The sequence below is a fragment of the Quercus robur genome, chromosome 9, assembly GCF_932294415.1.
Source record: "Quercus robur chromosome 9, dhQueRobu3.1, whole genome shotgun sequence".
NCBI lineage: Eukaryota > Viridiplantae > Streptophyta > Magnoliopsida > Fagales > Fagaceae > Quercus > Quercus robur.
In genome coordinates, this window is record NC_065542.1 from 16,517,143 (window position 1) to 16,647,171 (window position 130,029).

General features: G+C 37.2%; 5 protein-coding genes, 1 long non-coding RNA gene and 2 pseudogenes across 25 annotated transcripts; 5 read left to right on the forward strand and 3 right to left on the reverse strand.

Annotated features, from left to right (window-relative positions):
• The first annotated feature begins 5,102 nt into the window (after positions 1–5,102).
• LOC126698405 (dehydration-responsive element-binding protein 1B-like) lies at positions 5,103–11,035 on the forward strand. Of its 11 annotated transcripts, XM_050395593.1 has the most exons (6): positions 5,103–6,603; positions 7,668–7,715; positions 7,833–7,987; positions 8,222–8,357; positions 9,726–10,006; positions 10,680–11,035. In XM_050395593.1, the coding sequence occupies exon 1, from the start codon at positions 5,295–5,297 to the stop codon at positions 5,976–5,978; it is 684 nt and encodes a 227-aa protein (XP_050251550.1). In that variant the 5' UTR covers positions 5,103–5,294; the 3' UTR covers positions 5,979–6,603; positions 7,668–7,715; positions 7,833–7,987; positions 8,222–8,357; positions 9,726–10,006; positions 10,680–11,035. The 11 variants fall into 11 exon arrangements, with proteins under 11 accessions (XP_050251550.1, XP_050251551.1, XP_050251557.1 ...); XM_050395594.1 differs by lacking the exon at positions 9,726–10,006; XM_050395600.1 differs by lacking the exon at positions 9,726–10,006 and having other exon boundaries at positions 8,235–8,357.
• Positions 11,036–14,091: 3,056 nt separating this feature from the next.
• Positions 14,092–15,367, forward strand: LOC126698404 (dehydration-responsive element-binding protein 1B-like). The gene has a single exon (XM_050395591.1). The coding sequence runs from the start codon at positions 14,359–14,361 to the stop codon at positions 15,052–15,054; it is 696 nt and encodes a 231-aa protein (XP_050251548.1). The 5' UTR covers positions 14,092–14,358; the 3' UTR covers positions 15,055–15,367.
• A 15,021-nt stretch (positions 15,368–30,388) lies between these two features.
• Positions 30,389–31,694, forward strand: LOC126700018 (dehydration-responsive element-binding protein 1A-like). Its single transcript, XM_050398000.1, has one exon. It carries the CDS (start codon positions 30,626–30,628, stop codon positions 31,334–31,336), a length of 711 nt encoding a protein of 236 aa, XP_050253957.1. The 5' UTR covers positions 30,389–30,625; the 3' UTR covers positions 31,337–31,694.
• A 1,341-nt stretch (positions 31,695–33,035) lies between these two features.
• Positions 33,036–40,687, reverse strand: LOC126698611 (uncharacterized). 9 transcript variants are annotated; one of them, XR_007646523.1, is made up of 6 exons: positions 39,309–40,687; positions 38,679–38,744; positions 36,731–38,529; positions 36,147–36,643; positions 35,200–35,290; positions 33,036–33,889 (listed from the first exon to the last, which is right to left on the reverse strand). It is a non-coding gene; the product is annotated as an uncharacterized LOC126698611 (long non-coding RNA). The 9 variants fall into 9 exon arrangements; XR_007646522.1 differs by having other exon boundaries at positions 36,731–38,744; positions 40,406–40,687; XR_007646524.1 differs by lacking the exon at positions 38,679–38,744.
• Positions 40,688–56,000: 15,313 nt separating this feature from the next.
• Positions 56,001–66,131, forward strand: LOC126700779 (dehydration-responsive element-binding protein 1B-like; annotated as a pseudogene).
• Positions 66,132–78,732: 12,601 nt separating this feature from the next.
• On the forward strand, positions 78,733–79,901 carry LOC126698610 (dehydration-responsive element-binding protein 1A-like). Its single transcript, XM_050395960.1, has one exon. The coding sequence runs from the start codon at positions 78,942–78,944 to the stop codon at positions 79,656–79,658; it is 717 nt and encodes a 238-aa protein (XP_050251917.1). The 5' UTR covers positions 78,733–78,941; the 3' UTR covers positions 79,659–79,901.
• A 2,121-nt stretch (positions 79,902–82,022) lies between these two features.
• On the reverse strand, positions 82,023–102,455 carry LOC126698609 (valine--tRNA ligase, mitochondrial 1-like). 2 transcript variants are annotated; one of them, XM_050395959.1, is made up of 21 exons: positions 102,254–102,455; positions 102,083–102,145; positions 101,448–101,504; positions 101,184–101,353; positions 101,007–101,079; positions 100,080–100,145; positions 99,904–99,987; positions 98,749–98,826; positions 98,522–98,605; positions 98,142–98,221; positions 93,224–93,285; positions 92,810–93,108; positions 92,561–92,731; positions 89,142–89,341; positions 88,373–88,775; positions 86,929–87,180; positions 86,341–86,841; positions 85,244–85,335; positions 83,749–83,848; positions 83,046–83,191; positions 82,023–82,377 (listed from the first exon to the last, which is right to left on the reverse strand). In XM_050395959.1, the coding sequence occupies exons 1-21, from the start codon at positions 102,413–102,415 to the stop codon at positions 82,206–82,208; spliced, it is 3,315 nt and encodes a 1,104-aa protein (XP_050251916.1). In that variant the 5' UTR covers positions 102,416–102,455; the 3' UTR covers positions 82,023–82,205. The 2 variants fall into 2 exon arrangements, with proteins under 2 accessions (XP_050251916.1, XP_050251915.1); XM_050395958.1 differs by having other exon boundaries at positions 92,810–93,112; positions 93,228–93,285; positions 102,254–102,454.
• Positions 102,456–128,080: 25,625 nt separating this feature from the next.
• On the reverse strand, positions 128,081–129,019 carry LOC126699913 (protein DMP4-like; annotated as a pseudogene).
• Between the last annotated feature and the right edge of the window lie 1,010 nt (positions 129,020–130,029).

Below are 130,029 nucleotides of genomic sequence, written 5' to 3' on the forward strand. Positions count from 1 at the left end.
ACTTACACAATCAATAGATAGAAGGCTGGGATTGAAAGGGAGTAAGACTATATAAAGAAAAGACCTTTGTGAAAACTGAGGTATGTAATCACTGAGAAAGAAAATCAAACAAGAGAAAGAGAGAGAAAACATCTTGTACTTAGAGAAGTTTGAGTGAATATAAGAACACTTGATCCTCGAACTTAACCGAGGAACATTTTTCCCCTTAAATTGTGTTTTCTTATATTTTTTGGCGTGAATCCAATCTCTTTTGGCCTATATATGATTTGCTAAGTCTTACTTGTAAGATCCACTCTCTAACAAATATGTTGTTTTGGGCTTGTTGGGCCATCACTCATTTCTAGTGAGAGGAGGGTCTAAATCTAGTCCTTACAACAACATTTTCACAACAAATTTTAGGTGGCTAATAGTTATTGATAAATAAAAATTTGATATCAATGATAGTCCCAGATAAAAACACATATCAAATTACCACTTAAAATATATTATAAAAATATTGTTAAATTGTTATGTACGTAACATTGCTCTTTAAGAGAAGGAAAAAAAAAAAAAAACTACTGTGTTTCTAGACTATCGATTCAAATGATATCAGTGAGTGATAACAATAAGCCTAAAATCATACCATTTTCAAAATACTTTTCACAATTTTTAACCTACAATTTTGTTAATACACATGACAATAAAAAAAAAAGCTATTATTTCCTAATGAATATTTTTGCTGTAATAAACTCAAAATTATTGTAATAAACACTTATTACCAAAAAGAAAAAAAAAAAAAAAATTCCGTTTCCCATTGTAATAAACTCGTGGCACACGACTCATCGCACCCATGAAAACGTCATGCTTTCTTTAGCTAGGCGAGGGACCCATAATAAGATATCTGTTTAACTTGACACCAAAACTATATAAGATGAAATAATAAATTCCTTTCAGGTGGTGACAGTCCACCATATCCATTCAATCATTCAGTTCCACTTGTATCTTTTTAAGCACGTTGGATATTTATATTTTCTTTCTTTCCTTTAATTAATTATTTAAAAGGTTCCTCAAAAAAAAAAAAAAAAAATTTAAGAAGGAAAAGAATGGGTCTTCATGATGTTTGTGTAAAGTGAAAGCGACACTCCCAGTTTCCTCCCTAACTTCCTTCAGTTATTTCCAACTGTAAAATACGACCAAAGTTCACACAATGGATTCCAAAGTGGGACCCTCAGATAAAACAAACACAAAATCCAATCAACCAAAATAGACGTTTCTAGATTAATTAAATTATTACTAAGAAAAATGTAGTGGGGATCCACTGAGAGTTTCATTTTCCATACGCGGTTACGCGGCAAAACCATCTCTGTCTGTCTTTTTTTAATGAAACCAACTGATACGTTAACATATGTGACGGTTATATAGTACGTTACTAACTGTCAACCGTGTTTTGGGAACTGTGTGACCTTATCTCAAAAAAAAGGTGTCTGTACATTTGTCTGTTGTTTCGATGCGCCACGTCAGCCTTGCTGTTGCCCCACTGTTTCTCACACACTTCCTCGTAGCTTCCAAGAACGTTCCATAGCTTTCAATTACTCGCCGATTTTTTTTTTCAATTCTCCCTCGTGTTAAAAAGCCATTTGGGAATCTATCGTACTATGAAGAATATTCTTGTCCTTTTTTTCCTAGCATTTTAGAAGATATTTCCTTAACAAAAAGTTATCAAAAACACTTTCACATTTGATTATTATCAGAGTTTGGATGAAGCTGCCAAGATCAGTAGCGAGAGCAAGGCAGAAGTTAGAAACATAAAGGGTCATAGCACTGTTCACAGAGCAGTTGAATCTATATCAGAGCATAAATGACAGAGAAGCATAATTGAAGTACAATAACTATACGGCCTGTAGTTTAATGTGATTACATGTTTACTTAAGTACTAACACGTGAGAAGGTTAGTTAGTCCTCTAGCTAGCACATGTGATAGGTTGTTAGGTCTGATAGTTGGTTATTTTGTGTTCACACTTGTACAGACTTGTATATATATGATTTTTGTAATCATTTTGCTGATTAATGAAATATACAGTTTTTCAATTGATGATTCCGTGATAATTATGGGGTGTTTGATTATGTTCTTTAAACAATCATTTTCGTTATTTAAACAACACAACACATATTTTTATAATATTTTTTCACCTACATGTATTTCTATAACAATTAAATAACGTTATTAAAGGGGCCCATGTATGACTAATTACTCTTAAAATTTGTACATATTATTGTTACGTACTTACAATATCATCTAATTATAAATGATTATTATAACAACATATAATATAAAATGGAAAATTTGCCAAGAGATCATTGAACTTTTATTTTAATCAATTTACTTCCAAAATTTTTTTTGATACCTTGTTAAGCTGCTGTTAAAGTTGACTAATAGTACTTATTAGTCACTATGCAACTGAATCTAAGATATTCTTCTCTTTCTCACATTTTTTGTTTTAAGAACTATCTCAAACTCTTTTTAGAGTACGTTTGGATATCGTTTATTTTGCTGAAAACTAAAAATAATAAAAAAATAATTTCTAAATTATTGTTTACACCAAAAATACTGTTCATTTGAAAATTTCGCTGATTTAAAAAAAAAAAAAAAATGAGGAAACGCAAAACATCCACTAATCCAAATGCTCACTAAAACTACTGAAATTGTTAAAAAAATCTAACCTCCTATTCCAATCGCAATACAAATTCTTAAACCCAAAGCACGATTACCATTTCACAAACACTCTACCAAACCAAAAATTATCCAACTTGATTCTTTGACCCTTCTGTTCAAATCGACATGAAGCTTTGGCCTTTTAAAATTATTCCTAGTCCCAATGACAAGCTCATAATTGTTGTTAGGTACAAAAGTGAAGAGAAAAAATTCTCAATCACAGAAATATGGTCAATGGAGTTGACGAAGAAACTATTGGCCTTTTGGTTAAACTGCAATAGTTGTTGCAGTCCAGATCGACGACTCTTTCTCTCTCCCTTTATGAATCCACATGCGTTTCACATGAGTATTGTTAGATAATTGTAAGAGCAGTGAAGCAAAAGTATCAATTTAGCAAGTGTAGAATTTATGGAGTAAATTGGTAAAAATAAAAGTTCATACCCTTTAAGGGGTATAATGACCACTACCTAAAAGTTTAAAGGATCTCTTAGCATTTTTCCTATATAAAATTAAAATTTATAAAAAGAAATGAATGTGCAAAACAAATAATAAAGAAAGTGTACAAAAAGAACAACGATAGAATAAAAATTAATATCTAAATAGAGTGGGTAAGAGAGTAGAGAATGAGGTGTAAGGTATATTTTAAAGTGATCATATGATGCATGATCGGATGTGAATGCTCTTATGGGATAAAATGACTAATGAGAGAAAAAAAAAAGACTTGAATGAAATAATTAGGAAAAAAAGAGAGAGAATAAGTTGTCATTGCAAAATAGAATACATTGCCTTTTTTGTTGGTAAAATCAAAATATAATTTACACGGTTTAGAATTTTTTATTTTATTGTTATAGGTAATTTCTAAAGGTCAATTGTTAATATAAATAAATGAAAATTTACAACAACAAAAATGATGTAAAATAAAGTAATTCATCTAAAGATAAGTAATAGATCTATTTGATGAATAAAGAGAGAGAATCACATGAAATAATTTGATCAGATTTAAAAGAGAGAAATTTTTTTAAAAAAAAGACAACTTGATTAAAATTAAGAGAAATAATGGACTAATTGTGTGTTAAACATTTGTTTATTTAGTTTTTGTTAAAAATGTGTTAAAGTATGCTTGTTCTTTAAAGAAGTAATAAAAAATAAGGGTTTAAAAAACTGTACGTCTAAGCTAAAAGCTAAAAAAATAGCATAAAAAAAAAAAAAAAAACAACTAGACTCAAATGAACTCTAACCGTGTGTTTGGAAATGCTATAGGATAAAGGAAGAGAAGAGAAATGAGAAGAATAATAGTCTTTTCTCAGTTTGGTTACCATGGAAGAAAATAAAGGGGTAGAAACCATTTCTCTCTTAAGCCCATAGATTTGCAATCCACCCAATTTAGGCAACTTTGAAGGGAGACAATGGTTTTTTTTAAAAAATTGGGTTTACATAAATAACATAATATGACATAAAGTTATATATTTGCTTATAACTTTTATATATCTTTCACATTTATATGGTCATAAAAGTAAAAAAACATATATTATTCTTCTTCAAAGGAAAGTGAAATGTATTATTCTTTTTTCTTTTCCCCTTCTCTCCCCATTTCCAAACAAACAAGAGAGAATTTATTTCTATTCTTTTCTTTCTAGTTTCCTTTCTATCATTAATTTATTTTCTCTTCTTTTCCCTCATTTTGTAACCAAACAAAGTCTAAGAATATGAAATCAAATAAAGCTGTTGGCATTAAAAATATGATTTTACTAATGTGTGTCTTAAGGGCACACATTAATTTCTATTTTTGAAATTTTTTTTTTTGAGAATTGAAAAAATAATGATAACTTTTTAATTTTCGATAAAATATTTTCAAAAATAGAACACTTAATATGTGTCTTAAGGACACATATTAACCGGAGCCTTAAAAATATAGTAGGTGGAAAATATTAGTAAAAAATGAAAATCGGCGAGAAATTTGCCTCCTCGTACTGGTGCAGATGTTGAAAGTATCTTTTTTAATTGTTGGAGGAATTAAAGTAGATAATATCTTTTGACAATGCATGATCAGCGTTGACAGTGACAAAGACGGACCGTCCCTTGATTCTGAATCTGACACCTATACCACCAATATTCATTCACTACTCCCTAGAAAGACCACACATACTACTTTTTAAGCAAAGTAAGCAAAGTTAGCAAAACGACAAGGCCTAATCACTTTCAGTCAAAATCCTGAACTGGTCAAATTCCCCACGTGTCCTTCCATAATCCACTTGCTTAAAAACCCAGCTGGTTCCAAACTCATCCCCCACCTTTTTTAATTTTAATTTAATTCATAATTATCAATGGATCTTTCCATTCCAAATGTTAAAACCGTGGGGAACAACCCCCCATCCCCCACTTGATCACAGCCTGGATCCTTATCACACTCACTCCGTGTTGCGCACCCTTAGCCCTTTTTATAATCCTAACGTATATATACAATCTCTCCCTCTTATTCTTGCTTTCAACACCAACCTTACTTATACAATAGAGCTAGCTAACTAGAGTACACTTAGTGAGAGAAAAAAAGAGAGCGGTAGCTAATTAAGACCCTTTTGAGAGTTAGGTTTGTTTTGGACATATGGATATTTTTAAGCAATTTTCAGATCCACAGTATTTAGTAGGGTCTGATATTTGGTCCTCTGAGTCAGAGAGTGGCAGTACTCGCATGGTAAACTTGTCAGACGAGGAGGTCATGTTGGCTTCAAGGAATCCTAAGAAACGAGCTGGGAGAAAGAAGTTTAAGGAGACAAGACACCCAGTGTACCGTGGAGTTAGAAGAAGAAACTCCGGGAAATGGGTTTGTGAAGTTCGTGAGCCCAATAAGAAGTCAAGGATTTGGCTTGGGACTTTCCCCACTGCAGAAATGGCAGCGCGTGCACATGACGTAGCGGCAATTACGCTCCGAGGCAAGTCTGCATGTCTCAATTTTGCTGACTCGGCGTGGCGGCTACCAGTGCCTGTGTCGGCAGAGGCAAAGGATATTCAACGAACAGCAGCCGAGGCGGCCGAGGCATTTCGGCCCGCGGAGTCAGACGTGGTATCCGAGGATGAAATGAGGCCAATGAGGAAAAATGCAATGTCGTCTGCGACAACAAAGATGGAGGCAGAAGGTGTGTTTTTTATGGATGAGGAGGCGGTTTTCGGCATGCCAGGGTTGTTAACAAATATGGCAGAGGGGATGTTGTTGCCTCCACCTCATTACTATGGTGGAGATGACATGGAAACCGATATTGACGTGTCATTATGGAGTCACTCAATTTGATTTTTATTAGTAACATGTTATTATAGCTTAATAGTATTGAGTTTAGTCTAGCGTATAGATTATAGAATGGTTGGTTATTAGGAAGATACAATAATTTTTATTTTCCGTGCTTATTGTTTTTTATTAAGTGCGGTGTTATAGGGAAACTATCGAGGGGGAAAACAAGTACTACTAGGGAAATATCATATTTGGGGCAAATGCCATACATAAGTACGAGTTAGTGTTCAATTGAAGTAGCCCCATAAAAAATGGGTCAGTGTAAGTGTGCAAGTTATATTAGTGTAAGTGTGAGTGAAAGTTAGAGATGGCAAAGCAATGTTGTAAAAAAGAATATATTGTAGTCCATTTAATGTATGTACAATAATGGAAAATTTAGTCTACCCATTTAGGGTAGTTACATCTATAAACCTATTTCTATTTACTACTATATTGAAAAAGCAAGAGGGGTTTAGTGTAGTTTTGAGTTTTGGACTCATTTGTGGTGGTGAGACAAAACTCTCCCACCCACCCACGAACTCACGCACAGAGATCGCAAAGGGTGTCGGTGAAATGAAGATAAGGAGATAAGATGACAGAAAATCAAATGACTGGAGCTTTGAGGGATTTTACCTTGCACTCTTTGTGGGTATCTTTCTCTCTCTCTCTCTCTTGATTTTGATTTTGCCCAAATCCTTATTGCTGGTTTATTTTGCTCACAAGTCACAAGGAATTGGTGCAATATATGGATGGTTCTCAAGGTTTCTAATCAAGCTTTAACTACTGCTTCTTGTAAATGGGTTTGAGTTCAACACAAGGGTTTTCATTTTAAAAACAAAATTTTGGGACTTGGGAACTCTGATGGTGTGTATATTTGTGTGACATTTATATATACGGCAAAGTTATTGAATTATAGGAGAAATATTTCATTTTGAGAAAAAAAAAAAATTCAGATTGAGATTATGTTGGATAGATGAAGCTATTTTTCCAGACAGGCCAGCCCCATCACCATGAATTGGTCCCTTCCTTCAAAATCTGTCTCTGCGTGTGTTTATTTGGCTTCTCTTAATTCACTGGTCATCCTCATCATCTCCAGTTGATTTTTTATATCTTAATTATATTATTCTATTTGATAATCTATCTTTGCAATCCAATTTGGCTATCTTATTCAATTCTTCGCTATTTTGTATGTATAGACGATCTTCCTGTTTGAGCTTTGATCAAAATGCAACCAAAATATATTTAAGTGAATCATGAATTTTGAGCATGTATTAACTGAAACTCAGGGTCTCAAAACATACAGAGGCTTCCATATGTTATTCAAAATCCAATTTCTATCAACAAATTCACCAGTTTTCTTGCTCTCTCTCTCTCTCTCTCTCATGTTTTTGCTGGTATAGTGGTTGAAAGAATGAAATAAGAATTGGTGTCCTTTGTGAAAATAGGCCAACCTCATCACCCTAAGTGTTTGACAAAATGTCTCAGTGAAATTAGAATCAATGAAGATTAAAGGCTCGGTGAAATTTTTATGTCTTTTGTGAAAATCCTCCTCATCACTCTAAGTGCTTGACAAAATGTCTCAGTGAAATTAGACTCAATGAAGATTTAGGCTTGGTTACAAATTTTATGTCTGTTTTGTGAAAATCCACTATTGTTGTTTGAATTATTTATTGTTTCTTTTCATGCCAACACAGTGTGAGATTTGTTTTGCAGATATGAATTGATGGTTTTTGTTGATTATGCCTGCTTGGTTTGAATGAAGTAAGATGACATGACACCAGTTTCTTTAATTGTTTTTTATATTGACTTTCATAATTATTAGAATTTGATGGGTGCAATGTTGTGATGATTTCTGCTGATTATTCCCTCTTATTTCAGGTCTATTCCATATTATAAACAGCGGTTCCTCATTGTTCTCTCAAGTCCCAGCCAGATGAAGCATAAGCTTCAGTTGCTCTGAATTTTGCTAATTTTTTTATTGTGTTAAAGCTATTGAAGCTGCATGTTTGAGACTTATTAAGTTACATCACAAGGTAAATATTTTATATCAATTTCTATTAGTTAGTATATGTTTGATAATTTTAGGATACAAACAATTTTAAGGTTAAATGGGTAAGCCAACTATAATTTGTTATTTTTTGTTTTCCAAATTACAAGTTGTGATTTGTCATGTTAAATTGGTAGTTTATTTGTATGTTAATCTGCTACAACATTGCAGTGTTATTCTATCTTTCTAATTTAAGAAATCAAATCCTAACCCAACATAGACTTTGTAACCAGGGAATTCTTCTTCATCTCCACTCCCATCTGAGTCACAATCTTCCCTGGTGATTTGAATCAACCCCGGTTATCCGGTTCAAATTTAAGAGCTCCTCTGGTGTCAAATTTTATCTTCCAGTGCAGGTAAAAATTGAGTCAACTTTGTGCTCTCACTAATTGTAAATATGTAGGTTTTGTACATTCTCATTGCTTTGTATATCGACTTTTTAGCATGAAAATTTTCATGAAAAGAGAGCTCAAGAGCCATTATATCTAAAAGAGTTGGTTGACATTCTATATAGTGTTAATGTTATATGTTCAATCTTCTTTGAGTACTTGGTATTATTCAGTTTGGAGAGATGGGTGTAAAATAGTGTTAATGTTATATGTTATAGCAATCTAAACTGAGCATCTTGAATCCCATTTGATGTTCTTTATAAATTTAACTACCACAATGGAAATTAGGATAAGCCTACTAGCCAAAAAAACAAAAATAAATATAGAAGTTCATCTTTCTTAGCATCAATCTAGAGATTGTGTCTGTGTAATGTGTAATGGGCATTGATTTTAATGTGTGTTTGCAGCATCCTACATGTTTGACAAAATGTCTTATGTGTTATTGTGGTCATGCTTTTTGTGTTCCTAAACGTGAGACAATGCTTGGTCTCTGCAGTAGGAATGTCACTTTGCTCAAAAGTTGGTAGGTTAGACTACTTAAATTTTGTGCAAATGTGATTTTTACTCAAAGTTACTGGCTGAAAACTTGCTCACTTAAAACTCTAGGAGGATGCTTGGGGCAAGACTGTTAGTTCAAATGACCTCATTTAATTTTTATTTTTGGACATAAGTGCGAAAGTGCCTTTGCCAATTGGAGTATTGGTACAATGGTGGATTTGATAATTTATTTAGCAAAACAAGTATAGCTTGTGCATACTGAAGTTCAAATTCGGATAGCTTTTTTTAGTGTACGATGCTGGCTTGCTTATTTATTTTTTTGGTTGTTATGCAATAGTTAAGGACTTTTTTTTCATCGATTTTATCTATATAAAGATCATTGGACCATGAGTATGAAAATAAAATTGGAATACATATAATGGTCGACTTGATTATTTATGCTGAAAAATGTTAATTGAACACATACTTATGTTAAATATTTTGTTGTGTATTTGTTATTTTGTGATGATGGTTTGCCTTTTGGCTTATTATAAACGGTGAGGAACTTCAAAGTTAGTGTTTCAAAAATTGAAACGATAAAAAGCCATTTTTCTAGCATGAGTTGATAAGTAGATGTAATTTTTATTTAATTTTTCTGTGCATCGCATAGGTTGGTAACTAGTAAATATAAGAAAGAAAGCTATTATATTATAAAATCTATTTCAAATGTATTTTTTGACATTTCTTTTTGGCTAAAATCAAAAACTGACCCTTTAAGTTTTAATTTTTATCATTTTAGTCCTTTAAGTTTTAGATTTGTCATTTCAGTTCTCTAAGTTTCAAATTTTGTCAATTCAGTCCTCCGTTACCTTTTAGTTAAAGTCCTGCCGTTAACTAAATCAAAACGTTGCCGAAGATTGCCACGGAAGATTCACACACTGTGGAGGAGTTCTTGCAGGTTGCGTTTGGGTATGTGGGTTTGAATCGGAAAGTTCATGTTGTGATTGACAAGAGGTATTTTAGGCCTACTGAGGTTGATAACCTTAAGGGAGATGCAAGCAGAGCTAAGAAAGTTCTTGATTGGAAGCCATGATTGGCTTGGGTCTTTCCAATTTTTGCTTCAGATCTGCAACAATGGGGTTTGGAAATGATTCTATATAAGGGGTTCTTAGAGCTGATATAGTTTTCAATTCAGTAATTTGAAATGATTCTGATTCTGTTTAAGGGGTTCTTAAGAACTGATATAGTTTTCAATTCAGTAATTCATATTGATGGTGTTTTAAGATGTTGTTGTTATCATGTTATGCATTGTTTGAATATCTGTAATTCCATTAAATTGATTCTAGCAAGTCCCATACTTGTTCGTCTTCTTATTTTGCTTCTTGGAGTCACAATGTGGATGGGATGGATAAGATCATATTTTGTACTGGGAAGTTCGAGATCTTGCAATTTTGGAGCCTTTTTGGGGATGCTGGATCTGATCACTTTCAATTTACAGGAGATTAGTTTTTTTTTTTTTTTTTTTTTTTGTTGGTAATTAACGTATTTCTTTAAAATTAATCAAAAAAAAAAAAAAAAAAAAAACGGTGTCATTTTGGTTTAGTTAATGGTAGGACTTAACTGAAGGGTAACAGATGAATGAATTGACAAAATTTGAAACTTAGAGGACTAAAATGATAAAAGTTGAAATTTAGAGGATCAGTTTTGGATTATAGCATTTTTATATATATATATATATATATATATATATTCTTTCTTCCAATGTTCCAAGAAATAAAATTTTAAAAACAAACATTTTTGTCTTGTGAACAGGTTCAGCTGAAGAGGGAAGTCATCGATCAAAAGAAGATCACAGGCCCGCAAAACACCCAATTTATTTTGAGAGAGGAAAAATTATAGATTCTTTCTGTAATAAATTGAGAGAGAAGAGGTCTTGTACATCCTGAACCCAGATTATAGGCAAGTTGGCAATATCCCAACCATATTTCATTTTTCCTTATGAATTGAGCTAGAATTATACATAGAAATTGATCTGAACCATGCACTGATTGTAATGTATATACAATGCAGTGTACTGGACTAATAAATACCTAATCAAAAGGTTTAGAATCCAGAATCTACTGATATAGGTATACCTTGATCAGAGGTAATACAAATTCAGTTTGGTAGATGCTTATGAATAAGTTTACTCAACAGCCGTACGCAAAATTAATGAGTTACTCATACACAATATACATAAGCCAACTAATTTTGCCATATTTCTTTTTTGCATTTGCTTTTGTTTTAAAATTTTTTTGGCTAATGTAGAATTTTGCCTTTATTTGATACTAAATACAACAGCAACAAGCCTTTTGTTTGATAATCTTTTGTTTAATGTTTGGGTAAATTATGTGTTTGGTTCTTAACGTTTGCAATATGTGTCAAAATAGTCCTTAGTGTTTCAAATGTGTTAGTTTGGCTCCTAGTATTTTGATATTGTGTTAAAATAGTCATTATCATTAAGTGGTGGATGAAAAAGCTGACGTGAATAATGTGATATAAAGATTTATTTTTTACACCACCTAAAGCAATCACATGGTTTGCCACATATCTTTAGTTAATAAAATAAGTTTACTTGGGGCAAATTTGAAATTTTCTTCTCTCATTGTCTTTCCCTTTGCTTTCTTGGGATCCAAATGGGGTTAAAAAACCAGATTTCAAAACTCAATTTCCTTCATTTTTCCCAAATTTTCCCAGTAACCAAATCAGGAAAAAAAAAAAAAAAACTCTTCCTTTGATCGGCTGAATACAAAAATAAAATTCCAAATAAGGTACACAGTCAACCCTAAATTCCTTGCTATTCCAAACCACCACAAATTGCTTCAATTAATTTACCTGCATGCAAAACTGAACAAAGATCAAGAGCTGGAACAAGGGCTAGCATGAGCACGAGCTTCGATTTGAAGTGTCGCAGCGTCAAAGTGCAATTTCATTGCAACATTCCTCAACGCTGATGATTACGTCGTCCAAAAATGCTCGGCATCCATCTAATTTATTCGTTGCTTTTGCTCTTGCCATTTCGTTTTGTGAGAGAGAGAGAGAGAGAGGGAAATTGGGAGAGAGAACTAACGAGGAGTGGTGTTTGAAGTTTGATATTTTATTTGGGGAAGAAAAAGATTGACTGTTGACGTTATGAGTGGCTTGAGGAATAAGATTCTTTTTGTTTTTCTAATTATAATAGGAATTTTTTACTATTTGCAATTTTGGAGAAGGGACTAAAACACTTTTTTTTTTTTTTTGGATACCAAATAAAGGGAGAAATACAGAGTTTATCATAGATACAAAATAGCTGGATTAACCCAGCTTTGGTGTATTAGCAGAACAACTTTGGGGACTAATAACAGATTAGAGCTCAGTCCATTTGGTACAAAATTTTTAGATCAGCAACCATAGTCTTCTCTTGCCAACCTGGGTTCTTCTTGTTGATGACTTGGACTAGATTCCTACTGTTAGATAAAAACAAAATCCGATGATACCCATGACTTCTGGCTTTGATAGCTGCCTCCACCAGTACAGCCCCATAAGTTGAAATTGCTGTGCTGCTAGCTACACCACAAAACATGATAACTCCCTGTAAATTCTTAGCTTCATATGCCCACGCACTACTTTTTGCTTTCCTCCTCCTAACCCCTGCAATCTTGATGATCAGTTGCCATTGTCCTGCAGCTGTGTTGAGTTTTGGTTCTGTTCTTCCGCACTTGCTGTTTGAAACTGATTGACTGGAAAAAGGCTTCTTTGTACCTGCAAGACAGATTTTGGGCAGTCAGAACTACTTCCATGGGATTTGGCTCTTTTCCTTCATGGATCACCATGTTTCAGTGAGTCCATATGGTCCATAGAGTGGTGAAGATGGCCTGCATATATCCCATAGAATCAGCCTCTCTTATATTGTGTGAAACTAGCATATTCTCTATCCATTGCTGCACTGTGGTATTAAGTCAGTTGTATGGACAGCTAGGAGAGAACCATGAAGGGACTAAAACACTAAACAGACGGACCTCCAATCTAATGAGTGTAACAGAAACCTTTGAATGGCAAAGCAACAAAGCTTTTCATGAACTTTAAAACAAGGTAGTTAATAACTTGTAACCCAATTCTAAATATCAAATCTATATATTAATGATATAGAGATTAGAGAGTCCTTGCAGATCTCACAAAAATCAATAAAACTATCTCCATGCGAAGCTAGAGGCCAGAAAACTTCGCCATAATTCCATATAATTGGTAGCAAACCACTTTTCAGTTTGAATTTTTGAGTTTTAAATTCTGGGATTTTAAGTTTTGTTTGGTTCCCAAGAAAACAAAACAAAAGAAAATGAAATAAAGAAAGAAAGAAAAAAATTTAGTTTGAAAATAAACTAATTTCAAATATTTATTTTATTTTTTGAACTAAAGACATGTAGCAGCTAGCCTTTAGGAATTAAATGCGTAATTTACTCTTAATATTTTGAAGTGCTTCATGCCTTTTTCCACAAAAAGTGTTTAAAATTATTTCCTCAAACAATGCCCGATAACAAAATTCATATAAATAAATGAAAATATATAAGAAAGAAGATGCCAAATAAAGAAATTAGACTGAAAGTAAGAATAGATCTAATTTATGAATAAAGAGGGAAGGATTAGAAATAATTTTTTTTGGAGAAAATTTCAACTTATAACATCTATTTTTTATGGTAGATTTTTATCATCAGATTAAGATACTAATCGGTTTTGAATGTAGGCGGGAGAACAAACTTCAAATCTTCTATCCAGCAATCAAAAATTAATACGCTAATTAAAAAATAACTAAATTCAAATGGAGAGAAAGAAGAGACAAAGAACATGAAATCAAATAAAGTTGCAAATTAGTCAAGAAGATGGGCGACTATCCTCGTACCGGTGCAACAGTTGAAAATATCTTCTTGACCATGCATCATCAGCAGTGACGGTGAATTTGACACCTGTACTATACAACCAATATTTTGATTTCGCTAGAGAGAGTGGAAAGACCCACGCACCACACAAATACTATTTTTTACTTGTTAGCGTTGTAGTAGCTATAACATGGAAAATCCTGAACGAAGTCAAATTCTCCACGTGTCAGCCATACAAAAGCCCACAATCCACTTGGTTCAAAATAAAATACCCAGCTGATACCAATCCTACAAATATCTTCCCATTTCCAAATTGTTGAAAGCGTGACCGTGAGTGAGGAACAACACTTCACAGCCTGGCTACTTATTGTCAATTTATCACGCTCCATGTTCCTTCCTTTATGCTACGTCTATATATATCCCCAACTCAATCTCCTTATTCCTCCAACAAACAAAAACACAAACACCACTTACTTAACTTCTACTACTCACTCTTCTTACTCCTTCAACAAACACAAACACCACTTACTACTATCTTTTTTAGTGTATTTCATTGACATAAATTAGGCCATTTTGAGATTTATCTTTATTTTAGACACATGGATATTTTTAAGCATTTCTCATACCCACAATATCTAGTGGGGTATGATATCTGGTCATCTGAGTCAGAGAGTGACAGTGCTCGCATGATGAAATTGTCGAACGAGGAGGTTATGTTGGCTTCCAAGACTCCTAAGAAACAAGCTGGAAGAAAAAAGTTTAAGGAGACAAGACACCCAGTATACCGTGGAGTGAGGAGGAAAAACTCAAAGAAATGGGTTTGTGAAGTGCGTGAGCCCAATAAGAAGTCAAGGATTTGGCTTGGGACTTTCCCCACGGTTGAAATGGCAGCACGTGCACATGATGTGGCGGCAATGGCCCTTCGCGGCCACTCTGCATGTCTTAATTTTGCCGATTCAACGTGGAGGTTGCCAATGCCAGCATCAGTAGAGGCAAAGGATATTCAGCGGGCTGCAGTCGAGGCGGCCGAGATGTTTAGGCCGACGGAGCTAGACAAGGCATCCGGGGATGAATTGAGGCCAATGGGGAAAAATGCGATGTCGGTCGCAACTACAGTAGAAGCGACGGAGACAGAGGCGAAAGGTGTGTTTTTTATCGATGAGGAGGCGGTTTTTGGCATGCCGAGGTTGTTGGAAAATATGGCAGAAGGGATGTTGTTGCCTCCACCTCATTATTATGGTGGAGATGACATGGAAACTGATACTGACGTGTCATTATGGAGTTACTCAATTTGATTGTTTGAGTTTGCTTTAGCATATTGATTATAGAAGAGTCTAAATTTGATAAGGATGTGGTGTAAATCATATCTTACCACATTAATTTTTTTTACTTAAAATTCAATACATGTTACTACAAACAATAACAATCTATTATATCATATTTCACAAATTGAATAGGATATTAAATGGGTTGTTATAATGTGAAAATTATATTCAATTTTTTTGTAAATGATGATGTGACATTCTCTTATTGGTAAATGTAAACCAAGGATTTACAACCCATCCTTATAGAATTTAAATTGATTATAGAATGGTTGCTTATTAGGAAGAGAGTTTTTATTTTCCATGCTTATTGTTTTTGATTAAGTCCGGTGCATAGGGAAATTATTTGAGGGGGAAAAGGTACTACTATGGAAACCATATTTGGGGCAAATGCCATGCACAAGTATGAGTAGCGTTGAATTGAAGGATGCAGTATTAGTGTGTAAACTATATATGTTGGATGTGAGTATAATTTGGAGATGGCAAAGCCATATTGTACCACAAAAAAATAAAAAATAAAGAATAAAATGAAATTAGAGTACGTTTTCCATAATATATTATAATGGAAAATTTAGTCTACCCATTTCGGGTATTTACATAAATATTAGAAAGAAAGCTATTCTATTCTAAATTCTATTTCAAACATTTTTCCATCATCCTTTTTTTTTAATTCTTTCTTCCAACGGTCCAAGAAATAAAAAACTTAAAACCAAATATTTTTGTCTTGCAAACAAGTTCAGCTGAAGAGGCAAGTCATCAAGCACAAGAATCCCACAAAACACCCAATTCGTTGAGAGAGAGGAAGAAAATTTATAGATTCTTGTTGTAATATATAGGGAGAGAAGAGGTGTATCAAGGAAAAGGGGAAGTAAAAAAAAAAATTCAAAGCTCAAATTTGAGCTCAACCGAGATAATGAACAAAAAATTCTTACCTTTTAGTAAAGGATGGAGGAGACTGGAGAAGCACCAGTGTCAAGTTCAAGGCTAGATTAAGCAAAGATTTGAAAATAAAAATAAAAATGGAATTTGGATAGAGTATAACAAACTGAGAGAGGAGTTAGAGTGAAATAAAAGAAGTTGATCGGTGGTGAAAGGTTGGTTTGAGAGTGGAGAGGGACGAGAGAGTGAAAGAAAGAGCTAAGAGAGAAGAGAGAGATTGACAAAAGAGGTAAAAAAGGAGAGTGAGAAATCTAATAAAAAATAAGTTTTAATTTTAGCATTCTAGTTCCAGCCTTCTACCATATGCTAATTTTTTTTTAAGCATTTGATACATTCAATTTGTTTTTTTTAGTGATTTGTGTGCTAAATGCTAAAAATTTAGTATTTAACACATCCATTGTTAGTGTTCTTACAACTTATTTCACAATTCATTCAACAATCAAGTTATGAGTAGTGCAAAATTACTTTTATAGTTTTATATGGCCTCACCACTAATATCATGTTAGTTCAACACTAATTACAACATATCAACCCAGCAATTAAGAAAAGGGTAATGTTATGTCAATAACGTTTTCAAAACAACTTCATAATAAATCTTAAGTAACAAATTATTACTAATGAATAAAAAAGTAAATTCAGTAATGTTCCCAAATAATAACCAGCAAAGCTTACTACCTAGGCCTAGGATACGATGCAAAAATATTGTGAAAAAGTTGCGCATGTAATGTTACTCTTAACCTACCTAGATTATTGATTCAAATGATATACATGAATGAGAGCAATTAATCTAGAAACTACCGTTCGTTTGGTATATATGTTTAAACACATGTTTTCAGTTTATAAATAATATTACACGTATTTTCATACACTTTTTCACCCACATGTATTTTTAAAAATTACAAACAACGTTATTAGTTACCAAACAAATAATTTTCAAAATATTTTTCACAACTTTTAACCTACAGTTCTTTAAAATCATAATCAATTTTTTTTAAAACTAAAATCATAATCAATTTTACACTTATTTCACAATTATTTTAATATAGCTGACTGTGAGCAGTGGGTCATGGTGACCACGACTCCCATTGCAACCATGAAACGTCATGGCTTCTCAGCTAGGTGAGGGACCCATATGTCAGTCAAGATTTCGGTCCAACTTGACGCATAACATATCCAAAACTAAAACTAGATAGATAAGTAAGTTGAGCAGTTTCAGGTGGTGACCACCATAGGGATAAAGCATATCCATCAATTATTCAGTCCCACTTGTGTTTTCATTATATCCTAAGTTCACAAATGGCATATCCAGAGGGACTCTCACAGAACACAACACAAAAAGGTTTCTATTTTTAAAAAACTAACGTGGAATTCACAAAGTTCAATACGCGTTTACGCGGCAAAAACTTAGCTTTAGCTTAGCTTTGTGACTTTTTGTCTCTGTCTTTTTTTTTTATAATATATATTATTTATTTATTTATTACGGTAACTATCAACCGTGTTGGAACTGTGTGGCGTCATCACATAAAGGAATCCATTTGTTTGTTGTTTCAAAATTTGCTGCGCCACGTCATTCTTGTCCTACTGTTTCACACACCTTCCTTGAAACTTCCAACAACGTTCTATAACTTTAAATTACTCGCCGACTTTTTTTCAATTTCTCAAGAATATATTCTCAATGATCACCTGCTTTGATTTTATTCATTTTTATAGTTGGTGTGCGCTTGTGAGCTGTGAATGATGCGAATGTTTTTAAAAAATAGTTATACAAATAAAAAATGAATATTTTATTAAAATAATTTTTAAACTACAATATTATGATATGAATATTTTTTTAAACTAATTTTGTAAAATATTATATTATTATTGCTATAGACAAACTTTTGTATGAGCTAATGAAAATATGCACTAAGAAAATAAATAAGCTGCAAATTAGACATTAAAAAAATTTAGATCTAGTTAATATATGTCTTTAAAATATACATTAATAATCAATTTTAAAATAAATTTATAAAAAATTAAAAAATTTATCAAAAATAAATAGTTTAATATGTGCCTAAAGCCTTTTATAAAAACTCTTGCTAAAATAATTTACTGTGAACATGTGATGCGTTGGTAAAGTTCATAAAATTTATTTTAAAAAAATCGGCGAGTAATTGGTCTGCTCCAACTAGTACAAAAGTTGATAATATCTTTGGCAAAGTATCATCAGCAGTGACTGAGGAAAAGACGGGCCGTCCCTTGACTCTAAAACTGACACCTAAACAACAAAATATTATATTCAATTGAAAATGTCTAGACTTGAAACACCACAATTACTTTACGGGTCAAAGTCCCCACGTGTCACCCCAATCCACTTGGCTCAAAAAACCCAGCTGCTGGTCCCAAACCCATTCCCACTTTTGCTTCCTTACTTTTAATTAATTATTATCAAAATATCTTCCCAATCTAGCATTTCAAGTGTTAAAACCGTGTTTCTCCAAATAAAATAAAAAAAATGTTAAAACCGTGGGAACAACCCCGATCCTCTACTTCACAGCCAGACTCCTTATCACACTCCGTGTTCTTCATTCCTTAGCGTCTTCCTAACTCCTAACACATATATACAATCCCTCACTTTTCTTACTCCTTCAACAGACACAAACACCCCCTTTGCTTACTTAGGAACTAAATGTATTAAAACTTTATTATGTACTATATTTACAAATCATGATCAAAATATAGAGTTTAGGTTTAGACTTGCTCAAAGTGTGTCTATTTGTAAAAGTTGAAATTGAGTGATTGCAAGATTTATTGGTCTAAATCTGCAAGGCTCAATCAATCGAAAATTATACTCGATCAATCGAAACTTGTGCAGATTAATTTTTCTGTAGAATTTTCCAACTCAGCCCAAGCTCGGTTTAATGTGTAGGGTTCTATGTTTTACTCCAAGTATAAAAGGAAAAACCCTAACTATATTTTAGAAGTCTTTGATGTGCTGTGTGTTGAATCTCTTGTGAGATCTAGAGGTGCTTATTTTCATACACACTTAGAGTTATCAAGATCAAGATTCATGTCAAGAACTTAGTGATCGCTTCAGTTGCTGCATAAAGAATTTAAAGAAAATCTGAAACTTTTGAGTGGAGTCTCAAAGTCACAAGTGGGAGTACTTGTGGTCGTAGTGGATCAAGGAAAGAAGTAATTCGTGGAGTCGGAGCTGTCACATGGTTGTGGTAATAAGTTTTCTACTTGAGATAGTAATAGGATGTTAGTGGTCTAAGTTCTATTGTAAAAATTTCAATTCTTTCATAGTAGATCTGTTTTACCTTGAGGATAGCTAAGTTAAATCCTCCCTAAATTTTTTACCGGTTTGGTTTTCCTGAGTTATCATATCGTGTGTTTTTTATATTTCTGCATTATTTACATGATATGATTTGAATATGTTAACCTAGATCTAAATAATTTATCTAAGTAATTACTTGGCTAAATAACTAGGTTAAACAATTTGTGTTTTAAGGGGTCTAAAAACATACAAGTGGTATCAAAGCAGGTTAGCTCTTATATTTAAATTCTTTGATCTAAGAGTTAATCTTTGACCCCTGTTGTCATAGAACACGGTCACTCTCTTGTGATCGCTCCTCACTTTGATGGGAACAACTATGCCTACTGGAAAGTAAGGATGAAAACATTCCTGAAATCTATTGATGAGAAAGTTTGGAATTCTGTTGAATACGGATGGGAGAAACTGACTACTCCTGTAAGCGAGTATTCAACTTTTCAAAAAGAAACAGTTGCTTTTAATAACAAACTCATAAATACTATTTTTAATGATGTATCTATGGAAGAATTCAAAAAAATCTCTAATGTTGAGGTTGCTCATGCTGCATGGAATATTCTCCAAACTGTGCATGAAGGCACAAAGGCTGTTAAGATTAATAAACTGCAGCAGTTAATTACCAGATTTGAAAGTATTAGAATGTCTGATGATGAATGTTTTGATGAATTTTATGCTAAACTGAATGATATTGTTAACTCTGCTTATAATTTAGGTGAAATTTATAATCAACCTAAGATTGTTAGGAAGATACTTAGATCCTTGACTAAGAACTTTAGACCCAAAATGATTGTTATTACTGAAAGCAATGATGTGGACTTTATCCCTGTTGATGAGCTTGTAAGATTTCTCTAGTCCTATGAGCTAAACCTACCTAAGACAAAAAAATTCAAATCAATGACTCTTAAATCAGTTGATGATGTTGATGGTAATGGATTTGATGATGAACTCTCTTCTACGGAGATTGCATATCTTGCCAAGAACTTTAGAAACTTTATTAGGAACAACAACAGAAGGGAAAGAGATAAAAACAATGTTGAACCTATAAATTTTAAGAGGAATGAACTCATTAAAGAAAACAATACTGATAAATCTAAAGAGAAAGTAGGTCAAACCTTTAATAATTTTTTGGGTCAATAATGTTTTGGTTGTCAAGAGTATGATCATGTGAAATCAGAGTGTCCTACATTCTTAAGATCAAAGGGTAAAGTTATGGTTGTAACTCTTAGTGATGATGAAGTTTCTGATCATGAGTCTGATAGTGATGAGGATGAAAATTTCATTGCTTTCATAGCTATTGCTATAGTTGATGAAAGTGTTATGGTTGATGAGAACATTTCTGATGGGGAACTCTCTGAGAGTGCTGATTTGCAAGAAGCTTATAATAAGCTTTGCAAGGTTGCTGTAAAGGATGCTATAAATGTTGATTTAGGTTTGAAAAAAATTGCTTCTCTTGAACTTGATAAAAAAAATTTGTTGTTGAAATTGTTTGATGCTAATGAATTGATAGATAAGGTGAAGACTGAAAACATGTTGTTGCTTAATAAAGTTAAGAACTTGGAATTAGAATTATTTGTTGCTAAAGAACAAACAAATAGGTTTATTAGTTCTAAACTTGATCACATGTTGAGTATTCAAAAGTCTCCCTTAGACAAAACTAGTCTAGGTTTTGAAGATAGCATCTATGTGTCTGAAACTCATTCCACAAACTTTGCTACTTCTTTTAAGCCCCCCAAGAGAGAGATTGTCAAACCAGTAAAAGTTACACCACCTCCTAGGAATATTATGATTGATCTTAAAGAGTCTAAGCCTAAGAATCTTACCCTCCCTAAGGATAAGGTGCATAATAGACCTTTATGGGTTTGTCATTTTTTAGGAAAGACTGGACATATTCGCCCAAACTGTTTCAAGTTGCAAGCTGTAAAGTGAGCAAATAAGCCAAAAGTACATGTGCCTCAAATACAAGATCCTATGGTACTTATTGGTGAGTTGGTAAAGGCGTTAAATCTTTACACCAATCCTGGAGTTGCTCATCATTCTAATATGAATAATAACTCCAATGCAAGAGTTGTATTTAAAAAGGTTTGGATGCAAAAAGCTCAATCTAATTGAGTTTTTCTGACATGGTCCTTGTGCTTCATTTTCATACTCTTTGTGACCATTCTTCTTTGCTGTTTTTTTTTGTTTTTGGGATTTTCATTGCATGGCATTCATGCATTTCATGATAGGTTATTTTTGTTATTCCTTTTTTTTTTTTTTTTTTTTAAAAGGGAAAGGAAGGAAAAAGGTGTCTTTGCATTATTTTTCTTGGACTTGAAATCAAGGCTGACCATATTATCTTTACATAACATACTTGTGTACCTTGTTTAGCTTGGATGAACTTATTTTACTGTACTTTGCTAGTTTTAGCTATGTAGTGCATGTTATGTGGAAGTTGTTTATAGTTTTTGATTACTTGATCTTGATTTTGAAGTCACATGCTTTTGATTGTTAGGACTTGAACTTAATGAGAAAGGCATAAATAACCATCTTACCACTGTTTACTAGCCAATCATGAATACTTTAGTGTATATCATAAGATTTTGTACTCGAGAAAGTATAGCACATGTACAAAAAGAACATAAAGTGTAGCCTCGGATTAAAGCTAAAATTGGTGTGTACATTATTGAGTTATAATAAATTCTCAATGAAATAAAATTGGTGTGTACATTATTTGACTAATCAAATATTTTCACATTGAAATAAAATTGGCGTGTACTTTATGAGGCAAAACAAGAAACTTTCATGATTGCAAGCTTGTTTTCTAGGAGATGTGAAAGTTATATGATGTAACTCTTTAGGTGTTAGTCTCTTTCAAACTTATGTGATGAATTTTGTAGAAATTGTGATTGATTACTATCTACATATTACCTCACATGTATCTCAAACTATTGCTAGTTGCACACACTACACAAATTAGTCTTAACTAAACTTAGTACATGATCTTGTGTGTGATCATGTTGTGGCCATCCAAGATTAAATGTGTTCAATGTTTGAGTTTTGAGGACAAATTGTTTGAAAAACTTGTTTTAGGAAAATCTGGGTTGAATTCAAGTGTTTTTGAAAAACTTTTAATCTCATACTCATGCATTTCATTTATAAAACTCTATGCTTTGAGGAGTTTGTGGATCCTACAGTTGCTGTTGAGCCTTCTGCACCTTCATCGACCGATGATTCTATATGGAGTTTGCTGGACACTGTCATGACCGTTCAGGCAGTGCATGGTCAGCTCATTTTGGATGTGCTCACTGAGCTTTAGGCTTTACGAGCAGCTTTGGCGAGTACTAGAGGATTTACTCTGCAGCCTCCACCATTTGATGATGAGTCATGATTGCCCTTTGGCAATTCGTCACAAAAAGGGGGAGTACATAGCATGTTGATAAGGGGAGTTTTTGCTTTGGAGTTTTAGATTGTATCTAGGAGCTTCATGTGTATTTTTATTTGGTTTATTTTGGCTTGAGATGTATTTGTTGTTTATATGGTTGTATATGTTAGGGGGAAACACTATGTTTTAGGTTTCTTTTATTGTTTATTGTTTAACAAAAGCTACATTGGTTGTTGATTTATATTATGAGGTTATTCATGGTATATGGCTTATTTTTTGTTTTGTGAAATCAAGAATTTATTTTGTTCTACTTGTATTTTCCACACATGCGTTTATATGTTTGTTGAGTGTTTCAGGAATATACAGGTTAATTCAGTCGTGTTGCTGTCTACACTGGCAACTGATAAATAGTAGTTAAGTTGAATTGTTTTTAGGCATTTTATATTTGAATGGGCTGTTTGTAACTTTGAGCATTTCATTTTTGTGATGTGTTTTGTCACGGATTGCCAAAGGAGGAGTTTGTTAGGTTCTAAGATTTTAGGAATTAAATGTATTAGAATTTCATTATATATTATGTTGGCAAACCATGATCAAAACATAGAGTCTAGGTTTAGGCTTGCTCAAAGTGTGTTTATTTGTAAAAGTTGGAATTGAGTGATTGCAGGATTTATTGGTATAAATCTGTAAGGCTCGATTGATCGAAAATTATACTCAATTGATCGAATCTCGTGCAGATTAATTTTTCTGCAGAATTTTCTAACTCAGCCCAAGCCCAGTTTGACATGTGTTGTTGTATAAAGAATTTAAAGAAGATCTGAAACCTTTGAGTGGAATTTCAAAGTCATAAGTGAGAGTATTTGTGGTTGCAGTGGATCAAAAAATGAAGTAGTCCGTGGACTTGGAACTATCATGTGGTCGTGGTAGTAAGTTTTCTACTTGAGGTAGCAATAGGATGTTAGTGGTCTAAGTTTTATTGTAAAAACTTCAATTCTTTCATAGTGGATCTGTTTTACCTTGAGGATAGTTAGGTTAAATCCTCCACAGGTTTTTTACCGGTTTGGTTTTCCTGCGTTATCATATCATGTGTTCTTTATATTTCTACATTATTTACATGATATAATTTGAATGTGTTAACTTAAATTTGAATAATTTATCTAAGTAATCACTTGGCTAAATAACTAGGTTAAACAACTTGTGTTTTAAGGGGTTTAAAAACGTACATGATGCATTTTTAAAAATCAATTCCTAGATTAAGTTCTAAAAGGCCTAAAATTCGAATTTTCCAAAAAGCCATGGATTATTTTCCCTAAAATAATTTTTCCCCACAGAAAACCATGTAGACATCTTCTTTATTAAATCCACTTTCAAAAAGCTTGAAATTTAATCACGGAAAATCAAAAAATGCCTTTAAAAAAGAAAAAGAAATTGTTCTTTCTTAGCCATCAAAATCCATTTCTATATATACTCATGAGTAACCTTTTTCAAACCAACCCTTTTAAAAAACTCATTAGATTTTCAAAGATAAGATACTCATCTTTTTAAACAAAACTTTTTTTTTTTTTTTTCAAAAAGAAAATACTCGTCTTTTCAAATATAAAGTGATATCCATTTTTAAGAGATGCAAGAAATATTATCACCTTTTGTAAGACATGATTTTTAAGAGGGTAGAACGTGTCCATAATTCACCTCAATTGAATTAATGGCATCCAATCAAGCCAACATTTCCCCCTACACAAAACATTTTGGTTTGTTGTGTTTTTGTACGTGAATGACACTTGGATAATAATTTTTTTTTTCATATCTCCTGTATTATGTTGTAGAGTAATATTCATATGGTAAATATTTATTAAATACTCACATGCTAGCTGTGAAGGAGGATTTGTTCCAAGCCCGCAAGCATTTTGTCCGCTTTGGACCTGCACGACTTTGTTCTTTACAAGCAACGTGAGAAGTTTTTGAGACTTGCTCCCACATCGAAGAAAGATGCGCCCCACTCATGCCTTATAAGCCTTGGCTGAAAGTAAGAGTGTACCAATACAACACGTGTATGGTTTATTTTTAGAAATTATTTTATACTAAATTTTTTTGGAAAACAAGTCTATCTCACAACAAGCTAAATAAAGGAAAGTTATGAGATTATTTTTCAACTCATTTAAGTTTGCTACCAAACATAGGAAAATAAGATAGTTTTATGGAAAATACTTTTTAGAAAATGACTCATTTTCTAGAAAACGACTCATTTTCTAGAAAACATTATTGCCGAAACAAACAGAACGCAAGTGAGTTAATGAGTGCAAAATACTAGGAGTCCAATATTAATGAAAAAAAAACAATCATATACTTATTCAACAAAAATTACTACACATTTTATTTTATTAAAATTAGAATATAAATTATCATAAGTAGTATTAAACTTAGACAGTAATTTTAACATGCATCTAATTACGTTTATTTTTCTAATAATTTAACTAATTATGTATATTTTTATGATTAAAAAAAAGTGTATGCAAGGGTTACAACTTACAAGCTAGTAAAGTGAAGTACTGTGTCTACAATATTTTTACAACAAATCTTATTTGGTAAATTGTTACTGAATTCTAATTTGAAGCCATTATTGAAATTATTTTTTTCTCACCAATAATGACTTAACACTTAGGATTTGCTATAAAAACGTTGTGTACTATGTCCACAATATTTTTACAACAAATCTTATTTGGTAAATTGTCACTGAATTCTAATTTGAAGTCATTGTTGAAATTACTTTTTCTCACCAATAATGACTTAACACTTAGGATTTGTTATAAAATTGTTGTGTATATACACATAGCATAGGAATGGCATTGGGCTGGGTTCGGGCCGAATTTTTTCATATCCAGACTCGGCGTGCGTGTCCAGACCCATTACCTAAACCCGGCCCGTTTAATAAATCGGTTTTTTATGCAGGGCCTAGACCCGACCCACTGGGCCCCATTCAGCCCAACCAAATTTGGGCCCAATCTGTTGCCCAAATTATGGCCCAACCCAAAAAAAATTTTGAATTGAAGCCCAAATATTAATCGCTAAGGCTGATGGTTTGCCTCATCAATTCATACAATGAAGTTTTTTCCATACTAATCTAGCACCTAAACACCTCCAATTTTTGTATTTGAAAACTTCACAAAAGCATAAAAATGAAAATGAATATTCATTCCAGTGGCAAGACTAACAATTAGCATAACTAGAATTGATACTTACTTTGGTTGAGATCCACAGTTTAAGTAGAAAACACCAACCCAAAAATTGAAACAAACATCTCAGAGACTCAGACTGAAAATTTTTAGTCTTTGAAAATTTCAAAATTTTTTTTGAAGAGAAGTAGAGAAAAAAGGCGGTGAGAGCTTGGGCCGGCGATAAGATTGAGAGTGAGTGAGAGCTTGATTGGCGGTGGTGAATGCTTGGACTGGCGATGAGAGGCTAAGAGCTTGGGCCGTTGGTGCTTGAGAGGGCGTGAGGTTGAGAGTGAGTGAGGCACTAAGGGTTGAGGCGGCTGTGTGTGGTTGCGCTTTGTGTTTGTGTGAGCTGAAGAAGAGTAAGGGAGCTTAGGGTTTATAACTATATATAAGGGTATTTAAGTAATTTTATATGTAATCGAGTCGATCAAAACCCGAACCTGCTTCGGTTTTTTTTTAAAAAACCCATACCCGACCCTATTCTTTATCGGGTTGAGTAAAATCCGACCTATTAGGGTCGGGCGGGGCCCGTACCCATGGGTAGGACCCAAATTGCCATGCCTAACATAGCATTTCTCTGTAGAGCATTGGCATTAGGTGTACGAAATGCTAAAACATGTTAAATTTTTAGTATTTGGCACACCAAACACAAAAATCCATACATCATCAAAAATGAACATTCAGATACAAGGCAGATTTGCCAGGGCAGTTTCACAAAAGCATAAAAACGAAAATGAATATTCATTCCAATGGCAAGACTAAAAATTAGCATAACTAGAATTGATAAATACTTTGGTTGAAATCCATAGTTTAAGTGGAAAACACCAACCCAAAAATTGAAAGAAACATCTCAGAGACTTAGACTGAAAATTTTCAGTCTTCGAAAATTTCAAATTTTTTTTTGAAGAGAAGTAGAGAACAGAGGCAGTGAGAGCTTGGGCCGGCGATGAGATTGAGAGTGAGTGAGAGCTTGATCGGCGGTGGTGAATGCTTGGACCGGCAATGAGAGGCTAAGAGCTTAGGCCGGCAGTGCTTGAGAGGGAGTGAGATTAAGAGTGAGTGAGGCACTGAGGGCTAAGGCGGCTGTGTGTGGCTACGCTTTGTGTTTGTGTGGGCTGAAGAAGAGTAATGGAGCTGAAGTAATGAGTAAGGGAGCTTAGCGTTTATAACTATATATATAAGGGTATTTAAGTAATTTTATATGTAACCGAGTCGAGTCTGGGTCTGGGTTTTGATAAAACCCGGACCCGCTTCGGTTTTTTTTTTTTTTTTTTAAACTCATACTTGACTCTATTCTTTATCGGGCTGAGTAAAATCTGACCCATTAGGGTAGGGTCGAGCCGGGTACCCACGGGTCGAGCCCAAATTGCCATGCCTTACATAGCATTTCTCTGTAGAGCATTGGCGTTAGGTGTACGAAATGCTAAAACATGTTAAATTTTTAACATTTGGCACACCAAACACTAAAATCCATAAATCATCAGGTGTGTCAAAATGCAATTATTTTTCCAAAATGCTACAATACTGTTCTATTAATACAATGGTATTGTAGTAACGTTGTAAAAAAAAAATTTATTCTATCTTATCTCTTCTTTCTCCTCTCTTATATATATATATATATATATATGGTTTCTCTTTCTCAAACCAAACGGTCTTCCCCCTCTCCCTTCTCCCTTCTCTCTTCAAATATTTCTCATCTCTCTTGTCCCTCTCTCACTGGTGCCTCTTTTTCTTTAGGTTGTGGGTTGAAGCTCACCGGTGAAGCCGCTATCAGTGGCCGCTAGCCTCTCTCTCTTCTCTCTATTTCTCTTATTTTCTTTTTATTTTTCTATTCTTGTTTGTCTTATGGTGTCTGTGTTTTGGTTTTGGGATTGGTGTTTTGGTGTCTCTTGTGGTGGGTTTCAATGGCAGCAGTGGAGGATTTCGGGGGGTTGAACAGTTGTGGTAGGATGCGGGTTGATGGATTAGTGGGTTGGTTTGGTTTGGTTTGGTTTTTTTTTTTTTGCTTTTTTTTAATTAATTTTTTAATATAGTTGAATTTTTTTTTTTTAAAGATTATTTTAATGTTGTGTAATGTTAAAATAAAACATATGATGTAGAGTGTAGGGGTGGCAAAATTGGACATGATTCGCGAACTCAACAAGAAAACCCGCGAAATTAGCATGTAATGGGTTAAGGCTTAATGGGTTAGTGTCATATTCGAGTTGACATGACTAACTCATTTAATAAACGAGTTGGGTTAGTGTCCAATCCATGGAACCCGTTTGACCTATTTGACCTGTTTAAAATAAATGACATTTTAACAATATACCCTTCAAACCCTAGGTATATAAATTTATTAGTTATTGTGGTTTATTTTCTTTGAAATATTATGATTGATTATTTGTGATATTGAGATATGTTTCTATTTTGAATGATTAGTTGTGATGCAGTTACTCGTTAGTTTTGAATTTTATATTAAAATATTTGTTTTTTTTTTTTTCATAATTCAATTTGGTTATTACTAATTTTTTTTTTTTTTTCATTTTGATAAAATCTGATAAATAGGTTTAACACAATCGCCCCGTTTAATAAATGAGTCGTGTTAGGGTTGAGGAATCTTAACCCGTTTAATAAACTTGTTGGGTTAGTGTTGACTCATATAATCAGATACTCATGAGTCGATACGACATGAACCCGACATACGAACACGAATTGCCATCCCTAGTAGAGTGTATTATAAAATGATTAGTGGCGACTCCAGGATTTTTTTCCTAGGGGGGTCAATAGTATCTTGAGTTAAGATTTTGTTGTGGGAGAGTTAAAAAAAAAAAAAAAGATTATCTTTTTTTTTGGGTATATATAATTGTCATATTACATATGATAATCTAACATAGTATTCTAAATAGTATACAATACAACTATACCGTACAATAGTCTAAAAAAATTATTAATAGTTTAAAAATAGGTAAGACAATAACAATTGAATGTATAAATAAATATAATTAAATAACTAATCATAATATTTGTCAAATTAATAATAATTTATTATAATAAAATGTAATATCAATTAAATAAAAATAGATGACAAAGAAGAATAGTAACACATCTAAGAGTAGGCTTAGGAGTAAACGTGAAACTAAGAAAAAAAATAGTAACTAATATAAGATTTTTCTTTCGAAGTATATGGATTTTTAACCACACACGTGGTCATTCTCTTGAAATTGGAGCAAGCACTAAAATACTTTTTGGACTTGAAAAACTATAGAATGCTTATCAAATTACTTGATTAGACAAAAAGAAACCATAGAAAGGAGAAAGAGAGAATGAGAAAAGAATCATAGATGTAAATATAGATTAGTCAGTTATTCAAGTTGTGTAATTTTTTGTTGATGAAGAAGAAAACTACAAGAAAAATAGTTTCATTCTACCATTAACGGCAAAGTAAGCTAAAGTCCAAATAGAATGTTTATTTATTTTTTAATTTTTTTAACGAAAGATCAATTTCAATAGTAATGCTAATAAAATAACATTTATGCAATAAAATTTAGGTAGCAAGTTGTTAAAAGTATGCAAAAAAGTGATGTTGGTTATGGGTTTAGATAAAAAGTCAATTACAACTTGTCATTTAACCTTTATTATAAAAAATATTGTGAAAATAACACTAAAATGATCATATTTCAAGTTTATTTCAATTGGATTTAAATAAAATTTAGAGTTAAAGTGTTCAAATTTTTATTTTAATGGGTTAAAAAATTAAAAATTAAAATTTTATATATAACATTTTTTTTTTTAGGCCAAGTCAGAGCTTCATTTGAACCCTTGAGTTGGCTCGCCCCTGAAAATAATGTGGTTTTATTTTTATTTTTTGTAAAATAAAAAAATTTATTAAAATTGATAAAGTAAATTTTGGTGTGTTAAATGACATTGGTAAGGCACGCCTGACACGCTAGTACTGTAATAAATATAGGCTGCAAAATATTAGTAATAAAAAGAAAATGGGCGAGTAATTTGTCGCCTCGCACGGGTACAAAACAAAAACGGAAATTGATAATTATCTTGACCATGAATCACCAGCGGTGACCGTGATAAAAGACGGATCATCCCTTGACGCTGAGTATGACACCTATACACAATCGAATATTCATTCACTCTAGAGTAGAGGAGAGTGGGGACACACATGCTACTTTTTAGCGACGGCAAAACTATGCCCAAGCACTTTTTTTCTAAAAATCGTCAGTGGGACAAATTCCCCACGTGTCATCCTCCAGTACCCCACAATCCACTTGGCTTAAAAGGAAAAGGCCATATGGTAAAAATATCCTCCAATCAAAATCGTTAAAACCGTCGGCATACGGAACCCTTTATCACAGTCTGTCTACTTTTATCACAGTCTGTCTACTTAAAAAATCATAAAATTATATCCAAAGAAAAAAATCATAAAATTCATGACGCCTATATATATGTCCAACAATCACTCTTCTTACTCCTTCAACAAACACCAACATCAACACAACCCTTTGCTTACTCATATCTTACTACTTCAATACAATCTAACTAAAAGTACTGAGTTTTCTTCTCAAAAAGGAAAGTACTAAGTTTGATAAGAAGAATATCTTTTTTTTCCCATTATAAAAAAAAGAATATCTTTTTTTTTTTTTTTTAATAAAAAAGAGTGTCTTTTTTTTAGTGTACTCCATTACTATAAATTAAACACTTTTGAGATTTAGCTTTGCTTTAGAAATGAATCTTATAAGACATTCATCGGCCCCACAATATCTAACACAGTCTGATATTGGGTCCTCAAATTTAGAGAGTAGTAGTGGTAGTGCTAGCATGGTGAACTTGTCAGAAGACGAAATCATGTTGGCTTCTAGGAATCCTAAGAAACGTGACGGAAGAAAGAAGTTCAAAGAGACAAGACACCCAGTGTATCGTGGAGTTAGGAGAAAGAACTCACAGAAATGGGTTTGTGAAGTGCGTGAGCCCAATAAGAAGTCTAGAATTTGGCTTGGGACTTTCACCACTGCAGAAATGGCAGCACGTGCACATGATGTGGCTGCCATTGCACTTCGCGGCCGATCTGCATGCCTCAATTTCGCTGACTCGACATGGCGACTGCCAGTTCCAGTGTCGACAGCGGCGAAGGATATTCAACGGGCAGCAGCAGAGGCGGCTGAATTATTTCGACCTGCAGAGTTAGAGGGGGTTTCTAGGGATGAATTGAGTCAAGAGTTAGAAAATGCAACAACAACAACAGTGGCGACAACATCAGCCGAAGCGGCTGAGACGAAGGTGGAAGATGTGTTTTTTATGGATGATGAGGCAGTTTTCGACATGCCAGGGTTATTGACAGATATGGCAGAGGGGATGTTGTTGTCTCCACCTCATTGTTACGATGAAGATGACAATGAAACTAATAGTAACATGGCATTATGGAGTTACTCAATTTGATTGAAATATTAATAATTGATAGCTTAATAATATTGAGCTTAATTTAGTGCCTTCTCAAAAAGAAAAAGAAAAAGGGAAGAAGCTTAATTTAGCATATAGAATGGTTGCTTATTAGGAATAGAAATTTTATTTTCTATGCCTATTGTTTTTGATTAAGTGTGGTGTTATAGAGAGGGGGGAAGTACTGCAAGGAAAAATCATACTTTGGGCAAATGCCATGCACGAGTATGACTAGTGTTGGTAGGGTCATCGTGTCCCAGACAGTATGATTAGTGTTGAATTACATTCCGTTTTCCATAATGTATGGTATAAGCTATATTTTTGCAAAATAAGTTTGTACTTCAATATTTAGTCTATCCATATGGGGCATTTACATAATTCTAAGAAAGAAAGTTACTCAAGCGTTTTCTTTAAAAAAAAAAAAAAAAAAAAAAAAAAAAAAAAAAAAAAAAAAAAAATTCTTTCTTCCGAAGTTCTAAGAAAAAAAAAAAAAAAAAAAAATTAAAACCAAACATTTTTGTCTTGCATAAAAGTTCAGCTGAAGAGGGAAGTCATCGAGCATGGAGTTCGTAATCTCTGTTGTTTCATTCAACCTCATTCTTCCTGATTACTAAAAGATTTTATATCTATCAAAAATAAATAAATAAATAAAAGATTTTATAAACAAAACATTAAAAATAACGACACATTCGATATGGTAACAAGGCTAGTATTAATGTTTCAGCTGTACCTATATATATATTTTTTGATAGGCAATAGATATTTTATCAAAAAAATGAACATCGTATTCATGATGATGAACACTCTGGACATGAAGAAACTACAAAAAGCTCAAGAGCTACAGCTAAGTGCTATCAGATTCTAGAAAGCAAAAATTGAAATACAATGTGTAAGACCCCAGATATGAGCCCACTGAAATAAAGTACCAAAATGAAGATTTTTTAAAAGATCTAGATCTCCCATTATCTTCAAAGATACAGTTATTATGTTCCTACCAAACAAACCACAGTAGACAAACTGGTATCATATTCCAGATAGTTGACAGGTGCTTCCCAAACCAATTCTTCCAAGCAAAAAGAAGAGATACCTGTCTTCAGCATTATCCAATGTACTCCATACACATGAAAAACTTCACACCATAAAGCAAAAGCCAACTTACAGTGAAGTAAGAGACAGTCTACAGTTTGCCCATCACATTGACACATGCAACACCAATTGACAAGGGACTGACCTCTTTTAACAAGATTATCAATGGTATGTGTCCCCCTTAATTAAAAGGTTTAAAATCTAGAATCTACTGTAATGGGTGTACCTTGATCAGATGTCCCATTTTTCCTGCTCCACTCTATACTCCGTCAATAAAAACTTACCATGTGTTCACCTAATTAATTAAATACTATCATTATTGATTTATTAATACTACCGTTATTAATTAATAGTAGTATTTAATTAATTAGGTAAACACGTGACAAGTTTTTATTGGTGGAGTATAGAGTGAAACAGGAAAAGTGAGACAGAAGATTTGGACTCGTAATACAAATTTAGTTTGGCAGATGCTCATAAATAAGTTTGCCCAACAGCAATACGTGAAATTAATGAAAATAAGTTTGCTCAACAGCAATACGCTAAATTAATGAGTCACTCGTACACAATATACAGGAGCCAATGAATTTTGCCTTCCTGTTTTTTTGCTTTTGGGTTTCTTTTTTTTTTTTGGGCCTGAAGAATGTAGAATTTTGTCTTTCTTTGATACAAAATACAACAGCAACTAAGCCTTTTTTTGATACTTAATCTTTTGTTTAATGTTTTGAAGCGTTTCATGCCCTTCCCAACATCATTCCCAAATTTTACACCATTTCTTATCGTTTTTCTACTTTTTAAATTGGAAGTGCCATTTAAAATCCATCAGTAACTTAAAGAGATACAGTAGCAGAATAATTACTCAGGAGCATTTTAATACGTAGACACACATGCTTAACCACATGGCTACAAAGACTTCACTAATATAAAACATACAATACAAAGACAGGCAAAGAAAATCAAATAACATTATCTTGTCCATGGATTGAATACTTGGACTGAACTTGGCTCAGAAGGAACATTAAATTTTAGATATTAGCTTCACTTGCTCTAGCCAAAATCAGTATCAAAATAAAAAATTGTATATATTTTTTTAAATTCCGGAAAATTAAAACCAATTTATAAAAGAGCACTAAGATTTTGGCATAGTATGGATACTGTAAGAAAATCAGATTAAAAATCGCTAAATTTTTTTAAAGAAACATGTCATTATGGTATATCAAACTGCTTTGCATGCATATACTTGATTGTTGAGAACTTCAATATGTAGAAGAAAGCATGTCTGAAATGTGTGTGTGTATCTTTTTTTTGATAAGTACTGTCTCAAACATGAATGTACGAGAGCCACTTTAAGAGCAACATTTGCAACATACCGTTCAAGTTGACAAATTGGCAAGAGTAATAATTTCCTGTTAATGGCTGTCAATAATCTTTGCAAATGCTTTATTTCTGCAAAGCACAAAAGCTGGTTGCCTGAAGACAGAAAAATCATAGCCATAATTAGGGGATCTTGTAATTTTCAATAAGACACCTAGCACTTACAAGCAGAAGATGTGCCAGTTGAGCTAAAGCTCATTGGCGACAAATTTCAACTAAATTTAACACAAACTTAAACAGATTTACAATTATGGGGACTCTATTTGATCAGAAAGAAGGGAAAGGAAAATTTGAATTTCACGATAACTCAGTTTCATTAGTATGACTTTTATTTTGTTATTGCAAATTATGCATTTGATGAGTTTTGAACCCACCTCACCCTCCTCTCCCCTTGTATGAGAGGAGAAACCATTCGAATTACTGCTCATTGGCAGTTTCATAAGTACGAAATTTATCTCATATGTGTTAGGATTTGAGGGGAAATTCTTTCCAGACAGATACAAGGGCTAAGAACAAGGTAGAAGTGCCTCATAGAGCCTTGGCAATATCCTCGATTACTTTGCCACCACTTTCCCTCATTTTTTCATTGCATCCAATCCCGCAATGCACATTAGATCCTCATTTATACAGAGTTCCATTTTCTAAATAGAAATTTGAAAAAAAAAATTATAAAATTTAATCATTTTCAATTATAAATTTTAATAATTTTCTTTAGTTATATATCACTTCAAATAAAAACATGAAAGAAACTGGGCAAAGGTATCAGGAATCATAAAATAAAGAATTAATTTCATTTGTGCCTTAAGCTTTTATAAACATTCGTAGCTATCAAAAATTCCCTAAATAAAGACCCAATTAACTTTCTTTTGGAATTCCACTAAGCAGGAATCATAGAGCATTGGGAACCCTCAGAAAATAACAAAGACAAACAATGCAAGGAAGAGAACATATAAATGCTAACTGCCAGGACTGCAATAGTTAAAAGTTTTTGAGGGTGTGAAGATCCCTATCCACATGATAGAAATGATGTTTCCAATATCATCCTTTTTAAACTTTCAGTTCATCATCCTAAATGGTATCCTCCTTGACCTTTTCAGTTCTAGGCTTTAATTCCATCTAAGGCTTTTCCTTCTGCATACTCCTGGCATGCCATATCTCAGACTCTTTCTTTATTTGGTATTTCACCTTTTTTCTTAGGTTGAGAAAATTAAAGTTTTGTATATCAAAAACAAAAGTGCAAGTTTTTACTTGGTTAGGCAAAAGAATAATGTCCCAGCCACTTTTCTTTTCTTTTTATTTATTTATTTTTTAAAAAAAGAGTGAGAGAACAAACAAAGTTTATCCAAAAAAACAAATTAAGAGGATTTTTAATTTACTTTTTATATTAAAAGATTGAATCCAATTACCTTTCACGTCTTTCATTTACAAGTGACCTGAGAGATTTCACTGCAGAATCTACAAGATCCATCTCATATTCTACTGTTCATTTGTCCAGCCCTGAGATAACATGAAGATCATCAAACAGTGATAATATGAATTATTAAATCAAATTGTTATCATCATAACCTTTTCAAACAACTTATGCAGTGTACTATACTTCCCCTCCATTCAATATTGTTGGTCCTCTACTCCATTTAAGATATCCAAAAATGCTGTCCACTTTAAAAATTAATAACCATAATTTTATAATTTTCCTAACTGAATACTCAGATTTTCTAAATAGGACCAACAATATGGGATGGTGGGAACAATAAACCAGAAGCCATGATTCATGGAAAAACATGCAAATCAAATTTTCACCAAATCCTTGGACACTATTTGAATCAAATAGTGAACTATAAAAGAAAGTAAATGTAGTGAGAGGAAAAACCTTTCATTACCATGAACAATATTACGTGTCAAAATTATGCTTAAAAGTTATTAAATTTAGCTAACTGAATACTTCTGTTTCAAAGAAGCAAAACATCAAATGTTGAGCCCCACATCCAGGTCATCCATCTAATGGTCTACTTACCTGTCCCTTTTTTTTATGACGTTCAACCTCACCAAGGCACTTTGGACCCACACCCTTATGGAGTAAAACATAGATACACAAATCCACCTAACAGAATCATGTATCAAGTAATCTAGGGAAACTTCTAGTAGGGATCGAACCCAATAGATCTAGGTCTACAGCTCATCCCAAGCCTCCAACCACTAGGAGTTACCCTGACAGCTCATCCAATATCTAAGCCTTAATTTTCACTTTCAAACTAAAAAATCACATGACCTTTATAATTGGCTACTTAGAGATAATAATGTTAGCTTATTAGTGCGTTACATTTTCTCTTCCAAATTAGAAAACTAAAATTACCTCTAAAATTGATGGGTACTTGCATATCATAATTGATTCTATCGCTGTATGGTCCCTTGATGAAGAAAGCCGCTGCCATATTTTTTCTGTAACATATGGCGTAAAAGGATGAAGTAATCACAACCCATTGTCAAGATATAACCAAAGTGTGTCTTGAGCAAAACTCCTCTCAGACTCAAACTTTTGATTACTCCCAGCAAAGAAAGGCTTAATTGCTTCAATACAAATATCACACAGTATTGCCACCAGGAATGCACAGTACTTGCTACATCTGAGAATTCAAACGACTCCAAATCCATAATTTTTTTGGATATGGCTTTGTTTAATACTGAGAGTATCCACTGATAACTAAACGGCAAGTCATTTGAATTTACATTTGTGGGCAGAACATAATCATCCCCAAGCCTGCTCATAGACTATCATACAGCATTCCACAATTTATTACACCACTGACAATACCCAACCACACTTTGGATATCCAGATTTATTTTATCAGACTGGAAGACAAAATGATTACAGATATCAGTGAATCAATTAAAGGAAACAGCCAAATGAGTGAAAGAAAGATGGGTACAAAAATGAACCTGAGCTGTGTAAGAAATTAGTGCAAAGCGGAGAGCATCAGCACCACATTCAGAAACAGTCAGTTCCTTGGGATCTAAGTTACCCTCCCCTAGCCTCTTATGAAGACCTTCCAAGGATATCTCATTTATTACTTCAAGCAGATCAATGACATTTCCCAAGGACTTAAACATCTTGCGCCCATGTGCATATCATGGGATGCAAATAAACCTGCATAGAGTTTAAGGTGCTTCAATCAGATCACGTCACCGCAGTTAATATAGTAGTTTTGCACAGGAAAATGTACACTATATAGAAAATAATAATAAAAAATTACAAATATAAAGAATACATTTTTTTATAAGTTAATAACTTATGCATAATTGACTCCTATTGGTCTATTGAGAATCCATAGCCAACCCCATTTGGACTAAGGCTTTATCTTGGTTGTTGAAATAATACAACTTATGCATCTGTATGGGATTGAACTAATAAACTCACCCTGCAGCTATTGTTTACAGAAGGAGATGACATTTGATCCAAAGAGGATTGGCATCTATATACATACATGCATGTATACATATCTACAAATAGCTTTAACTGGTACTTGTAGCACAACCATATATATCAAATAAATTTGTTACGGCCACCAGACTGAAATTGGGCAAGAGCATTGATACTCCCTTACCATAACCCTCAACCCTGCTAATGATATGATATAAGAGAGAAGAAGCAGTTAGGCCCCATTTCTTGAGTTATAAAGTGAAAACTCAGGGGGAAAGAGGCTCTTTATTTGTTTTACAATCATTTGATGATGTAGCTCCCAAATGTTTCTGGTGTCATGGAAAATAAACACACCACAATGTATCTGAGAAGTTTCCCAGTGGCTACAATAAAAGAGTTTGCACAAATTCAAGTATGCATTTTATTGATAGAGTGAACACCAGGTCAGAAGATAAGAGTTATGTGAAAGGTCCATAAGGACCTTTTCTGGTTTCACTGCCACTATTTCAGAAGACAAATAATGCCCTAGGTCATATCTTGTGGATATACATCCCTTCCTGCTCAATATTGACAAGAAACCATTCATCCTTTATCTGAACATATAGATACCTATCCTTTTATTGGTAATTTACACGTCACATAGTATCTCTTGAAACCACAACCTCTGTGGCTCTGCCTCCGCCAGTTCTTATGGGGAGAAGATCCAACTTGAGCTAGAGCAAAGGAGCATTACCAGCTGAAAAAATCCTGAACCTTAAAGTATTGTCATATTTAGTCTGAGAATGGTTGGAATGTCAGACATATATAACATTATGTAGTTAACAAATATTTGTCTTATAATATTATATTGAATCTTTAGTCAAATGTCATGTTATAGGCAGTGTATTATGCAACTTAGGACAAAGAAAATTATGACATGGTTCTAAAGATATAGCAGGGTAAGTTCATGTTACCTTTCTAAAAGGTACATCACCACCCAACTTCATTCCTAGCATTACCATGCGAGCAACCCAGAAAAAGTGAATATCACGGCCAGTTTCCAAAACCGAAGTTGCATAAAATGTCTTTAGATCTTCTGTATTGTCATGTCAGCCCAAAACAGTTAATGGAAAGAGACCAGAAGAAAACCATGTATCAAGCATGTCAGGATCTGGACTTAAATGAATCTTCTTCCCATTACATATTCGACTAGCCTCCACTTGAGACTCAGCCTCATTTCTTGCAACCACCCAGTGTTCATTGCAAGCACCAAACTCCTTCAGCTAATCATCCTCCAGCATGACATACCATGCAGGGACAGTGACCCCACCAAAGTTGCCTGGAGACACACCAATCACGAATGTTTTTCAAGCCATCTATGATGTTTAAGACCCAAATACTCTCTATATATATATATATAACAACTATAAGTAATCTTTCAAGAAGAATATCAAAACTAAACAAGTAACCAAACTAGTGATGGTTTACCTTCATGTCACAAAGTGATTTAAGGACCATCCTCTGATCATCTTAATTCAACATTTAATTCATCATCTATAGCAATGCCAAAAATGAATACAAACTTTTATACAAATAAACAGAAGAATTATAAACCATATAGAAAAAGAACAAATATATGATAGAGCCACTTTTGTATTTACCAAAGATTAAAAAAAATAAATAAATCAAATGCCTCTACAGAAAAAATTCTATCTGAAGGCTTATGCTGCTTAAGAATTAATACCAATCAATAGAAATAAAGCGATTGTAGGTGAAAGCAAAGCACCAATAGGAGCTATTGATCTATACCACATGAAATTATTTCATTATACCCAAAAAAAAAAAAAAAAAAGGTTTTTATTGTCATATAGAAATAAATGTAATAAACTCTTATATACAAAAATCTTGAACTCAATCATACTAAATACATATCTTTTACTCAAAACATTTATACCATAATTATTCAAACATAAGAAAAATGAATACAAGTTAATTTTCTCTACAACCAAACTGACAGGACACTCAAAGAAAAAAAAATTGAAAACCATAAATATGAAATTTGAACTCAAAACCTGAAATATTAAAAAATTTAGCTCTAAAACAAGCCCAAAGTCGTACCATAATCAACAGCATGATCGTCATGCCCATTGTTGTCATCAACATCACATAATTCTTAGATCTGAATCGAACCAAATAAAATAAAACTAAAGAAAGATATAGAAATTTAATCATAAGTGACAATGCCAAAAAAGAAGTAATCAAATTAGGTAAGACAAGTGACATTGCCAAAAAAGAAGTAATCAAAGTAGGTAACAACAAAAGAAAAAAAAAAATTCTAAACCCAAATCTCAAATTTAATGCAAAATACCAAAGATGAGGAAAAACTAAGCATTTAAAGAAACCAATATATCAAGCTAGAAAAAGCAATTAAGTTGAGAAAGCACTTGCAAACTTGATCCCAATAAATTTCCCTATTGATAGAGGAATACACCCAACAACACACCAAGGAAAAAGAAAGTTATCAATCACAAAATTAGACATTTTTTTAACACAAAGGCCCTAAATTATTAAACGAAACAAAGCAGAAAAGAATTCGTATAGCTCTAGAAAAATCAAATAAAAACCGGTATGGTGGTTTGCCAAATTGAATTTGTGGTAGAATTAATGTAAATTCAAAATATTCTTAATCCAATTTGCAATTGATTTTAAAGTTTGGATGGCTCTTCATTAATAGTAAGAACTAAGAAGTCTCTTAAACGATTAAATCCCTAGCATTGCTCATATTGAAACATAAAAGAGTCTTGTAAAAATACACTTTCTCTTTCCTGAAGCAGTTTAAATCTAGATACATCGTTTCATCAAGAAACAACAACGACACTATGAAACAGATTATATATGGAGCGTTTGGCCGATACCAAGGCCGTATGGAACGCTGAACAGAATAGCCTGTAGCTGATAATGCAAAGAAATCTGTCTAAATATCACTTTCAAACTCTGAGTGACAGTGATACTACATTATTACTACAGCAACAAGTAGATCAAATGGGGTTAGAGAAGCAAACCCAATGAAACCACAAATATTATCAAGCATGTTCAATCCCATATAACACACCAAATATATGTATGTGTATATATATATATATATGTGTGTGTGTGTGTGTGTATAGCCAGATTATAAGGCAAGCATTTCATCAAACATGTCAAAGACTCGCTACCGGATTTGCGAAATGAGTAAAAGAGCAAGCCAAATCCTTTAGATCTCTAGCATTGGATGTTCAATCCAAACGCAGCAGCCACGCCATACGCAGGTGATTGGGCTTGTTGGTGCGAGGGTGTGTCTGGTGATTGGGCCGATTGGCGTTGAACGTGCACGTGGGTCGGCGGTGGTGCTGTGAAATGGTGTTTGCCGTGTTGCTGTGGAAAAGGGGTCGGGGAAATAAATACCAAAGGTAACGTGTATTGTAAAGAGAAATCTTATATCAATAATATTAACGCAATAAATGATAGGCGGCACGTTGTTATGTTATTGTTATAGAGTGGCAAAAAAGTAATTTAAGTTCTGAATTCAAATTATAATCCTAACAAATTTTTTTGTAAAAAGCAATAAAAGTGGAGTTTTTTAGGGCGGCCTCAGTATTTACTATCCCAAACCCACACCCACACCCACACCCACACCCAAACACGCATATCCACAACTAAGGAATCTAGAAAGAGTATAAAAAACTGAGAAAAATGTGTGCCAGAAATAAAAGATGTGGCCATGATAAGTAGTGAGAGGTTGGTTTGAAAGAGGAGAGGGATGAGACAGTGAGAGAGCTAAGAAAGAAGTTAGTAAGTATGAATACTTCATTTAGAGTGTCGTACTTCAATCGGACACTTAACATATCTCGGACACTTCTGCATACATGTTTTAGACGTGTTCTTTTAAAAATAAATGCAGGACATAGCTAGAATTAGGGAACAATAAGAATCGAATACCCTTTCACAAAATAATAAAAGCATTCATGTTGTGAATAGTATAATAGTGCATTTAAAAATTAATAAGATATCATTATTCTTGTTTTTCAAAAATTTCCATATTGCCGTTTCATACCCTTACAGTGTTCATGCTTCTTAGGAAAGAGGAGAGAGATTGACAAGAGAAGTCTAATAAAAAGTAGATTTTAATTTTAACATTTGTGCCTGTATGCTTCTACCAGTAGAAGTCTATGGTCACATATGCTAAATTTTTTTAAGCATTTACACATTCATTGCTAGTGCTCGAATTACAACTTATTTTACAATTTATTGATGCGTAACTCTACTGTACCCCATTTTTTTGGGAGTATGGTACTAAGTAACCAAAGCATCATATTTAATGGTTCTATCGTCACATTAGACAGTACCAATATCACATATGACCATACTTTTGTCACATTTGGTGGCTCTCTTATTTTTTTACTCACATTTAACTGTTCCAACGTCATATTGGACAATACCAACATAACATATGACCATACTTTTATCACATTTAGTGATTCCCTTATTTTTTTTAAATCACATTCCCATCGAATTCCATTCAAAGAACCTTTCATTCTAATATTTGGTGTTTTTAGTAATAATTAAAATTTTAAAAATGAACCGTCCCAATATAGTCACAAACCTTAAAAGTAACAAAATACCTAATGATGTCCAAAAATGGTCCTAAAACCTTCAAAATGACTTAGAGTGATATCTCAGCTTCTTTTTTTTTTTTCTTTTTTTCTTTATAGTTTTTGTGAGAATATGTTGGTCATGTTAGAGGTTTCAAGGACAATTTGATGATTTTTGATATCCCAAGTGTATTTTAGTTATTTTATGTTTAAGTGGTATTTTCCATTAGAAAATATTTTACAATGAATTAAATAGTTCCTTAATCACATTAGACGGTACCAACGTCCTCAAATACAAATACCAATGTCCATATTTAAGCAAGAGTGTACAAAATTGCAGAGCCCTAGAGAGTCTATAGTGCTAGGTTATCATCCCAACTCGAAAACCAACATTTTGTTTAACATATTTATCAAGAAACTGCATCACTGCTAAGGGATAAGCGGATCGCAACTCACATATCGCCATAACAGTTTGTTGTTTTAGCTATCAAGTCCATGACTCTGCTATCTTCTTTAAGTAAGATCACTGCATTGTTGGCTTTTTAAGAAATTTATTCACTTAATTCTAAAAAATAAAAATAAGCATCCAACTCTTGTAATAAATACATAAAAGGGAATTGAGCACTGAGCACAGAATATCAGAAACTTCAATCTTGCCAGCAACATAGGTGAACTTCAATCTTGTCAATAGCATGTGGCATATGATTCCTACTAAATAGTATATTACCAATGTTGGAATGTCAAAAAAAATCAGGTACTCGACATTTTGAAGTAATTCCAATTGTTCTTGTTTCAACATTATTAGGTGACTAGTTACCATCCATCTCTGCTTGTGCACCAAATTTCTACTTCAAATAACTCATCTCTCTTCACTCACAAGCATTTCTTCCAAGCACATGATGTTTGGATAAATATAGAATATGAATCAAGTCAGATCATGTTTTGCAAGTTGTTCTATTCATATCAATCTTACTTGGATGCATATGAATATCGCTGAAATACTGACGGTTTAATTAAAATGCTTTTTGAAACAAGATTTTATGTCCACATTTAATATATACCATGTCCAAGGGCACAAAATTCTTACAATCTACCTCAGATGTGAACTTCTGTCTCTTTGTGCCATTGTGATGGTTCCTTGTATGCACACGGAATGGAAATTCCTTAAGGGACCTTTTTATGGTATATAATTCATTCCATCAGTTGCTATCTCTTGCAAGGGGCGGCCTAATGGATTGTGGACGTTTAAATTGATGCATTATATATATATATATATATATATATATAGATTTAATTAAATAATCTTTTTTTAATTTAATGTTCATTCTTCTATTTTTTTTTTTAGATGAAATAATTTTTAGGTTTTTTTTTTTAAATGAATTTCTTGTTCATATTTGAGTTGTTCATCTAAATTTTGTTAAGATCCGGTTAATAGATACTTTTAAGGAATTTGTTAATGAACCATTTTAAGAAAAAAAAAAATTACAATTTTTATGAGAAAGAAAAAACTGTTAAAAAAAAAAATTATGCCTTTTTTTTATCATAAAAATTTTCTAAAAATATTTCTTTAACCAATGTCATTAAGGCATTTGTTAACTTTTCTTGTATCATAACTTTTAAGTTTTATTTGTTCTTAAGATTTTTATATTTTTTTATCATTATATTATGTTTATTGCTAGTAACAATTTATTTAGAAAATCTTTTTTTAAGACTTAGATCATTTTTCACAAAACTTTTTTTTTTTTTTTTTTTTGCTAACTTGTGTATATATTCTAATTTGAGTATGTAAAAGCCGTAACTCATCTCATTTCTTGAGGGACCCATAAAAATCAAGAATTGTGTCCAACTTGACAACCAAAGTAATCTAAACACTTGAACAGTACGTAAATTCTTTTCAGGTGGTTACCATCATATCCGTCAATCATTCAATCCCACTTGTGTTTGTTATTAAAGCGGGAAGGATAATTTTTTTACCGTAATTATTTAAAAGAAAAAGGATGGTTCTTCGTGGATTTGATGTGTGTGAAAACGACACTCTCAGTTCTCATTAAAAAACAATTTTTTAAAAAATATTCCTTTAGTGATATGGGTCCAGTTAATGTATGCTCTAAAAGGCACATATTAAATTTTTTATTTTTAAAAATATTTTTTCGAAAATTAAAAAAATTGTCATTATTTTTTTAATTTTCAAATTTTTTTCAAAAATAAAAATCAATATGTACCCTAAAGACATACATTAGTAAAATCCTAATTATATATCCAACCAACTGTAATAGATATTTCCTGCAGAAACCCAGTCCCAAAAAAACAAAAAAAACAAAAAGGTTTCTAGATCAAAAATATTGTGGGATCCACAAACTTCAATAAGCGGTAGTCGGCAAAAACAGTTTAGGTTGAAGCATCTTTAGTTGTCGAATTTTTTATATTTTTAACTTTTATGCATTGTGCTTGTTAACATCCAATTTTATAAGAATTTTTGTCAACTATCAAGTTTTATATCAGTATTTTGTCAGTTTTATAGACTTTAAGGTTAATTTTATACAATTTTTTTCATTTATCTAATTTTTTTATTAATTAGAACTCATATTATTTTAACCTTAACAAGCACGGTACGATACCTGTTAATATTTGTCTTTTTTTTAATCACTATTCAATAAACTCTATCAATTTTCTATCTCATTTATTTTTTTATTATTCTTTTCAAAAAAATGTTATTTCTACAATATTTTTACAAAAAATTTTATGTGGCAGATTCTTACTTATGGTCCGTTTTGATTAAGGAAGAATGAAGGGGGTAGAATAAAGTACAGTAGATTTGGCTCAAAATTAATTTATTTTTAACCAACTTTACTTTACTCCTCTCCACTCCTCCTCCTTCCCTCCTCCATCTAAACGAACACTTACTGGCAAAAAAGTAATTTTAGCGGTAAATTCAAATTAAAAACCTGTAACAATCTGTCAACTAGGATTTGTTATGAAAATATTGTGCACATAATATTTCTTTCTTTAATCTTTTCTCTTTTTATTATTTTTTATTTCTCATCTATTTATATTTTTTAAATTCCCAATGGCTATATTTTTAAATCTCCCGGTAATTAACATTTTTAAATTTTTCAAGACTATAACGAATCCTAAGATCATCTAATTTTAATTTCATGCTCGCATTTTATTTTATGTTGTTGGTTTTTTATTGTAATTTGAAATTTCTCTTTATTTATGCTTATCTTGTGCGAGTCTTTCAAAAATTCTATGTAATTTAAAATGAGTTTTTTTTTTTTTTTTGAGAAAGTAATTTAAAATGAGTTTATTCGTTAATTTCTCTCTTTTTTATCAAATCTGATAGTGAAAGGGGGGGTCCAGTAATGAAAAATTTAATATCATTTTTTTGGAATTGTGAGAGGACATCTTAAAAAGGTGTTTGTTGACTTTGTCCATTTTGTTGTTTCAATTACCTACGCCAATCTTGCTCAGATTGAGGTAAGGTGGAATAGGTATCCTATTAAATTACTTTTAAGTCATGCTAACGACTGCCGGCACTTGTTAAGAATCTATTTTAAGAAAATTTTGACACCATTTTTATAAGAAATAAAAAAAATTATTAAAATATTAATTACTTTTTTTTCTTTTTTCATAAAAATTTTATTTAACTGGATTCTTAACCAGTGCCCTAAGGACACTTGTTAACATTTTCCATTACTTTTAATGGTGGGATTGAAAATGGAAAAAAAAAATCATTTTTAATTTCAATCATTAAATAAAATTTTTTTTTTTTTTAAAAAGTAAAAAGAAGATAACAGTTACGAGAGCAAAATTAAGAATTGATCAGAATAGTTTGAAAAAAGAAGTTGTGATCATAAAATAGAAAGGATAAAATTTAGCTAAAAAATAGGTTGTAGCGCTCAATAAAATAAATATTACTATATATTTTGAAAATATAACCGTTAAATTGTATGTTCTTTACACTTTTAATATACATATCAAATTTTGTGTTAATCAAATACTATTTACCATATGATCTATAAGCTTATATTTTTTGCATAATGTTTGTGGGGTCAGAGAATTTGTGACCCCGGTCTACTTTACATTAGGGCCCAAGGCTCGCGCTGAGGAAAGACGTTGCCGAGGACATGCAACGAAAGTCCAAATGGATTAGAGATGTAGCCGAGGATGATCTTGTCCTTGGCATCCCAAAACCTAGAAGGAAAGAGCGGCACGCCATCAAAGGCAGCCCCCAAAGCGCTCCCAAAAGAAAGGACAAGTACAGCAAGACGCGCACGGGGGTACAGTGTGGGAGCGGTTCAAAAAAAAACTGTCACCTCTGCATTAAATGCGCCAACAAACGTCCTGGCCGCATTAATGGGGAAAAGACCCCTGAACAGTGTGATTTCGGTTATTGCAACTAACAAAAAGTGGGGGAAGATGACTGATGGGACAAGCACTTGAATAGTTACCTGCCTGATCAACAGATGGAAGGTCAGGATCAACTGAGAGGGGCTATATAATGTAAGAATTCATCCACGCCAAAAAAGAGGGGGATGGAAAAAATAAAGAGCATGATGTATGGTCTCCGGGACCATTGAAACCTAGCGTAAAAGGAACAAGAAGAACATTAAGCTCCTCGGACGAGGTCCAAGGACTAGAGCTACCAAGGCTGTGTCGAGGAGCAAGTCTTCTTAGATTCGCTCAGTTCACTTCTGTGCAATCATCATGAACACTATGACTAACGACTGTCCGTTCACCAAGGCCTAACTTTTTAGCCCACTCTTTACAAATTTATTGTTTGGGCCTTAACGTTCGAATCCAATACCAATTTGGGATCGTTACAAATTGAATCTTTACAATTGGCGCCGTCTGTGAGAAGGCTTGTGCGTTGGCGTAGGCAGTGGTTAGTCATGGTGGGATCAAGTCCTTGTCAATAAGGGTCCCTCGAAAGAAATAGTTTTGGCAGTGGTGCAAGCTATGCGAAAGCCTCTTCATCATTTCCAGTAGCACGCGATTGTTGGCCTAACTCAGCTCCCACTCAAGGCTACACTTCGAAGTGCTAGTGACTCGGGCAGTTCCAGGGGCTTCTAACATAAAGTTTATGCCCCACACATATGCCAATGGGCTAATCCTCGCGGCACTAGAAGATATAAGTGTTGGACTGAATCAAAGTCTTGTATGGTCCTCGGATTCAAATTTATGGGGAAACCAGCTACTTCAAGAAGAAAGTGCTAGACAAAACCAAAGTCTTGCATGGTCCTCGGACTCAAACCTATGGGGAAACTAGTCACTAGAAAATATAAGTGTTGGACAGAGCCAAGGTCTTGTATGGTTCTCAGACTCAAACCTATGGGGAAACTAGTTACTTCAAGAAGAAAGTGCTAGATAGAACCAAGGTCTTTCATGGTCCTCAGACTCAAACCTATGGGGAAACTAGTAACTAGAAAATATAATTGTTAGATAGAACCAAGATCTTGCATGGTCCTCGGACTCAAACCTATGGGAAAACCAGCTACTTCAAGAAGAAGGTGTTAGACAAAACCAAGATCTTGCATGGTCCTCGGACTCAAACCTATGGGGAAACTAGTCACTAGAAAATATAAGTGTTGAACAGAACCAAGATCTTGCATGGTCCTCGGACTCAAACCTATGGGGAAACTAGCTACTTCAAGAAGAAAGTGTTAGATATAACCAAGGTTTTGCATGGTCCTCGGAGTCAAACCTATGGGGAAACTAGTAACTAGAAAATATAAGTGTTGGACAGAACTAAGGTCTTACATAGTCCTCGGACTCAAACTTACGGGAAACTAACTGCATCAAGAAAGACTTAAGTCCTAGACAAAATGGAAATCCCGCACGGTCCTCAGACCCCCAGCTTTAAGGAAACTAACACAACCAAGTGTTTAGACCCAGCACAGTCATGCCTCGGTCCTTGGACCGGATGCCTAAAACAAGTTAAGGCTATAAATGTCATTTGAAACGTGGCGAAGCACCCTAGTGCCCGGTGACCCCCTCGGACAGTTCGTTTTAGGTTATACGTCCTCGGGTGATCACCCCATATGCAATACAGAACATTCAGCTGTTATCCCGGTTAGTCTCATATGGTTAACATATTTGAAGTCGGCATTGTTGTGCCCGTTAGTTTTGATAAGTGCAAAGTGATAACTCTTTGCTAACAAAGGCATCGGCCCTAAGTATTGTTCAAAAGAAAAGGACACTAGCACACCCATTCACAAAATAATTATTGCAGAAAAGAAAGAACACGCAAAATGAGATAAAATCATCTTTTATTAGACAAAGAAGTAGTACAGCATACAAAAAAGGGGTTTAGACAAGCTTATACCAAAAGTTAACTACAGGGAAAAAAAAAATGAGGGATACATGGGAACGATAGATCCTTCAATTTTACTCTAGCAGTAACTAAGCGAGTCTGGGTGGCACTAGTGATGGAAGAGAAGAAGAAGCAGAGGCACTTGGGTGGCACTAGTGATAAAAAAGAAGAAGAAGCAAAGGCACCCGGGTGGCACCAGTTATAGAAGAGAGGAAGAAGCGGAGATGCCAAATCCCCATACCAGCTTTAACAGCAATCGAGCAAGTATCGTATTAGCAGCAATCGAGTGAGAACAGATGGTACCGGCGATGGGAAATCTCAGTGCTGTCGCACCAAAAATCTAATGCGACCTCTGCCTGCTTCGGATTTTGGCTGAGGGAAGAAGAGGCTCCTTTCTTGTCTTATCGAGGGGAAGAAATGTCTCAAGTCTATGTCTCCCTTGCCCTGACCAGGCCATCTTGAATCTCGAAGATACCCAAGGCTTCTGAAGAGGGTACGGTCCCTTCATCCTCATCCTGGCCTTGACCATGTCACCCCTTAAGGCTCAATGACACTGATAGTGGGAACTTTGGGCACAATTGAAGGGTTAGGAATTTGAAAAGCCTAAAGGATCTGCAAATAAAGGGAATGACCTCCCACCATGCTTCTTATATGGGGGGCAAGCCTAGCGGTATTTAATCTATACAAATCTCCAAAAAAAACTACAAACGAGATAAGCCCCGCCCAATTCCCAAAGCAGTCTTCAGCCGTTGGATTTGCGTTGCCTCGTAAAGAGACCTTATTAAAGACGTGCCTCATGTACCGAAATGGCAGGAACGCGGCGTGGGTAAACTAAAAGAATGTCTTACAACCAGAAGCGTGTCCTAGGCAAATGAAGAGGCTCTGGCCTTGATGAAAGACAAGACTTGGCAAGCCATGACATGGGCCCAACGTCACCAAAACCCTCCTCTATGTCCGAGGAGCCGGACAGTAGGATTTTGAGGGGCTACTGTGGGGTCAGAGAATTTGTGACCCCGGCCCACTTTACATTAGGGCCCAAGGCCCGCGCCGAGGAGAGACGTTGTCGAGGACATGCAACGAAAGTCCAAATGGATTAGAAATGTAGCCAAGGACGATCTTGTCTTCGACATCCTAAAACCTAGAAGGAAAGAGCAGCACGCCATCAAAGGCAGCCCCCAAAGCGCTCCCAGAAGAAAGGATGAGTACAGTAGGATGCATACGGGGGTACAGTGTGGGAGCGGTTCAAGGAAAAGCTGTCACCTCTGCATTGAATGTGCCAACAAACGTCCCGGCCACATTAATGGGGAAAAGACCCCTGAACAGTGTGGTTTCGGTTACTGCAGCTAACAGAAAGTGGGGGAAGGCAGCTGATGAGACAAGCACTCGAGTAGTTACCTGCCTGATCAACAGATGGAATGTCAGGATCAACTGAGAGAGGCTATATAATGTAAGAATTCATCCACGCCAAAAAAGAGGGGGGGTAAAAAAATAAAGAGCATGATGTATGGTCTCCAGGACCATTGAAACCTAGCGTAAAAGGAACAAGAAGAACATTAAGCTCCTCGGACAAGGTCCAAGGACCGAAGCCACCCAGGCTGTACCGAGGAGCAAGTCTTCTTGGATACGCTCAGTTCATCTCTGTGCGATCATCATGAACACCATGACTAACGACTGTCCGTTCACCAATGCCTAACCTTTTAGCCCACTCTCTACAAATTTATTGTTTGGGTTTTAACGTTCGAACCCAATACCAATTTGGGATCGTTACAAATTGAGTCCTTACAATGTTAAACTACAAAAATTTATAATTTAAATATTTTATTGATGACATAACTATTGATTTTCAATTTTCTAGAAATTTTATAAGTATAGAGGAATAAGAAGAAGATGTAATCCAACAATGAATTTGTCAAAATTCATTTCCAATAAAAAAAATATATTGAGTAAAGTTGTAGTTTTAAGATACAACCAATTTTACAGCTAAACTTTGTCCAAATTAAAAATATAGCAGTTTTTTTTTTAACAAAAATATTATTTATATTGATTGATTTTTTTTTTTTTTAAATTGTTATCGAAAATTTCTAATGGTAATCAATTGTTATTAAAAATAAGTGAGAAAATATACATAAAAAATATAAGAAATTCATATATAGATAAAGATATATCTTTGTTTGAAATAATTTATTAAAGTCCAGAAGAAAACTATTAGTACATTAATTAAAAAAAAAAGAAAAAAGTATCTTGATTCAAGTAAAAAATTAAAGAATATCAAATTATACATCATAAAATTGACATTATAAAATGGGATTGTAATTTGTCTCCTCTTACTGGTACAAAAGTTGATAATATCTCGAGTATGCATCATCAGCAATGACAACGTAAAAGACAAAACATCCCTTGATTCTGAAACTGACACTTATATATAACCAGTATTGATTCATTATTTTTTTGGTTGAAGTATTGATTCATTATTAGAAATTTCATTATTGATCCATTAGGAGAAAGTACAGAGACCCACACACCACACATGCTACTTTTAGTAGTACTAGCAAACTAGGGGCATCCGATATTCAATCCCTTTCAGTCAATTCACTTGGCTCCAAAAAAAAGATAATTTTAAATATTAGTATTTTTTTTTTTTTTAAATTGAAGACATGTGATTGACTAAGGGAATGCTTAGGTGGCATAAAAAATAATATTTTAATATTATTGTCCATCAATTTTTTTCAATTCATGATTCCTAATTTAATGTTAAAATCATAAGTCTGTTAAAAAATTTTATATATCACTTTTGTATTTGTATATTCTAATAATTATTACTGTTTTCTAAAAAAAATTAACATATTTAAAATATTAGAAACCATTTTGACATACATGACAAATGTTAGAGACAAAAATGTAATTTTCTCAAATTGATAATATCTTGACTAGGAATCATCAGCGGTGACAATTAAAAAAGACGGAGCTTCCCTTGACGCTGAATTTGACACCCATAATATTATATACAACCAAACGACAAAACTATGCCTATTCAGCAGATAGTATTTAGAGACTAGAGAGAGTAGAGACGCACACAACACGCATAAAAATTACTTAGAAACGACAAAACTATGCCCATTCACTTTCACTCAGAAATCCTGAGGGCACAAATTCTCCACTTGTCATCCATTCAATACCCCTAATCCACTTGCCTAAAAAAGAAAACCCAAACGGCAACACCATAAAAAAATGTTGGATGACAAAAATTTACACAATTTTTGCTACAACTCATAATGTATTTTTGCTATAATTCATTATATGGCAAATTGTGAATAAATGGTAAATAGTGAAAGTGTTGATCCATATGAACCCGTTACTTTTCTTTTTACCACTAACAACAATAATTTGTTATGCGGTAAAAATTGTGTAAATTTTAGTGGCCCTAGCATTAGTCACTAATCTCTCCTTCCAATTGGTTGAAACCGTCGGCATGGGGTACACCACTACACAGCTTGTTGACTTATTATCACTCTATGTGTTCCTTCCTTAACGTTTTGTGTAATCCTAAGGTCCTAAAGTCTACATATATGTGTCCAACTCTCACTTTTCTTAGTAATTACTCCTTCAACAAAAGCAAACACCACCATTTGCTTACTTATATCTACTGCAACTACTTCAATACAAGCTAACTAAGCTAAAAGTACTGCTAGGAAAAATCATATTTTGGGGCAAAAGCCATGAAGGCATGAACAACAGAACAAGTATGACTAGGGTTGAATTGAAGGAGCCCCAGGAAAATGATGCAGTGTTAGTGTGTAAGTAATGTAGAAAGTTGGAGATGGCGAAAGCCATATTGTACAAAAGAATTATATTTCCGTTTTCCATATATAATGTATGGTATAATGGGTATTTTTGTAGAATATATAAGTTTGTACTCTAATATTTAGTCTACCCATTTGGGGCATTTACATAAATATAAGAAAGAAAGTTACTCAAACGTTTTATTTCATTTATTTAATTTTTTCTTCCAAATTTTTAAGAAAAAAAAAAAAAAACATTTTTGTTTTGCATACAAGTTCAGCTGAAGAGGGAAGTCATCGAGCATGGAGTTTGTAGTCTCTGTTGTTTCATTCAACATCATTCTTCCAGACTAATAATAAAGATTTTAAAAACAAAACATTAAAAATAATGACAAGTGGAGATTGGGGGATGACCCACGTGGCTACATTGCCTAGGCGTTACCACAACAGAGCACAACTCTAGGCAATTACCACAACAGAACACAACTCGCCCAAGACGCAAATGGATAGGACACCCACAAAGTGCTTATAAATAAGTTTGCTAATATGCGAAATTAATGAGTCACTCATACACAATATACAGAAGCTAGCCAATAAAATTTTTCCTTCTTTTTTTTTTTTTTTGCTTTTGGATATTTATTTATTTTTGGGGGAGGGGGGTTGAAGAATGTAGAATTTTGCTTTTCTTTGATACTAGATACAACAGCAACTCATTCCCAAACAAAAAAAAAAAAGAGATACAACAGCAACTAAGCCTTTTCTTTTATACTTAATCTTTTGCTTAATGTTTTGAAGCGTTACATGCCATTCCCAACATTGTTCTCAAATTTTACACTATTTCTTATTGTTTTTCTACTTATTAATTGGAAGTGCCACTTAAAATCCAGATAAAGTGACTCTTTGATGATGTTTAATGCATAATTGGAGAATGCTCATAGAGGATAAAATGACTAACGAAAGCAAAATTAAGATTTGAAGAAAATAGTTAGGAAAAAAAGGGAATAATTTGTGATCACAAAATAGAAAATATTGCTTTTTTTTTTTTTTTTTGTTGCTAAAATTGAAATATAATTTACACCGATTGGATTTTTTTATCTAATTGTTATTGATACTTCGTAACGATCAATTGTTAATATAAATAAATGAAAATATACAAAACAATATAAAATAAAGAAATTCATTTAAGCATAAGGATATAATCTTTTATTTTTATATGAACATGATAGAATCTAATCTATATATAATAATAATAGTGTAGTTGCACGATTTTTCTGGCCCAACTTATGTTGATTAGGCCTTGGCCCAAAGCGCAACCCACAATAAATATTTGTAGAGGATGGGTCAAAGAACTTAGCCTCAGTGAACTTGTTCGGCCTAATGCATGGACAATATAGTTTGCAAAAAGAAAAATAAAAACCCCAGAATGGATATTTCTCAAGTATGATTTTATTTCTCTTTCTTCCTGATACAGTTCTCCCCCCTCTCTTTGAGAGACTCCACTACATTATATATTTCTCTCCTTTTCATCTCAACCTTACACCTGTTGATCATTTAAGCATTCACTTGAGCACCTGTCCCATCAGACGCCCTCATCAGTCCCTTTGTGAGTTGCAGAGGCCAAGGCGGTACTGTTCAGGGGTCTTTTTCTCATTAATGTGGCCAAGAGGGTGGTTGGGGTGCAATTAATGTGGTGGTAGCCTTCCATGAGATATTTTGGATTTAATTCTTTTTATATGTTGTGAAGATGAGCTGAAAGGGCTGGGGAAAGTTCCTCGTCTGGGCTTCATGATGTCCGAGAAGGAGTTACTCCTCGGACAGGTTTCCTTGGCGCTATTGGGATTGAGTACGCTTCATTACGAGGCTTCTCTTCGGCCAGGACGCTCCTCGACTGGGCCTGAGTTTGGAATAGCCCATCATTTTTGGGCCGGGCCCCACAATAGCCCCTCAAAACTCCGGTTTTTACCTCCCTCCGAGGAGAAAAGCGGGGTTTTGATGTTTGTGAGTGGAGGGAAATAAGGAGATCGTGGGGCGCGCGTGCGGACCGTTACTTTTGACGCGCTACAATTTACGAGGCGTGGCCATTAACTTCTGGAGGCGTTATGTTCCCTTCATCCAACGGCTTGGCGTGGATGGAACGGCCATCGTTTTTTTTTTTTCCGTATTTTTAGGCAGGGATGATCTTTTCTCTCTCCTCCCGGCTATATAAGGCGTCAGAGGGGTTCAGTTCCTTCTTTCATCTGCATTTCACAAACCCCAAAAGACTCCAGAGAACTCCATCGAATCCCAGAGATATACGAACACTTGCGTCCGTTACGCCGCCGTAGCCGTTTTTGTGAAGCGTTTCGTCCCAGAGAGATTTCCAGGCGTCCCCTTGAGCGTTTTGTGAAGGTACCAGTACATTTCGCTTTTCTCTCCGTTTCAATTCCCTCCTCGGACTCTACTTTTCTTTTCAGTCTTTACTTTCATTTCCCCAGTTCAGTTCAGATGGGTAGATTCGAAAAATTAGTAAAAACTCCAGCCGCTATGGAAGCCTTTAGGGCGAAATACCACATTCCCCCGGGGGTTGGGCTGCGGCACTGTCCTCTTGAAGGAATATTGACAGATAGAGCTGAGGGAGAAGTCGTTATCCCCATGATTGCTTTCATAGAGGGAGGGATGACGCTTCCCATGCATAGGATTACAAGGGAATACCTGTTCAACCATAGGTTGACGCCGTATCAGTGTGCCCCGAATATGTTCAAGATACTAGGCTGTGTAGACGTTTTAGACGAGCGGATGAATTTAGGCCTCACCTGGCACGATGTGGCTTATCTGTACGAATGTCACCGTCTCGGGGATGATGGGTATTATCTTAAATCCCGGAACGAGGACGTTAGGTTGATCTCTTGTCTCCCAGTATCCAATAAGACCGTGAAGAATGACTTCCTCATTGCTTCTGGGGAGTGGTTCGACGGTATTCATTGTCCAACTCGGGCAGGAAACCCAGGTGCGGCGTTTTTAGGACCGGTCCTTTTTGGGAAAGGATTTAGTATTAAGGGGTTATTATTATATTTTTTTTTTGTTTTGTGTGTAATTGGAAAATTTCATGGACTAACCCCACTTTTCTTGGTTGTTTGCAGACAAAGTTCACGTCGCTCCTCGGATAAGCCTTGTGAACGTGCCAGCGCTGAACTATCTTCTCAGGTCGGAGATTTACGCTACCGAGGACGGACAGTTACGTGCGGCCCATCTGGTTTTGGGCTATCAACCTCTGAGCAGCGCTTTCCAGGCAATCGGTCACGCTATAAGGGCTGGCAGTCCGAGGCTGGCTAGAATTGACGTGTCCCAGGAAGGATTCCTAGCTGACCACGATTTGCCACCAGTTGTGTTGCCAGGTGTCAGAAATCCCTACTTAGCAGAGCAGCTACCTCCGGTAAACGAGCCTGGTGCTGCTGTTTTGGTTGAAGAAGAGGCTGAATCATCTCGTCTTTCCCTTGAGGAAGAGATAGATAAGTTTTACTTCGAGGAGGAAATTCAGCAAAACCCCTTGGTGGAGTTTTCTAATCCCGAGGTAGAGCAGGACCAACATTCCGCAGTTGGTGTTCCCTCAATCGTTATCTACTCGGACGATACTTCAGACGAAGAGGTAGAGCCCATGGCAGGAAAGGGAAAGACTCTAAAGGAGCTGATGTCCTCTCGAGGGAAAGGTCAGTCATCGAAGGTTCAGCCATCGAAGGGACCAAGTCCATCAAAGGTCAAAACCCTTCCCCCTGTGGTCCCCCAGGGCGTCTCGGACCCTGGCCTTAAGGTTAATCCGGACCTGAAGAAGAAGAGGCCGGTTGACATTCCTGAGGAAGGTGAGGTGGCTGCCCAGCCGACCAAGCAGCAAAAGACTACGCGGGCGCCAAGGAGCAGAAGGGGTAACTCCTCAGAGAGCCGGGATGAGGAGAACCTTGCTGACGTGCGCGCCTCCCCTCGTGCATGGAACCCCAAGCTGGAGCTGGATGGGGTTGCCATCTCCTACAATGCTTCGGTCCGAGAGTATAACCGAGGCCGGGCAGAGTACGTGGCGGATGCCTTAGAGCAACCCCTACTCCTTCCTCAGGACATGGAAGCCTATAGGCGATTCTCTCAGCCCGAGCTCTTCTTGTCCCTAAAAAGGGATCTCGGGTTGGTAAGTAATCCTTTTACTGTTTTATCAATTTATTTACCCCCGTTAGATTTCTTTTTCAAAGTAACCTTGTTTCGTTCGCAGATTACTCAGCAGGTGTTCGTGGCTGATGAGTTTTGCCGCGATAGCCGTAGTCGGGTTGAGGCTGAGACCCAGGCTCAGGCGGAAATGGAGAAAACCTTGGGGTCCCTCAAGCACGAGCACCTTAAACTCACGGATGAGTTCAAGGTGTCGGAGAACCGGCGCAAAAGTGCAGAGGCTGGTTTAAAGAGTGCCGAGACCCAGGCGGAGGACCAGCGCAAAGAGCTGTACACGACGCAGCTTGACCTCGCCACCGAGAGGCAGGTAGTGCAGGATCTCAGGACTGCCCTGCAAAAGGTAGAGGATGAGCTGAGGCTGGCAAAGGAGGAGGCCCAGCTGATCCGAGAGGCTACAGAGGCTGAGAAGAACGCTGCTCGCCAGCTCGGGGTCGAAGAGACGGAGGCCAGGCTGTCTGAGGAGATTCCCGAGGTATGCAGGGAGTACTGCGGCATTTCATGGGCTCATGCTCTCGACGCTGCAGGAGTTCCTGCGGATTCGGCACTAAGACTGCCCGAGAGCATCTTCTATCCTCGGGAGATCCGTGCGAATCCTGAAGACGCCCAAGTGGCTTCAGAGCAGGACCTGGCGGTGCCTGATGCCGTCCTCGTGCCTGATATGGCGGAGGATCCTGCCGCAGACTCTACCATTGAGGTTCCTCCTCCTCAGCCCGAGCAGAAAGAAGATCCTCCCGCTAAGGCTTAGCCTTTTAGGCTTTTGATCTTCGTACTCTTCTCTTTTTTTTTTTTAAATGAGAGTTGTCTTGTTTTTTCATTCTTTTGTAAGGACCTCTCTCTCTAAAGTACTCGGAATATTAATATAAAATGTTCGTTTTGCTTACTATGGATGTATGTCAGTAGCGCTCTTTTTTAAACATTTGCAACGATGTAGATACAGGCAAACGGTCAAAATGGAAATGGGTTTTTGGGTGGCGCATTTGAGGGTCGCGATGGTGCTAGACTGTGCGCATGTATTAAAATGATTTCCTTTAAGTAATAATCTCCCAATCTATCACAAGTAATAATTTCCCCAAAGTCTGTGGTCCCAGGAGCCATGCAGGACTTAGGTTCTGTTTAAAACTATGAACTGTCATGAGTAATAATTTCCCCAAAAGTCTGTGGTCCGAGGAGCCATGCAGGACTTAGGTTCTGTTTAAAACTATGAACTGTCATGAGTAATAATTTCCCCAAAAGTCTGTGGTCCGAGGAGCCATGCAAGACTTAGGTTCTGTTTAAAACTTATAAATAGTTGGCTTAAATATTAATTTCCCCTGAGTCTGTGGTCCGAGGAGCCATGCAGGACTCAGGTTCTGCTTAAAACTTATAAATAGTTGCAATGTAGACTGGCAAACGGCGAATAGTCATAAAAGAAAACGTGTGCTAAGCCATTCTTATTAATAATAATACCTCCTGAGGTTATTTACATTCCATGGTCGAGGTACAGCTTTTTCATCCAAATCTTCTAGGTAGTAGGCGCCTATTCCGGCCACGGATGTGACACGGTATGGTCCCTCCCAATTGGGCCCCAACTTGCCCCAAGAGGGGTTCTTTGCGCTGCCAAGAATCTTCCTCATCACGAGATCACCTGGACCCAGGGGTCGCAATTTGACGTTAGCATCGTACCCTTGTCTCAGCTTCTGGTGATAGTAGGCCATGTGAATTGTGGCCTTTTCCCTTCTTTCCTCGGCTAAGTCCAGACTTCTTCCTAGCAACTCATTGTTATCGCTTGGGGTAAAAGAGCTAGACCTCAACGTGGGGAAATTGTTCTCGATCGGAAGCACGGCTTCAGCCCCATAAGTCATTGAGAAGGGGGTTTCACCGGTTGAACGCCGCGGCGTTGTCCTATAGGTCCACAAGACGTGCGGTAGTTCTTCTACCCATCTCCCCTTTGACTCATCTAGTCTTTTCTTCAATCCGTTCACTATGACCTTGTTTACGGCCTCGACTTGCCCATTTCCTTGGGGGTATGCAGGGGTGGAATATCGATTAATGATCCCAAATTCACGGCAATACTCCCTAAAATTCTTGCTGTCAAACTGAAGACCATTGTCGGAAATGAGTGTTCTCGGAGTCCCGAAGCGGGTGATAATGTTCTTCCAGATGAATTTCTAGGCATCCACGTCCCTGATGTTGGCCAAAGGTTTTGCTTCCACCCATTTAGTGAAGTAGTCGGTTCCGACTATTATGTATCGTTTGTTCCCCGCAGCCTTGGGGAAAGGCCCGACAATATCAAGACCCCATTGCGCGAACGGCCATGGACTGGAGAGTGGGTTGAGAACCCCTCCGGGTTGGTGGATATTCGGGGCAAACCTTTGGCATTGATCGCACTTCTTAGCGTATTCCTGGGCCTGTCTCTGCATGTTCGGCCACCAGTATCCTTGGGTGAGTGCCCTGTGCGCCAGCGATCTTCCTCCGGTGTGACTTCCACATACTCCCTCATGCAACTCCTCAAGTAGAGACTCGGACTCTTCTGGATGTACGCAGAGCAAGTACGGTCCAGAGTAGGAGCGCCGATAGAGTTTGCGGTCCTCTGATAGCCAGAAACGAGGTGCATTTCTACGTATCTTCTCGGCTTCTAGTTTTTCTTCCGGTAGGATATCGTCTTGGAGGAAACTCCTTATGGGGTCCATCCAACTGGGACTCTGTCTAATTTGATGGACTTGGGTCGGGTTTCCGCTGATGGGACTGGCCTTGACTAGATCTTCGACTAGGATCATTTGTGGCAAATTACGTGCCGAGGACGTGGCAAGAGTGGCCAGCGAGTCTGCATGAGTGTTTACGCTCCTGGAGATGTGCGTCAGACTGAAGGATTCAAAGCTCGCCTGTAGCCGTTTGACTTGTCCCAGATACTCTTGCATCCTGGTATCTCGAGCTTCTAACTCTCCCATCACTTGTCCGACCACTAATCTGGAGTCCGAGAAGGCTTCTATTACTCTTCCACCCAATCTTTGAACCATTGCCATTCCTTGAAGTAAGGCTTCGTATTCGGCTTCATTATTCGTAGCCGAGAATCCGAGTCTTAATGATTTTTCAATGACAGCGCCGTCCGGCGATATTAACACTATCCCAACTCCTGATCCTCTCTGGTTGGCCGCGCCATCCACGTAGACCTTCCAATGCATCGTCTCCCCGGCTGAAACTGCGCCAACCAGTTTTCCACCCAGGTCTTTCTTCTCGGTCATCGTTTCTATAGTGGGCTCAGCAAACTCCGCTACCAAGTCTGCGAGGACCTGTCCTTTGACGGAGGGTCTGGGCATATATTTAATATCAAAAACCCCCAAAAGAGCACTCCACATGGCGATCCTTCCTGTGTAGTCAGCGCTTCGAAGCACGGCTCGAAGGGGAAGCTGAGTCAGAACGATGACCGTATGCGCCTGAAAGTAATGAGGACGCTTCCGGGTTGCATGCACTATCGCCAGAATTTCCTTTTCTAAAGGTAGGTATCGCACCTCGGCCTGATGCAGTGACTTGCTCACATAGTACACCGGTCGCTGCACCCCATTATCATCCCGTATCAGTACCAGGCTTACGGCGTGGGCAGCTACGGCGATGTAGGCAAATAGCACCTCGTCTGCCTCCGGACTGGACATGATGGGTGGTCGAGACAGGTAGTCCTTAAGCTGCTGGAAAGCCTGAACGCAATCCTCCGACCATTTGAACTCTTTCCATTTGTTTACCAAGAGGTAAAAAGGCCGACATCAATCCGCCGATCGAGATATGAACCGGTTTAATGCCGCAATCATGCCAGTGAGCTTCTGCACCTCCTTCGGGTTCCGAGGGGTCTGTAGACTGTTAATGGCTTTGATTTGGTCGGGACTTACTTCTATTCCCCTATGGGTGACCATGTATCCTAGGAATTTCCCAGATCCGACCCCGAATGAACATTTGGAGGCATTCAGCCGCAACCGGCGCTCCCTTAAGATAGCAAAGACTGTTCCAAGGTCTTTCACGTGCTCGGACACCCTTTTACTCTTCACAACCATATCATCTATATACACCTCAATGATCTTGCCCAGTTGTGGCTCGAACATCCGAGTCATCATCCTTTGGTAGGTTGAGCCCGCGTTCTTTAGCCCGAATGGCATCACCTTATAATGATAATTTCCGATGGGCGTCATGAAAGCCGTTTTCTCTTGGTCCTCTAGCGCAAGGGGTATCTGATGATAGCCCTGGAAGGCGTCTAGGAAGCTCATTCGAGGGTGTCCCACGGTTGCATCCACCAATCGATCGATTTTGGGTAGAGGGAATGGGTCCTTGGGGCACGCCTTGTTCAGGTCCGTGAAGTCCACGCAGACCCTCCACTTCCCCGTCTTCTTCCTTACCACCACTGTGTTCGCCAACCATTCGGGATAAAAGACCTCTTTGATAGCCCCTGCTCTTTTCAACTTTGCCACCTCGTCTCTTACGGCACTAGCGTGTTCCTTTGAAGGGCGTCGGGGTGGCTGCTTCCTCGGAGTGGAAGAGGGGTTGACGTTCAGGTGGTGACAGATGAGGCTGGGATCAACTCCCGGGGCATCGTAGGCGTCCCAAGCGAATACGTCGACATTTTCTCTGAGAAATCTGACCAGTTCCTCCTTTTCTTGAGAGGGCAATTCAGAGCCGACCTGAAAGAACTTCTCCGGGTCATTGCTATAAGCTCTTTGGGACCGAGGACTCGACCAAGGGCCGATGTAAAATGGCGGCCACCACACACTTCCTGGCCACGGCCTGATCTCCTCGGATCTCTTCTACTCGTCCTCTGGATGGGTATTTCACTTTTTGGTGAAGTGTGGAGGTCACGGCCTCTAGGCTGTGGATCCATGGCCTTGCAACTATCGCGGTGTAGGGTGAATAAGCGTCGACCACGATAAAATTCACCTCCACCACTTCCGCCCCAGTCTGTACGGGCAGTCGGATTTGCCCCTTTGGCGTAACAATCTTCCCCTCGAAGCTGAGAAGGGGGGAGTCATAAGCTGTCAAATCTTCCGGCTTCAAGTTCAGCCCCTTGTATAGGTCGGGGTACATTATCTCCACCGCACTTCCAGAGTCTACTAACACCCTTTTCACATCGAAACCCCCAATCCGCAAGGTGACCACCAAGGCATCATCGTGAGGTTGGATTGTTCCTCTCTTATCCTCATCCGAGAATCCCAGTATCAAAGAGCTTCCCTTTTTTAACTTTTTGGGCTCCCTTTGCCTGCCCTCGGAGGGAAGGCGATCCACGGCTAATACCCTGGGGATGGGTGGCCCAGTTCTTCCCGGTGCAGCGAGGATGACATGTATCGTCCCGGTGGGGGGTCTTAAAGACACGTCCCTTCGAGGCTCTTGTGTTGCTTGGCCGGGATGGCCGCTCGATGGGTGCAGCAGGTGACGTAGCTTTCCTTCTCGGACCAATTGATCTAGGTGATTCCACAGATTCCTGCAGTCCTCAGTAGTATGCCCGTGGTCCTGATGATAGTGGCAATACAAGTTCTGATTACGTCTGGCAGGGTCTCCAGCCATCTTTTCCGGCCATCTGAAATAGGGTTCATCCCTTACTTTCTCCAGTACTTGTTGTATCGGTTCTCTGAATACGGCATTCACTGTTTGCGGGTTGCTCTGCCCAGCCTGTCGCGGAAAATCTCTCCTCGGCTGACCAGGATTGTGACGTTCCGTCCTGAAATCATTTGCTTTAGGGGGGATAACCTTCTCCTTTCCCTTCCTTTGCAGCTGATCCTCCTCCACTCTCTTGTACTTGTCGATCTTGTCCATTAGCTGTTGGACGTCAGTAACTGGTTTTCCGGTGAGGGATTTCCTTAAGCCATGCCCGGTGGGGAGGCCGCTTTTGAACGTGCTGATAGCAATATTATCATGGTTGTCATCTAAATCGTTATACACCTCCCAATACCTATCCGAGTATGCTTTTAGGGTTTCTCCTTCGTGCATGGATAAGGACAGTAGCGAACTGAGAGGTCGAGGGACTCTGGTGTTTGTAATGAAACGGGAGCAAAAAGCTTGAGTGAGCTGCTTGTAGGAGCCTACGGAGTTTGTCTTCAGGCTGTTGAACCACCTCATTGCCATCGATCCCAAGCTGGATGGGAAGATCTTGCACATTAGGGCTTCGTTTTGCGAATAGATCGCCATTTTTTGGTTGAACTGACTCACGTGCTCTACCGGGTCTATTCTGCCGGTATAGATGGCGAATACCGGTTGGTTGAAGCGTCTTGGCAGCTTAGCCCCTTCGATTCTATTCGTGAAGGGTGACCTTGAGACCTGATCCAACGCCTTCTTCATGGCGTCGCTCCCCGAACCTTTGCTGGATGGGCTCTCATACTTCCGTACTGGGCGTGGTTCCTTTTCGTAAGAAAAGGTCTCACTTGGGGGGGTCCTTGACCTTCGTCTGTAACTCATGTCCTCCGCATTAGAAGACTCGCCTGAGTCAGAGGGAGATCGTCTTCGCTGTACACGTCGTAACTTCCTTTTTAAGTCATCTATCTCTCGCTGCATGGCCTGGTGACTATTTCGCCTCTGAGACACGTGACTTCCTGTCTGAGTGTGACTTTGGCTCGTCCGGATAGTATGCACACTTCCCTCACGATTCCCCCTGCCGCCTAGGTTGGTTGGGTTATTTTGCCTCTGGGACTCGGCGGGTCGTGTCCGTTGGGAGTTAGCTTGGTGAGGATCCTCCTGGTGTGGATCTAGTTCTTCCATGCTCGACCGTTGCACTAGCTGATGCCTTAGCTCTTCCCACAGACGGCGCCAATTGTAGTTGCACGATTTTCCTGGCCCAACTTATGTTGATTAGGCCTTGGCCCAAAGCGCAACCCACAATAAATATTTGTAGAGGATGGGTCAAAGAACTTAGCCTCAGTGAACTTGTTCGGCCTAATGCATGGACAATATAGTTTGCAAAAAGAAAAATAAAAACCCCAGAATGGATATTTCTCAAGTATGATTTTATTTCTCTTTCTTCCTGATACAGTTCTCCCCCCTCTCTTTGAGAGACTCCACTACATTATATATTTCTCTCCTTTTCATCTCAACCTTACACCTGTTGATCATCTAAGCATCCACTTGAGCACCTGTCCCATCAGACGCCCTCATCAGTCCCTTTGTGAGTTGCAGAGGCCAAGGCGGTACTGTTCAGGGGTCTTTTCCTCATTAATGCGGCCAAGAGGGTGGTTGGGGTGCAATTAATGTGGTGGTAGCCTTCCATGAGATATTTTGGATTTAATTCTTTTTATATGTTGTGAAGATGAGCTGAAAGGGCTGGGGAAAGTTCCTCGTCTGGGCTTCATGATGTCCGAGGAGGAGTTACTCCTCGAACAGGTTTCCTTCGCGCTATTGGGATTGAGTACGCTTCATTACGAAGCTTCTCTTCGGCCAGGACGCTCCTCGGCTGGGCCTGAGTTTGGAATAGCCCATCATTTTTGGGCCGGGCCCCACAAATAGTAATAATAATAATAATAGTAGGTGAAACTGAGAGAAACTCAAATTAGAATTCCAAATTAAAGTTCTAATTTTGCTCTATATATCCTAAATTATTTATTCTTAAAGAATTTTATTTCTTAATTTCATAATCAAATGTGGGACCACATCATAAATATTCATTCAAGTGAGTTATTAAGTACAAAAACCAAAAAGTCTAGAATAAATGAATCGTAAAAAAAATAAAAATAAAAAAAACTTCACAATAATTATAAAAAAAATGGACAATTTACATTTTATACCTAATTATATCCCTACAAAATTTTTTAAAGAGTTAACAAAATATAAAAATGACTATATAGTATTTAAGTTATATATATAGGAATTATATTATGCATCTTATTGTATATCTTTAAGTGTATCCATGCATATGTATATGCATGGGGTTACAAGTTAGTATATATATATATAGTCAAAACTCAGAGAAAATCTAATTAGATTTTAATTGGATTTTCAATTTTGCGCCATGTGTCCCATTTAATTTTCAATTTTGTGCCAAGTAAATTATAGAGTGTAAAAATCGAAGAGTCCAAATCCAATTAGATTCTAAATTGGATTTCAATTGGAGTCTAATTTTTCGTCACGTGTTCATATAAGTTTTTAATTTTTGTGGCAAGTGAATTATTGGGTGCAAAAACCGAATAGTCTAAAACCAATTAAATTTTAAATTATATATATAATTATAATGAGAAATCATTACTTATTTTAGAAATGTATAAATTTTTTTTTTTAAAGTGTAAGCTAATACCATGTATAATTTAAACATTTTAAAAAAAAATATATAATTTGAATCGTATAATTATGAAATCAAATAAAGCTGCAAATTAGACATTAAAAATAATAGTAGGCTGCAAATAAAATAAAATGGGCAAGTAATTTGAGTTGTCGTATTGGTACAAAAAGTTGATAATATCGTGACTGTGTTATGCTAAATTTGATACCTATGTACAACCAAATATTCATTCACCAGAGCGAGTTGAAAGACACACACACACCACACATACAATTTTTAGCCGAATTAAGCTCGTGGCACAACTTGTGCCACAACTCGCTCATGTGGTGAGTTGTGGTTGGTGGATGGATGTCCCCACATGGACCCACCATCGCCCCTCCACCAACCACAACTTGCCACATAGGTGAGTTGTGATACAAGTTGTGCCACCAACATTGCTCTTTTTAGCCATGGCAAAACTATGTCCAATTACTTTCACTCAAAATCTTGAACATGACAAATTCTCCACGTGTCACAATACAGCACACCCCAATCCACTTGGCTCAAAAAGAAAGAAAAACCAACATATACAAATATATCTTATTCAAAATAATATTGCTAGGACCACACAAATTTAAACAATTTTTACTACAACTCATTACATGTCGAGTTTTGTATGGTAAAAGTGTAAAGTGTAAACTCATATTGACCACTAGTTTTTTCTTTATTATTCATAACTTGCAGTGCTTCAAGTTATGGCAAAAGATATGCAAAATTTTATAGCCTAGCATTGCTTACAAATGAATTGTTGTCGAAAACCATGGGGAACATCACATCGCATCACAGCCTGGCTACTTATCACACTAAGCTTGGCTGCTTATCACACTCCTCGTTATTTCCTTTGCGTTTTGTACAAGTCCCAACGTCTGTATATGTCCAACTCTCATTCTTCTTAGTTCTTACTCCTTCAACAAACACAAACACCACCCTTTGCTTACTTATATCTACGGCTACTACTTCAATACAAGCTAACTAAATTGAAGTGCTGAGCGAGATATAAAAGAGTGTCTTTTTTTAGTGTATTCCATAACTACTATAAATTAAGACCCTTTTGAGATTTGATTTGTTTTAGAAATACATGGATGTTTTAAGATATTTCTCTGACCCACAATATCTAATTGGGGTCTGATATTTAGGTTTCGAGATCAGAGAGTGACAGTGCTCGCATGGTGAACTTGTCGAATGAAGAGGTCATGGTGGCTTCTAGGAATCCTAAGAAGCGAGATGGGAGAAAGAAGTTCAAGGAGATAAAACACTCAGTGTACCGTGGTGTGAGGAAGAAGAACCCACGAAAATGGGTTTTTGAAGTGCATGCGCCCAATAAGAAGTCAGGGATTTGGCTTGAGACTTTCCCCACCATAGAAATGGTGGCGTGTGCACATGATGTGGCGGCAATTGTACTCCGCAGCTGATACGCATGTCTCAATTTCCCCAACTCAATGTGGCGGATTCCGGTTTTGACGTCAACAACCACAAAGGATATTCAACGGGCGGCATTAGAGGCAACTAAGGTATTTCGGGCAGCAGAGTTGGATGGTGTTTCTAGAAATGAATTGAGGCAAAGAATAGAAAATGAGGCTACAGTGACAGTGGCGGTGAAGGTAGAGACAAAGGTGGAAGATGTGTTTTTTTATAGATGAGGAGGTGGTTTTCGGCATGCCAAGGTTATTGAGAAATATGGCAGAGGGGATGTTGTTGCCTCCACCTCATTGTTGTAGTGGAGATGACATGGGAACTGATAGTGACATGTCATTATGGAATTATTCAATCTGATTTTTATTAGTAATATATTATAGATTAATAGTATTAAGTTTAATTTAGCATAAAAAGTGGTTCTTGTTATTAGGAAGATAAATACATTTTCCGTGCTTATTGTTTTTTATTATGTGCGGTGTTAAAGGGAAACTGTTTGAGAGGGAAAAAAAAAAAAAGGTAATGCTAGGGAATATCATGTTTGGGGCTAATGCCATGCACAAGTATGACTAGTGTTGAATTGAAGGAGCCCCATAAAGATATATCAGCCCATTCACACATGCTCCGCATGTCCGATGAGGCTCTTTTTTTATTGAGTTTAATGTAATTTTTTAATTTGAATTTATCTATTTTTAGTGAGGTTACACAGGAAATAATTTTTAAGAAACTAAAATTTAGGATTTGAAATTGAGTAAATTGTTAGGTTTAGTATGTGCTAGTTTTTAGGAAAAAATGTATCAAACGTAAGTGAGATATTTTAAAATAGAGTGTTCTAATTTTTAGGAAAAAAATTTCTCTTATAGTTTATTTATTTATTTTAATTTTGTTGAATTACAATTTTAATCCCATTTTTTTAAGAATAAGGATTGTTTAATTAAATTAGAGGTATTTTTGACATTTTTTGAAATCATAACTAACTTTCTGAATCCTCTTAATATATATAAATAAAGTCAAACTGTATGTTCACAACATTTGTGCTTGTTTCTGTTGTTTAGTTAATCAATCTCCTTGGTTAGCAAAAAATAGAAAAGAAAAAGGAGCCCAGAAAAATGCTGCAGTGTCAGTGTGTAAGTTATATATATATATATATATGTTATTTATATGTAAATACTTTATTCTTAAGCTATATGTAGTTGCACGATTTTCCTGGCCCAACTTATGTTGATTAGGCCTTGGCCCAAATCGCAACCCACAATAAATATTTGTAGAGGATGGGTCAAAGAACTTAGCCTCAGTGAGCTTGTTCGGTCTAATGCATGGATGTTATTGTTTGCAAAAAGGAAATAAAAACACAAGAATTGATCTTTCTCAAGTATGATTTTATTTCTTTCTTTGTTCCTGATACAGTTTTTCCCGTCCCCTTCTTTGAGGGACTCCACTACATTATATATTTCTCTTCTTTTCATCTCAACCTTACACCTGTTAATCATCCAAGCATCCACTTGAGCACCTGTCCCATCAGACGCCCTCATCAGACCCTTTGTGAGTTGCAGAGGCCAAGGCGATACTGTTCAGGAGTCTTTTCCTCATTAATGCGGCCAAGAGGGTGGTTGGGCGCAATTAATGTGGTGGTAGCCTTCCGTGAGATATTTTGGATTTAATTCATTTTATATGTTGGGAAGATGAGCTGAAATGGTTGGGGCAAGTTCCTCGTCTGGGCTTCGTGATGTCCGAGGAGGAGTTACTCCTCGGACAGGTTTCCTTGGCGCTTTTGGGGTTGAATAGCGCGTTATATGAGGCTTCTCTTTGGACAGGACACTCCTCGGACGGGCCTGAGTTTGGAATAGCCCATCATTTTTGGGCCGGGCCCCACAATAGCCCCTCAAAACTCCGGTTTTTACCTCCCTCCGAGGGGAAAAGCGGGGTTTTGATGTTTGTGAGTGGATGGAAATAAGGAGATCGTGGGGCGCGCGTGCGGGCCGTTACTTTTGACGCGCTACAATTTACGAGGCGTGGCCATTAACTTCTGGAGGCGTTATGTTCCCTTCATCCAACGGCTTGGCGTGGATCGAACGACCATCGTTTTTTTCCGTATTTTTAGGCAGGGATGATCTTTTCTCTCTCCTCCCGGCTATATAAGACGTCAGAGGGGTTCAGTTTCTTCTTTCATCTGCATTTCGCAAACCTCAAAAGACTCCAGAGAACTCCATCGAATCCCAGAGATATACGAACACTTGCGTCCGTTACGCCGCCGTAGCCGTTCTTGTGAAGCGTTTCGTCCAAGAGAGATTTCCAGGCGTCCCCTTGAGCGTTTTGTGAAGGTACCAGTACATTTCGCTTTTCTCTCCGTTTCAATTCCCTCCTCGGACTTTACTTTTCTTCGTGGTCTCTACTTTCATTTCCCCCTTTCAGTTCAGATGGGTAGATTCGAAAAATTAGTTAAAACTCCAGCCGCTATGGAGGCCTTTAGGGCTAAATATCACATTCCCCCTGGGGTTAGGCTGCGGTACTGTCCTTTGGAAGGAGTATTGACAGATAGAGTTGTGGGAGAAGTCGTTATCCCCATGATTGCTTTCATAGAGGGAGGGATGACACTTCCCATGCGTAGGATCACAAGGGAATACCTGTTCAACCATAGGTTGACGCCGTATCAGTGTGCCCCGAATATGTTCAAGATACTAGGCTGTGTAGATGTCCTAAACGAGCGGATGAATCTAGGCCTTACTTGGCACGATGTGGCTTATCTGTACGAATGTCACCGCCTCGGGGATGATGGGTATTATCTTAAATCCCGGAACGAGGACGTTAGGTTGATCTCTTGTCTTCCAGTTTCCAATAAGACCGTGAAGAATGACTTCCTCATTGCTTCTGGGGAGTGGTTCGACGGTATTCATTGTCCGACTCGGGCAGGAAACCCAGGTGCGGAGATTTTAGGATTGATCCTTTTTGGGGAAAGGATTTAGTGTTGAGGGGTTGTTTTTCTTGCTTTCTTTGTAATTGGAAAATTTCATGGTCTAACCTCACTTTTCTTGGTTTGTTTGCAGACAAAAGTCACGTTGCTCCTCGGATTAACTTTGTGAACGTGCCGGCGTTGAACTATCTCCTTAGATCGGAGATTTACGTCGCCCAGGACGGACAGTTGCGTGCGGCCCATCTGGTTCTGGGTTACCAACCTCTGAGCAGCGCTTTTCAGGCAGTCGGTCACGCTATAAGGGCTGGCAGTCCGAGGCTGGCTAGAATTGACGTGTCCCAGGACGGATTCCTAGCTGACCATGATTTGCCACCAGTTGTGTTGCCAGGTGTCAGAAATCCCTACTTAGCGGAGCAGCTACCTCCGGTAAACGAGCCTGGTGCTGCTGTTTCGGTTGAAGAAGAGGCTGAATCATCTCGTCTTTCCCTTGAAGAGGAGATAGATAAGTTTTACTTTGAGGAGGAAATTCAGCAAAACCCCTTGGTGGAGTTTTCTAATCCCGAAGTAGAGCAGGACCAACATTCCGCAGTTGGTGTTCCCTCAATCGTTATCTGCTCGGACGATACTTCAGACGAAGAGGTAGAGCCCATGGCAGGAAAAGGAAAAACTCTAAAGGAGCTGATGTCCTCCCGAGGGAAAGGTCAGTCATCAAAGGTTCAGCCATCGAAGGGACCAAGTCCATCAAAGGTCAAATCCCTTCCCCCTGTGGTCCCCCAGGGCGTCTCGGACCCTGGTCTTAAGGTTAATCCGGACCTGAAGAAGAAGAGGCCGGTTGACACTACTGAGGAAGGTGAGGTGATTGCCCAGCCGACCAAGCAGCAAAAGACCACGCGGGCGCCAAGGAGCAGAAGGGGTAACTCCTCGGAGAGCCGGGATGAGGAGAACGTTGCTGAAGTGCGCGCTGCCCCTCGTGCATGGAACCCCAAGTTGGAACTGGAAGGGGTGGCCATCCTTTCCAATGCTTCGGTCCGAGAGTATAACCGAGGCCGAGCAGGGTATGTGGCTGACGCCTTAGAGCAACCCCTACTCCTTCCTCGGGACATGGAGGCCTATAGGCGGTTCTCTCAGCACGAGCTCTTCCTATCCCTAAAAAGGGACCTCGCGTTGGTAAGTAATCCTTTTACTGTTTTATTAATTTACCTATCCCTGCTAGATTTCTTTAACACTCTTGTTTCGTTCGCAAATTACTCAGCAGGTGTTCGTGGCTGATGAGTTTTGCCGCGATAGCCGTAGTCGGGTTGACGCTGAGATCCAGGCTCGGGCGGAGATGGAGAAAGCCTTGGGGTCCCTCAAGCACGAGCACCTTAAACTCACGGATGAGTTCAAGGTGTCGGAGAACCGGCGCAAAAGTGCAGAGGCTGGTTTAAAGAGTGCCGAGACTCAGGCGGAGGACCAGCGCAAAGAGCTGTACACGACGCAGCTTGACCTCGCCACCGAGAGGCAGGTAGTGCAGGATCTCAGGACTGCCCTGCAAAAGGTAGAGGATGAGCTGAGGCTGGTTAAGAAGGAGGCCCAGCTGATCCGAGAGGCCATAGAGGCTGAGAAGAATGCTGCTCGCCAGCTCGGGGCCGAAGAGACGGAGGCCAGGCTGTCCGAGGAGATTCCTGAGGTATGCAGAGAGTACTGCGACATTTCATGGGCTCATGCTCTCGACGCTGCAGGAGTTCCTGCGGATTCGGCACTAAGACTGCCCGAGAGCATCTTCTATCCTCGGGAGATCCGTGCGAATCCTGAAGACGCCCAAGTGGCTTCAGAGCAGGACCTGGCGGTGCCTGATGCCGTCCTTGTGCCTGATATGGCGAAGGATCCTGCCGCAGACTCTACCATCGAGGTTCCTCCTCCTCAGCCCGAGCAGAAAGAAGATCCTCCTGCTCAAGCCTAGCCTTTTAGGCTTTCAATCTCTGTAAATAGTTTTTATTTTTTGTTTTATTTTATTTTATTTTATATATTTTTTTTTAAATGAGAGTTATCCTACTTTTCCCTTTTTTGTAAGGACCTCTCTTTCTAATGTACTCGGAATATTAATATAAAATGTTCGTTTTGCTTACTACGGATGTGCGCTAGTATTGCTCTTTTTTATTTCAAACATTTGCCACAATGTAGACACAGGTTATTAGTCAAAACAGAAATGGGTTTTTGGCGCTGCGCGTTTGATGACTGCGATGGTACTAAACTGCGCACACGCATTAAAAGGATTTTCTTTAAGTAATAATCTCCCAATCTATCACAAGTAATAATTTCCCCAAAAGTCTGTGGTCCGAGGAGCCAGGCAGGACTTAGGTTCTGCTTAAAACTATGAATTGTCATGAGTAATAATTTCCCCAAAGTCTGTGGTTCGAGGAGCCATGCAGGACTTAGGTTCTGTTTAAAACTATGAACTGTCATGAGTAATAATTTCCCCAAAAGTCTGTGGTCCGAGGAGCCATGCAGGACTTAGGTTCTGTTTAAAACTTATAAATAGTTGGCTTAAGTATTAATTTCCCCTAAGTCTGTGGTCCGAGGAGCCATGCAGGACTTAGGTTTTGTTTAAAACTTATAAATAGTTGTAATGTAGACTGGCAAGCGGCGAATAGTCATAAAAGAAAACGTATGCTAAACCATTCTTATTAATAATAATACCTCCTGAGGTTATTTACATTCCATGGTCAGGTAGAGCTTTTTCATCCAAATCTTCTAGGTAATAGGCGCCTATTCCGGCCACGGATGTGACACGGTATGGTCCCTCCCAATTGGGCCCCAACTTGCCCCAAGAGGGGTTCTTTGCGCTGCCAAGAATCTTCCTAATCACGAGATCACCTGGACCCAGGGGCCGCAATTTGACGTTAGCATCGTACCCTTGTCTCAGCTTCTGGTGATAGTAGGCCATGTGAATTGTGGCCTTTTCCCTTCTTTCCTCGGCTAAGTCCAGACTTCTTCCTAGCAACTCATCGTTATCGCTTGGGGTAAACGAGCTAGACCTCAACGTGGGGAAATTGTTCTCGATCGGAAGCACGGCTTCAGCCCCATAAGTCATTGAGAAGGGGGTTTCACCGGTTGAACGCCGCGGCGTTGTCCGATAAGTCCACAAGACGTGCGGTAATTCTTCTACCCATCTCCCCTTTGACTCATCTAGTCTTTTCTTCAATCCGTTCACTATGACCTTATTTACGGCCTCGACTTGCCCATTTCCTTGAGGGTATGCGGGGGTGGAATATCGATTAACGATCCCGAATTCACGGCAATACTCCCTAAAATTCTTGCTGTCAAACTGAAGACCATTGTTGGAAATGAGTGTTCTCGGAGCTCCGAAGCGGGTGATAATGTTCTTCCAGATGAATTTCTAGGCGTCCACGTCCCTGATGTTGGCCAAAGGTTCAGCCTCCACCCATTTAGTGAAGTAATCGGTTCCGACTATTATGTATCGCTTGTTCCCCGCAGCCTTGGGGAAAGGCCCGACAATATCAAGACCCCATTGCGCGAACGGCCATGGACTGGAGAGTGGGTTGAGAACCCCTCCGGGTTGGTGGATATTCGGGGCAAACCTCTGGCATTGATCGCACTTCTTAGCGTATTCCTGGGCCTGTCTCTGCATGTTCGGCCACCAGTATCCTTGGGTGAGTGCCCTGTGCGCCAGCGATCTTCCTCCGGTGTGACTTCCACATACTCCCTCATGCAACTCCTCAAGTAGAGACTCGGACTCTTCTGGATGTACGCAGAGCAAGTACGGTCCAGAGTAGGAGCGCCGATAGAGTTTGTGGTCCTCTGATAGCCAGAAACGAGGAGCATTTCTACGTATCTTCTCGGCTTCTAGTTTTTCTTCCAGTAGGATATCGTCTTGGAGGAAACTCCTTATGGGGTCCATCCAACTGGGACTCTGTCTAATTTGATGGACTTGGGTCGGGTTTCCGCTGATGGGATGGGACTGGCCTTGACTAGATCTTCGACTAGGATCATTCGTGGCAAATTACGTGCCGAGGATGTGGCAAGAGTGGCCAGCGAGTCTGCATGAGTGTTTACGCTCCTGGAGATGTGCGTCAGACTGAAGGATTCAAAGTTCGCCTGTAGCCGTTTGACTTGTCCCAGATACTCTTGCATCCTGGTATCTCGAGCTTCTGGCTCTCCCATCATTTGTCCGACCACTAATCTGGAGTCCGAGAAGGCTTCTATTACTCTTCCACCCAATCTTTGAACCATTGCCATTCCTTGAAGTAAGGCTTCGTATTCGGCTTCATTGTTCGTAGCCGAGAATCCGAGTCTTAATGATTTTTCAATGACAGCGCCGTCCGGCGATATTAACACTATCCCAACTCCTGATCCTCTCTGGTTGGCCGCGCCATCCACGTAGACCTTCCAAGGCATGGTCTCCCCGGCTGAAATTGCGCCAACCAGTTTTCCACCCAGGTCTTTCTTCTCGGTCATCGTTTCTATAGAGGGCTCAGCAAACTCCGCTACCAAGTCTGCGAGGACCTGTCCTTTGACGGAGGGTCTGGGCATATATTTAATATCAAAAGCCCCCAAAAGAGCACTCCACATGGCGATCCTTCCTGTGTAGTCAGCGCTTCGAAGCACGGCTCGAAGGGGAAGCTGAGTTAGAACGATGACCGTATGCGCCTGAAAGTAATGAGGAAGCTTCCGGGTTGCATGCACTATCGCCAGAATTGCCTTTTCTAAAGGTAGGTATCGCACCTCGGCCTCATGTAGTGATTTGCTCACATAGTACACCGGTCGCTGCACCCCATTATCATCCCGTATTAGTACCAGGCTTACGGCGTGGGGAGCTACGGCGATGTAGGCAAACAGCACCTCGTCTGCCTCCGGGCTGGACATGATGGGTGGTCGGGACAGGTAGTCCTTAAGCTGCTGGAAAGCCTGAACGCAATCCTCCGACCATTTGAACTCTTTCCACTTGTTTATCAGAAGGTAAAAAGGCCGACATCGATCCACCGATCGCGATATGAACCGGTTTAATGCCGCAATCATGCCAGTGAGCTTCTGTACCTCCTTCGGGTTCCGAGGAGTCTGTAGACTGTTAATGGCTTTGATTTGGTCAGGACTTACTTCTATTCCCCTGTGGGTAACCATGTACCCTAGGAATTTCCCAGACCCGACCCCGAATGAACATTTGGAGGCATTCAGCCGCAACCGGTGCTCCCTTAAGATAGCGAAGACTATTCCAAAGTCTTTTACGTGCTCGGACACCCTTTTACTCTTCACAACCATATCGTCTATATACATCTCAATGATCTTGCCCAGTTGTGGCTCAAACATCCGAGTCATCATCCTTTGGTAGGTTGAGCCCGCGTTCTTTAGCCCGAATGGCATCACCTTATAATGATAATTTCCGATGGGCGTCATGAAAACCGTTTTCTCTTGGTCCTCTAGCGCAAGGGGTATCTGATGATAGCCCTGGAAGGCGTCCAGGAAGCTCATTCGGGGGTGCCCCACGGTTGCATCCACCAATCGATCGATTTTGGGTAGAGGGAATGAGTCCTTGGGGCACGCCTTGTTCAGGTCCGTGAAGTCCACGCAGACCCTCCACTTCCCCGTCTTCTTCCTTACCACCACTGTGTTCGCCAACCATTCGGGATAAAAGACCTCTTTGATAGCCTCTGCTCTTTTCAACTTTGCCACCTCGTCTCTTACGGCACTAGCGTGTTCCTTTGAAGGGCGTCGGGGTGGCTGCTTCCTCGGAGTGGAAGAGGGGTTGACGTTCAGGTGGTGACAGATGAGGCTGGGATCAACTCCCGGGGCATCGTAGGCGTCCCAAGCGAATATGTCGACATTTTCTCTGAGAAATCTGACCAGTTCCTCCTTTTCTTGAGAGGGCAATTCAGAGCCGACCTGAATGAACTTCTCCGGGTCATTGCTGACAGCAACCTTATCTAAACCTTCACACCTTATCTCCTCGGCCAGCCCCTCGTCTTGCTTTGCCGAGGAGGCTGGTTGCTATAAGCTCTTCGGGACCGAGGACTCGGCCAAGGGCTGATGTAAAATGGCGGCCACCACACACTTCCTGGCCATGGCCTGGTCTCCTCGGATCTCTTCTACTCGTCCTCTGGATGGGTATTTTACTTTTTGGTGAAGTGTGGAGGTCACGGCCTCTAGGCTGTGGATCCATGGCCTTGCAACTATCGCGGTGTAGGGTGAATAAGCGTCGACCACGATAAAATTCACCTCCACCACTTCCGCCCCAGTCTGTACGGGCAGTCGGATTTGCCCCTTTGGCGTAACAATCTTCCCCTCGAAGCTGAGAAGGGGGGAGTCATAAGCTGTCAAATCTTCCGGCTTCAAGTTCAGCCCCTTGTATAGATCGGGGTACATTATCTCCACCGTACTTCCAGAGTCTACTAACACCCTTTTCACATCGAAGCCCCCAATCCGCAAGGTGACCACCAAGGCATCATCGTGAGGTTGGATTGTTCCTCTCTTATCCTCATCCGAGAATCCCAGTATCAAAGAGCTTCCCTTTTTTAACTTTTTGGACTCCCTTTGCCTGCCCTCGGAGGGAAGGCGATCCACGGCTAATACCCTGGGGATGGGTGGCCCAGTTCTTCCCGGTGCAGCGAGGATGACATGTATCGTCCCGGTGGGGGGTCTTAAAGACACGTCCCTCCGAGGCTCTTGTGTTGCTTGGCCGGGATGGCCGCTCGATGGGTGCAGCAGGTTACGTAGCTTTCCTTCTCGGACCAATTGATCCAGGTGATTCCACAGATTCCTGCAGTCCTCAGTAGTATGCCCGTGGTCCTGATGGTAGTGGCAATACAAGTTCTGATTACGTCTGGCAGGGTCTCCAGCCATCTTTCCCGGCCATCTGAAATAGGGTTCATCCCTTACTTTCTCCAGTACTTGTTGTACCGGCTCTCTGAATACGGCATTCACTGTTTGCGGGTTGCTCTGCCCAGCCTGTCGCGGAAAATCTCTCCTCGACTGACCAGGATTGTGACGTTCCGTTCTGAAATCATTTGCTTTAAGGGGGATAACCTTCTCCTTTCCCTTCCCTTGCAGCTGATCCTCCTCCACTCTCTTGTACTTGTCGATCCTATCCATTAGCTGTTGGACGTCAGTAACTGGTTTTCCGGTGAGGGATTTCCTTAAGCCATGCCAGGTGGGGAGGCCGCTTTTGAACGTGCTGATAGCAACATTATCATGGTTGTCATCTAAATCGTTATACACCTCCCAATACCTATCCGAGTACGCTTTCAAGGTCTCTCCTTCGTGCATGGATAAGGACAGTAGCGAACTGAGAGGTCGAGGGACTCTGGTGTTTGTAATAAAACGGGAGCAAAAAGCTTGAGTGAGCTGCTTGTAGGAGCCTACTGAGTTCGTCTTCAGGCTGTTGAACCACCTCATCGCCATCGATCCCAAGCTGGATGGGAAGATCTTGCACATTAGGGCTTCGTTTTGCGAATAGATCGCCATTTTTTGGTTGAACTGACTCACGTGCTCTACCGGGTTCGTTATGCCGGTATAGATGGCGAATACTGGTTGGTTGAAGCGTTTTGGCAGCTTAGCCCCTTCGATTCTATTCGTGAAGGGTGACCTTGAGACCTGATCCAACGCCTTCTTCATGGCGTCGCTCCCCGAACCTTTGCTGGATGGGCTCTCAAACTTCCGTACTGGGCGTGGTTCCTTTTCGTAAGAAAAGGTCTCACTTGGGGGGTTTCTTGACCTTCGTCTGTAACTCATGTCCTTCGCATTAGAAGACTCGCCTGAGTCAGAGGGAGATCGTCTTCGCTGTACACGTCGTAACTTCCTTTTCAAGTCATCTATCTCTCGCTGCATGGCCTGGTGACTATTTCGCCTCTGAGACACGTGACTTCCTGTCTGAGTGTGACTCTGGCTCGTCCGGATAGTATGCACACTTCCCTCACGATTCCCCCTGCCGCCTGGGTTGGTTGGGTTATTTTGCCTCTGGGACTCGGCGGGTCGTGTCCGCTGGGAGTTAGCTTGGTGAGGATCCTCCTGGTGTGGATCTAGTTCTTCCATGCTCGACCGTTGCACTAGCTGATGCCTTAGCTCTTCCCACAGACGGCGCCAATTATAGTTGCACGATTTTCCTGGCCCAACTTATGTTGATTAGGCCTTGGCCCAAAGCGCAACCCACAATAAATATTTGTAGAGGATGGGTCAAAGAACTTAGCCTCAGTGAGCTTGTTCGGTCTAATGCATGGATGTTATTGTTTGCAAAAAGGAAATAAAAACACAAGAATTGATCTTTCTCAAGTATGATTTTATTTCTTTCTTTGTTCCTGATACAGTTTTTCCCGTCCCCTTCTTTGAGGGACTCTACTACATTATATATTTCTCTTCTTTTCATCTCAACCTTACACCTGTTAATCATCCAAGCATCCACTTGAGCACCTGTCCCATCAGACGCCCTCATCAGACCCTTTGTGAGTTGCAGAGGCCAAGGCGATACTGTTCAGGAGTCTTTTCCTCATTAATGCGGCCAAGAGGGTGGTTGGGGCGCAATTAATGTGGTGGTAGCCTTCCGTGAGATATTTTGGATTTAATTCATTTTATATATTGGGAAGATGAGCTGAAATGGCTGGGGCAAGTTCCTCGTCTGGGTTTCGTGATGTCCGAGGAGGAGTTACTCCTCGGACAGGTTTCCTTGGCACTTTTGGGGTTGAATAGCGCGTTATATGAGGCTTCTCTTTGGACAGGACGCTCCTCGGACGGGCCTGAGTTTGGAATAGCCCATCATTTTTGGGCCGGGCCCCACACTATATATATTTATTGTTTGTACAAAAACTCTTTAACAAATGCTATGCATTTAAGTTATATTTCAAAATGTGATCGTTTTGATTAAATTAAAATAAGGTACTATCCTAACACTTTCTCAACATGTAATTGAACTTTCAGGTTCAAAAACCTTGGGTTTGAGACTATTGGTTACCTTAATTAGTTAGGAGCCCCTAAGATTGGTTCTTAGTTAATTAGGTAATTAAAATGAATTAGACTTTAGGTGATTAATCACACTTGGTTAGTGGTGATTACATAAAATAAAATAAGGAAAGAGACTTAGGGGGGTAGAAAGTGTTTTTTTGTTTTTTTTAAATAGTTTTAATTTAAGACTATCATTTCTGATTTGATATAGGCGGAGATTGAACCCACGTTTTAAAATAGTAATAGACTACAAAATACTAGTATTAAAACAAAAATATCATTCACAATATTATTACAATACTTTCACAATAAGTTATATGTAACAGTGGTTACGGGCTATAATTGTGGACTTATCGCATTGGAATAAGATCAAGGAAAATGGCGAGTAATTTGTCTCCTCGTACCGATACAAACTGCAAGTTACCAAAAAAAAAAAAAAAAAAAAAATGTTGGTAAAATATCTAGACTATGCACAGTGACAGTGAAAAAAGGCAGACTGTCCCTTGACTCTGGAATTTGACACCTGTACTACGCAACAAAAATATTCATTGTGGATTACGCAACCAGAATTTTTAGAAATATTTTTTGGAAAATTGAAAAATTTATTAATATTTTTTTAATTTTTAAGAAAATTTTTTCTAAAAATGAAAATTATAGTGTGTCTTTAGGAAACACGTTAGCAAATTTTTTTTTTTTTATCAATCATATTCTATTATATCACAATTATAATAAAAAATTGTGAAAAATGATGTGATTCTAAACTTTTCCAATATTCATTCGCTATAAAGACATACCACACAAGGCTACCTTTGAGCAACGACAAAACTTAAAAAATAATAATAAATAAATAAATAGGCCCCAATCACTTTCACTCAAAGTCCCGAACCGGACAAAATTATCCAAACGAAAACCCCACAATCCACTTGGCTCTATATATATAAAGAAAAATCCAACTGATACAAATATCTTCCAATCCAAATTTTAGAAACCGTCGGCATGGGAACTTCTTCACAGCCTGCCTCAATTATCCCCCCTCCGTACGTGTCACTTCATTAACTCTTTGTATCACATAACGTCTATATATATATATACGTGTCCCAACTCTCACTCTTCTTAAAACTAATCCAAAAACACAAACACAAACACAAACACAAACGCAACTCTTTGCTTTGCTTTGCTTTGCTTGCTCACATCTTCTGCTACACTACTACTTCAACACAAGCTCACTAGAAGTACTGAGTGAGAGATAAAAAGAGTGCTGTCCTAATTAAGACATTTCTCGGATGTTTTAAGACAAACACAAACACAAACACAACCCTTTTGAGACATACATGGATGTTTTACGACATTACTCGGACCCACAGTATCTAATGGGGTCTAGTATTTGTTCCTCGGAGTTCGGGAGTGACACTATTCACATGGTGAACTTGTCAGACGAAGAGGTCATTTTGGCTTCAAAGAATCCAAAAAAACGAGATGGGAGGAAGAAGTTTAAAGAAACGAGACACCCAGTGTACCGTGGAGTGAGGAGAAAGAACCCACGAAAATGGGTTTCTGAAGTCCGCGAGCCCAACAAGAAGTCAAGGATTTGGCTTGGGACTTTTCCCACAGCAGAAATGGCAGCACGTGCACATGACGTGGCCGCGATTGCACTCCGTGGCAGGTCCGGGTGTCTCAATTTTGCTGACTCGGCGTGGCGGCTGCCGGTTCCGGCGTCACCAACCGCAAAGGATATTCAGCGAGCTGCGGCGGAGGCGGCCGAGGCATTTCGACCTGCAGAGTTGGACTGGGTTTCTGGGGATGAGCTGAGTATAGAAAATGCGGCGGCTGCAACAATTGCAGCAGCAGTGGCTGTGGCAGCAGCAGTGGCGGCGGCGGCAGCAGCAGAGGCAGAGGCAGAAAGGATGCTTTTTATGGATGATGAGGCAGTTTTCGACATGCCAGAGTTGTTAAGAAGTATGGCAGAAGGGATGCTGTTGCCTCCACCTCATTGTTATGACGGAGAAAACATGGAAGCTGATAGTGACATGTCATTATGGAATTATTAAATTTGGTTGGTATTAGTAAATATTATAACTTAATGCTCAAGTGTTAGTGTGTATAAGTTTTTTTTTTTTTTCAGAATGAAGTGTGTATAAGTTATGCATATGTATACTTTTTTTTTTGTGGAGAATCGCATAAGTTATATGTATATGTTGGAAGTGAGGGAAAGTTGGAGATGGCGAATCATATATTGTACAAAAAGAACTATAGTCCTTTTTTCATAATGTATAATGGAAACTTTTGTGAAATAGTATGTTTATACTTAATTTTTAGCATACCCATTTGGGACATTTACATACATCTAAGAAAGCTCAAATCTGAGCAAAACCCGAGATGATGAACAAAAATTTCACGCCTTTTTAGGTCTTGGAAATGGGAATGCAGAAGAGGGTGAGAAGAAAGCTGCAGTGCTAGTTCATTGTTGACACTATATGTTTTTGGGTTAGCTATATCAAACTTTTAGTTTGACAGGATGACCAGTCCATTACAAATACTCTTTAACATAAAGTAAATTGGATTTTGTGTTTGATGAGTGAAAATAAGGTGATTATCAAAAATATATAAATAAATAAAGGGAATCTCCTATTTGAGATGAAGTGTGAACACATAACCATAAATGTAAAATGTTCTGATGATGATGATGATGATGATGATGAAGAAGAAGAAGAAGAAGAAGTTGACGAAGTTCAAGTGCTGCCATCTGAAACTCTCATCATGGTTCTTCAAGCTTCTCTGCTCTGGAACTTAAAAACAGCTAAAAAGTTTGATGACTGAGACTTTGTCTGTTTGGATAAGCTAGGGATGAAAAGTATTTTATATTGTATTTTATATTATAGTAAAATAATTTTTAAAGGTATAAAAGTACCTTAAAACTAATTTTAAAATTATATTTATTGAAAAAAAGCACTTACAGTTCCATAAATAATACACAGAAAATCCACAGAAAAACAACGCACGCAAGATCAAAAACTCTATCCAAATTCCAAACTCCACCTTGGAAATAAAAAAAAGGCATTGGTTTGAAATAAAGGGAATCTCCTATTTGAGATGAAGTGTTAACACATAACCATAAATGTAAAATGTTCTGATGATGATGATGATGAAGAAGAAGAAGAAGAAGTTGACGAAGTTCGAGTGCTGCCGTCTGAAACTCTCATCATGGTTCTTCAAGCTTCTCTGCTCTGGAACTTTAAAACAGCTAAAAAGTTTGATGACTGAGACTTTGTCTGTTTGGATAAGTTAGGGCTGAAAAGCATTTTATATTGTATTTTATATTGTAGTAAAATAATTTTTAAAAGTATAAAAGTACCTTAAAATTAATTTTAAAATTATATTTATTGAAAAAAAGCACTTACAGTTCCATTAATAATACACAGAATCCACAGAAAAACAACGCACGCAAGATCAAAAACTCTATCCAAATTCCAAACTCCACCTTGGAAATAAAAAAAAGGCATTGGTTTGAATTGTGATACAGTATATTATTAAAAAAGGCAATGCAGGTGGACAAGTGTGTGATACAGTATATTATTAAAAAAGGCAATGCAGGTGGACAAGTGTTGGGACTTGGGAATGCAACTTCACCGAACCTTCTTTATAAATATCCACAATATAGCTGTTTATTTATAATAAATCTCTCTCACACACACATTTGACCTAATAAAGTAATAACATACTTTGTTAATTACTAAATAATATGAGATATGCTGCTGGTGTTGCAACTTGCATATGTGGCGTGATTGGCGGAGGGTGTCTACTAATCACAACTCGTGGGCGAGTTGTGGTACCAGCATTAGTCAAATAATATACATGACAATAATCACTTGGCTTAATAAAGTAATAACATACTTTATAAATTAGTCAAATAATATACATGACAATAATCACTTGGCTTAATAAAGTAATAACATACTTTATAAATTACTAAATATTATATATGATGATAATTTCAAATGGTACGAGGTTGAAGTAAACCGGTAAAACTAAAACAATATTCAACGCAAAGAATTCACAAATTTCTTTATTTATTACTTTCTTTATTTAGTGGGAGGGGCAGAAAGCCACGCTTATGACATGAGGGTGCTCCATGCTTTCCTGGTGACGAAAAGTGAAAACCACTTCAACGAGATGGGCATTTGGGTCACCTTCAGCTCAAACTTTTAATTTCATTAAAATCAATTCCATTAAACAATCATAACTAGCCCGTTTGAGTCAACATCATCCTTCCTATCTAGTAATAAATTCAAAGATTCTATAGAGGAAAAACCAGCAACGTCAGGCGTGCTTCATTTCATGGAGTTTGGTAAAATCTCAGTAGTTTCATTCAACATCATTCTTCTTGACTAATAAAAGATTTTATAAACAAAACATTAAAAATAATGACACATTTTAATATGGTAACAAGGCTGGTGGTATCAAATGTACAAAAATACAGTCTTTTGGACCTGATAATTTCTTCTTTTAATTAAATTAACTGAATTTCCTTATTTTGACCAAAAAAGGGAGGGGCACTCTGAGGTTGCAGAGACCAAAAATGCCAACAAATAATACAGTTAATCGTGATTGTTGTTGGCTTGAGCTTCAATATGTTGGCGGGCTTCTTCAAGAGACAAAATCTCCTGCATGAGCGAGGCTAGCTTCGCAACATTCTCCTGCTGGATGTGTTCAGGAACCTTCTCTTTGTAGCCTGTAGCGCTCGTGACCTTGGACAGCTTGTCATGTTGCCTGAAAAATAAAAAATTTAACCATCAGCAGGATGCAACATACAGTGCTGTGTATAAGAATAAAAATATTGAAATATTTAAGAATCGAATAAGAACAATTGATGCTGATATGATCTTTCTGTGCCTGGCAATAAAACACAGTATCATAGTTACCATTAAGCCTTTTCATTTTTAAGATATAGCCCTTCTATTCTAGCATTCCAGGACTTCATTGCATAATCTTAATCATAAAAACTAATGGAAAATTAGTATAATGTCTTTTCAGGTTTAACATTTCAGTTAAACCTAATTAAAAGGTTTAAAATCCAAAATCTATTGTAATAGGTATGTGCCTTGATCAGAGGTAATACATATTCAGTTTGGTAGATACTTATAAATAAGTTTGCTCAACAGCAATACAAAATTAATGAGTCACTCATACACAATATACATAAGCCAAAGAATTTTGCCTCCTTTTTTGCTTTTGGGGACTGAAAAACGTAGAAATTGCCTTTCTATGACACTAAACACAACAAAAACAAAGCCTTTCCTAACATCATTCCCATTTTACACCATTTCTTATAATTTTTCTACTTATTAATTGGAAGTGCCACTTAAAATCCATCAGTAATTTAGAGAGAGCGAGAGAGAGAGAGAGAGAGATCAAAGCAATTTCCACCAGAATCTTACTTTTGAATCTCATCCACTTTTTTCCTTATCTTTTCAAGTTCTGCCTCTGGAGAAAGAGTTCCTCGAAGCTCAAGATAAACAGAAAGGTTTTCATTTACAACAGATACTGCACATCCAACTGGAGTAGCATCATTCTCACCAATTACCTGTATAATGTTTATTTCACAGTAGGTATTTTAATCAGATGAAATGAACTAGCAATACGCAACATTGGCCTCCATTCAAAAGCAAGAATTGATATAATCACCCAGCATAGTGGTCAACATTGGCACGGAAGAAACATTAAATTTTAGATATTTAGCTTCGCTTGCTCCAGCCAAAATTAATATATAAAAAAAATTGTGTATTTTTTTTCAAATCTGAAAAAAATGAAAACCAATTTATAAAAGAGCACTCAAGATTTTGGCATAGAATGGGTACTTCAAGACTTTAAAAAATCATATTAAAAATGGATAAATTTTTAAAGAAAAAAAAATGTCACCAAGGTATATCAAACGGCTTTGCTAGCATATATATATTTGTGTGTGCGCGCGTGTGAACACACATATACTTGATTGTTGAGAACTTCAATATGTAGACGTTTGGTAAATAATGAAGCATAAATCATGTCTGAAATGTGTGTGTGTGTGTATCCTTTTTTGATAAGTAATGTCTCAAACATGAAAATAATAGAGCCACTTTAAGAGCAGCATTTGTGACATACCGTCAAAGTTGATAAATTGGCAAGAGTAACAATTTCGCGTTGATGGCTGTCAATAATCTCTGCAAATGCCTCATTTCTGCAAAGCACAAAAGCTGGTCGCCTGATGACAGAAGAATCATAGCCAGTATTAGGCAATCTTGTAATGTTAACATTTTCATTAAGACAAATTTGGTTAAATATGTATTTTAATGGTCAAGTGACACACACAGCTAGCACTTACAAACGGAAGAGGTGCCAGTTGAGCTAAAGCTCATTGGCAACAAATTCAAATAAATTTAACATAAACTTGCACAGATTTAAAATTGCGCACACTCTATTTGCTCAGAAAAATGGGAAAGGAAAATTTGAATTTCACCATAACTCAATTTCATTAGTATGAATTTTTTATTATTTTATTGTACATTATGCGGTTGATGAGTTTTGAACCCACCTAGAAGGCTCAAACCCACTTCACCTTCCTCTCCCGAGAGGAAAAACCATTTGAGTTACACTGCTCATTGGCAGTTTCATAAGTAAGAAATTTATCTCATATGAGTTAGGATTTAATGGAAATTATATCAAGACAGATACAAGGGTTAAGAACTAGGCAGAAGTGCCTAGAGCATTGGCAATGTCCCTCGATTACTTTTTCCACCACTTCCCTCGTTTACTAAGAAGAAGAAAAAAAGAGAACTTTTCTTCTTTTCTCCGCTCATTTTTTTCCTCATGAGATATTGATTTAATCATTGCATCCGATCCCACAATTCACATTAGATCCTCATTCCTACATAGTTCCATTTGCAAAATAAAAAGTTGGAAAAATTTTATAAATTTTAATAATTTTCTTTAGTTATTTATGACTTCAAATAAAAACATGAGAGAAACTGGGCAAAGGCATCAGGAATCATAAAATGAAGAATTAATTTCATTTGTGCCTTTGGCTTTTAGAAACATACATACATACCAATAATTCCATAAATAAAGACCCAAATAACTATCTTTTGGAATTCCACAAAGCAGGAATCATAGAACATTGAGAACCCTCAGAAAACAACCAAGACAAACAATGCAAGAAAGAGAACCTATATATGCTAACAGCCAGGACAGCAATGTAAGAGTTTTGGAGGTTGTGAAGACCCCTATCCATAAGATAGAAATAATGTTTCCAAGATCATCCTTTTTAAACTTTTAGTTCGTTGTCCTAAATGGGATCCTCTTTGACCTTTTCAGTTCTAGGCTTTAATTCCATCTAAGGCTTTTCCATTTGCGTACTCCTGGCAAATCATATCTCAGACTCCTTCAATTAGTATTATACCTTTTTTCTTGGGTTGGGAATTAAAGTTTTGCTAACCAAAGCCAAAAGTGTAAGTTCTTACATGGTTAGGCAAAAAAATAATGTCCCAGCCACTTTTCTTTTCTTTTTATAAAAATAAAAAAAAGGAGTGAGAGAACAAACAAAAGCTGATCCAAAAAAACAAATGAAGAGGAATTTTTTTTTAAGATTGATTCCATGTACCTTTCACGTCTTTCATTTGCAAGTGACCTGAGAGATTTCACTGCAGTATCTACAAGATCCATCTCATATTCCAATGTTTCATTTGTCCAGCCCTGAGATAGCATGAAGATCATCAAACAGTGATAATACAAATTATTAAATCAAATAGTTACCACCATATCCTTTTCAAACAGCTATGCAGTATATTATACTTCCCCTCCATTCAATATTTTTGGTCCTCTACTCCATTTAAGATATCCTAAAATTCAATCCACTTTAGAAATTAATAATCACAATTTTATAACTTACATAACTGACCCTTTATTTTATTTGACCCATTTTTCATTTGGGTTTATTTGAGTTTATATTAAGGAGGGCAGTTTTGGAAATTTATAATTTTTAATAAGACACTGCTAAATAATGTCTCTTTAAATAGTCGAATTTTCTAAATAGGACCAACAATATGAGATGGTGGGAACAATAAACCAGAAGTCATGATTTGTGGCAAAACATGCAAATCAATTTTTCACCAAATCCTTGAGGACACTATTTGAATCAAAAAGTGAACTATAAAAGAAAGTATATGTAGTGAGAGGAAAAAACCTTCGTTACCATGAATAATATTACATGTCTAAATTACGCTTGAAAGTTATTAAATTTAGTTAACTGACTACTTCTGGTCTACCTTATCTGGAACCTCACCAAGGTAAGGCCATTTGGGCCCACTCCTAGAAACACAAATACACGACTCCACCCACCAGAATGTGTATCAAGTAATCCAAGGGAACTAGGGGATTGAACCTAGTATGTCTGGGTCTACAGCTCATCCCAAGCCTCCAACCACTACGAGGCACCCTGACGGTTCTACCTTATCTATTCCATAACTGTCTCTTTCTTTTGTTTGTTCTTTGTTGATTGGTATGATCCCACAGTTGCATCCCCCACCTTAATTTTACATAGGGAGGAGGAGCCATCCAATGATTCACCTTATCTGAGCCTTAATTTTCGCTTTCAAAATAAACAATTACATGACCTCTACAATTGGGTAGTTAGAGATAAATAATGTTAGCTTATTAGTGCATTACATTTTCTCTTCCAATTTAGAAAATTAAACTTACCTCTACAATTGATGGGTACTTGCATATCATAATTGATTCTATCGTTGTACGGTCCTTTGATGAAGGAAGGCGCTGCCATAATTCTTCTGTAACATATGGCATAAAAGGATGAAGCAATCTTAACCCATTGTCAAGACATAACCAAAGTGTGTCTTGAGCAAGACTCCTCTCAGACTCAAACTTTGGATCACTCCCAGCAAAGAAAGGCTTAATTGCTTCAATAAAAACATCACACAGTTGGTATTGCCACCATGAATACACAGTACTTGCTGCATCTGAGAATTCATATGACTCCAAAGCCGTAATAGTTTTGGATATGGCTTTGTTTAATACTGAGAGTATCCATTGACAGCTAAATGGCAAGTCATCCGGATTTACATTTGTGGGCGGAACATAATCATCCCCAAGTCTGCTCATAGCAAATCGTACAGCATTCCACAATTTATTACACCACTGACGATACCCAACCACCCTTAGGATATCCAGATTTATTTTATCAGACTGGAAGACAAAATGATTACAGATATCAGTGAATCAATTAAAGGAAACAGCCAAATGAGTGAAAGAAAGATGAGTAAAGAAATGAACCTGAGCTGTGTAAGAAATAAGTGCAAAGCGGAGAGCATCAGCACCACATTCAGAAATACCATTAGGAAAGTCTTTCACCTGTCCTTCTTTAGCAACAGTTAGTTCCTTGGGATCTAAGTTACCCTCCTCTAGCCTCTTCTGAAGACCTTCCAAGGATATCCCATTTATTACTTCAAGCGGATCGATGACATTTCCCAAGGACTTAGACATCTTGCGCCCATGTGCATCACGAATCATGGGATGCAAATAAACCTGCATAGAGTTTAAGGTTCTTCAATCAGATCGCATCACCTCAGTTAATATAATAGATTTGCACAGGAAAATGTACACTATATAGAAAATAATAATAATAATTTCCAAACATACTCAATGCATTTTTTTTTAATAAATAAATAACTTATGCATAGTTGATCCTATTGGTCTATTGAGAATCCACAGCCAACCCCATTTGGACTAAGGCTTTATTGTTGTTGTTGAAACAATACAACTTATGCATCCGTATGGGATTGAACTAATGAACTCACCCTGCAGCTATTGTTCACAGAAGGAGATGACATTGATCCAAAGAGGATTGGCATATATATATGCATGCATGTATACACATCTGAAATTTGCTTTTACTGGTACTTGTGGCACAACCATATATATCAAATAAATATGTTACGGCCACCAGACTGAAATTGGGCAAAAGCATCATACTCCCTTACAGTAACCCTCAACCCTGCTACTGATATGATATAAAAGAGTAGAAACATTTAGGCCCCATTTTTTGAGTTATAAACTGAAAACTCAGGGGGAAAGAGGTTCTTTGTTTGTTTTACAATCATCTGATGATGTAGCTCCCAAATGTTTCTGGTGTCATGGAAAATAAACAAACCACAATGTATCTGAGAAGTTTCCCAGTGGCTACAATAAAAGAGCCTTGCACAAATTCAAGTATGCATTTTATTGACGGTGTGAAAGACCATAAGGACCTTTCTGGTTTCACTGCCATCATTTCAGAAGACAAATAGTGCCCTAGGTCAGATCTTACGGATCTATATCCCTTGCTGCTCAATATTGACAAGAAACATTCATCCTTCATCTGAACATACAGATACCTCTCTTTTTATTGGTAATTTACACATCACATTGTATCTGTTGAAACCACAACCTCTGTGGCTCTGCCTCCACCCAATTCTTCTGGGGAGAAGGTCCAACTTGAGCTAGAGCAAAGGAGCAATTGCCATCTGAATAGATCCTGAACCTTAAGTATTGTCATATTTACTTTGAGTACGGTTGCAATGTCAGACATATATAACATTATGTAGTTATCAAATATTTTTCTTATAATATTATATTAATCTTTAGTCAAATGTCATGTTATAGGCTGTGTATTATGCAACTTAGAACAAAGAAAATTATAACATGGTTCTAAAGATATAACAGGTCAAGGTCAAGTTACCTTTCTAAAAGGTACATCACCACCCAACTTCATTCCCAGCATTACCATGCGAGCAACCCAGAAAAAGAGAATATCATGGCCAGTTTCCAACACTGAAGTCGGATAAAATGCCTTTAGATCTTCTGTATCGCCAGGCCAGCCCAAAACAGTTAACGGAAATAGACCAGAAGAAAACCATGTATCAAGCACGTCAGGATCTTGACTTAAATGAAACTTCTTCCCATTATATATTTGGCTAGCCTCCACCTGAGCCTCATCCTCATTTCTTGCAACCACCCAGTGGTCATTGTAAGCACCAAGCTCCTTCCGCTCATCATCCTCCAGCGTGACATACCATGCAGGGACACGGTGACCCCACCAAAGTTGCCTCGAGACACACCAATCACGAATGTTTTCAAGCCATCTGTGATGTTTAAGACCCAAATACTCAATTTTTTTTTTTTTTTTTTTTTTTGCATAGAATAACATATCAAAATAAATATGCTAACAAGCAACATAGATGAAGCATGCCTGGAACACTAAAACCCACCAAGGAAATTCCAAAATAACTCTTTTTTCAGAAAAAATTCACTGAAGATTCTATGGATTGTTTCCAAAATTACATTCTTAAAACAGTTTCGTCTATACTGTCAGAACAATCTTAAGAAAGTAAGTTGCATCAGGTGGGACAATAATCTGGTATTCTGCAGTTCTTTTCAATATGTATCTACTCCTAATGATGTGAACATTGGAATTTTATAACGCAAGGTAAAGAGATATATAAGACCACCTCTTCCAGTCAGCAGAATACTGTTTCGGGATGATCTCAATCTTCTTGTTTTCTTCATCCACAACAGCATCAAGACCTTGCTTTGCCATACTACTGCAATTAACATACCACTGAGGCTTTATAAGTGGCTCCACAACATCATTGGTTCTTGAACATATGCCAAGACGCATCTCATTATCTTTAGCACCTCTATAAAGTCCCTAAATGCAAGGAATAAAAAACATTGAGTTGATAAACAGTAATGACACATGCAGAATACATAAATATAGAACAAATGTTATGAAATAATGTTGAACAGTGTCTATACCGAGGGAGTAAATACAATACCGGAAACCGTTTCGGTTTGTTCAAGAGAATGGAATATTTCAAAACCAATAAGTACCAGTGTACTTTTTTGGGATTACAGCTAAAATGTGTATATATATTTTTTTAATTTATAAATAGAATAAAATTGTAAATCAACCCATATCTCAATGCAAGCCCAACATAATAGCCCAATAAAAATGGAAATATTTATCTATGTCTAATGGAAAAACCAGGAAAAAAAAGGCTTTAAATTTAAAAGTTGTACTTAATTTGTAACAGAGATATCACGTGGGTGCTAGAAAAGAATCTATTACAGACTTGTGGTTGGGCAGACAAACAACCAATGTTTAGCCCACTCATTATAGCTTTTGTATTTTAAGAGAGTACAATTTTAGTACTTGAGAAGCAACCAAGAAAAGAAAGAGAGACAGAAAAAGAAAGAAGAAAATTACAGTGCCTTTGGAATGAAGAGGGACAGAGGAAGAACTTTAAGATAGAGCTAGGATCTGTGTGAAACAGAAGTATTTTAAGGAATCTGAGGAATTTGAGGGACTGAGCATCATAGAGCTGGCAGAAGAAGACAAAGAGGAGCTGAGGGAGACATCACGATCAGCCGGTTTCAATTTATTGACTGAAATAGCCGGTATTTCCCAATATGCTTGGTAACATCTGGCATCTAGACTGGTACAATTTTGAGGTATTTCTATACTGGTTGGTGAACTTGTAGGATAAATAACAGCTGGTATGGTACAGTATTAATGCCATTGGTCTATATAGGTGAAATAAACTTGTGTGGCCTTTACCTTTCTTTTTCTGGAAGGTCTACAAGTAACATAAAAAGAATACATATAACATAAACTTGCAGTGTCACATGAAGTGGTCAAACAAAATTTTGAATAGAGAATAAATATAACGTAATACACAGAACAATTAACATTCTAGATAACTCCTAGGATGGTCCCCTCCTTTGGTCCTTCCACAAAACACCAGGATGCTCCCTTATTAGAACTCCAGTAGAGCCAATAATTCCTATCTAGTGCTATCCAGAATGACACAAGAAAACCCATCCCTCCCACCACAGGACAACTAGGATGGTCGCCTATCAGAACATATTGCAGCCAAAGAATCCTTTCCAGAACCAAAAGTCGTCTAAAAGCCACCCCAAGAACAAAAGATACCTTATAAAAATCCTCTTACAGCCAAATAAACACTTTTGCAGAACCAAAATTCATGTAGAAGCCTGTCCTGAAAACAAAAGACCATTGTAAATCCACTCTCTTACTCTTTCTCTTTCCAATGTGAACCGCAATGGAGCTGAAAAAGCTTCTGGAGAATCAATAATTCATGTTGACATTGTCAAATGCTTCAGTTGAACCAGTAATTCAAACAAAGTTTGTTGACAAACACAAACCACTTCGTCGTAAAAAAAAAAAAAAAAAATCCCCGCCCCTACTAATAATTTTTCCACCCACCCAACAAAGCTGAATGTCCTAAAAAACAAGAAAAACCCCTACCTAATATTTTCTCCACACCCAACCAAGCACAGGAATGCTCCCTTCTTATGAGATATATGGTAGTGAAACCCAAGGCAAGGAATGGTGAGAGCAAAAACTAAAGCTCACACAAGCTCATACCCCCCAAAAAAAGATATCTGTAACTACAGAAAATTAATGGAAACATTTTGGAATAAATACATAAAGATAACTTTTTTTGGTCTTTTATTTTTTACACAGCTTGAAAAGAAAGATAATATGACAAATTTTCACTGCTGGATCTAAACAAGGATAATATTTGTTTTTTCTTTGGAGTTAGGATGAAATTTGCTTTATTTAGGCCAGTCAGCAGTATTGCAGTGAAAACTAAAAAATTATTCAGATGCAACTCATGTAAATTCGTCCCATGAAACAAGAAGCCCACTTTATCAATTACCCCTCACTAGAAAAAGCATATATAACCTCAGACTTTCACCAATACAACAATCAAACCTTACTTCCTTAATTGACATGTACTTTTTAACTTCTCCAATGCTATTTGAGGTCTTCCTCTACCTTTTTTTTCCTCAATGAAAATCAACTCACTTTTCATTGGTGCATCAATCACTCTCTTCTACACATGACCAAACCATCTAAATCTTTAAGGGGACTTCCACATCTCGAATCCTATTTTTACTTATATTTCCACTTATCTGTCTTAATATTCTCATTTCAATGACACTCGTTTATGGACGTGTGCTTCTTAACATCCCAACATTTAGTACCCTAGAGCATAGTTGATCTCATAACAATCATAAAATTTTCTCCTTTAACTTAATAGGTATTCTATGATCACACAATACTCGATATTTTTTCAATCTCTCCATCCTTATATATTATTGATCCAAGATATTGAAAGGTCTATAAAATCTATTGACCATCAATAGTGAGTTTGGCATCCCATAGCTTCCAGTAGCTGATTTACTTTACATTCCATTTACTCCATTTTAGTCATAGCCAAAAGATTTAAGCTCTAAAGAACCTCTCCAAATTTATAACTTGAGATTAGCTCCATTGTTAGTTTTATCAACTAAAACTATATCATCTACAAAAATCATACACTAAGGGGACTTCATCTTGAATCAACCTAGTAAGTTCATCTATCAATGATGCAAAGAGATATGAATTTAATGCTAATCCTTGATGCAAACTTATAATGATAGGAAACTCAGCTCTATCATACATATTTATAATTTTCTTAATACACTATACAAGAACTCCTGCCTTTTCTAAAACCCACAACAAAACCTCTCTAAGTATTCTATCATACGCTTTCTCTAAGTCAATAAAAACCACATGGAGATCTTTACAAGTTTCTCTATATTTTTCCATTAGACATCTAAGTGTGAAAATAACTTCTATAGTAGATCTCTCTAGCATAAAACCACATTGAGTCTCTAATATTAATGTTAAATTTCATGTCCTAACCCATATTCAATCACTCTCTCCCATAGTTTAATAATGTGACTAATAAAAAATGTTATATCTATAGTATAATTTTTTATAGCCTCAGTTTTTTTGGTAGAATAGCCACAATTACTTGAGAATTAACTTATATAAACAGTATTGTAGCACCAATACCTTCTTTTGCAATGCTTCAGTAACTGCCTCTCGAGCGTTAAATCGTGGCATCCCGGCAAACTCTGGGCCACCATCGGTGTTTATTTTCCCATCATCCGTAAAAATGTTGATGAACTCAAGATTATGACGCTTTCCAACCTCAAAATCATTTGGGTCATGAGCCGGGGTAATCTGCAGGATCATGTATGGATTATGAGTTCTTACATCCTGGAAACATAAACTTCAAAAGTGAAATTTTAATAACTTTACCTTAACAGCACCTGTCCCAAACTTTGGATCAACAAGAATCGCATCACAAACTATAGGGAGCTTTCTTCCATTGAAGGGATGAATGGCAAATTTTCCATGAAGATGTTTGTACCTTGGATCATCAGGATGTATAGCAATAGCAGTATCTCCAAGCATAGTTTCCACCCTAGTAGTAGCTACAACAATCTCACCAAGATCCCCTTCCAAAGGGTAAGCAAATGAAGTTAAAACGCCAAATTCCACAAGTTTCTCATATCCTGGAACCTTTAGTGGAGTCCTTTCTTTGATTTCAATATGGTCTACCTACATGAACAAACAACTTCAATAAATTTAGAATCCACGAAAGACTCTTTTTTAATAAAAAAAAATTCTAAAAAAGTTCATTATAAAGACTGCCTTTTAAGAGGACACGACTTGCCTCAATATCAGATATAGCAGTCCGTAACACACAATCCCAATTCACAAGACGTAAATCTCTGCAAAAAGAGAATGTAATATAATAACTTATCAAAACAGTAGACAAATAGCATTACAAGTCAATGTTTTGAAAACCAAACCATCAAAAGAACTAAAACAGAAGAGGTTCAAGGTTTTGAGGTTAGACTAGGGTTCGACCAAAGGTCAAACCGAGATTCAACTGAGGGATTGAACCGTGATGACATAATTATTAATTTGATAGCTAATTAATATGATAATAAATATAATAAAATTGTAAAAATTAGCATTCTTGACCATGAAAATATCTAGAGAGGTTCAAATATATCTTCATTATAGATAACATGATATTTTCCACAATGCATGATAGAGATCAGGTAGATGTTTTCTCATCATTTTGAAATATTTGAACAAATTTGCACATCATCTCAAATTAAGGAAAAATCTTAGGGATACTTTAGCGTAATGATTAATGAATGCCTCATCAAAACCAAACAGACTGAGGAATATTAAACAAACAAACAAAATCCCTCTATTTTTTTATCCTCTTATTCCTCTCCAATCACACACACAAAAAAAAGAACAATTTTAAGAAAATGTATCTGCCAGTGGAGCAAAACACAAGGTGACCACAAACGGCTATCTGAGATCTAGTCGTTAGTCATAGCCAAATGGATCCACATTCATCATTTGGAATAAGATCAACAGCAATAAACGAAAAAGGTTTTCCAAGTCCGACAAACAAGATCAGTGGCTCTATACAACCGGCTAACGAAATTAACAGTTTTAGGTTATCAGCAGCCATTTTGAGCAAAAAAATCCAAAAAAAGAAAACCAGATTTGACCAATAAAGCCTTGAACTGTTTAATGAAATAGTTGGTTTGACCATGGTTCGAACATTCTTGAGTGTATTGATAGTAGATTGAAGACAGGGATTCCAAGGGTGTTGCGTAAGTTGGATATGGAGAAGGCATATGATCATGTGAATTAGGGTGTTTGGAAAGCTAAGATCCCTAAGAGGGTAGCTTTTTTTGTGTGGACAGCGGTTCATGGGCAGATCCTTACATTGGATAATCTTATGCTTAGGAGGCGCATTTTGGTGAATCGATGTTGTATGTGTCGTCGGAATGAGGAAACTGTGGATCATCTTCTCCTACATTGTCCTATAGCTCACTCTCTGTGGGTTTATATGTTTCAGATCTTTGGGACACAATGGGTCATGCCAGGCTCTGTGGAAAGCATGGTGTATTATTGGAGCTTTTGGCTTTAATTTAGACATTTGGAATATGGTTCCTAGCTGTTTGGTGTGGATTGTTTGAACGGGAAGAAATTGGCGCTCTTTTGAAGATACCGAGAAATCCTTGGTTCAATTACAAGCTCTATGCCAAAAGACTTTATTTGATTGGTCTAGGTGTTGGGGCTTCTCGGATTGTTCCACTATTTTGGAGTTTATTTCTTCTCTTAGTATTGCACTTTAAGTTTTTTCTTGTTGTTTGTTTGTTTGTTACATTTCTTGTGTTCACCATCATGAACACCTTGTATTTGCTTTCTTCTGTTTATCAGTTTGATTAATAATACTCTTTTTACTTATCAAAAAAAGATCATGTGAATTAGGCTCCGCTTGGGAGGAGGGAATGGAATGAAATGGAAAGGAATGAAAAGAATCATTTTAGAATATTCTTTCATTTCCTTGTTTGGGAGTTTTGATGGAGGGAAAGGAAAGTCTATTCCCTTGTTTGGGAGTTTAAGTAGGAGGAAATGGAATAAGTAGGAGGAAACACTCATTCCTCTCTATTCCCTTAAAATCTCAAATTTTCATTCCTCCCGAAATTGGGAGGAATGGGAGGGAATGGAATTAGATTTAATGATTTTTTTACTAAAACTCCCAAAATACCCCCTGTATATTCAATTCTTTATTTTAAAATAGGGGTCTAATAGTAATATTGTCATAAAATGATTCCATTCCATTCCATTCCCTCCATGTTGCTCCCAAACAAGATTACTTACATTCCATTCATTTTCATTCCTTTCCATTCGTTTATTTTAAAACATCCAATCAAGGTTACTTAATTCCATTCCATTCTTTTCCCTTACTTAAATACATTCCATTCCATTCCATTTTTTTCCATTCTCTTATGATCATTCAATTTCATTCCATTCCCTTCCTTTATGAACTCCCAAGCGAAGCCTTAGGGTTTTCTAATGTATATGTTGCAGCGTTGTGGGTTTTCAAAAAAGTGGAGAATGGATTATCATTTCTACTGTTAAATTTTCCATTTTGATTAATGGGAGTCCTTCAGATTTTTTGGAAGCTCTGGGGGATTAGGCAAGGGGATCCTATATCTCCATTGCTCTTTGATGTTTTCTTGGAGGCTTTGAGCCATTTGTTGGATGTGGTTGCAGCTGCTGGACAGTTTTCGGGCTCCTTCTATAAGTTCTACACCTACTACTTTGATGATGGTGTCTCATCTTTTATTTGTAGATGACACTCATATTTCTTGCGATGCTGACCCTAATCAATTAGTTGCTTTGAGGGAGGTTCTGACTAGATTTAAGGAGGTTTTAGGTTTAAGAATTAATTTGGGGAAATCAAAGTTGGTACCAGTTGGTGTGGTACATAATCTAGATGTGTTGGTGGGGCTGTTGGGTTGTAGGCATTCTTCCCTTCCTTTGAAATATTTGGGTCTTCCTTTGGGTGCTAAATTTAAGGAGTTGTCAATTTGGAATCCTATTTTAGAGAAGATGGAATGAAGACTAGCAGGTTGGAAGGGGCTTTATTTATCTAAAGGGGGTAAGGTAACACTTATCAAAAGTACCCTCTCCTCCTTACCTATATATTTCCTTTCCATTCTTCCTTTACCTAGGAAGGTTGCTAATCGTATGGAGAAAATACACAGAGATTTTCTGTGGAGTGGAATTAGTGGTGATTCTAAAGTACACCTAGTGAAATGGGCTAAGGTTTGTCAGCCAATGCAAGTGGGGGGCTAGGTATAAGACGTTTGAGAAGTTTTAACTCTGTCCTGTAGAGCAAGTGGTTGTGGAGGTAAAGTTTAGAGACAAATGCATTATGGAGGAGGGTAATAGAGGCAAAATATGGAAATGTTTGGGGTGGTTGGTGCACAAAAAAGGTGAAAAGTGCGTATGGCATTAGCCTTTGGAGGTTTATTAGAAGTGGTTGATTGAACTTCCCTAAACTCCTACGGTATGATGTGGGTGATGATACTAAAGTGAAGTCTTGGAAGCATGTGTGGTGTGGGGATATTACCCTCAAAGAGGCTTTTCTAGAACCTTAATGTCTTAGTAAGGGACTCTTCAATGGCAGAGGTTATGTGTTGGTCCAGTGGGAGGATTCGTTGGAATTTTCAATTTCGTCGTTCACCGCAGGATTGGGAGGAAGATTCTTTTGATTGGTTTATGGACATTGGTATCTTTCTTTCTACTCTCATACTCTTTCCTTCCCTTGGAGGTTGGTATGGCAATCGAAGGTTCCTCCAAGGGTGGCTTTCTTTTTATGGTCAACTTCTTTAGATAAGATTCTTACAACTGATAACCCTCACAAAAGGCATCTTATTGTTCCTAATTGGTGTTACATGTGTAAGAGGTGCGGGGAGTTCATGGACCATCTACTACTTCATTGCCCCATGGCATTTGAGTTGTGGTCTTTGGTGTTTTGCTTGTTTGGTCTTCATTGGGTTATGCTACGGAAGGTAATTGAGTTGTTAGTCTTGGCAAGGTAAATTCAAGAGACACTTTTTGGAGACTTGTGCCGCATTGCTTGATGTGGTATATTTGGAGTGAAAGAAATGCAAGATGCTTTGGGGGCTATGAGCAGTCCTTGCTAGAGATTAAGTCATTTTTCTTACACTCTCCTTGTATGGAGTGTGGCTCTGTCACATTTTCTTGTTTTTCCCTTTCAGTTTTACATGATCATTGTAATTTTGGTTCTTGATTTTTAACCCCATAGTACATCCCCAACGTACTCGGGCTAGCTAGTTTTTCTTAATAAAATTTTCCATTACCTATCAAAAAAAATTTTGTTTTTCCAATTTTGAGGGTTTTTAAAACAGGACTGGTGGCCAGTTTGCAATTAACCCGATGTAACCATTCGGTCTTATCTGTTTTTTAAAACCATGTAACTAGTGAACAAAAATGGGACTAATCAAACTATAGGTAAGGGCATATACAGCAGGACAACTAAAAGTCAAAGTTATTCAAAGAGATTAGCAGACTTGAGTAAACAAAATACAAACCAGTGCCCAATCAAATAACACTAATTTCAGAACCATGTCTTACAAACCTAGTATGACACATGGCACGAACAGAAATGAACAATTTTTAACATAAAATTTTTTATAGTTAGTTTTCTGCAAGTAGCGTTTGATACAAGCCATGCCTGACTTTGTCTGACCAAAGACCATATATTATAATATGGATGCTAGCAAAATTCAAAATTATTAACTTGAGAAAATAAACACTACCTTATATGCTAGAAAGCTATCAATCATTTAGACAATGACGACATGTATAAATCCCTCAAAGTAAATTTAGCATATTTAATATTTTTGACACATGATATACAATAAAAAGACCACTTTTCTTTTATTTTATCCTTTTTGGTGAGTTAAAAAAAAAAAAAAAAAAAAGGAATCATGTCAATAGGAAGCTTCTGATATCATTGTTGGTAAATATAAATTTCAACTGGGCTATCTGTATCCAAATTTAGCTCAAAACTTTGAAGAGAGAACTTGAAGCAATTGAAGCAACAGAACTTAATTCAGAGGCAGAACATATTTTAAAAATTATAAATAAAGCTATTTCAAATACACACACACACACACACACACATGGACAACCACCATGATAAAGACTACACAAGTTTTCCTGATGTCAAGCATACCTATATATAAGGCCTTCCTTGTAAAGCCTAACAAAAGCCTCTGTCACAGCTCTTGATCTTTGCTCATCCATTGTGAAGCACTACAAAGAAGAAAACTTAGCAATATCACACAGAGAGTGGGGAAGAATAAAGAATAAGTGATTCATGACTGAATCTGATAGAAAAACACAAAAGCAACTCATCAAGAATGCCTGGTATAGCAGAGGACTGAATGTCCACCAGTTCAAATCTGATTGCAGGCACATGATTAATTTGTATGAATATTCATTTTACAAATCAATTAATATGGGCAAACATATAAATTTATTAATATTATATATTATGACACATACTTATCTACAGACAACGTAAAAATGAGTTATATCAAACTAAACCCTTACCTCACGAGACCAATCTAAAGAAGCACCCAAACGACGTAACTGTTGTAAAATAGTGCCCCCATGTCTGTTTTTCCAATCCCAGACCTTTAGACACAATATATGGAAATATCAGGATATAAATATATAGGTGAAAGTAGAAAAAGCAACATGAGGACATCAAAATCCTGAACAGAGCTGATTTTTTCCCCTTGGGAAGGATGCTGATATTAGCTAGTGTTTGAACTCACTTCAGATACAAATCTCTCTCGACCAACATCATGCCTGGTTAAGTTTCTTTCACGCATTATCTTCTTTTCCACAACCACCTAAAAAATAAAGTAAAAGCATAAACACCTTGGATTAACCTATTGAAAGACAAATAGCCTGTACTGTAAAGAATATTCAAATTCATTAACACCTTCCAAGCATATGTATGGATGTGTTGCAAGGGTAATACAAGCTTGGAAAATGGCCCATTAGGCAAAGATGCTTATTGAAAGGTATATGACATATAAAGAGTTCAAGAATGACAGTGCCATATAGTCATATGGTAGGACCCATTCACTGGTCCTTCTCCCAAGACCCAAATTCAGTCCAAAGCTATATCAGATTGATTTATGCAAACTATTGGGCACAGACTGCAGAGGCACCAGTAGCTTAGGGGAAAAAATAAGCAAAATGAGCAATCCTGATGTCTCTTTGGGGCTGAATGGCGAGGGGTGAAACCAGTCAATTAAAATGTGACCACATGTATGAGGGTCAGTGCTGGTAGAACATCTTATAAATAAGCTGGTTGCACACAGAGCCTACCGAGTGCATTATGCCATCAAGTAATAGGTGGCTCCTACCAATCCCCATGTCCCGTGAACCTTTAACACCCAAACATTTCACAGGAAGTTGGATGCACAGAGAGCATTCATACAGCAGCATGCCACTGAGTAATATACTAATATGTGACCTCACTCTCCCCAACCCAAAAAATACAATTGTTAGAATTATGGTTAAGTGATTAAACACACTATTTCCTAAATCTTTTAAGACAATCGGTAATTTAACATGGTATGAAAGCAGGAGATCTTGACTTCGATCCATGTCTTCACTCTACCTCCCATTTAAAATGTTAAATTCCCACTTGTTGGGCCCCACTTATTAAGGGGAAGTTTAGGCCCACAAGTGAAGGGGAGTGTTTGAATTATGCTAAAGTGATTAAATTCACCATTTCCTAATAGCTTAAGCTTTTGGGACAATTGGTAATTTAACAATAACAAACATTCTCAAAGCTACATGTAATTGAGCAATAGAGAACTGCAAAAAGCTAGATGCTCACAGTCAACAGTTTACAGAAATTTTTTTAAAAGTCTAATTTACTAACAACTTGTTTAAGAGGAAAAAGGAAGAAGAACCTGTGTTGCAATCCCAGCATGGTCCATCCCAGGAACCCACAAGGTATTGTATCCGGACATTCTCCGCCAGCGAATAATTGTATCCTGCATACAGTATATACCAATTCATATTAAAAAACAGCAAGGAATGTGAAAGATGTAAAGCATAAAAATAAGATTTTAGGAAACCACAGGACCTCTACAGCAGCAGTAAGGGCATGTCCTATATGGAGGGCACCAGTCACGTTTGGGGGTGGCAAGACCTGCAAAATAAAGGAACCAAGTTCTATCAAAACTTGCATTCAACTTAAACAATTTGTCTTTACATGTTACACAGCATGCTTCAAACATTTAATTTATATTTGCACAGTTTACTTAGAGAATTCTAGGCTAAATTCTCAGGATTAAAGTTCTACCTTGCAAACATCTGCCATGTATGTCCATATATACATACATACATACATACATAATCAATGCACAGGGGTTAAACAGACAGTCCAGACCAAAAACTCAAATGGCCAGAATGTATGGGCAAAATTAACCGGCCATAACTCATACTAATAAACTAATTGACAATGAATCGAGTAAAATTTACAAGAGATGGTTGCTTTCCAACAAAATTTCTAGTTAGACACAAGAAGAAAGCAAATTGTAGGAACTACTCCTTAGTCTCGTCCATATTGGAGTCTATTCTCATCTCTACCATTCAAATCCCTCCAATTTAGAAACCAAAATTAAAATCTCTCCAATTTACAACCTCAACCTACATCTCAACCAGAACCACCAATGCCACCAAAACCCATTGCCACTGCTCCTGAAATTTCTGCTTTATGGGGCAATTCTGCCTAACAAGTCACTTGCCAAAAATATACAAGCCCTTATCATTAGTTTTGCTCTCACTTCTCAGAAAAATTTAACCACACTCTTCAACATTCTAGATATGCTAAAAACCACCCATGATACACAAATTATTTTAAAAAAATAAAAAAATCTAATTCGCACCAAAGTCACTATATCTTTCTGTTCAAAAATTTTTTTGTGACATGAAAACAGAAAACACTAACAAAGAAAAATGCCCTTATAACTCCATAAACAATTTTAAAGAAGTCCAGAAATAAACTCACAATAACAAATGAGGGTTTGGTGCTCTTCGCATCTGCTACAAAAAACCCGGATTTCTCCCACCATTCATACCACCTAGATCAGCAAGCATAGATGAAAAGATAATAAGAAAAGATAGAAAAACAATTATGATCAATTTCATACAGGAAAAGATTAAAAAATAAATAAATAACACATACGATTTCTCAACTGCAGCAGGATTATACTGCTTTGCCATTTGACTAGACATTCTTTTCTTCTCGCCGGAAGGCGTTTGAGGGTCAATAAACTCCTCGGAATTCTCTTCCTCCCCACCGCGCTTTACCGTTTTCTTTTCACTCTTTTTTTGAGTATTCGATGCTTGTTGAGCCTTAAACAAAATGGAACACACTAATCATTATACACAATCCTAAGGCATACAAATATATGATCCACTCTACCAAAAAAAGAAAAATTCTTCTTACTTGCAGTTTAGCAGCTTTCTCTAAAGCCTTTTGCTTTTTCAATTCTTTCTCCCTTGCCTGCCAGAAAATAATGTATTCAACTTGACCAATAATTTTATTCCCAAAAAAAAAAAAAAAAAAAGTTATTCCAACTTAGAAAATAACTTTCAGGAATAGAATACAATGTTTTCCTGAAAATTTACTTTCTATCAAGTTCTTCTTTTAGGAAAGAAAATAATTGAAGTAAAGAAAACACAAACAGAAGACAATCCAAAAAAGAATTAACAAAAGAAGTGTTATAAATATAGTTAAATGATTAAATTCATCAATTCCTAATGGCTTAAGCGTTTGGGAGAATCGGTAATTTATCATGTAATTTATCATAGTATTAGAACAGAAGATTCAATCCAGGTCTCAGCTCTACCTCCCATTTACAATTAAAGGCAGCCTCAGATTTATATCCAAATCACAAAATAATCTGATTGAATTAAAAATATCATAACAATGTTACCGTTTGGTACACACGTATATCCAATGTTTTTAATCCAAACCAATGGCAACAAAATTAGCAATTAATCATATACATCACAATCAGCAACTCACACTCTGAGAAACCAAACCGCAATTGAATATTTAAAATTCAAAAAATAAAAAACCTTCTCTTCTTTTTTCTTCTTCTTCTCGAGGTCTTCGATTTCGGGCTTTTTCTCGGAATCCGCCTGAGAAACAATAGATATTGTGAGATTGCAAAACAGTGAAAAGAATCAAACAATTCCGCTAAGAAAATCCAAACAGTCCGCATTGTGTGAATTGTGAATTGAAATTACCATTATGTTGTTGTTGTTGTTCGTAGCTGAGAAGAATCGGAAACGAGATTGTGCGAATAATGGTGGCGGTGGCGGTGGTGGATGAGCGGAGGTGATTCGGGTTGCGAGGTTGAGCAAAAGTAACGGTGGCCTTTCAAAAAACCTCGCCGCCAAACCTAGCATATAATAAAAACCCTAGCGTTTGTTTCCCGCATGGAACCGTGACTCACTCACTTTTTATAGTTTTTTTTTTTTTTTTTTTGAAAGCCTCACTTTTTATAGTTATGACTGTTATAAAAATAAAAATTAAATTAAAAAAAAAATTGAAATTAGATACTTTTCTCTCACGTAACATTTTTTTCTTTATTCTTTTTGATTGGGTCTCACGTAACACGTTGATAAATTTGATGATACCGTTCCTTCTCAGAAAATAAGGAAAAAGAAAAAAAAAATGATGCTACTATTAAGTTAATTAAGGCGAAAAACACATTTTAGTCCCTATATTTTCAGACGATTCCCATTTTAGTCCCTAAATTTTATTTTTACCGCTTTTAGTCCCTATCCTGAAAAACGATTCCATTTTAGTCCCTGCCGTTACATCAGAAACGGCTATTACAGACGTGGCAAACAGTAAAGTTAAATAATAATAAACTAATGTCCACGTGGCCTAAATTAATAATAAAAAATATTTTTTAATGCCACGTCAGCATCTAAATTAAAAAAATTAATTTATTGATTTTAACTAAATAAAAAAATTAAAAATAGAATTAAAAATTAAAAATCTTATGAATTGAGATCTAAGTGTGTCTTGAACAAGAATAACAAGAACACAAACCCAAAAATTATTAAAAAAAAAACTAATCAAAACCAGAAATTCTGATCTCAAAGCCAACCACAACCACAAAAATAAAACATTAAAACCCACAACAACCCAGGCTAGGTTGATTAGTTGTTGTTCGTCGTGTATAAGGAGAGAGCCATTTGGCACGCATGTAGTCAGCTTTCCTCCAAGGCGGAAAGTGCATCCCCTTCTTCTTCAAACTCTGCTTCGCTGCCTCCAATACTATCGACGCTATTTGACCCAACCGATCGACTTTCCCCACATATATGTACGGTAGAGATTACAATATCGCCTTGTACGTCCCAGTCGATCTCGCTATCTCAAACTCCGATTGGAAATCTATATCCATCAACAATCTTTCCCCTTCCACTATCACATCTATATATTCATATTCCCCTGAACAACAACAACACAATCTTAAATAATAATTCTTCTTCTTTTCTTTATAATTAATCGTTTCAAAACTCAGAGAACAAAATATTTTATCTGCTGGGTAAGAGAGAGATTTGTCCCATTTGGATTTGCAAATAGAGGAATCATAGTCAAGAGATGACAGTCCATCCGTCACTATTTTCCTCAGATCCTCTTTACTTTTGTTAATTTTGTTGTTCTTGTCTACGATTTTCGCCGCGTCTGCTAACAGGTTTTCTTGGCCTGGGTTGTTGTGGGTTTTAATGTTTTATTTTTGTGGTTGTGGTTGGCTTTGAGATCGGAATTTCTGGCTTTGATTAGTTTTTTTTTTTTTTTTTTTTTTAATAATTTATGGGTTTGTGTTCTTGGATCTGGGTTTATGTTCTTGTTGTTCTTGTTGTTCTTGTTCAAGACACACTTAGATCTCAATTCATAAGATTTTTAATTTTTAATTCTGTTTTTAATTTTTTTTATTTAGTTAAAATCAATAAATTAATTTTTGTGATTTAGATGCTGACGTGGCATTAAAAAATATTTTTTATTATTAATTTAGGCCACATGGACATTAGTTTATTATTATTTAACTTTGCCGTTTGCCACATCTGCAATAGCCGTTTCTGATGTAACGGCAGGGACTAAAATGGAATCGTTTTTCAAGATAAGAACTAAAAGCGGTAAAAATAAAATTTAGGGACTAAAATGGGAATCGCCTGAAAATGTAGGGGCTAAAATGTGTTTTTCGCCTTCTATTAATTGAACATTTAGATAATAGGTGCAATTACTATAATGGGCTTATAGTAAATTGCAACCTATTAGCCTCTATATGGCTGTAGCATAAGTCTCACAATTTCAATGTAATGGTTGTTGATCTTTTATTGAAAGTTTGGTAAACTATTCAAAAATAATAAAAAAGAGCCCTTAACATTTCCTATTATTCCTACATGTTATCCATATGCCAACTCCAATTCCAGCATAACATGGATTTGTTTACCTGGCGTTAAATTAGAGTGCCACCTCATTGAACCAAAACCAAAATGAAAATGATAGAAAAGAAAAACTAAAAATATGAACCCTGCCCCATTAAAAGTGGGATAGATGCGTGACTCGAATCATCTATATAGGTGCACGACTAAACAAGGGAGTGACACAATAATTTTAATAATTTTGAAGTGGAGTTCCACATTCCATTCCAATCAACAACAAATTTCAACTAAAAACTTTTCTCTCCGTACTCACACTAGTACCTCCTCCCCTTCACCTTTTCCCTAACCAAAATCATCTGTTTGTGCCACCATCTCCCACTTTGTCCTCTGCTTTCAACCTCAATTCCACCCACTTCCCTGCATATGTTTATGCTACCCATATAACCCACCACCATCACCGACATCTCCCTGCGCATGTTTCTACTACCCATATAACCCACCACCATCACCAACATCATCAACATCCTTTTCTACCTGTTACCCACACCATCAGTCATTGTAGTTTCATCCAAGAATGGAGGTCGTCGACCTCATAACCTGCACAGAGAAGATATCGTGCGAAGAATCCAGAATAGAGCTCCCTCCAAACCAAGACCCCTCGTTTTCCCCTGACCTCACCTTAATCGATAAACTCATCACTTCCAAAGATACTGGTCTAAACTATGTCAAAGACATTGCTGTCAAGGCTTGGAAACCAGTCTACACAATGGAAGTCAAACGCCTAGATAATAACATTTTCATGTTTTCCTTCCAACATGAAGTGGATGCTCATAGAGCGTTCCTCAGGCGCCCATTGTCATTCAGAGGTGGCCATCGTATTTTAAAAAGATGGAGCCCCGATATCACCTGGCAAGAAGTTTCCTTTTCTACCTCCACGTTTTGGGTTCAAATTCACGGGCTCCCAATCCTGTGGAGAATAGAAAACAACCTAAAAAAAATAGGAGCCCATCTAGGCCTTGTCCTTGAAGCAGATATGGTCGACGATCCCGGCAGTAGTTGGAAAAAATTACTACGGGTCCGAGTAGAAATCCCAATTGATAAGCCACTTTTACCAGGCTTCTTCCTACCCCGGCCTAACAAATCTGATATCTGGATTGGATTCAAATTTGAGAAGCTAGCAGATTTTTGCTACAAGTGTGGAATCATTGGGCATGAAGAAAGATCTTGTAAAGGAAATATTTTCCAGCTTTGCAATACTAAAGGCATTAGCTTCAAGGCAGCTGGCCCTTGGCTCCGGGCTGGAAATGATGACATCCCACCAGATGTATTTTCATGTACGGAGGTCCCAGCTAGCGCCTCTGACAGCACCGAACCTCTGCCAATACACACACAGGTAGTGACAAACTGTCCCGTACCAGCTGCACAAAAGGAAGGGACGTGTGCAGCAACGTACTATACTATCCCAAAAGACAATATGGTGTCGACCATACTGCACCAAACGTGGCAGGACCATGCCACACCCACTACACCTGAGCCACCTGGCAAGAGTACAAATGCAAAGGTGCATTCCCAAGCTGTTCCGGAGTTGGGCCCGAAGAGATCAACCAAGCAGCATTTGGTGTCCACAGAGCCCAATGAGCATGCGAGTCCTTCTACATCCAATCAATTGTTGGGTCTCCGCAACCTCTTTCGTCTAACCCCTGTGAAAGTGGGCCTAAAGCCCATGAATGAACCCTCAGCCCTCAGCCCTCCAAGTCAAAACATCACCTCTGAATCTTTTGACACGAGTATACCAAGAACAAATTCAAAATCCCTAAAATCCTCACCTAACCCATTCTCCTCACCTCAGAGAGACACCATCACTACCACGCCATACACCAACCTAAGCACAGTGCAAGCTCAGCCAAAGGATTTCACCCAGTCTCCATAGCCTTCCTTGTCCAAGACTCTAAAAAGAAAGATCACAGAAGAGGAAATTGTTAATTTTGCCAAACGATTAAGGATGGTAGCGAGTGGGCCGGAACTAGTTTTCTTCGATCCGGACACCGTATCACTCATCACTCAGTCAAGGTTAGAGCAATTCATCCTTCAGGAAAGGCAAAAATCTGAAGATGAAGGAAATGCTTGTAAGTATTTCTCCTATTTGCACTCTCACCCTTGCATACCCAATTATGATAATTCATGCTCTACTACTATTGTGGCCGAGGAGGCGGGTCTTATCATGCCCCCACCATCCCCATGAAACTCCTCGGTTGGAACTGTCGGGGCATCTGCAACGCCTCGACAGTTCGAGCCTTAAAGGCTCAAATAAAAGGGGTAAGACCCGATTTAGTTTTCTTGTCTGAAACAAAAGCACTTGTTAGTAGAATGGATTTTGTTAAAAGTTCTATTGGTTTTGATAACATGTTAGTGGTTGAAGCTAAAGGCAAAGAAGGTGGTCTTTATGTCTTGTGGAAAGAAGGTATTTCGGTTAAGGAAGTTGAATACAATAAGAATCTCATTGCAGTCATTGTATCTGATTCTGTTTGTGAGTGGCTTATGGTTGGTTTCTATGGTCCACCTTACTTCTCTAAAAAGAAAAAGGCTTGGGAAAACCTTATGGCTCTGCTTGAGTCCTACCAAGGACCCTGGATGTGCATGAGTGATTTCAACTATGTCATCAGTGAGGATGAAGTCTCAGGAGGAAGGAAAGGTTGTTCCTTAGCTACAAATTACCTTAAAGAGTTGATGTTTGAATTTGGAGCAATTGATTTTGGTTTTTTGGGATGTAAGTTCACCTCGGCAAAAGGCAGATGGGGAAATGCCTCAATTAAGAGAAGGTTAAACAGGGGTATAGCAAACATGTCTTGGAGATTGGCTTATCTAGGAGCCTCTATCATCCACTTTGGCGCTATAAAATTTGATCATGCTCCAATTCTCCTGGACACAAATCCCCGATCCAACTTTGCTCACCGCCAGTTTCGGTTTGAAGTAACTTGGCTTAGGGATGATCGGTGTCATGAAGTTATCGAATCAGCTTGGAAGGATCAAGTTGCAGGTTCTGAATTCATCAGATTGTACAAGAAACAAGGCTTAACCAGGGATGCGCTTCGGAAGTGGAATAAAGAAGTATTTGGTAACTGTCAAACCAAAATAAACTCTCTACTCCAAGCCATCAAGGAAATCCAACAAGGGCCCCCCCACAGTAAATTCTGGAGCGGTAGAGGATGCACTCCAGACAGAATTATCTGAGTGGTTGCTAAGAAGTGAAATCTTGTGGCGCCAAAAATCCAGGGAGCTTTGGCTTAAGCTCGGTGACAGGAATACCAAGTTCTTCCACCTGTCCACAATTATTAGGCGTAAAAGGAATAACATTGATGCAATCAGGGATGAGCAAGGAGCTTGGATCACGGAGACAGAAGCCATTAGAAGTCTGTTATTAAATAGCTTCAAAAATCTTTTCAAGCAAAAGGAAGTTAACTTCCCCACTTATTTAGAACACCTGGTTCTCCCGTGCATTACGGAAGATGAAAATGCTGAGCTTAGTAGAATACCCACTCTTGAGGAGATAAAAGCCACATTGTTCAATATGCAAGATCTCAAAGCCCCGGGACCAGATGGATATCCTGTCATTTTTTACAAACAACTTTGGCCAACTGTTGGGGATGATGTCATCAAGGCGGTCACTTCCTTTTTCCGCATCGAGTCTATGCCCAGGGAGGTAAATAATTCTTTGATTGTCCTCATTCCTAAAATTTCTAACCCCACCTCTGTTCAACATTTCAGACCTATAAGTCTTGGTAATGTGGTGTACAAGATCATCTCAAAGCTCCTGGTAGCAAAGCTCAGACCACACCTCGATAAAATTATATCCCCAGCGCAATCAGCATTCATACCTAATAGGTGGATCGCAGAAAACCAGGTCATTGTCCAAGAAATGTTCCATAGCTTCAAAACCCGTAAAACCAAGCCTGGACTGATAGCAATCAAACTGGACCTCCAAAAGGCTTATGATAGAGTGAGTTGGGATTTCATCCACACGGTGCTCCTCCACTTGGGGTTCAACGAGGCTTTTCCTAGCTGAGTACTATCCTGCATTTCCTCAGTTACTTTCGAAATCTTGGTTAATGGTGGTAAGACTAAAAAATTTAGGTCAAGCAGAGGACTGAGGCAGGGAGATCCACTCTCCCCCTACCTATTCATACTAGGGCAGGAAATTAATGCTAGACCGTGAGCTTAGGCAAAGCAACATCAAGGGCATAAAAACCAGCATAAGTGGCCCAACTATCACCTATGTGATGTACGTTGACGACATTGTCCTTTTCTCTAAAGCCACCAAAAGAGATGCTGAAACTATATCTGAAATCCTGGAGAAATACAACCTCTGGTCTGGGCAGCTAGTAAACAGAAGTAAGTCAGGTATTTTTTTTCTCCAAGCACACTCAGAGATCCACCCAAAGGTCTATCAAAAATATTCTCCATATCAAGGCCCTTAAAAGAGATTCCACATACCTTGGTGCACCGCTCTTCTTGTCCAGAGCTCCATCAAAAGACTTTGCCTATCTCCAATCAAAATTGGAAGCCAGACTTGCCGGATGGAGAAGCAAGTGTTTGTCTTGGGCAAGGAGAAGAACACTTACAACTTCTGTAGCCCAAACCATCTCCATCTATGCCATGTCATCTTTCAACTTCCCCAACAAGGAATGTAACAACCTCGATTCCCTCACTAGAAGATTCTGGTGGAAACCCAAAAATCAGGAAGGTAATTTCCTCGCCTGGAGATCTTGGGACAAACTCTGTTTCCCAAAAAAGCAAGGAAGTCTTGGCTTCAAAAAAGCTAAGGAAGTTAATAACGCTCTTTTGGCCAAACTAGCATGGATGATTGCATCTAAGAGAGACAGCCTATGTATGAGCATCTTAAGAACCAAATATAAGATCAGTCAGAATTGGCTCTACGCAGACTGTCCTAAACGTGCGTCACCAATATGGAAGGCCATTGAGCAAGCAAAGAAAGTCATTGTAAAGGGAGCATGTTACTCTATTGGGGATGGTACCACTATCAATGTCTGGCAAGACCCCTAGGTTCCTTGGATTCAGGGCTTCATCCCTTCCCCCAGAGAAGCGGCAGATATCCAAAGGCCCTTACTGGTATGCCACCTTTTCGAGCCGAACCTTCTTTATTGGAAGGTAGACTTGGTCAAGGCTCTATTTGATTCCCTATCTGCACAAGCTATTCTATCCATGCCGGTGCCTTCCAAACTATCTCCGGACAAACTCATTTGGGTCCCGGACTCAAAAGGTTGCTTTTCAGTAAAATCTGCTTACCTTGCTGGCCGCAACCCCACCTCCCAGACAACCTCCTCTGGAGTAAACTGGAGCAAACTATGGAATTTGAAAATTCCTGAGAGGACCAAAGTTTTCCTATGGCGTCTAGGTGCAAATGCGCTGCCTACCATAGAGAATCTAAGGTCCCAGCTGCATATCGAATATCCAAAGAGTGTTTTCTTTAGGGAAGAAGTTGAGACACCTTGCCACCTTTTCCTTGGCTGTCCTGCCTCTAAATCTTTATGGTTTGCTGCTTTCTGGGGTCTCAGAACAAAGTGCTTGGTTTCAAATCAACCCGAGGACATCATCAAGTGGGTACTAGACCCTCCAATCTTCCCTGATGGTTAGAGGCAACAGGGACAGGTATCACTTCTCATGGCTTTAACTCTGGAAGAAATTTGGCGGTTGAGAAACAATTCATTTTTCCATAATTCCACCTGGGACATTCAGAAATCCACCCACCTCATACACAGCAAGGTCCATGAACTTTCTTTAGTTTCTGCCTTGCACTACTAAGCCTTGTCTCAGTATACAACATTGGTCACCCCCTCCTCTGGGTACGATCAAATTGAATGTGGATGTTGCAACATCAAACAACTCTGCCACTATCGTTGTTGTCGCTAGAGACCACCTCGGTGTACCTGTTAAAGTTTAGGCGAGGACCATCAAGAAAACTTCACCGATTCAAGCTGAAACCGATGCACTGCTTTGAGCTTTGCAGTTGACCAGGGTGGAAAAATGGAATCATGTGGTATTAGAGGGGGATGCCAAGATCTGCATCGAGGCTATCAACAGCCCCAACAACCCCTGCCCGTGGACATTGATCATTCCTATCTGAAATATTCGCGCTCTTTTGGACTGTTTTTCTTCCTTTTTTTTGTTTGGGTTAATAGATCCTGCAATGGTGTTGCGCATCATGCAGCTAGATTTGCTTTGATTTCTCATTTGTCTTTTTTCTTCAATAAAGATAATCTGCCCCTTGCCTTATCGGCTTGTTGTAAGATAGATTATCCTTTTTGTTCTTCCTTTTTCTAGTAATGCATTGCAGATTAAAAAAAAAAAAAAAAAAAAAAAGGGAGTGACACAATAGCAAGGGCAAAGGTGATAGAAAATAGAGGAGATTTATGAGAAGGAAGGGTATGTATTTGAGCGAATATTCAGTATTTTGAACCCAAAACAAGTGAAATAGGAGAACGTGATATCATTTTAAATTTGCGTTTTGAAAAATTTGACCGATACTGTGAATTGATAACGCGCTTTTTTGGCGTTTTGTAAAAATGCATTTCCTTATAAATCGCCTAGCCAAACAACTTATAACAGCGTTTTCATTAAAAAACGCGTGTTTACCCAGCCAAACCGTCCAACCAAACGGACTCTAAGTATATGTTTGGATTCAGCGTTTGCGTCTGCGTGTTTCCTTTTTCTTTTTCTTTTTTTTATGCACATGTTTCACTGTTTCAAGAGACATAAAGCACTGTTTACGGGACCCACAACCACTTTATTCAGAAAAAAAAAAAATATATATATATATATATATATATTAAAAATGGGTCCCACAGCATTATTCGCATATTTAAAAATTATTTTGCTACAGTGTTTTCAATTTCAATTTTCAGCAAAATAAGTTGTATCTAAATAGACCCTAAATCTTTAAAATCAAAAGATGCCTACCACATAATTGGGTACAATTTTATGCCACAATTCGCCACATGATTGGTTTCGGTGTATTCCCACATGGTCCACTGACACACCTTTGTTAATCACAACTCATCCTGTAGTTAGTTGTAGCACAAAGTTATTCCAATTATATGGTACTAGTATAATTCTTAGTATTATCTATTATGTCAATGCAACCGCTTAATTATAAAAAAATTATATATAAATTGAAATTATTATATTAATAATTAGTGAGATACATGACAAAATATATATTAATTTGGTTAAATTTCATTAACATACCCTAAGGTTTGGGTTAATGACAACTAAGTTCAAAACTTTTCAAAACTAAACAATTTGGTCCCTAAAACCAACTTAATCCCCAAAATAATTTTTTTTTTTAAATAACTAACTGGCCTAACAGTGTTTAGGGACCAAGTTAGCTTTAGAAATCAAATTGGTCAATTTTAAAAAGTCTTGAATCTAATTGGTATTAGCCAAAATCTTAGGGTATGTTAGTGGAATTTACCTTATTAATTTTATGACATATAGGGTCTGTTTGGATACCGCTTATTACTGAAAACTAAAAACATTATAGCAAAATAATTTTTAAATGTGTGAATAGTGCAATAAGACCCAATTTTAATGAAAATTTTGATGAAAAAAAGTACTTGTGGGTCCCGTGAACAATGCACGGGACCCACTAAGTTGGACACAAATGTAGCTGAAAAATCATTTCAACTCTATCTAAATGTTCACATAATAGAGGGAATTTGCAGAGTAGTAGTGTGAGGGGGTTCTATATAGTAAGTTAGCCAACGTTTGAAAGAATTAAGAAAAGTAGCATCTCGAGTTTTAGAAACTCGAGATCTAATTAAAAATTGAGTTTTAGAAACTCACTTTGCACTTGCTGTGAACTGCTGACTTGGCTTAAAATGTCCATGTAAATCTTGAGTCTTAAAGACTCAATTTCTACATAGCGAAAACTGAGTCTTTAAGACTTAATATTTAATTAGACACACGCATAACTCAGGTAAGGGTTTAATTAAAATTTGAATAGAACTCGAATCTTATAGACTCGAGTTTTGTTGAGAAAAATTTTAAACGCACGCTTTATAAACACATATACACTCAGCCTCACTAACCTCTCACCCAAAAACAGAGCATCCTCACTAACTCTCACCCATACACTTAGCCTCACTAACTCTCACTTGCCCATAACTCTCACACCACATTGCCTCTCACTCTCACTCACCCATAACTCTTACACCACATTGCCTCTCACTCTTACTCACCACACTGCCTCTCTCGCTACTCTTCCTTCTCAACAAATTCATATCTTAGGTAAGGGTTTTTTTATTTGATTGTCATTGTAGTTGGGTATTAATTGTCTATGGGTGTGGGTTAAAGAGTTTGACTATTTATTTTGTAGATAGTTAACATAACTTAGTTAAGATACCAATATTGTGAATTATAGAACTTTGTTTTGTTAGTGTTAATTTTTTGAGTATTTATTTGCATGGTTTTTGTTATCAAAATTTTATTCATCATTTCTAGGCTCTTATTTTTATCATGATCTAACAAGTTTTTTGACTTTATTCATCATTGTTTTGGGTATGAAATGGGTAGTGAATGAATGTAATGAACGGGTATGTAATCATGCCCTTTGAATGGGTATGAAATAGGTATGTAATGAAATGAGTGACTTACTCCCTTCAAATGAATTGTAATGAAATGGGTATGTAATTCATGCCCTTTGAATGTGTAATGAAATGACTTTTTTCGTATTGGGTATGAAATGGGTATGTAAATGTTATGGGTATGTAATTAGATAAAATGTTGTATACTTTTACAAGGATTTTGGCTTCTTCTTTTTTTGTATTAGGTATGGAATGGGTAGTCTTAGCATGACGGGAAAATGATTTGGGTATGAAATGTGTAACAAATGTGTAATGAAATTCATACCCTTTGAATGAATTGGAATTTGTACTTTGTGTAGTTTGACTAGATAAAATGTTTTTTAACTAACATAGTAACTTGACTCTAACAGGTTCACAATGCCTGAAATTGATATAATCCTATACCACGGTAGTCCACTTAAGAATGCCAATGCGAAGATGATAGTTATGGAAAAATTAATCGTAGGTTGATGAAAGTTGTATTATACCCAAATTAATCGTAGGTTGAAAAACCTTGATGAATTGAAGATGATAGTTATGGAAAAATTGTGTGTGAATCCTACTGTACACAACATACAAATTACTTATCGTATGTCACATGAAGTCCTGAAGAACCGGATTAATTATAAGTATATGGCGATAGAAATAGACAAATGTGTAAAGATGATGTTTGACAAGTTGGAGAGAATACCTGAAGTAAATGGTATTGAGTTGTACATACAGTTAGAGCTGCATGCAGAAGTTGGTTTCGAGGAAATCCAACAAACAACCACAAATTTACAGGTTACAGTTCCAGATGTTCAATATGAGTATTTTACATATGTAGAGCATGATGATGTTCATGCCGATGAAGACGATGATGATGACGATGATGATGACGACTATGTTGATGAGATTACTGCCATTAACGGTGAAGATTTTGTTGATAGAGATGAGTTTGAAGAGAGGATGACTTTAGGGACTTTGAGAAGGACTTTAGGGACTTTGAGAGGGACATTGATGACAATGAGACATTGGATAGTAGTGAACCCGATGTAGACAATGTTATTAGTGTCCAGAACATTACGGACACAATCCCTGTCTACGCACCTCCTGCCTTGTCATTTTCTACAAATACTTGGGAAAATATGGTTGATTCTTCACATATTGAGATACCATTTGTGTCTACTTGTAGAGAGGGGATGAATTTGTGCAAAGGGTTGACTTTTGCCAATAAAGTGGAGGTGCAACGCGTATTAACAATTTGTGCCCTCAAGGAAAACAGACATTTTATGATCAGTAGGTCGACGAAGAAAAAACTTTGTGCGAAATACATGAATGAGTCATGCAAGTGGTATGTTTGCGCAGTCATAAAGCCAATCTCCACGAACTATGGATGGTCATCGTATATGTGGGTCCTTAGACGTGTATATCGATTGGGATGCGAAATGATGGTAGAATGATGACTTCTTATTTTATTGCATCAGACATCCTTAAAAAGTTATGTGAGGATCACACTACCCCAATTAAGCATCTTATATCTATGATAGAGTCAAAATATTAGGGCCATAAGCTTTCTTACTACAAGGTATGGAATGCGAAACAAAAGGAGATTGAAAAGATGTTTGGGAATTGGGAAGAGTCTTACCAAAGGTTGCAAAAGTTGCTAATGACATATATTGATTAGGATCCGACTACCCAGGTGTTCTATTATACCACACCCACCGATGAAGATGACACTGTATTTTTGCATTATGTGTTTTGGTCTTTCAGTCAAAGCATTGATGGATTCAAATATTGCAAGCCGGTTACCAGTATTGATGGGACCCATCTGTATGGTAAATATCAGGGAAAGTTGTTTGTCATAATGGCAACCGACGCTAACAACAAGGTATTCCCTCTCGCCTTTGCTGTTGTGGATTGTGAGTCAGGGTCCAATTGGGAGTGGTTTTTACAATGCCTCAGAGATATGATTGGCCACGTGATACTCGACGAAGGCATTTGCATAATTTCTGACCTACATTTCGGTATAAAAAACGCCATTGCAAATTGGCCTAGAGGGAATGATGGAAGAACACAGGTATTGCCTTCGACATGTTGCTAGCAACTTCAACACACTACCCTAACTATACCAGGCAACCACTACCCCAACTATACTGTGGCGGATCACGAAGGTTCCGCAGGAATTCCAAGAACATCAGAAGCACCCTATCTCCTAAGTTGTCCATGAAAATCTTATCCCCTAGTAGCGCTAAAATATAGTACCGAGCATACTGATGTATCTGAATCTCCGTTACGTCATGAGGTAGTGGCTCTACAATGTGATTAACAAGGTGGTTGATGAGAATTCTTTGCCCCACCAAAATTTTGTTAACCAAGCAACTCCTCGCACAGTTGCCTCCAATTCCCATCCACCACAACAATCAACCCAACCAAGACCTCACTGTCTATAGGAAGTCTGAAAATGACCTCCACATCTTCTAGGGTGATTGACATCTTACCATGTGGAAAATGGAACGTATGAGTCTCCAACCGTCATCGCTCAACTAGGGCCGATATTAGGCAATGATCTATCTCTCTATAAGGGGCCCTAAACAGTCCTTCTAGCCCCCAACTTGATAATGTTAATCACCCAATTATTTTGCATCGTTATATTTGTCATCTCCTTAGCGCGACCATGGCATGTAAGTGGGCCCGGGTCCTGTAAAATCAATAAAAATTATAGCAGTTGTTTGAACTAGATATAGAACTTTGAAAAAACTTGCTAAAAGTCAAAGACAACGTAAAAATTAAAGCGGTTGTTAGAACTAAATATTTCACCTCGCCATTCCAAATGTCCTCTGATCGATGATTTCGTTGTCGTGTCAACAATGAAGGATCTTCTGAACCAAGGCGCACGATCTCTGGCTCCTCATCGATCCGAGGCTCCATACTGCAAAGTGTGCTACTGTGAGATCATACATAGTGGCAAACATACATTATTTGGTGTGAGAGTCATCACAAATCAGGCATTACCACAACACACAATGATTTCACATAAAGATATAAAAAATAGTTCACTGCATAAAAGATTTGAAATATTACAGTTGAACCACCTTTGATGCTCTAAATGAAAGGATTTTATATTTGCATAAAAATGGGGATAGCGATTTGAATAAGCACGAAGCACACTATACATACATACAAACTTCTATATGTGATGCATGTTTTTCCACAAAATTAAGTCTTCATAAATAACTCTAATGCCCACAAACAATTATATTAAGCCTAATTACACAACCTCAACATACAAGATAGGAAGAACATATATCTCAAGTCAAAATTTTGACAAATAACACGGTTCAACACACCTCATTAAAAAATCCTCCTGCCTAAACTCTTTCTACATATCTGAATTTACACACTCAGACTCAAGGACTTTAACAGCTACTTCTACACCAAAAAATTATATTAAAACAATACCAAATAACTCAGCTGCTTGGTAAAATATTAATAAGTTGTGCAGCTGAGTTAAATAGATGGAAGCATATCAGAAGAATGAAAAATCCAGCAAACTACCAAGACTCTGTAAACAATACAAATTACAAAGACTCAATTGGAAGTTTAGAAAAAGATCCCCTAGTAGAGAAGCCTAAGAGTTAAGAGTTAACAGTTAAGACATTATAATCATTATTGATTAGCATTCTCCAATTTCCGCATCATATAGTCTGACATAGATTGTCAACACCAAACTAGCAACAGATGTGATATACAAATGCAGTCATGCAAAGTAAATAGAACAACTAGAATCCCAAAGATACATGGGTTCATTCGATTAAGAGAGAGATTTATAATAATTACTAAAAAAAAAATAGTAAGATCAACAATTATTTAGAGAAAAATAGGAAGATCAATCTAATGCAATTGTAGAAGACATGGACTAGACATCTAAACACAGTGTATAATCAGAACTCTTCTAGCAGGAAATATAAAAAATACAATAAAATAAAAAGAAGAAGAAGGCATAATAGGAAATAGCAGCCACACCAAACATCCAACCAAAATTTTATTCTAGTACCATCAGCTACCTCAAATTAATCATGATGCATCAAATAAGATAACAAAATTCAATCATGAGTCAACAATAATCTACCTATCTTGACAAATGCCAGTCATATAAAGGCTTGTTTCCTGCTATTTAGCTGATTTTCATGTTAATAATCTACCTATCTTGCAAATCGCTCTCTGCTACATGACATTCTAATTTCTTACTGTAACATCTAAATTCTCTTACTCTACCCCAACAGCTATTCCTGAGGTCAGATTCCTTCTAAACAACCACAACAATTTCCACCATTAATCAAACCAATCCATCTAAGACCTTAACATGAATCTTGTCCCTCCTGCTCATATAGTCTCTATTTATACTTGCATTTTGACAATTATTGTCAATTTTTACTAGACACATGTATTTGAGTAACCTTAATCCTTAGGACAACTTTCATGATGCAATGTCAAGCTCTCCCTGATTTTTGGAGTGGCTGCCTAATTGTACACAAATCCCTTTAGTTCTCAATTTTTAAATTATTATAATTGCTTTCTCAATTAATAGCTTGTTACCAAGTAGTAAGCATTTGTTTTAGATTTCCCAAGCTTCTCAACTACTTTATGATTAATGATTCACTCACTATTAAACTTGCTGACTTTGCCATCAAAAGAATCAAAACTAAAACACCAGTGGACATTTGGAGTGGACATGGACATTACATGAACTTGGTAATGTTAACAAAAAGGTAAAATTTTATATAGTGAGTGAATGAACTTGGTAATATTATGAATCAAAACTAAAAGAATCAATATGTACCTATATATTTATTCATGTACTTGTTCATTTAAAATTTTGACTCTTTGTTAATAAGTTACGCGGAGTTTTTCTAGCATGATGGAGCTTTTATTTCTATGGCCTTAGTTACAATTATAGTTCCTAATTCAGGACCGGTTGGTATTATCAACATTACTCAAATTCTTTGTCTTGCTAAGGAATTCTAGACATGATAGGAACTGCAAATTTGTTATAGCCTGGAGTGAATCAAAACTAATCTTTTTGGAGTGGTAATATAATTTTAGGATAAACAAATTCCCTACAAACTCAAAAAAAAAAAAAAAAAGCATATATATTTTTCAAGTTTTGAGCATATTGCCCACCTAGTTAGTTCATGGGCAGCTCTATTCATCTCTCTAGGAACCCAATTGAAGGAGGATGCTCTGCACTTGGTCACCGTGTTCCTAATACCATCAATAATTGCCTTAACCACCAACTAGGATATGGATTCGGTATCATACTTACCTCCACATAGGTTTTTATAGGGGTGTGCATGGGTCGGGTTGGGTCGGGTTGAGGGGATTTTTTGACCCAACCCACCATGGCGGGTCAAAAAAAACCCAACCCAACCCAACCCATCACATAAGTCCAACCCAACCCAACCCAACCCACATGGGTCGGGTTGGGTCGGGTTGAACCCATGGGTTTGAAATTTTTTATTATTATTATTAAATTGAGTATAAAAAAAAATTAAAATATTAAAAAAACCTAAAGATTAGTATCAAGGTAACTTTTTAAAAGCAAACAACACTAATGACTAAACAACAATAGTAATTTATTAGGATTTGTGTGAACTAATTGGCTTTTATATAGGATAGGAAGAACTAACTATTTAAAAAAATTTATTAATTATATAATATATTATATATATATATATATATATATTAAATTAGTATTAGTAGAAGGAACTGAGGAAATACTGTTCTACAACTGTTTTTTTTTAAATTATTAAATATATAATATATATTTAAATGTATATATATATATATATATATAAGTTCCCTACAATTGATTTTAAAAAAATTATTAAATATAAAAATATATTTTAAATATATATTATATATGGGTGGGTCGGGTTGGGTTTGGCGGGTTTGTAATTTTATGACCCAGACCCAACCCAACCCGCCATAAAATTTTTTTTTGTAACCCAACCCAACCCACCAAGCCTTAAAAACCGACCCAACCCGGCGGGTCGGGTTGGGTTGGGTCGGGTTTGGCGGGTCGGTGGGTTTTCTGCACACCCCTAGGTTTTTACATCTCCTTGAATCAACATAAGCCATGCTTTATTGGGAAATTTCACATACTAACTATGGTGAATATCCTCTTATTTCACCTTTTTCTTATTCCTATATGGCCATCCAACAACACACATAGCAAGGAATACCCATTAAACCCAAATGGGCACGTATCAAAAGCAACTGAAAACCCAAGTAAATCTATTAGGTTCTAAAGGTTAGGACTTTATGTATTTAGAACTCTAATTTGTATTGTTGGCAAACCATGATCAAAATAATGTGTTTAGAAGTATTTAAAGCTAGCTCAAAGTTGTATGTCGATGTAAAGTTGGAATCGAGTGTAAAGCAGAAAGCAGTGTGGCTTTCGGCCTGGCTCGATCAATCGAAGCTTAGGCTCGACCGATCGAACGTCAGGCAGATTGCTTTTCTGCAGATTCGTCCAACTCAGCCCTATGTGTTTTAAAACATTTTTAGGGTTTCTTATTTGTCCTAAGTATAAAAGGCAAACCCTAGCCACGTTTTAGTGTTGCTCATATTGCGGTTTGTGTAAATTTCTTGTGAGATCTAGAGGAGCTTTCCTTTACACAAACTTAGGGTTTTCAAGGAGGAGATATTCTCTACACCTTGATGATCAAAACAGTTGCTGCCATTAAAGCTTAAAGAATACACAAGCAGGGGTGCTTGTAGCTGGTGGGAATCCAAAGAAAGAAGGAATCCGTGGATTCGGAGCTTGCACGTGGTCGTGTCAGTAAGTTGTACTGGTTGGTAGCATTAGGAAGTCGAGCGGGGGTGCTTGTAAGTCCTTTTGTATGAATTTCGATTCTTTCTGATAGTGGATTCAAGTTTACCTTGAGGATAGCTAGGTCAAATCCTCCCCAGGTTTTTATCGGTTTGGTTTCCTAGGTGATCATATCGTGTGTTATTTATTTTCCGCTGCTTTGCATGATTTGATCTTTATTATTGTGATAACCTAGACTTGCTTAATTGGACTAAGTAACAACTTGGCTAATTACCTAGATTTAATCAATTGTTTAAGGGGTCTAAAAACTGTCAAGTGGTATCAAAGCAGGTAGCTCTTTTGTTTTTGATTCTTTGATCTCTGAGCTGATCCTTGACCCCTGTTGTCATGGAACACGGACACTCTCTAGTTATTCCTCCTCACTTTGATGGGAATAATTATGCTTACTGGAAAGTAAGGATGAAAGCCTTCCTGAAATCCATTGATGAGAGGGTGTGAAACTCCGTTGAATACGGATGGGAGAAGCCCACTACTTCTGTTAGTGAGTGGCAAACTTCTCAAAAAGAAGCAGCTTTGTTTAATAGCAATGCTATGAATGCGATTTTTAATGCTGTTTCTATGGAGGAATTTAAGAGAATCTCGAATGTTGAGATCGCTCATACTGCTTGGAATATCCTCCAAACTGTGCATGAAGGCACAAAGGCTGTCAAAATAAATAAATTGCAGCAATTGACTTCTAAATTTGAAAGCATTAGGATGTCTGATGATGAATCTTTTGATGAATTCTATGCTAAACTGAATGATATTGTTAATTCTTCTTTTAACTTGGGTGAAACCTATGATCAACCTAAAATTGTTAGAAAAATTCTTAGATCTTTGACTGAAGACTTTAGATCCAAGGTGACTGCCATTACTGAAAGTAAGGATGTGGACTCCATCCCTGTTGATGAGCTTGTAGGATCTCTTCAATCCTATGAGTTGGATCTACCCAAAACTTCCAAATCCAAATCAATGGCTCTTAAGTCAATTGATGATGTTGATAGTGGTGGATTTGATGATGAGCTCTCTGCTACAAAGATTGCCTATCTTGCCAATAATTTTAGAAATTTTCTCAGAAATAACAATAGAAAGGCAAGAGGCACAAATACTGCTGAACCTAGAAATTTTAGGAAGTATGATCCCATTAAGGTTAATAACAATGATAAACCTAGAGAAAGAGTAGGTCAATCTTCCAATAATTCTTTGGGCTCTCAATGTTTTGGATGTCAAGGGTATGGACACTTGAAATCTGAATGTCCAACCTATTTGAAGTCTATGGGTAAGGCTATGGCTGTAACCCTTAGTGATGGTGAAATTTCTGATCATGATTCTGATTGTGATGAGGATGGAAACTTCATTGCTTTCACTACTACTGCTGTAGTGGATGAGAGCATATCTGTTGAAGAGAACCCTTCTGATGGGGAACTCTCTGAAGATGCAGATCTTCAAGAGGCCTATAACAAATTTTGCAAAGTTGCTGCAAAGGATGCTATGGATATTGAACTTGGCTTAAAGAAAATTGAATCTCTTGAGCTTGAAAAGAAAAATTTGCTTGTTAAATTATTTGATGCTAATGACCTTTTGAACAATGTGAAAACTGAAAACATGCTTTTGCTTGATAAAATTAAATCTTTAGAACTTGATTTATCTGTTGCTAGATCTGCTAGTTCTAAACTTGATCAAATGCTGAGTGTTCAAAAGTCATCTTCTGACAAAACTGGTTTAGGTTATGTTGATAGCATCTGTGTGTCCGCTCCCCATTCCACTAAGTTTGTTCCTTCATCTTCTTCCTCTGAACCTTTTGCGAGTGAGATAGTGAGTGAAACTGTCAAAGCCCCTGCGAGTGAGGTTGTTAAACCCTTAGAAGGTTCATCATCTAGGAAGATTAGGGTTGATCTGAAAGAATCTAAGCCTAAGAAGCCTACCCTATCTAAGGACAAGACACATGATAAACCTGCATGGGTTTGTCATTTTTGTGGAAAGACTGGACACATATGTCCAAATTGCTACAAGCTGCAAGCTGCAAGCTGCAAAGAGAGCAAACAAACCAAAAGTACCTGTGCCTCAAGCACTTGATCCTATGGTACTTATTGGTGATTTGGTAAAGGCTTTAAACCTTTATTCTAATCCTGGAGTTGGAAATCATTCTCAAGTGAATAAGAACTCCAATGCTCGTGGTGCATCTAAAAAGTTTTGGATACAAAAGACTCGTCCTAATTGAGTCTTTCTGACATGGTCCTTGTGCTTCATTGCTTTACCCTTTGTGACCATTGTTCTTTGGTTTTGTGTTTTTTTTTTTGTTGTCTCTAGGATTTGCATTGCATAACATTCATGCATTTCATTCTAGGTGTTTTTATTTTTATTAAAATATAAAAAAATAAAAAAATAAAAAAATAAAAAAAAAAAGGGAAAAAGGAAGCACATTTTGTTTTTGCACTATTCTTCTTGGTTTTTGAGAACAAGGTTGGTCAATTTATTTTCACATAACATGTTGTTTGTACCTTGTTTAGTTTTGATGAGCTTATTTATTGCACTCTGCTAGTTGAAGATTTGTAATGCATGTTGTGTAGGAAAGATGTGTATGGTTTTTGATTACTATGTCTTAATCTTGAAATCACTTGTTTTTAAATGTCGGACTTGAACTTTTAGAGAAAGGCATAAATAACCATCTCACCACTGTTCACTAGCCAATCATGAACACCTTAGTGCATATCATAAGATTTTGTGCTTGAGAAAGTGTAGCACATGTACAAAAAGAACATAAGGTGAAGCCTCGGTAAAAGTGCTTAATTCTTAAAATCTAATTGGTGTGTACTATTAGGCTTGATGCCAAACTCACATAAACTTAAAATTGGAATGTATATTATGAGGCATAAATACAAGAAACTTACATGATTGCAAGCTTATGATCTAGGAGATGTGGAAGTTATATGATGTAACTCTTTAGATGATAGTCTCTTTTAAATTCTTTGTGATGAATTTTATAGACTTTGTGATTGATTGCTATTCACATATCACCTCACATGTATCTCATGTCTTTGCTAGTCGCACACACTACACAAGTTACTCATTGCTAAACATTGTACATGTTATTGTGTGTGATTATGGTCTGACCAACCAAGTTTTTGCAATCTCTTTGAATTATGTGCAAACTAAATTTGTTGCTTGAAAATTTGTGGAGAATGCAAAATTTTGTTTTTGGGAATATTGGGCTTAAATTTCTTGTTTGGAAAATCATATCATCTCATACTCATGCATTTTTGGTCTTAAATTTTAATGCTTTGAGTCAAATCAATTTGTTTTTCAAAAATTGTATTTTTCCAGAAAAATTTGGTGAGCCTCTGTCTGATTCGATCGGTCCATTCTGTTTTTCGACCGATCAAAATTTTTAAAATTTCAAAATTTTTACGAGAGGGAGTCTTTGCCTGTTTCGACCGGTCGAGACTGATTTTCGACCGATCGAAACTCGTGTTTTTGGTTTTTAAAAAAAGGCAAAATAGGACTTTTTCAAAGTCACTATTCAAACTTTTTCAAGTTCCTCTCTCTCTCCGCGTTGGCTCTTGGCTCCACCATCAATTTTTGTCGTTTTCCTTCAAGATTTTTGCAAGGTTTTTGTCCCTAGAAGCCGGTAAGACCCTTTTGCCCTTCTTTTTCAAGTTTATTTCTTGTTTTCATGCATGTTTCACGCATTCTCATGGGTATTTTCGCCATCTTCAAAATTATTGGGGTTTTTGATGATTCAAGCCAATTCTTGTGTAATTGATCAATGGGTTTTTGTGCCATGATGTTATATTGATGTTCCCTATAGTTTAATTTGATCAATTTGGTGGTTTTTGAAAAATTGAAAATTCTAGGGTTTTAAATTTGATCCGAATTGGGGATTTTGTCAAATTGGCTTAAATTGATGAAATTTGCTTCTCCAATTGATGTAATTGGTCATTATTGTTGTTATTTCATCATGTGTAATGATCAATTCGTCAATTCTTTTTAAAAATTGATCAAGTGGTTTCTTTATTTTGGGGTTTTTGTGTTAAAAACCTTTATGTGCAAGCCAATTTTGTAATTTAAATCTTTTTGACTCAATTCACTGCATTAGCACATGCATCATGACATTTAAATTTGTTCATGCATCATATAGATTTTGTTTCTATTTTTTGTTTTTGTGCTAACTTGCAGTCTGCCTTTGGTTTTGTTTTGTGGTTTTATTCTTTCGCTCTGTGTTTTGATTCTTATCTTAGCACCATGCCTAGGAAAACTAGAGCTAATAGGACCACTTCCACTTCCTCTGAGTCTCCACCTAGAATAGAGCTGTTTAAGAATGATCAGTGTAGAGAAGCCTATGACACCTTGAACTGTAGGCGTAAGATCTGGTCTGAGCGGGCTGTTGTGTTAGATGCGCTTGATCCGGCCATTAGGGCTAATTTTGAGTCTAGGGGTTAGTTGCCTCTCGTACAGATAGATCATCCACCTCCGACCGCCCTGATTAGAGAGTTCTATTCGAATCTCTCTTGCCACATCTATGATTCCGACACCCTTGTTAGGAGTTGGATACGAGGTGTAGAGTTCACCATTACCCCTCGGGTGGTGGCTGAGGCTCTTGGGGTGACGGTAGTTCGGGATGCTGTCTATCCCTATGAGGAGTCACCCTCTTTAGATGTAGTCATGTCTTACATCACTGGGTCATCTATCCAGTGGGGTTCTGATCCTTGGATCACGTCCGCTGAGCTTACCGAGACTGCCTATCTCTTCTTTAGGATTGCGTGTCATTCCTTGTGGCTTATCTCTCACTTCCACACCATCCCTTTAGAGCGATGTGTGTTTTTGTACGCCTTTGCTTCTAGAGCGTCTATCAGTTTTCCTCACTTGTTCCTTCGTTCTTTGAACGAGGTTCATAGGAGTTCTGCCATAGGGCATGCGCTGATTCATCCTATTTTCATTCATAGGATTCTGCTCTATTTAGGTCTAGATGGTTTTCCGTCTGGTGAGCCTGTTCATGTGATAGCTCCTATAGGTGCCACCTTTCTTCGTCAGAGGGCTGCTCAGTTGAGGGTTCCTCCTTCTCGTCCTAGAGGTGCGTCATCTAGTAGTGTTCCCCCTCCTCCCTCTTCTACAGGTACAACTGATGCTGAGCCTTCAGGTACTGCTGCTGATGCTGATGCTGCTGTTCCTCCACCGACTGCTACGGATGATTCAGACATTCGTCGCACGTTGGATCATCTCTTGACCGTTCAGGCGGCTCAAGGACAGATTATGGTGGACGTGCTTGATGAGATCCGTGCCTTGCGTGCGGAGTTGGCGCAGTTTAGACCACCTCCCTTTTGATGATGGATATCTTGTGTGCCCTTTGGCATTCCGTCACAAAAAGGGGGAGTACTTGTAGAGTTTTTGCTTTCAGGGGGAGAGTTTTTGCTTTCAGGGGGAGATTTTTTGTTTTTGGTTGGAGCTTGTGGAGTTTTTAGATTGTATCTAGGTGCTTCACTGTGTACTTAACATTTTTTAGCTCTTTCCTTGTTTTTGATGGATATTCATGTTAGGGGGAGTTTTATGTTTTTGTTAGTACTTTATTTGTTTCTTGTTTCAAACTGCTTATTGATTTATATTTATGAGTTATTCATTGATATATGTCTTTATTTGTGTGTTGTTTGAAATCAAGAAGTTATTTTGTTTACTTGTATTATTTCCACACATGCGGTTATACATTTTGTTTAGTGTTTCAGGAAATATACAGGTTGATTCAATTGAGCTGCTGTCTACACTTGCAACTGATGGATAGTAGTTAGGATTGAATTTTTGTTTATGAGCATTATTTTGTAAAGGGCTTTTCATTTTGTAAACTTTGAGCTTATATGTTGTGTTTTGTCACGGATTGTCAAATGGGGAGTTTGTTAGGTTCTAAAGGTTAGGACTTTATGTATTTAGAACTCTAATTTGTATTGTTGGCAAACCATGATCAAAACAATGTGTTTAGAAGTATTTAAAGCTAGCTCAAAGTTGTATGTCGATGTAAAGTTGGAATTTAGTGTAAAACAGAAAGCAGTGTGGCTTTCGGCCTGGCTCAATCGATCGAAGCTTAGGCTCGACCGATCGAACGTCAGGTAGATTGCTTTTCTGCAGATTCGTCCAACTCAGCCCTATGTGTTTTAAAACGTTTTTAGGGTTTCTTATTTGTCCTAAGTATAAAAGGCAAACCCTAGCCACGTTTTAGTGTTGCTCATATTGCGGTTTGTGTAAATCTCTTGTGAGATCTAGAGGAGTTTTCCTTTACACAAACTTAGGGTTTTCAAGGAGGAGATATTCTCTACACCTTGATGATCAAAACAGTTGCTGCCATTAAAGCTTAAAGAATACACAAGCAGGGGTGCTTGTAGCTGGTAGGAATCCAAAGAAAGAAGGATTCCGTGGATTCGGAGCTTGCACGTGGTCGTGTCAGTAAGTTCTACTGGTTGGTAGCATTAGGAAGTCGAGCGGGGGTGCTTGTAAGTCCTTTTGTATGAACTTCGATTCTTTCTGATAGTGGATTCAAGTTTACCTTGAGGATAGCTAGGTCAAATCCTCCCCAGGTTTTTACCGGTTTGGTTTCCTGGGTGATCATATCGTGTGTTATTTATTTTCCGCTGCTTTGCATGATTTGATCTTTATTATTGTGATAACCTAGACTTGCTTAATTGAACTAAGTAACAACTTGGCTAATTACCTAGGTTTAATAAATTGTTTAAGGGGTCTAAAAACTGTCAAAATCCACAACCTAAAAACAAAAACATCAGCAGCAACAAGTCTTTCAGTCAAAATAAGTTCTAACATTTAGATTTCTAACAATGTGTAACCCACCATGCAATAAGCCCAAATCTATAACATAAATTCAACAAAAGAGAAACGGAAAAATTGTTACCTAGCAAGCGAGATGAAGAATGAAGAAAGCGAGATGAAGAACGAAGACCATAAACAAAGCAGAAGAGAGCCCGTGGAGACTGAGAGAACAGGGTAGCTGATTGGGGTGTGAGAGTAAGTGATTTTGAAAGTTTAGAGTGAGTGAGTTTGAGAGGGCGGAGTGTCTGAGAGTGAGAGTGTGGAGTGTTTGAGAGTGCAGATTTTAGGTTTTAAGTGGTCAAAAACGTGTTTTTGAAACTCGGTTTTAGAAGGGAGTTTAATAAAAAAACGTTAAAGAGAAATCGAGTTTTTAAAACTTGATTTTGTAAAGCAAGTTTTATAAACTTGATATCCAAGTGGAAAACTCTGTCCATGTCATTATATGAAAAAACCCCAAAAACGAGTATTAAAAAGTCGAGCTTTAGATTGATCTCGAGTTTCTAAAACTCGAGATGCTAATTTCCCATTATCTTTCAAAACCGGACAACTAACGAAATTTTTAGCATAGTAAGGTTATTTGGAAAGGTGTTCGTACATATATATATATATATATATATATAAATTGATCCACTTCACACAAATACTGAAATACATATTGTGCAAATTTTATTATATAAAAACATTAAATTATGACATATAATGAAAATAATTTAAATTTATTTTAAATTACTTGAAAATTGAAGTTGATTTTTAATTTTTTGGAATATCTTAATAAAATTTTATATAGAGTAATATATTAGTGAATGATTTAATCTATAGTAAATTATCTTAATAATCAACAATGAGACTTGAAATTTTTGGAGACATACATGCATGCAGTGAAATGAGTTTCATACTTTCATATGCCATATGGCATATGATTCTCTCTGTCAAAAAAATGGTTTTTTATTTTTATTTTTAGAACTAGGGTTAAAAAAGTGTATGCAGCAATGAATCGTTCCAGTGGGCTTTAGCAAATTGCTACTTCAAGCAATCTTTTGCATTTATCTCGTTCAAGTCATTGACAGAAATTAGCTAATCACAATCTCCGTTGAGTAATAGGCTCTAGTACAAATAGGATATATAGAACAGTCCAACTGAGAGTATGTTTGCAATTGCATTTAAATTTTGATTTACACAATCTTATTATATAGATTAAAATTTTGTATCTTCTTCGGTGTATGGTTCAATGATTTACTCAAGATTTTGATAAATTGCGATAATAGGTCAGTTAAAGATGATTGATGTTCAAACTCACTAAGTAACCACACGTATAAATACCCATTATTTGCATTGGAACAGTGATTCTAATATTATAAAACCCTACACCAACACTTTTGTCACAAATTGTAAGTATATCAATTCCTGTAATTTGAGTCATTTGACAAGCATGAGCAGGCAATTTCTAACTAAGATAATGGTCAAATTGCAGAGAATCATCATGTGAATTTAAACTTTAAAGAGAGAATAATGTCATAGTGCCTGCAACCAGATGATCCCACTGATTTTGTAAACATGTAAAAGGCATGGAGGTTGGTATATTGCACGCAAACATAAAAAGAGACTTTGTTCATTTGCAGAGAGAGGGAAGCCAATTCCATGGCGCTTGGTCGGAAAAACAACAAAGAACATACTGCAAATGACACCAATTCCGACAGGCAATCTTGTAAGAATCTCTTGGATCTCATCTGATGGCATTGGGAAGAAGCAACTTAACACATTCTTATCAAAGAGTGCAACTGCTATGAATACAAGTACTGACATGAAAGCGTGCATGAAATCTATGAATCTTAGCCGATAATTTGCAGCGAGTTCGGGTGAAAGGGTGGCTGAACCATCAATGACCCACAAGCCCTTGATGGTGGCAAACCCATAGCAGATTTCTCCCTTTTTGTTCCTGAAGCTGTCAGTGAAGCTTAGCAGGAATCATGAGACGCCACGAAGGGTCACAAGTGCAGAAGTCATGAACCTGCTGATCGAGTCACAGCTACCTTGATTTGTGAAAATGGGTGATAGAAGTTGGAAAGTAAGGACTGATCCAGTTGGTAAAAGACTGGCCAAATGAGCTGTGCTCTGAAATGTTTGGCTAATGGCTTTTTGTATCAGTGTTTTCTCTTCTGTTTCATCCTTGTCTTGCAAGAGGGGATGTTTTGATATATCTGGGTGTTTGGAATTAGATTGAACCTTAATCTCCATGGCACAGAACCGTTTCGCTTCTCTTTCCCCTTGTTTTGATCTCCTGGTAATTTGTGTTAACATGTTTCGGTGAGAAGTAGTGTTTTATAAGTAGTAGAAAGACAGAGAAATTGAGTGGAGGTAAAGGTCGGTTAGGCATGCCTTGCACGTAAACAATGAGGTAATGATAAAGGCTACTTTCTCCAGATTTCGGGGAGGAGAATTTTGGGTTCATGTCAATGTAGAAAAATTGTTGGACCCAAAAAAGAAAAAGAAAAAAGAGTTTCCAAAGGTTGCTTAATGTTTACAAAGCTTTCACAACCGTTAAGAAACTTGTAGACTTTCATAAACGTTATGAAACTTGTAAGCTTTTTCAAAGTCGCTGGAGAGAGAAAGATAAGCATAGCGGTTTTGTTGCTTGAGACATGTCATTTGTTTTGCTGAGACGCAATTGGCTACAACCTGGGCTTATACGCTAGATCTCACGACCAAGTGAACCTTTTTTATTCCTCCAATTATTGAAGCCAGGGGGTACCTCTTGAAAACTTGGATGCTGAATGGCACTTCAACTTGGTTTTTTCTCTTTTGTTTATTCCTTTTTCTCTTTTGTTTATTCCACACACAAAATATGTTAGTCCAGTTTGCGGTATCTTCTTGAAGCTTGCAAGATAAATGAAGTTCATCTATGAGTCTATGAGGCAAACAAACAAGAAATTGTAGTACCTAATCCAAAACCCAATGCCTAAAAATGAGAAATTCGCCTGTTTGGTAAGTTAGTTTGGGTAATGTTGTTTGAGTTTAGGTAATGTTGTTCGAGTGTTTTTGATATACGTATGGATGGAAAAGTGTGTTGAAAAGTGTATAAGATTGTTTAAAATGTGAAAATGTTCTCGCTGATTTGAATATGCCAACCTTCAATGATTGTGTAAGTTTTGTTCTATAGAGATCGCCATGTAATCAATGTCATATGTTGTGCTTGCATGTATGTTGTAAGATTGAACATATTCAATTACAAAGGAGTCACAACCCACACAAGTAAAAACCCTTATTAAAAGATTTCAATAGTCATATGTCGTGTACATGACCACTGTGGTCTACGTTTATGTGCC

Coding starts and splice junctions, on each gene's coding strand:
- LOC126698405 (XM_050395593.1), top strand. CDS start 5,295: ATGGATATTTTTAAGCAATTTTCAGATCCACAGTATTTAGTAGGGTCT.
- LOC126698404 (XM_050395591.1), top strand. CDS start 14,359: ATGGATATTTTTAAGCATTTCTCATACCCACAATATCTAGTGGGGTAT.
- LOC126700018 (XM_050398000.1), top strand. CDS start 30,626: ATGAATCTTATAAGACATTCATCGGCCCCACAATATCTAACACAGTCT.
- LOC126698610 (XM_050395960.1), top strand. CDS start 78,942: ATGGATGTTTTACGACATTACTCGGACCCACAGTATCTAATGGGGTCT.
- LOC126698609 (XM_050395959.1), bottom strand. CDS start 102,415: ATGCTAGGTTTGGCGGCGAGGTTTTTTGAAAGGCCACCGTTACTTTTG. Junction 101,080..101,183: donor CCTGCTGCAGTTGAGAAATC/GTATGTGTTATT, acceptor TTGCTGATCTAG/GTGGTATGAATGGTGGGAGA. Junction 83,192..83,748: donor CCAATTTATCAACTTTGACG/GTATGTCACAAA, acceptor AACATTATACAG/GTAATTGGTGAGAATGATGC.